Source organism: Dipodomys merriami, unplaced genomic scaffold, assembly GCF_024711535.1.
Source record: "Dipodomys merriami isolate MVZ:Mamm:240054 unplaced genomic scaffold, mDipMer1.0.p SCAF_2, whole genome shotgun sequence".
NCBI lineage: Eukaryota > Metazoa > Chordata > Mammalia > Rodentia > Heteromyidae > Dipodomys > Dipodomys merriami.
Genome location: NW_027203381.1, coordinates 64,611,915 through 64,756,093, shown reverse-complemented (window position 1 = coordinate 64,756,093; position 144,179 = coordinate 64,611,915). Strand labels below are relative to the sequence as shown.

Genomic DNA, 144,179 nt, shown 5'->3' with positions numbered 1-144,179 from the left:
GATCATCAGAGATTAAGTGAGTTTCAAAACTGCAGCTCACCAGACAAGGTCTACAGATTATATCGACCCATTTGTACTTAAACTGTGAAATCATTCAAGGGAAAAAAAAATCGCTACTGTCACTTCAAGCCTGGAAGTGAACCCTGATCATCTTTGACATTTTCAAAAACAGAATACTCTTTGGCTTTATTTTAAATGTCACTCCTCTGCAGGTGAAGGATGTCCTCACTTAGGAGATTGCAGGATGGAACAACTCGTGCTCAGGCATGTGGGCTACAGGAAACTTTAATAGAAATGACTACATCCTTGGGAAACAGAAGTAAGGATGTGCTGAGTCACATGGAGACAACAACCAAAAGGAAAGTTCATGTTTCATCTTCAGAAGCCCAGGGTATGGAGAGAAGCATCCTAGTCTTACTGTCATAATGTAGGTTTTTAAAGTTCCAATTTTATCAATTAACTAACTCTGAGAATTTGATCAAAACAACCGGTAAATCTCTGTTTCCACATCTGTAACAGGGATGTTAACAATAACTCTTTGGTCACTTCTGGAGTTTTTGGATTCCTCAGGAATTTATTGAATAACTCATTTTCAGACTCCTCCTCTATAAAGTTGGCTGATTGCCTTGCCCTGACAATTTCGTGAACTATGGGAATGGGTGCTGCTGAATATACATACATGTATACACATATATATGAGCCCCCTTTGAAAACCATGGAAGTTTACTACATTTCAGAAATTCATTGGGTATTGCAGATATTTGAAAAATAATCACATACTGGAAAAGACTACCCCTCTATTTTCCTAAGATATTTACTTATTTACCCTTTTTAAGTAGGAAAGAGTTGGAGCTACATGCTAATTCATTTGGACTGGTTGTCTAGTTCTTATTTCTCCACTCAAGTGGACATTTTATCTCTCTGAAACAGATACAGTATTTTCCTCTTTGGACAAGAACATGAAAAGGTGATGTGTGGACAACTCTTCTTCTAAGTCTGCATTTAAGGCTGCAGTATGGCACATGAGATAAAGGGAAAGTGTCAAGATGCAATTCTTCACTCTCTTGCTTTTCTCTAGAGCAGCATCAAACTAGTACCATCTAAGAGATGCAGTGGTGTTTCCCATCCAGGGAAAACAAGGCCTTAGTGATGGTGAAATAGTTTCATGCTTGGTTACTCTTGCTTCTTCATTGGGAATCTTCATTGTTCTACCTATCTGATGTTCTTTAGAGTTATAAGCTGGCATCACTTAAAAGAATTTTTTCAATGATTACCCTTTGGAAAGATATTTCCCCTAGTATTTCTTTAACCATACAAAATCTTTCTCTACAATCAATTCTGTTACCACAATTAAACTGAATTTCTCACTACTCACTATACCATCCTTTCTTTTCTACTTCTCTCAATTTGCTCCTCCACATTATCTTTGCATATTTGCTTCTTCCATAGACATAATGTGACCTCTTCTCCATCCTCCAAATTCTATTCGAAACACCAGCAATGTGGAGGATCACTGTTGGTTTGTGCCTCTAATCTTAGCCACTTAGGATGCTGAGATCTGAACATCAAGGCTCAAAGTCAGCCCAGGACAAAAGCTTCATGAGACTCTTATCTCCAATAAACCAGTAAAAAGACAAAAGTAGAGATGGGCATCAAGTCATAACATGCTAGCCTTGAGTGGATAAAGCTAAGGGAAAACTCAAAGCCCTGAGTTCAAGCCCTGTTTCCAGCACAAAAACAAACAAACAAATAAGCAAACAAAAAAAACCACCAACTCTGTGATGAAGATTTCTATGATGCTTTCAAAAACTGAAATGTCTCCATCCTCAAGGATTCCATTGGCTTTCCCTCGGTAGTTTTCAACACTTCCATCAGTTCTGCTCTTACTTATTTTCTCTTGTCTTCAGTGTCTTTCTCTCTCTCTCTCTCTCTCTCTCTCTCTCTCTCTCTCTATATATATATATATATATATATATATATATATATATATCACATATATATATATCACATATATGTGTAAATATGTATATATACATATATACACTATGATTGATTATATCTTTTTCATATATTGCAACAAGTAAAGCTAACTTTGACTTTATTGGACCCAGTGGCACAGGGAGCAACAGCACATTGTAGAAAGGACAGGACTTCAGAAGGGTGAAATAGCAGAACAAACCAGAACAAAAACGTGTATTCCATGACCTTAACACTCTTGTCTTACTCTTACAATCATAATCAGGAAGCTGAGATCTGAAGAAAATTTAAAGAAAAAAACACATAATTCAGCTTATTGGGTCATGTATCTTGAAAATACAATCTAACAAAGTTTGCATTAAATATATGCAAGGAAAATTAAGAACAAAGAAGTAAAACTGACTGCCAGAAAAAGAAGTTGCCCAGAAAGTACACTGACATGCAACATATGAAAATTATAACTAGAAATCTACCACTCATTTTTATAGTTTAATAAAGCAATCTGGCAACAAAAGATTATGTAATAGAAATGTAGGAATTCTGGAAATGGATGATAAAAAAGAGACAAAACGTAACATGCCAAATTAGAAGATGCACAATAAAGAAAAGAAAATTGAGAATATAAATAAGTGCATTAAATTTTTAAATGAGATTCAAATAATTAATGAAAAATGATACATGTAAGGGGATGAAAATAGAATCACAAAAGAGATAAAAACAGGAAAAGCTACAGAGTCGACTGGCAAAGCAGATCCAATGTAAATGTAATATGATCCCTGGAGAAAGACTGAAACAACAAAAGAGCAAACATTAAAAGGTAACTAAAGTAAGGGTTTTATTTTCTGGTCTATAAAAGCTGAAATTTATATCTTGACAGAACCAATCAGGGTGTTGGGAGAAACGGGGGGGGGAGGGGAAATGATGGAAAAGGTAAGGTTGATAATGATGCATTGTACTCATAATTGTTATGTTGAATTGAAACACTTTTGTGCAACTACTTAAGGAAATGGTTTAAAATTTTTAAAAACATAATGCATGCATCCAAAGAACAGCAGATCATATACTAAGACAAGTGACTCAAACCAAGAGTTTTGAGTTATTCTGTATAGTTTTTTTGTTTTTAAAAAAAAGATCATCAGGAAAACTTTTAGCCACAATACCTCTGGAGAGATAGGGTGGCCCCAGATTCTTCCACACCAACACTTTGGCAGTGATGGAAAAGCATCTCTTATTTAAGGAAATAAGATAGTTTAAAAATATATATTAAGAGTATGCTGGGCACTAGTGGCTCACATCTGTAATCCTCGCTATACAGGAGGCTGAGATCTGAAGCTCTTGGTTCAAAGTCCAGGCAGGAAAGTCAGTGAGATTCTTTTTAAAAAATTTTAATATATCTTTATTGTAAAAACAAAGTACAGAGGGGTTACAGTTACATGAGTAAAGTAATGAGTACATTTTGAATCAGATTTTTATTGTGAAAATACCGTACAGAGGGGTTACAATCATATGAGCAAGGTAATGAGTAGTATATTTCTTATCAAGCATTGTTGCCTCCTCCTTTGTTTTTCCCATACCATCCCTGCCCTCCCATCTTCATGACTACACTCCCCTCACCCCTGCACTCCTCCTCTCCAAAGTTATAAAGTTTGTTTTTCAACATAGCATTTTCTACACCTCATTGTTGCAATAGATCCACCTGTATCCCTATTTAAACAATTTGCTTTTTTTTCCTTCCCCTTCCCAAAATACACCAACATCAAATACAGTAAAAACAGGGGTTACCTTGGATGAGGGACATACAAAGCAACAAAACAATCACCTTATAAATATGTTACAAACAATAGCAAGTATGCAAAAGACCACTTGTGTCCTTATCTTGGGGTTCATTTCACTTAACATCACCTTATCTGACCTTTTCTGATTGTCCCAGACATATACTAGTTATTGTAAATAAGGGAAACCATGGGACCTATGTTTCTTTGGGCCTGGCTTACTTCACTTAACATAATTTTGTCCGGGCTGGGAAGTTGGCTCAGTGGTAGAGCGCTTGCCTTGCATGCCTGAGGCCCTGGGTTCAATTCTTCAGCACCACATAAGCAAAAAGAAAAAAGCCGAAAGTGGCACTGTGGCTCAAGTGGTAGAGTGCTAGCCTTGAGCTGAAGAGCTGAAGGACAGTGCCCAAGCCCAGAGTTCAGGCCCAACGACCAGACCCAAAAAATAATAATAATAATTTTTTCCAAGTCTTTCCATTTCCTAACAAATGGGGCAATATCATTCTTTCTGATGGAGGCATAGAATTCCATTGTGTATATATACCACATTTTCTTGATCTATTCACCTATTGAGGGGCATCTGGGTTGGTTCCATATCTATGGTAAATAATGCTGCAATAAACATAGTTGTGCTGGTAGTTTTAGTAGGGTTTTGTTAGTGATCATTCAGGTAAATGCCCCAAAGTACGATTGCTGGGTCATAGGGAAGCTCTCTATATGGAGTCTTTTGAGGAATCTCCATATTACTTTCAAAAGTGGTTAAACAAGTTTACACTCCCACCAACAATGCAGTAGGTTTCCCTTCTGGCCACATCCCCTCCAGCATCTGTTGTTATTAGAGTTCTTGATTTTAGCCATTCTAACTGGGGTGAGGTGGAATGTAAATGTTGTTTTGATTTGCATTTCTTTTAAGGCTAGAGAAGTTGAGCATTTGTTCATGTGTCTATTGGCCATCCTTCTTTCCTCTTCAGAGAAGTTTCTCTGTAAGTCTTTAGCACACTTGTTTATTGGGCAGTTGTTTCTTTGAGGATTTGTTGTTGGGGGATTTAATTTTTTGAGTTCCAGGTATATTTTAGATATGAGACCCTTGTCCATTTTATGACTAGTGAAGATCTTCTCCCAATCTGTGGGCTTTCTATTGATCTTGCTAGCTATGTCCTTTGCCATGCAGAAGCTCTGCAGCTTCATGCAATCCCATTTGTCCAACCTTTCTTTGATTTGTTGTGTCTCTGGGTCTCTATTAAGAAAATTTCAGCCTGTGCCAAGGAGGCCTAGGGTTTCTCCTATTCCACCCTGTAATGTTTTCAGTGTGTCTGCTTTGACTCCAGGGTCTTTGATCCATTTGGAGTTGATTCTGGTGCAGGGCGAAATATAAGGAACTAGCTTTAGTTTTCTACAAGTGATTAACCAATTTTGCCAGCACCATTTACTGAAGAGGCTATCTTTCTTCCATTCTATTTTTAGCTCCCTTATCAAAGATTAGATGGCTATAGGTCTGTGGGTTCTCAATTCTATTCCATTGGTCCTGAGGTCTGTTCTTGTGCCAGTACCAATCTGTTTTGATTAATATGGCTTTGTAGCAGAGTTTAAAATTTAGTACTGTTCTTTCTGTTCAGGATCATTTTTGCTATTCGGGGTCTTTTATTGTTCCATATGAATTTTTGGATTGCCTCTTCTATTTTCTTGAAGAATGAGGTTGGAATATTGATAGGTATCGCATTGAATTTGTAGATAGCCTTGGGAAGTATTGCCATTTTCACGATGTTGATTCTTCCAATCCAGGAGCATGGGAGGTTTTTCCACTTTCTAAGTTCTGTTTTGATTTCTTTTTTCAGGTTTTTAAAGTTTTCATCATAGAGGTCCTTCACTTCTTTGGTTAAGTTAATTCCTAGATATTTTAATTTTTGTGGGTCTGTTAGGAATGGAGTTGCTTTCCTGATTTCAAATTTTTTTTATGGAGCATTGTTGCCTCCTTCTTTGTTTTTCTCCTAGCATCCCTTCCTTCCCACCCCACCACCAAAGTTATAAAGTTTGTTTTCAACATAGTGTTACATCACATTGTTACATTGGGTCAACCTGTAACCCTATTTAAGCATTTTGGGTTTTTCCCTTCCCCTCCCCAAATTAGAAAAAAATTATATACAAGATGCAGGACACCAGAATCAAATACAGTGAAAACATGGTTTATACCATGGGGGAGGAATATACCAAAGAAACAAAAAAAACATAGTACATTATAAATACATTAGAAACAATAGCAAGAAAGATAACAAACCACTTGTGTCCCTATCTTGGGATTCATTTCACTTAACATCATATTATATGGTGATATGTACATAGCTTTTGACCTTTTCTGCTTGTCCTAAATGTATCCTAGTTATTGCAAATAAGAAAAACCATGGGACCCAGGTTTCTTTGCACCTGGCTTACTTCACTTAATATAATTTTTTCCAAGTCTTTCCATTTCCTAACAAATGGGGCAGTGGCATTCTTTCTGATGGAGGCATAGAATGTCATATTGTGTGTGTGTGTGTGTGTGTGTGTGTGTGTACACCACATTTTCTTGATCCATTCATCTCAGTAGATGGGTTCCATATCTTAGCTATGGTGAACAATGCTGTGATAAACATAGTTGTGCTGGTAGCTTTAGTGAGGTCTTGTTTGTGATCATTTGGGTAAATGCCCCAAAGTGGGATTGCTGGGTCATAAGGAAGCTCTATGTGAAGTCTTTTGAGGAACCTCCATACTGCTTTCCAAAGTGGTTGAACAAGTTTATACTCCCACCAACAATGCTGTAGGGTTCCCTTCTGGCCACATCGCTCCCAGCATCTGTTAGTAGATTTCTTGATTATAGCCATTCTAATTGGGGTGAGGTGGTATGTCAGTGCTGTTTTGATTTGCATTTCTTTTTTGGCCAGAGAAGTTGAGCATTTCTTCATGTGTCTATTGGCCATTCTTATTTCCTCTTCAGTGAAGTTTCTCTTTAAGTCTTTGGCCCACTTATTTATTGGGCAATTGTTTCTTTGAAGATTTGTTGTTGAGGGATTTAATTTTTTGAGTTCCAGGTATATTTTAGATACGAGACCCTTGTCCTTTGTATAGCTAGTGAAGATCTTCTCCCAATCCGTGGGCTTTCTATTGATCTTGCTAGCTATGTCCTTTGCCATGCAGAAGCTCTGCAGTTTCATGTAATCCCATGTGTCCAACCTTTCTTTGATTTGTTGTGTTTCTGGGTCTCTATTAAGAAAATTTCGCTAGCAGAAAAGGTCAGATAAGTTGATGTTAGGGAAATGAACCCCAAGATAAGTATTCAAATGTTTTTTTCTTTCATAAGATTGTTTCTAACATATTTATAAGATGATTTCTTTGTTGCTTTGTATGTCCCTTCCCCATGGTATAACCCCTGTTTTCACTGTATTTGATGTTGGTATAATTTGTGGAGGGGAAGGGAATAAAACAAATCCTTTAAATAGGGATACAGGTGGACCCATTGAAACAATGAGATGTACAAGTCATTATGTTGAAAAACGAACTTTACAACTTTGGTGGGGGGAAAGGTTCGGTAAGGTGAAGGGATGGGAAGGGATGGGAAGGGGAAACAAAGGAGGAGGCAACAATGCTTGATAAGAAATGTTCTCATTACCTTGCCTATGTAATTGTAACCCCTCTGTACAGTATTTTCACAATAAAAATAAATAAATAAATAAATAAATAAATATAAAATAAAATTTCGGCCTGTGCCAAGGAGCCCTAGAGTTTTTCATATTCCTTCCTGTAATGTTTTCAGAATGTCTGCTTTGACTTTGAGGTCTTTGATACATTTGGAGTCGATTCTGGTGCAGATTCTTATCTCCAATAAACTACCAGAAAACTGGAAGTGGCACTGTGGCCCAAGTGGTAGAGCACTAACCTTAAGCTGAAGAGCTCAGTGACAGCTCTCAGGCCCAGAGTTCAAGCCCCATGACCAATAGAAAAAAAAAATTAAGAGTAGATATCAGGATAAAGCTGATAATAGCAGAAGAGGCATGTAATTAATGTAAAGGGTAGGGGAAAGAATTTATTAGATAAAAGATAGGAGATGTATTCTTGTTATTTATATCTGGAAGTTGCCCAAATTTTTTTTACAAGACAATAGTAAATTTTTAAGGAAGTTAATAATATAACTCAACTTGGTAAGAGGAGAAAGATACAAAGTATAATGGATGCTCTGTTGAGAGTTAAGAAATTGTAGGTGAGGACTGTTCCAACATTTGCATTCTCTTCTGGCATCTATTCTTAACTCGTTATATGTTTATAATGCAATTATGATGAAAGTAATGTTATCTTTCATGTGAGATGGATAACAAATACAGAAAAGAAAATGAGGAAGACTTTAAAATATATAAAAATACACAACATACTGTAATATCATTGCAGAACTAAGAACAAATATATCCATATGCCAATAAATGTGACTTGTTCAGTTATTTATTTATAGAAAAAGAATTTGCATTGAGACACAATGCAAGATGTGAGAACATATACATTAATGAATATACTTAAAGTAATTCATGCAAACTTAATGTGAAGAATGTGAAAGAAACGCTCCTCAACGGAAAGAACACTGCTGGAGGAATATCAATACCAAATTTCAAACTCTACTACAAAGCCATAGTAATCAAAACAGCTTGGTATTGGTATAAGAACAGACCTCAGGACCAATGGAATAGAATTGAAAACCCAGAAATGAACCTACAGACCTATAGCCATCTAATCTTCGATAAGGGAGCTAAAACAATAGAATGGAAGAAAGACAGCCTCTTCAGTAAATGGTGCTGGCAAAATTGGTTAACTACATGTAGAAAACTTAAGCTAGATCCTTATATATCACCCTACACCAGAATCAACTCCAAATGGATCAAAGACCTTGAACTCAAAGCAGACACTCTGAAAACATTACAGGATGGAATAGGAGAAACCCTAGGTCTCCTTGGCTCAGGCCGAAATTTTCTGAATAGAGACCCGGAAACACAACAAATCAAAGAAAGGTTGGACAAATGGGATTGCATAAAGTTGCAGAGCTTCTGCAGGGCAAATGATATAGCTAGCAAGATCAATAGAAAGCCCACGGATTGGGAGAAGATCTTTACTAGCCATACAACGGACAAGGGTCTCATATCTAAAATATACTTGGAACTCAAAAAATTAAACCCCCCAACAACAAATCCTCAAAGAAACAACTGCCCAATAAATAAGTGGGCGAAAGACTTAAAGAGAAACTTCTCTGAAGAAGAAAGAAGGAAGGCCAATAGACACATAAAGAAATGCTCAACATCTCTAGCCATAAAAGAAATGCAAATCAAAACAACATTGAGATACCACCTCACTCCAGTTAGAACAGCAAAAATCAAGAATTCTAACAACAACAGATGCTGGAGGGGATGTGGACAGAAAGGAACCTTATTACATTATTGGTGGGAATGTAAACTTGTTCAACCACTTTGGAAAGCAGTATGGAGGTTCCTCAAAAGACTTCACATAGAACTCCCCTATGACCCAGCAATCCCACTTTTGGGCATTTACCCAAATGTTTAAAAACAAGACCACACTAAAGCTACCAGCACAACTATGTTTATTGCAGCATTATTTACCATAGCTAAGATATGGAACCAACCCAGATGTCCCGTTGTAGCGACCGTCTACTCGACCAGCGAGGAAAAACGACCACCACACCAGGAGTCTTCTCAGATCACGCTTTATTGGAGAGCCTTTTAGTTGTAGGAGAGCTTGGGCGCGAGAGAGCGTGCACCCGAAACATGGCCACTTATATAGGGAATAGGAACACGGGTCTTTCTATTGTTGGTCGCCTGCCTTTCACCGTCACCAGGTGTCATGGGATTGGCTGGGGACTCTACCTGGCTCGCGCACGCGCACAGCCCAGGCGTCCGCCAAGCACTGTCTGGGGTGGTTACCTCAAAGCTGCAAGGGAGTGGGCGGAGTCTCGCCCCGGCTCCCTACACCCCTCAGTAGATGAAGGGATCAAGAAAATGTGGTATATATACACAATGGAATTCTATGCCTCCATCAGAAAGAATGACATTGCCCCATTTGTTAGGAAATGGAAAAACTTGGAAAAAATTATATTAAGTGAAGTAAGCCAGGCCCAAAGAAACATAGGTCCCATGGTTTCCCTTATTTGCAATATCTAGTATATGTATGAGTCAAGCGGAAAAGGTCAGATAATGTGATGTCAGGAAAATGAACCCTTAGATATGTATTTTAATGTTTTTTCTTTCATGCATATGTTTCTAATGCATTTATAAGATTATCTCTTTGTTGCTTTGTATGTCCCTCCCCGACAGTATAACCCCTGCTTTCTCTATATTTGATGTCAGTATAACTTGTGGAGGTGATGGGGAAAAACTAGTTGTTTAGGATACAGGTGGACCTGTTGCAACAATGAGAAGTACAAGTTGTCATGTCCAAACCGAGCTTTACAATGTCGGTGGGGGGGGGGGGGGGGGGGAAGAGGGGGGAAGGAGAAGGATTGGGATTGGGGCAGAGGGGGGAGGCTGGGAAGGGATGTGAAGAGTAAACAAAGGAGGAGGCTGCAATGCTTGGTAAGAAATGTACGGCATTATCCTGCCCATGTAATTGTAACCCTTCTGTACAGTATGTTCAAATAAAATAAAATTAAATTTTAAAAAAAGTGAAAGAGTTTATAAGCACATGCAAGATAGGACAAAATGAATCTTAATCCAAATACCAGACAGTTGTGACTGTTGGACCAAGGGTAGTCCAAGAACATCGGGGTGGGATAGGATGGGATATGACACAGCTTAAATCAATATAAATGAATATTCATATGCTAAAATGTTACAGTAGCTCTCACGAAATGAAAATGGCAGATGAAACAGAAGAAATGGATCAAAACATACTAAGAACAAGACACTGTGTTTCTTTCAGTCCACAGAGATCAATGTTATAAATATAAACAGCATAGTTTAAACAGCATCTGATTGGCATATATTAAGTTGTAAGCCTTGAAATAAAGAATTTTATCCTTGATTTCTCTGGTTATAACCTGAAACTGATTAAGACAAAGAGAAAAAAATCTGAATACAATTTTAAAAGTGGAAATAATATGGAACACATTTTAATGCCCATATAAATCTTCTAAACAGGGCTGGGAAGGTGGCTCAGTGGTAGAGTGCTTGCCTTGCATGCCTGAGGCCCTGGGTTCGATTCCTCAGCACCACATAAGCAAAAAGAAAAAAGCTGGAAGTGGTGCTGTGGCTCAAGTGGTAGAGCGCTAGCCTTGAGCTTAAGAGCTGAGGGATAGTGCCCAGGCCCAGAGTTCAGGCCCCATGACCAGACCCAAAAACAAAAAACAAAAAACAAAAAAAAATCTTCTAAACAATAACAGAAAAGAATTGTCTTTTTCCAAAAAAATGCACCATTATCAAATATAGTTCATTCCAGAAATGAAAATATGCCTATTTCTCAAATTGTAGCATGTTAATATATCTAAGGAGCAATGCCAATTGCTGATATCCAATCCAACGTTTAAATAAATTAAAGTATTTTCTTATTATACACTGTACACAAGATGAAGTAGTGGATATGAATATAAGGCAAAATCATGTTTTATTATAAGGCACATGTATTTCAGAATAAATCATGTTTTAAAGCGACCCAGGAAAGGGTTTTGCACCAAACAAGCAAAACAAGAATTCCCAATAGAGCCTTTTTGTAATATTGTGTGTTATTAACCAACATAAGGAAAAAGCAGATTGTTCGTCTAAAAAAACAGGAAGTAAAGGCATAAATGATACGTGCAAATTATATAATTATATTGCTTGAAAACACAAGCAACTAACTAAAAGTCTGATATAGACAGATAATTCAATCCTGCAGCAGGGTATCAAATTTCATATCAGAAATCAAAAGAATCCATGTAGAAGAAAGTGCTGGAGGATACAATGGGGAAAATAACATTTGTAACAGCAGCCAAAGAAAGGAGAAAATTAATAGGAAAATTTAAACTTAACAAAATTTTGTTTCTTAAATAAGGAAAACTTTAACACAATACTGAAGGTCTCAAAAAGACATCTTGGTTGTCTTCAATATAACCAATAGACAAAATGAAGCCTCTCTCATTCTCTCTTTCTCTCTCTTTCTCTCTTTCTATACATATATATATATATATATATATACATAGTTTATCTTATAATATGATGCTTGATGCTTTAAAAATAAATATCAAACCCCTGTCTTTTTCTATCTTTGCAATGATGGCCACTGTTTTGTATTTTGTTTATTTGAACCAGAATATTCCTTTTAAAGTATACAAATAAAACTAAGTAAGAAGGAGGATACAGAGAAATGTCTTAAAAAGGAAAATCAAGGAAGTAAATTCTGCCTCCACTGAACACTATTCTAATAGACTTTTCTGCACAGAGCTTCTAGATTCCAAAAGGTTTGATGATGATGTGTGGACAGACAGACCAAGTTATCAGATAGAAAGTCCAGAAATTATGCTACCTATATCCATAAATAAGATACTTCAAGTCTGTGTAGAAATGACATGAATGTAATAAAAAAACTTCTAGTACCTTTGCTTCTCAAAAGAGAATTCCGGGTACATTCAAGGACAATTCAAAATATATTAAAGATTTAAAGGCATGCATTTAAAGATGGCCATAAATGAACCTAAAGTAAACACAGATTAATTTTGTTACCTTAGAACAGGAAAAGTTCATCTGATCCAGGAAGCAATAAATGCATTAATATACCTAATATACCTATATGATGCTCATAATATTGTGATGCATATTCTGAAAGGGAATTATCTGGAGGCAGGAAGAAGAGCTAAGCAGTTAATATAAACAGTAAGGTTTCAGTGTGCAGGAGACGAGCACTTGGCAGAACTGAGGGGCTTTTAGATTTCCCAGAACTTGTAAGAAGTAGAAGTAAACTTAAGCATAATGCTTTGTATTGGCAAGGTGATCATTACCTTGAGAGAAAAGGGAGGAGATTTGGTAGTGGCTTCATTGATTGGAAAGTGTTGAGGACCAGAGAGGGCCTAAAGTGTCCCAAGAATAAATAGGCCTGTCGTGAGTCTAAGTATTTTCAGGAAATGTTGGGTTGGAAGAACAGAGCTGCACTTTATCAGCACTGCTTTAATGGAAATTGTAAGAGTGGAGATGTTGCCTAGAGACAGAAAATGTAGTGAGAAGAAAAGAAGAACAGGATGAGAGTCTCACAAACACTATTTTTAAAGGTCTAACTTAAAGAACTCAAATCCACAAAGGAAATTGAGAAGTGATCACAAATATGAAAAGAAAAAAAAATCGACAGGAATTGAATTGTGAAAAACTTTCCAGGAGACATTTTCAAGAAAAGTTAGACCCGACTTCTACAGATTACAGGGGGAGAAAAGTTTGATAAAGACTGACATGCATCCATTTTATGAGAAATAACAGAATAACTCTTTCCTGTTGTGAGAAAAATTGCCCTGGAGAGATAGCAATAAAAGTCACACAGCAGTGGTACTAGGGAGAATGGGAAGGAAAAAGTGTAAACTACCTGTACCAAATTTAGTTAGAGAGAAAATCTGGAACATTAAAAATAGCTAAAACAATAAAAATAAGAATTCTGTGAAGATTCAGTAAGTTTTAGGGCATGGTTTGAATGGTTAGGTTTAGACTCAGTATCTTAGGTCAACTTTCTTGTGGGATTGGAGAGAGATTATATAACCATGATTATTGATGGGGAAGGATGGACTAAAATCAGGAAAGTAAGTGATGATCTATCTGTGGTGGAATAGGAGAAATTCTCTTTGCAAACATATATATATATATATATGTATAATTTATAATTGGATATAAATTATAGATTACATATATTTAAGTATATTTACAAGGGAAATATATATTCAATATTTCTGAGAATTTTTAAACAGGTTTCAAGTTTTTATGTATATCATTTAGAAATATATATAAATTATAAATTAATATATTTATTATATATTTCCAAAGAGAATATATATGCACAATATTTCTGAGAATTTTCAAGCAAGTATTTTGCTTTTATTTTGTTTTTGTTTTTTGGTACCAGGACCTCATGTTCTCACTTGGTAGGATGGTATTCTACCACTTGAGCCACACCTTTATTCCAGGCTGTGCTAGTTAACTGGAGATCAGAGCCTCACAGATTTTTTTCTGTCCAGGCTGAATTCAGTCTGTGACCCGTATATCTTAACCTCCTGACTTAGGTTTACAGGCATGAGCCACCAGTGCCCAGCTCATTCTCCATGAAATGAAATTGAAATATCATGCTTAAAATATAAAATTATTTTGTCACCAAAACCTGATACAAATTTTTTTTAATATATTTGTATTGTACAGATACTTTACAGAGGGGTTACAGTTACATGAGTGAGGTAATGGGAACATTTTCTATCAAGCATGGTTATCCCCTCCTTTATTTTTCCATCCCTTCCCTCCCCACCTCCCCAACTCCTCCCTCCCCCTACCTCCTGAAAGTTGTAAAGTTCATTTTCAACATAGTGTCTTGTACATCTCATTGTTACAATGGGTCAACCTGTATCCTTGTTTCAGTATTTTGTTATTTCCCTCTGTGTTGTTTTTAAAATATCTTTTTTGTACATTTTTATTGTAAAAATGCTGTACAGAGAGGTTACAATTACGTGAGCAAGGTAATGAGTACATTTCTTATTGAGCATTGTTGCCTCCTCCTCTGTTTTCCCCCTATCATCCCTTCCCTCCCATCTCCACAACTACACCCCCACCCCTGCCAAAGTTGTAAAGTTCATTTTAACATAGTGTTTTGTATATCTCATTGTTACAATGGGTCAACTTGTATCCTTATTTAAGCATTTTGCTTTTTCCCTTCCCCTCCCCAGATTAGAGAAGTGTATATAAAAGATGCAGGGCCCCATCATCAAATACAGTGAAAACAGGGGTTATACCATGGGAGAGGAACGTACAAAGCAACAAAAAAAAACACATGGTACAGTATAAATACATTAGAAACAATATCAAGAAAGAAAAAAGATATCTGTGTCCCTATCTTGGGGTTCATTTCGCTTAAGATCATCTTATGTGATCATATGTGCATAACTTTTGGCCTTTTCTGCTTTTCCTACACATGTACTAGTTATTGCAAATAAGGGAAACCATGGGACTTATGGTTTCTTTGGACTTGGCTTACTTCACTTAATATAATTTTTATATTAAAGTGGATGCTATACTTTGATATTTTTTGCAGATTTCATGTTTACATACTAAGAGCTACAGAGTAGTTTACTTGAAAATAATGAGGGTAGAATTAAAAGTCCATTGTATATATAATACATATTATTGATCCATTCATCTATCAGTGGGCATCTAGGCTGTTTCCATACCTTAGCTGTGGTGAATAGTGCTGCAACGAATATAGTTATAGAAATGGCTTTACTGTATCTTGGCATGTAATCTTTTGGTAAAATGCCCAGGAATGGAATTGCTGAACAATAGGGTAGTTCTATGGTTTAAAATCTAGTATATAGCTCAGTGGAACTTTATTCTTCAATTAAGAAGAATGACATATTATTTGCAAAGGAATGGATGCACTTAGAAAAAAATCATGTTAAAAGAAATGTCAGACCCAACAAGGTAGAGAACAATGTTTTTCTCATATGTCCATGGAAGTTAGAACTAGGTTATAAATGTGCCTGTAAACACTTTATATATATATATACTGTATGTAATACTGTGTGTAAATATATACAAATGTATGAACCAAAATATGGTATTTTCAGGCAAGAATTGAAACAGTATTATTCCTTAGAAAGGCTAACTCCTAGTACAACGAAATGAATACCAGGAAAAAGGTGAGGAGAAGGGTAAAGTGGAGGAGAATAGACAAACAGAAAGCTAAGGGGAGAATAATCATAAAATTTAATAAATACCCTACAATATTAAGAAAACTGCGGAAAGTGTAAGGTTGAGAGGGATGGGGAAGGACAATGAAACAGGCAACATAAATCATTGTAGTCATTAACAGATGTAGTGAATGGTAACTCCTTATACAACTACTTTAAAAAGTTCTTTTAAAGTCTGTTACGTTAGTTAAGATGATCCCAGGATGTGACACATTGTTAGATTGGATGACATAAATAGAGGCTGACTGGTCCCAGGACAGCAGATTAGGGAGTCTCTACACAAAGAAAGCCAGTGATTCAGAGCAATCTAGTGCTGAAGATCTGGAAGGCCCCCAGAGTGTCATTGGTGTGTATCTACACTTAAAGGCTGAGAAACTCCCAGTCAGATTGTCTAGAAATAATGGCATCAAGACCTGCTCAAGAAACTTTCTCTCTTATTTTGCTTTTTTATTCCCTTTGGGTGCTCAGCTATTGGAAGGCACAGTCAGGTCAGCTTGGGTTTTTCTGAGTCAGTTCACTGATCCACATTCTGATCTTCTCTGAAAATAATGTGACAGACCCAACCAGAAGAAGATTTTACCCACTGGCAGGGATCTCTCAATCTGCTCAAATTCACAACTAAGATCAACCATCTATTCACATAAAAGTGAAGAGAAGGTGTGATTGACCAAGTTTATGAGACTTGAACTTCAAAGAGCATTGGAAAGTTCAGTCTCTCATAACTCTGGGCCTCAAAAGCCATGTTTGAATTTTCTACTGCATTTTGCTAAACGTTTAAAATATATCAATCATGTTTCCACATTTTGTCATTTCTAAAGTGCCTTTAAAAATATGAATGGTCCTAACAGGCTTACATGGTATAGTATCCCCCGTGGTCAAGTAGTGATGAATGGCTATCAAAATCATGATCTAGAAAACACGATACAAGATCATAATTACATGTTCAGATTATTTTTTTCCACTTTGGGAGTATAATAGAAACAGAAGAAAAGGAAGGTTAGCCCACAGAGTTTGCCCATTTACTTAACAGCCTGTCAGTTGAGTACAAATTAGTTCACTATAAAGCTAGGTAACATAAATTTATGTAATAATGTAATCGAGGGATGATAGTAAGTCAATGACTAAATTATCACCATGTCACATATTTCTGGATTAGCCTATGGTTTATGTCATCTGGATAGGGCATAGTTTTGTTTTGTTGTTAATTGATAACTAATCATTGTACTTTTTTGGAAGGTGCCAGTTCTGCTGATTGAAATCAGGGCCTCTCACTCTTACTTGATTTTTGAAATCAAGGCTGGCACTCTACCACTCGAGCCATATCTCTCCATCCAGGATTTTGGTAGTTAACTGGAGATAAGAACCCCATAGACTTTTCTACACGATTTTTCTTTGAGGCTTGAGCCTCATATCTAAGTCTCCTGAACAGCTAGGGTTACAGGAGTGAGTCACGAGTGCCTAGTATCATTGCACATATTTATAAGGTGCTGTATGATGCTCTGATTTATGCTTACAAATAGAATGCTTAAATTAGGCCATTAGAAAAGCCCATTACCTCACATATTTTTTACAAAAAAGTACCTTTTTGTAGGCATTAGAACTTATCTAGAACACTACTAGGTTGAAGTATTATTTTTAGAAATCTCTACAGAGACCTACAAGCAAAAAAGAATAAAAACAATATTAGTTGTGAACAACAATATTAGTTGTGAACAACGTAAGACAGAAATATACAACTTACTTTTGGTACAGTTGTGAGAAAATTTCAGTTCTGTGTCATTTGATAGGAAATGATTCAGCCAAAAATAAATAAGCTTGATAATGTCTATTTATTGTGTTGGGCATGAGATTGTATAACTTTTTTGTTATGATAAAGGTGATATACAGAGGGGAGACTATATCTTTTAATGTCCATTTCCCCACATAATTCTCATTTTTGCTTTTACATAAATGAAAAGTTTAAGAAAAATGCAACATTCCATTTCTGCTATTTGGAATATTTGGAATATTTGGAATGTTTTGGTCTTTAGTCCATACATTTTCCTTAACTCTCTACATTCTTTTGAAACTAAAACACGGAGCAATTTTATACAATAATGGAACAGTAAGTTCTTTGTTGAAAAGGGATATTTTTATTCATTGTGAGATGCTGTTCTCTCCAAGTATCCACTCCTATCTAAAGGAAATTTGCAGGAAGCTATTTTCAAGTGACAACAGGAAGATCTGAGTGCTTCAGCAAGATGAGGAGGCTTCTCAAAATTAGCCAGATTCTAAACACTGAACCTTCAAAAGGCACCCACCCGCACAAGACCTCTTCTGCACATTTGTTGCAATCACTGCAGTGTCAGCAACCTAGGCCAAGCAAAGTTACGTTTGGCCAAGTACTGGGGATTTGTGTCTATAAACATAGCTACTCAGGAGGCTGAGATCAATAGTTTGAAGCCAGTATGGGTCCCTCTCCAATTAACCAGAAAAAAAAAAACGTGGTGAAAGGGGTGGCACTGATCTAAATGCATTGTATTTATTAGCTGCTTTGTTAAATGGTAACTGTTTCATACAACTACTTGAAGATAATAAAAAAAATTCTAAAAAGAATGCAAACAAGACAAATAAAGGTAAATTTAAGAAGTTGGACTAGAGGTCTGGCTTAAATAGTAGAGTTGAGTTTAAAGTCTCAGTATCATTCCCCCCCCCCAATTAAGTTTGGAAATAGTTTTATTTTTTTCTTATTTTTGAAATATTACAAAACTTAGCAAAAGAAAACTATACAGTCTAGTCCAGGGGTTTTATATTGTTATGTTTTTTTTACATTTAATTTGGATAATATTTCTTCGAATGTTTCATGAGACAAAATCAGATGAATAGCAGAATTTTGAAGTGGGTGAGGTATAAAAGAGAAGAAAGATATAACTATGGAGAATTTTATACACACGGCTAATAGTAATTTTAGTAAAATGGTTTACATAAAACAAATGGATGATGATTCTTGAAAATAAAAGACTTTTTAATATTTGGGAAATTTATATGTGGACTAAATATTGGATGGCATTATAAAAAGTCCTTTTTCTGAGATATGATAATGATGCTATCATTTTAGAAGAGATAGGCCTTAATTCTAAAAGAATGACATGTTGAACTATTCAGGATAACAGGATAAAAGAAAGTTCTCAAGCCCCCACATGAAAAACACAATGGTACCATTCACCCCATTTCATTGTATCTAAGACATGACTGATTTTTAAATGTTTATATAAGAACAGGAAAGAAATACTTCCCATGAAATGGATATGTACTTTCATGTATTAGTAGATGTGTGCGTGTGTGAGTGTGTGAGTGTGTGTGTGTGTGTGTGTGTGTGTGTGTGTGTGTGTGTGCAAGTCCTGGGCTTGAACTCATGACCTAGACACTGTCCTTGAGATTTTGTGCTCAAGGATAGTGCTTTGCCACTTGAGCCACAGCTCCATTTTTCTGGTGTTTTGGTGGTTAATTGGAGTCTCATGGATTTTCTTGCCTAGGCCAGTTTTGAATCTTCATCCTCAGATATCAGCCTTTGAATAGATAGAGTTTTAGGCCCAAGCCATTCATGCCTAGCTGAGAAACTCTTAAAATAATTTTTGACAGTTGTTCAAACAACATATCTTTTTATGCAAACCTGCAAATGCATACAAATGAAATAAATTGGTAACATTTTCTGGAAGCTCCTCCCTCTTCAGTCTGACCATTGGAGATAATGTTTCAATTTCACAGTAGCTCATAGCCATGCCATTTCCCACCATTTGAGAATTCATGTCACTGCCTTTTCATCCAAGCTGCAGATATCCATTTTGTGAGTGTTGAGACCAGAGCTTTTGATATTCACACTTCAACTGGCAATAACAATATTGCCACCGACACTAGACCACAGCAATTATAAGACAACGTTAATGTAAGACAAATTCAGATTTTAGAAATGTGAAAGAAGGATGAATACTTGTGGTTTTGAATAGATGAAGCTCTCCTATGTTTGGATCACCTCAGAACTCTGCCTACCCTTAAGGTCCATTTACCAAGTTCCATTTTTACTTTAAATTATACATAATATGTTTACATGGTTTTAAATGCAATATCTAATGAAAGGGACAACTTCAGAATTGAAAGAATAAAAACATTCGTATATTGCTCTATAATTTGGAACAACTTTCACTAGTCCCAACTAATTTAATTCCCCAGTAGTCTAGTTTGGTCCTTTCATGAACTCCCTAACTACTTCATAGAAGAGAAAACTGAGGTTGATGTAGAAAATAAGTAGAGAATAAGCCTTAATAAATGCTTGATTCTGAATTCAAATGAAGACTTCCTTATACCAACAATGTATACTTTCCCATTCATTTTTTTTGTAGCAATCAGAGGTGGCAAAGGGAAAGAGAGAAGGCATTGCTTGCATTGAGGAATGGTGACTGGATGCCTCCCAGGAACAGACAACAGATAGACAAAAGGACTCAGAAACAGTAATTTCATCACCAAGAGTTACAGTGAACAATATAAATGCCCATTTATTGTGCTCATTCGTGTTAATTCAAGTTCTTAGAGAAAAGTTACCTAATACATATTATTTTTGCTATTTCTTTTTCAATGAAAAAATAATTCAAGTTTCCAAATGGTTAATTAAACCATTTATAATTAAATCATAAGCAATTATAATTGTGTGAGTAAATGTGTGTGTACACATGCATGAGCATATATGCATGTGTTTGTTTGCTTTATAGCCTCACTTTGCTCTTGTGCTCAAGACTGCTGCACTACTAGTTGAACCATACTTCTACTTCAAGTTTTTTCTAGTTAATTGGAGATAAGACTTTGAATTTCAATCCCCAGATCTCAGCCTCCAGAGTAGCTAAAATTATAGTCATGCCCCACCAGCATCTAGCAACAATTATTTTTTGTTGCCTAAAAAATCACTATCTTTCGACTTTTGTTTATTTAAGATAATTAATCACATAATTTACATTGTACTCCTCTGATTTTGATAAAGACTACATTTTTAAATATTCTGATAGTCTTTTTCATATGTTCTAAAATATAACTGATATACAAAATAGTTGCTATCCTTTATTTCTTCAGATATCATTGTAATCACAGCACAGTGTTTCATTTTGTCTATCTTTTATCTTTCCTTTTTTTTGCTGGTGATCTGTCACTTGAGCCATGTCTCCAGACCTGCATTTTGCTAGTTAATTGAAGATAGAGCCTAAGGATTTGTCTTCCCAAGTTGGCTTTGAATCACAATCCTCAGATCTTAGCCTCGTGAGTAGCTAGGATTATAGACATGAGCCACTGGGGCCTGGCCAAATGCACCGTTGAGACTTTAATGAATATTAAAAAGCATAAGGATCAATCTCTTCATGTTATAAAAGAGAAAATTGGGACTTAGGACCAAAATAAGATATATAAAACTGGATAGCTTGTAAAGAGAAAAATCTGAAAGTATTGGAACTTTATAACTTTAAGTATGATTCATTCCTTTGTTGTAGATGATGGAGATAATTTACAATCTTGTGACTGCCTGGGCCTTTTCTATAAGTTTAAAGCCTCATTTAGTCCTTTAAGAAAAAAGTAGAAAGAGTAGTGATTGCATATAGTTCTCACTCATGATGAGATTCTCTACTGCAAGGGATCAGGTACTAAGGGATGATATGATAACACCTGTTATCAGCATTAAGCTACTGTCAGGTAGAAAACCTGGAAATGAAAGTTATACACCAGTAAATCATCCTGGTACCCTAATAGGGTAGATACCTAAAGTTAGTTAATACTAACTTAACAATCCTGAGGAAAAGGAAAAAAACAGTATACAAGGGAAAGTACTCAGATAATCACAGATTTTGGCTATCCCACTGTGAGTTGGCCCTTTACCTCCCAGTAAAGTGATAATGCCACATCTGATGCACAAAATCTAGACTAGAAGATGTGAATAGGATCATGTGAATGGGCCTGTGCTAAAATTATTTTCATTACTACAGTACAGCTCCTTTTACAGGTGCTAATCCAATGCTATGATGTACATTAAAAGGTTCAATTCTCACCATTGATTTCTTTTTAAATGATGTAACATACAATGAGCAAATAATAACCCATTTTATTTTTTTCTCTGACCCAGGTTTATAATAAATGTTATGTTTTTTCTTCCCCAAAATATCAGATATTATAAGAAATATCTGATGTTCATGTTTATGCATGACATTACATTCAGAGGACTCTTAGTCTTTATGAGAATAAAGGCTGCTTACCTACAGTTAAGTTGTCTTTATGAGAATAAATACTTTATGATAATAGAAACATCTTAGCTACAAGATGCTTTCATATAGATTCCATGCAATTTCTACAATGATGAAAGTATTTTTTTTATTTTTTATTGTAAAAGGTTAGAAGATTTGAAATATATTTGTAAGTCTGTGTACATTTAGTGAAGAATGCCTTCCTCTGACACCACACCTGGTGTTCTTTCTACTACTTAGAAAGATGTGAAAGATGTACATTCCAAAGGAATTGCTTTGAGATTTTGCTTCAACACTTTTATTCGAATAAATGTACCAATTTAGGTTACTAATTGCATTCTTTATGAAAATATACTTCCATTCAAAAAAGTCATCAATTTTTTTGTTCCAAGAAAGAAAACTGAAACTACCATTAGTAAAGTAAAAATAGCTAAAAAGATAAAGAAGAAAAAGGGAAAGAAGGGGAAAAAGGAAGGCAGGCAAGATGGGAAAGAGAGGGAGGGAGGAAAGAAAAGAGGGAGGAAAGAAAGAAGGAAGGAAAAGGTAAAGAAAGAAGAAGAGAGGGGTGGGGATGGAGGGAAAGAAAAATGAGAGGAGCGAAGGAGGGAGGATGAAAGGGAAGAAAGGAGACAACAGAAAGGCAGAGAAGAAAACAAAGTAACCCAAAAATGGTGCATTATATGTAAAATTAGTAATATGTAAATATTTTATATGGTTTTCTGGCAGGAGAATATAAGGCTTTCACCCATAATAGACCATTATAGAATATCAAATAAGTTTGTAGCCCAAAGAAAGGAATTGTTGTATAGGAAATTTGGACAGTAATCCATCAAGTTAATCTTAGAGTAAAATGGAAGTAACTAATTAGAGATAATAGAAAATTGTGGAATTCATGAATTGAATCTTGACAGGCTGAATATCAAGAGGAAGAGGAAAGGAAGAAAAGGCATTTCTTTTTTTAAAAAATGAGTTTTTATTGTGAAAATACTGTACAGAGGGGTTTGAGCTACATGAGTAAGGTAATGAGTACATTTCTTTTTTTTATTTTTTATTTTTTTGGTCGAGTTGTGGGGCCTGAACTCTGGGCCTGGGCGCTGTCCCTCAGCTCTTCAGCTCAAGGCTAGCGCTCTACCACTTGAGCCACAGTGCCACTTCTGGCTTTTTTCTTTTTGCTTATGTGGTGCTGAGGAATGGAACCCAGGGCCTCAGGCATGCAAGGCAAGCGCTCTACCACTGAGCCACCTTCCCAGCCCCATGAGTACATTTCTTATCCAGCATTGTTGCCTCCTCCTTTGTTTTTCCCATACCATCCCTGCCCTCCCATCACCACAACTACATTCCGCCCTACCCCCCCACCTAAATTACAAAGTTTATTTTTCTACATAGCATCTTGTACATCTCATTGTTACAATGGGCCAACCTGTATCCCTATATAAACAATTTGTTTTTTCCCTTCCCCTCCCCAAATTATACCAACATCAAATACAGTGAAAACAGGGGTTATACCGTGGGGAAGGGATATACAAAGCAACAAAAAAATCATGTGGTACCTTATAAATACATTACAAACAATAGCAAGAAAGAAAAAAACACTTGTGTCCTTATCTTGGGGTTCATTTTGCTTAACATCATCTTATCTGACCTTTTCTGCTTGCCTCAGACACATACTAGTTATTTCGAATAAGGGAAACCATGGGACCTATGTTTCTTTAGGCCAGGCTTACTTCACTTAATATAATTTTTTCCAAGTCTTTCCATTTCCTAACAAATGGGGCAATGTCATTCTTTCTGATGGAGGCATAGAATTCCATTGTGTATATATACCACATTTTCTTGATCCATTCATCTCAGTAGATGGGTTGGTTCCATATCTTAGCTATGGTGGATAATGCTGGGATAAACATAGTTGTGCTGGTAGCTTTGGTATGACCTTGTTTGTGATCGTTTGGGTAAATGCCAAAAAGTGATATTGCTGGGTCATAGGGGAGCTCTATGTGGAGTCTTCTGAAGAACCTCCATACTGCTTTCCAAAGTGGTTGAACAAGTTTACACTACCATCAACCATGCAGTAGGGTTCCCTTCTGTCCACATCCCTTCCAGCATCTATTGTTATTAGAGTTCTTGATTATAGCCATCTAAATGGGGTGAGGTGGTATCTCAATGTTGTTTTGATTTGCATTTCTTTTATGGCTAGAGAGGCTGAGCATTTCTTTATGTGTCTATTGGCCATTCTTATTTCCTCTTCAGAGAAGTTTTCTCTGTAAATCTTTAGTACACTTATTTATTGGGCAGGTTTTTTTGAGGATCTGAAACTCCTTGAAAAAAAGCAGCAAGCTAAACCCCAATCCAGTAGACAGAAAGAAATATTTAAAATTAAATCAGAATTAAATGAATAAGAATCCAAAAACAATCATAGAAAGAATCAACAAAACAGAGTTGTTTTTTCAAAAAATTAACAAAATTGACAGACCCTTAGTAAATCTTATCAGAAAAAGAAAAGAACATACCCAAATAAACAAACTCAGAGATGAGAATGGAAATATCACCACAGAAACAACCAAGATTCAGAACATTATAACGGAATACTTCTCAAACCTTCATGCTAATAAGTTTGAGAACCTGGAAGAAATGGACCTTTTCCTAGCAAATATTGACATGCTGAAACTAAACCAAGATGAGTTATGCCAACTTAATAGGCCCATATCAAGCATTGAAATAGAAACAGCAATAGGAGACCTCCCAGCTAAGAAAAGCCCAGAACCAGATGGATTTAGAGCAGAATTCAACAAGGCCCTCAAAACAGAATTCACACCAATACTCCTCCAACTCTTCAATGAAATTGAAAGAGGAAGTTCACTACTGAACTCTTTCAATGAAGCCATCATAACCCTCATCCCAAAACCAGGCAGAGACTCATCAAACAAAGAGAACTATAGACCCATTTCTTTGATGAACATTGATGCAAAACTTCTCAACCAAATTTTGGCCAATCGACTTCAACAATTCATAAAAAAATCATATACCACAATAAACAGGATTCATTTCAGGGATACAAAGCTGGTTCAATATATGCAAATCAATTAATATAATTCATCACATCAACAAGAGTAAGGATAAGAACCACATGGCTATCTCAATAGACGCAGAAAGGCATTTGACAAGATCCAACACCCCTTTATGGTGAAGGCTCTAGAAAAATTAGGAATCCATGGAACATTCCTCAATATTATAAAGACTGTATATGACAAACCTACAGCCAGCATTGTACTTAATGGTGAAAGAAAAGGCATTTCAAACAGAAAATCAGGAGCATAATCACAGCAAAAGCACTGTACATCTGGGAACATACAGATGTGATAGCATCTGCTGAAGGGTTTGGTGAGGAGGAGTGCTTGCTGAGGGACACTAACCAGAACACAAATCAGGTATCTGTCTTTGGAAGTTAGCTTTCATGTGACTGCAAGGAAACAGAGGCTCTGAGTTAGGTAGAATCACTCAGACTCCCTTTCTTTACCCAGGGGACACAAGAAGCCCACTTCTGCTTTCCACCTCCCTGATCCTCCTTGTTCCCAAGCTCAACAGGTAATCCATTACATAACAGCCTTCATAAGTGCTCCTTAAACTAATCTGTGCGCACTTTCTGTCTTGCTGTCATAAACTTTTTGGTAATTCTTCTGCTGAAGAAACAAAATATTTTTCTCCAAGTACTTACAGCATACTTCAAAGAATGTTATGCCAAAAAAAAAAAAAAAGATAATGCATGCCTTCTGGGTAGTGCAGACTCTAATTGTAACTCTTGTTAACAAGCTGAGTTAGCATCCCCATCCATTCTGCTCTCATTTCTCTTCCTCTGTGTTGTACTCAAAGCGTACACCTAAAACAGCACCGCCTCATCTACTTCAGGAAAATTGGGCTAATGAAGTCACATGTTAAAAGAAAGTCTCTTTTTTCTTTTTCATTACTTTCTCGATCTAACACTAGCAGCACTAAAAAATTGACTGTTTTGTGTAAATACCTTTAAAAACTTCTAATTCATTGATAAGATGAAGTCCTCTGAATCTTCTATTTTTCACATTCTTTTTAATGTGTGTGTATGTATGTGTGTAGAGGAAAGAAATTTGGTACGTACTGTGGCTCATTTAAAAGTGATTATTATATTTAATTTTTTTCCTAAATTATTCATGTGTAATTGCACCCTATGTAAAAAGTAATTAAATTCTAAAATAAACACAGGTGAAAAGTCCCCTATCCAAAACTACCAAATGCCAATTTAAAATGTTCCCTATCAAAGTTTAAAAGACAGACAGTAACTCATGAATACAAAAACATGTTAAGCTGCAATTGGTACTTTAACCTGCTGGTTGATGAAACTTCATTGTATATTTAATAAGAGAATTCTCTAATGGCCGTAGCATTTGAATAGAAAATGCAAACAAATTAGTCTCTTTGTATTCAATGTATTGTATTCAAATTATTATGCCAGTGCAACTCAATTATAAATTTTTTCTTTTTTTTGACCCTTACTATTTTTTTAATTTTTTTTATTGTGAAAATACTGTACAGAGGGGTTACAATTACATGGGCAAGATGAGTACATTTCTTATCAAGCATTGTAGCCTCCTCCTTTATTTCCCCTTCCCATCCCTTCCCATCCTCCCTCCACCCCTCACCCAATCCTCTCCCCCCCCCACCAAAGTTGTAAAGTTCGTTTTTCCACATAACGACTTGTACATCTCATTGTTTTCCCCAAGTTCATTCTACTCTGCGATGCTGAAGCCCAAATTTAGAAAAGTGTATTTGCTAGACTCCCTTGCTAAGTGACTAATAAATTTCTATCAACAGGTAACATTAGATGGTAAACTTTCAAGGTAGATAATAGGAAAGGCACTTCCTGACTTGCAGCTTCCTCCTTTAGCTACTCTGGCTAAGATGGTTAGGCCTACAGCCTTTATTCCATGTTCCCCAAACCAACCTATTGTCACAGTTTCTTCTTTAACCCACGCTCTTCTCCAGGAATTATTCCAGGTCACAAATGTTCCATTCTTCCTTTTTTCATCTCACCAATATCTATTTAACAATATTTCAAAGAAAACTATTTTAAATAATTAATGTGGTATCTATTAATCCATTGCAATTCTGATATTGTAAAAGTTTTCCAGATAAATGTCCATTTCTATATTATTTACCATTTACAAGTTTGCGATGATGAGAGAATTCAGAGAAGAAATTAACAGCATCCTGACCTTTGGAGCCAGAAAAATGGTACAAATGCAAATCTTGTGAGCAAAAGATAAATTTTCTGAATTTACCCAAGGCAAAACAAAATTCCCTAGACATCAATCATTCAGAAATGAGGAAGGGAAGGGAAAGCAGTATTATAAAAGAGCTTCCCACTAAAAAGTAGGCCAAGAGAGAGGGTACAAAGAGGTAAGGAACAAGTTTATCTTCTTCGCTTTGAAAACTTCAAAATTATTTTATGCTTTTCAGCTTTGAAAATTGCCTTGTTCATAAAACTTTTATGGGCAATTTAGATATTTTCTGCAAAAAAAAATACAGAATATACAATGAGTTTCTGAGAGGTTTCTCCATTAACAACCAATTTCAGATCCATCTTGAAAAGGTAACTCAGGGGCTAGGCTCTGGTGACTCATTCCTGTAATTTTAGCCACTTGAAGATTGAGATAAGGGGGATGGAAGTTCCAGACTAGTCTAAAGAGCTGTGAGGGGAGGGCAGAAAAGCTCACATGACTCATCTCAAAGGGAACATGTTTCCTCTCATATATAGAAGTCAAATTATAAGCATTTATGAAAATATATACACAAACAAATTGATGAAGGTATAGTGGATGCAAGGGAGGATTCCAATGGAATAATTTTTAAACAGAAATTCACAGTTCAATATAATGAATACCAGGAAGCTGACACACATTTTGTGGAAAGCAGGAAAGGTCCAGAAAGGGGGAGAAGATGAATGGAGAGAGGACGGATAGGCGTTTACAGTTGTAATACTCAATGTAGATATGTGAAAATAAAACCAAGTAACTTGAGGGGAGAAAGGGAAAAGAATGTTGGAAGCAATGGCATTGATCAAGATGGATTGTACTCAGAAACTGATAAGTTGAATTGTGAAATAAGGATACTGGATTTAATCAGCGCCATCTTGGCCATGTTGTGGGAATTGGTTTTAACCATTTTGTATTCATAGTGGAGGAAGGTAAAGTCACACCATCAAATGATGGGTGTGCTTGAATTCCTAGAGGCAGGGACAATGAGTTGGTGGATTAAGTTACTGGACCTCTCAGTCTTGTGCCTTAAACTCCTGAAACTCTCCGTTCCTTGTGACCCTGCCTTCCCCTTTCCCTATTTAGGCTCAGACCAGCTCAGACGTCATTACACCCATGCCTTCTGTCTCCTGATTCTCCTTCAGTCACCGTGGAACCCCACTTCAGCAATCCATTGGAATTGATCTCCATTGGTTTATTGGCATTGTTCTTTTCTCTTTCCTTTCTTTCCTACTCTCATGGCTCAGTTTTCTAACAGTGTAAAGTATATTCCAGGCACCTGCAGGTCTTTGAGACAGGAGTCCACTGGCAGTCACCCCTTTCCAATAAAGACTCCCAATTTGACCTCTCAAAATGTGGATTCTCTGTTTCTTGGGACTGAGTTCCTGTACAACAATGGAAACTCTTTTGTATAACTACATAACTGTATCAATTTTGTAGAAAATTTAAAAGACCCATCTTAACAGATAAAGCCAGGAGTGATGCATACTTCTTGTCCCAGTTATAGCAGGAAAAGGAAAAGGAAGACCATAGTCCAGCTCAGCTGAGGTAAGAAGTGAAACTTTATATAAAAATAGCTAGAGCAAAAATTTTGGAAGCATGGATCAAGAACTAGAGTGTCAGTCAGCCTTGAAAGCATGAAGCTTTGATTTCAAACCACTCCAGTATGATTTTTTTAAAATGCATCTCAGAAGTGCTGGACTCTAACATTTCTTGCTCTCATTTAGAAAAGAACTAAATGCATATTAAGCACTGTTATTTTAAGGTACCCTTGGGGATAAAAGCAATCTCAATATAAGTGTTAAACATTATCGTGTCAGAAAACAGTAAGGTATTTAGATGTCTTTTAGAAGGAAGGAAATAAATAGAATTAATAGACCCACCCAGCAAGATGTACTTGAGACATAATTGTATGGCTACATGCAGTGTACACTGTTAGAAAGTGAATCAGAAAAGAATTATTCCAAGAATTCCAGGGAGCATCCTTCTGCAAGCATGCGTCTAAAGTCCACAGATATCAAAAACAACCTAAGCTTTCCTGCTCACCTATTCAGGGAGACCAGTTAGTTAATTATGTCAAGGGGTATCTCTAGACACCAACTGCCCATGAAAAATCATTTGGTACGTATCCATGTCTGTCCTTTAAAATACAATAAAGGAAATGAGGAATGGGTGTGGTTGGGAGACATGGGAAAAAATTATGAAAGGGATAGCTGACATGTTGATGTGAAATCCCTTTGTATAACTACCTACAGATAAATTTAAAAAATAAAACAAAAATGATTTCATAAAAAAATTCGATAAAGGAACTTCCTATTTCCAAAGACTTTCCACGTGCTTTTTGTGCCTCTTATCTAATATAATCCTCACAGAATCATTACAATGATTTGACAAATGTGAAGTATGTTCATGGAGCTTAGGCCTTGGATACAATCACACATCATAAAAATGTTGCACAGGGAGTCAAAATGAAGCTGTCAGAACCATCAGAAAGCTCAGACATGTGTTCATTCATCTTCTCAAGCAAGAAAGATACATTCAGCTGGCTTGCTTCCGCGCCCTGAACCTATTGGTGGTTCCCACGTGGCGTATCAGGGTTGGCTACCCAGCGGGTACTTAAGGCTGTGGGGAATTCCCCCCGGGGTTGGGGGTCAGAAGATTACTCAAAGGTCCTGAATAAACTGCAGAGAGAAGAAAAAAAAAAAAGAAGAAGAAAGATACATTCAGGGGACTGGGAAGGTGGCTCAGTGGTAAAGTACTTGCCTTGCATGCATGAGGCCCTGGGTTCAATTCCTCAGCACCACATAAGAAAAAAGCTGGAAGTGGCGCTGTGGCTCAAGTGGTAGAGTGCTCGCCTTGAGCTGAAGAGCTGAGGGACAGTGCCAAGGCCCAGAGTTCAGGCCCCACAACTGATTTAAAAAAAAAAAAGTTACAGTCAGAATTTTTTAATTAAAAAAAAAAACCCTAAGGAATTTCTAAAGTCTTGTTCCAGATAAGTCAGAGGATTTGAGAAAAAAATACTGCCCATAACAATATAATAGATATTGCTCTAGCACTCTCCAAACTCAGTGTCAATATAAACTTTCAAAGCAGTATAGTAAACATGCAGATCTCACATCTTAGCATAGCCATAGGTTAGATTAATAGTTATTAAAATATAAACCCTGACCAAAACATGTATGCTTTAGTCAATTCAAAATCCATAGCAAAATATCACAAATAAAGTGGATTATAAATATCAGTAATGTATAAGTTACATTTCTAGCTGCTGGGAAGTCCAAGTTGAATATTCCAGCATAAGTATCTATTTGCTTTTTCTTTTTTTTTGGGGGGGGGAGTGGTCGTGGGGCCTGAACTCTGGGCCTGGGCGCTGTCCCTCAGCTCTTCAGCTCAAGGCTAGTGCTCTACCACTTGAGCCACAGTGCCACTTCCGGCTTTTTTCTTTTTTGCTTATGTGGTGCTGAGGAATTGAACCCAGGGCTTCAGGCATGCAAGGCAATCGCTCTACCACTGAGCCACCTTCCCAGCCCCTCTACTTGCTTTTTCATAGATGGCTTTTCACTAGGTTGGAAAGGGGAACACTTCCTGTGGCCTCTTTTACAAGGACTCTGCTTCTTTTCACAAGGACTCTACCCTGAAGGCATAATCACCTTCCAAACCTTGATCACACTGGGCCTTAGAATTTAACATGAATTTTGAGCAACCTGACTCATCTTTAGCAATCCGCATCACTTGGGAACTTGTTAGAGAAGTGAATTCTTGGGTGGATTGAATCATAAACTCTTATGTGGTTATCCAGAAATCTGAAGTTTATTAGTGATTCCAGATAATTCTGCTACCTTCTCTGGGATGAAAGCGGAATTCAGCTTAAGGTCAAATTTGGATTTTGTAAACAGATTCAACATCTACTATATAATTTTGTGTGAGGTCTTGAATTTATCATAATCTAAATTTGTTCTCCAGCAAAATGGATAGAATAACACTTCTATGTTGTGTTATTTTAGAATTTAACATATTCATAATAGCCAATATTCTCATGTTGAAAATCCAGCTCAGATATTCCCTAACAAAGGAAGAGAATCAAACAACCAAGCCTCAAGGAAGTTATCACTAAAATAAAATTCCATGAACACCTAATTCACCTTGAGCAATGCCTGGACCATGAAAATTTAAAAACCACAGAGATTGCCAAAGACTCCACACGGAGAAGACCATTCTGTAAGAATGCTGAGCATGGTTTATGCATCCAGGCAGAACTCAGGCCTCATCCATATTGCATTACTCCTTTGGTGAGTGAATGTACAAGATTTCAGGCCATCAATAATTTACTTACACACCCACGGATCTTCTAAGTATTAGGGCTGTCCTTTAAAATAAGCCCAAAAAACCTGTGAAAATTTGCCAAAGACAGCCAGCCTCTCCCACAAGCCAAAGCTTGTGAAGGCCAGATTTAGCAATAGAATTGCTATGGCTTTCTACCACCAGTATCATCCCTAGAAGCCAGTGTTTTACTGTCTCTTCCAACTTAAGTCTTCAGGGATATAGAACTCCAATATCTTTTCAGTGATATATACATCGGATATAATTGAGCTTGAGAAATCTAACTTTGGTACACATAATTCCAGCTGATCTTTCTGACCCAACAGAATTGGAGTTAACAGTTTCATCTTACCACAGTCAATCAGGGTCCCCTGATTCAGATTATTTTCCTGGTAGTAGGAGCTCGCTAACGCTCTCCCAGGAGGGCCCATGGCTAAGAAGAGGAACCTCTACCTTTTCTAAAAAAATTCCACGATATTTTTCAATTGTCAATAGCTCCCCCTCATTTGTAGCCCCCAAATTCTAAGATAAGTCCTCTTGTATAAAATCTAACCAGGCTTTTGTCCTCAAAGGCTATAAAATCTGTTTATCCATTTGGCAGTCTACCAAGTCATCTCTGAAAGGTTCCATTGTTGGAACAGTCTAGATTATTTGAGAACTCTGATAGAGCCTGGAACATTTTTCTCAATCTCCCAGTATGTGAGGGAACACCAACAATTATTACTAAATTGTTCTGCTGAAAGTCAAGAATCCTCCCTGTCCCCCTGCTGAAACTCTATGGATTCTATTTGCCATCTCTAGGACCAGTGAAGCTGTGCAGGCTGTGTTGAGAACTTATTTAGTGTGTCCTGATCACCCCTAATACTATACCTTGTCATCTTAGAGAAAAGCATAGCTCAAAAAGCCACACAAGCATCAGAATCAGAAGCTAAGATAGAGATATCAACAATGACCATAAACAATACCATTTGCAGCAGCTTTTCTGAAGCCAGTAGGCTGTCAGTTTGTTTGGAATAAAAGCTAGCAGACATTAGCTAGTAGCTGTACTGAGTTTGCTGATGACTCTAAAGACATCAAAGTTCCAGAAGGATCTACTAATCAACCCTAGTGAGAGGCTGATACTATCATTGAATCTAAATCTACAGTTGTATATTGTGTTTTGGCCACCTGTAGAGCACCTCAATGTTTAGATCTCTAGAAAAATGCCTATATGTATCACATGCTAGGCTGAGAGAGGTTACAGTATGAGACTTAGGATGTTTCTAAAACATAGACTAGATGACTGGAGAAAGGTGACTTTATATAAAGAGACCTGGTATGACTGGATTCTATCACAGACCAAAGTGCTGGTATCGACAGGATTTTACTACAAAAACAAATAAACAACAATTAAACGAATTCAGGTGTTCAGAGGCCTAGCTTCATGGGAAAGTCAGCTACTGGAAGCCTCTTTCTGCATGCAGAAATAAGTTTCTCTGCAAGGAATGTGGAAGGACTGAAGATTGTGTCCTCTAAAATTGGCTGGAGGCCAATTGCTGGTGGCTTACACCTATCATCTTAGCTACTTGAGGCTGATATCTGAGAATTACAGTTCAAAGCCAGACAGGTAGAAAAGTCCATGAGACTCTTACCTCAAATAACCAGCAAAATGCGGAAGTGGAGTTGTGACTCAAGTGGTAGAACATCACCCTTGAGTGAAAATATGCAAGCAAAGGTGTGAGGTCCTGAAATCAAGTATTAGTACTGGAATAAAGAAAAATTCATCTCCTGAAATCCTCACACCAGTGTGATCTGTGGTAGGAAGAGGGGAGGCTTTTTGGGATAACTAGGTCAGGAGGATGGAGATAGATAAAGGAAGAGATGGGATTCAAGCCCTTATAAAAGGATCTCCAGAAAGTGCTCCTATATAGATAAAGGAAGAGATGGGATTCAAGCCCTTATAAAAGGATCTCCAGAAAGTGCTCCTATCCTCTCTCTGCCATGTGAAGATACAATAATAAATCAGAAGCATGGAACCCAAAGAGGACCCTCACCAGAACTTGACAGTGTCAGCACAGTGATTTTGGACTTTTAGCCTCCAGAACAGACATACAGATTAGGTGAGCACAGAAATGCAGGCTGACTTAAGTGAGCACACAAACTCTCTGGCTGTACACACAGCCTTCATTGGCTAAGGCCCCGGTGCCTTCCAGGGACCTGAGGATCTGTGGTGTCACACTCTCATCCTGCCTTCTGGTTATTGCCTTTGAGTCAGACTGGTGTGAGTTGACACTAATTCCTTCCTTAATAAATGCCTTTGAGACCAATGATTTCTCTATAAAACTGAAAAATAACATCTGTTGGCTTTAGCAACTCAAAAGAAAATGCATTCATTATAACACTGTTTTTTTCTTACCAAATTTCTCTGATAAAATATAATATTCATTTAATGTATATATATTTGATATACAGAGAGATGGATATACAGGGATAGATTGATAATAGATAATAGATGGATAGAAAGATAGGTAGGGCTGGGCACCGGTGGCTCACACCTGTAATCCTAGCTACTCAGAGGCTGAGATTTGAGGATCGTGGTTCAAAGCCAGCCCAGGCAGGAAAGTCCATGAAACTCTTATCTCCAATAAACCACCAGAAAACCAGAAGTGGTGCTGTAGCTCAAGTGGTCTAGCACTAGCCTTGAGCTGAAGAGCTGAGGGACAGCACCCAGGCCCAGAATTCAAACCCCACAACCAACCAAAAAAAAAAAAAAAGAAAGATAGGTAGATGATAGATACATACATACATACATACATACATACATACATACATACATACATACATACATACATAATGAATGTGTGTGCATATACATGACTCATACAGGGCTTTAAAGTTTTTATGTAAATTATGTTGTATAACACGTAGGCACACACAGATTCAAGTGTTCTCAGGTTTAGTTGCTTTTCATTCGTTCCTTGAAAAATCAATGTTTTAGTAATCATTATTGGATATATATTTTTTCCATTTCTTTCTCCACCTTCATTTTTAGTGAATAACTTGTTTCCTTCTTCTTAAGAAACCAAGTATTCATAGGTAATTTCCACAACAGGCCCCAGAACCCTGTGAGTATTTCCTCTTTGTCCCTATGACCACTGGAACACTGCCATCTAACAGTGGTTTTCCTTCACAATAGGTCACTCACCTTCAGTCTTCCTTCATGTTGCACTTCTTATCTTCAGCCCCTTAAGGCTGGTGTTCCCTCAGCAATTGTCCCTTCTTTCTCTACAGTCAATCACTTCCTATTGCTCTCATCTGGCTTTGAAGCTTTAAGTGGCAAATCTATACTGATCTCGCCATTAGACCTGAATCTAAGTGCTATGTGTCTTAATTTCATGCTTTGAACCTCCACTTGGAGGCCTAACAGATATCTCAAACTAATATGTCTGATCACCAGTCTACCTCCTTCTTTCCCCAACTGTCATTGTCTTCATCACAGCAATATTGCAATAAACTTTATAGTTTGGCATGCCCGATAGTCCTTATTTTTATTCAGCAAAATTCTCAAGTATCATTGACTAGTGAGGTAAGTGCTCACATTAAGTTTACCAATAAAAAAAAAAAAATGGGATTCTGTGCCAGCATTTCCCATCTCAAGGGCTCATCTGGAGAATTAGATCCACAGTTTTCAATATGTCCCATGGCAGTTTACATATTTAGAACTTTACTTTTCAATTCCCTCTGTAGTGTTTCTGGAGAATTCTATAAGTTATATTTAAGCTCAAGAACACTTTCATTTATCAAATTTCATCAAGACTCCTATATTGGGGTTTGTGTGTATGCACGTGTGTGTGCATGTATGTGTGTGTGTGTGTGTGTAAACATGCATGTGGTGTGTGCATGTGTTGCAGGTACAGATTTCTGGCCAGTGGGCCAGCCTTACACATGTCTGAGTCATTTGTAACATAATGTCATAATCGAGATTCTCCTTACAATAATCACTAAGTGATACAGGCATCACTGGGAGACAATTGCAGAAGATAGGCCCTCATGCTACACTTTATTTGTGTACTAGATCCTAGCGATTCTTTTGTGCACTTCTGGGAGAGACATAGCAAAGTAGCAGTGTTTTTTCATCTTCCTCTGCCATCTTATAGAAGGTATCATAACTTTCTGGGTTTTTCTGATTTTTTGCTACATGTCATCCTGAATTAAATCTGGAAACATGATTCAATATTAAAGCTATCCCTATAAAGTTAGTAAGAGAGGAAAAGAAAGAAGTGAACAGATTTTCTAGTTTATTGTTTCCTTGGCCCATGACAAAAAGAGGACTTTGTTTCTCTGCACAATTGACCTAGGTCAAAACTGTCTTGTTGACCTAACTCTAGTCAGGCTCTTCTGTTCTTCTTTTCCAGCTAGTCTTGACTTCTGATCTGTGCTCATCTCTACTTCAGCCTACTTTAGCAAGAAATTCTGCTGAATTAATTCCACATCCCCCACAAATACAGAACCAAGTTTCTCAAAAAAAAAGGCCCACTGGATATTTGATTAAATAGACAAAGTAATCGTGTTCATTAAAATAGAGAGTCTTGCTAATTTTTTATCCCGGCTGACTTTGAACCATGATCCTCCAATCTCCACCCCCCAAGTAGCAAGGATTGAAGGTGTGAATCCCTATACCAGTCATGTCTTTTTATTTGACTTGCGGAGACACTTTTTAGTATCTTTACCAACAAGTTCAAAGAAAATAAATGTATACTTAGATTGTCTAGTTCTGACAGGTTAAAAAAAAAACTAGAACTATTCAAATAGATGAAAATAGTGGAAAAAACTTTTAAAAGGAGAAGTAGTTCTTTTGTTTTTTTTTTCAGTTTTCCCCTGTCAACCAACAATTAAGGAAAAACAAATGCAAGGAAAATCATTGGGTTGCTGATATCAGCAAGGTTAAATTAGATTAGACACTAACATTTTGCAAGTGAAGTAGCCTAATAAATCCATTACTTGTAATCTTAATTTTCAAGCAGGACAAATAAAACAAGAATTTACAAGTATAATAGCTTAGGGTTTTTTTCTGTTTTAACAAGCAATACAAATCATTTGAATAAATTAAGAAAAAAGTATAAGTAAAAGAAATTAAAGTCACCCGTATATACTGCTGGTAAGGGACAACTGTAGCAGTGGACACTTGCTACTCTTGTCTAATTTCTATTCTAAAATAAATAGATGTAAACATCTAAAGTCTTTGAGTTCCCTCATGGCCTTGGTGAGGCCACTGCCCTTCTCCTGTTTATACCAATCTCTTCAGTAAAGGATTCTTGGCATCACCTTGATGTGCTGTCCTAACCATGCTTGTTCATTCTTTACAAGACCTGGCTGGGAAGGTTTTACATCTTTAGAGTCTAATCACTTTTTAATTATAAATTCTGTATTTAAATCCTTTCTTTCTTCCTACATGTACCATACACAGCCAAAAGAAGCCAATTAGCACTTGAATACTTTTCTTAGCTATTTCTTCCCCCAGATATCCTAGTTCATTGTTCGTAGATCCTGATTTCCACAAAATCCTAGGGTATGCATACAAATCTGCAGAGTTCCTTGCTACGTTAGAATAGTAGTAGCCCTCCTTTCTCCACACCTCCCCCTCCCCCCCCGCCCTGTTGCTCAGTTTTCTTCTCATCAGAATGACCACTACTGAATCCCAGGAAGGTCTGGTCTCTCCCAGAGCTGATCCCTTCTGAGTGCACAACCAAATCACCCTAAAATTCCCAGTTCACGGCAACACAGGTCATTTCATTATGTACTTCATAACTGCTGGAGCCTCTTCTCACTTCCCAGGTCCAAAGATGATTCCTTATTAATCAGAATTTGTTGTAACAACAACCCCATCTCTTCCCAGTACCATTTTCTTTCTTAGTCTATTTTGGGTTGCTATTGTATGCCTAGTATGGGGTCATTTATAATAAACAAGTTTATTAATTTTTTGCACAGTTCTGTGTGAAGCCTAAAATGTTAAATATCAAGGCACTGGCATGTAGTGAGAGCCCTCTTGGGGAGATGTAGAATAGCAAAGGAGCAAACAAACAAAGAAAAGCTCTCCTTTTAATGACAGCATTAGTCCTACCCCAGAGGATAGAGGTTTGATATCTCAATTGCTGCTCCAAAATCTCAACCTCAACATGACCACAGATAGCTAGAGACATTCAATTGATTTGTTCTCTCTCTTAATATGTGTGTATATATACATAGATAGATATAGATAGATACATAGATCTATATTTGTATGTGTGTATGCATATATTATACTTTCTTCTGAACAATTGAAGAATAATTTTCAGATACAATGATGATCCTTTCTTTAAATGCCAAAGTGAAATTTTCTTACACAGAGGATAAATTTTACATAAATGCAGTATAATTGGTGTTATTGGGAAACTAACATTAATTTAATACTTCTTGTGACATATAGATTTTATTCATTTTTCTGTTGTATCATTAATGTTCCATTTAGAATAGGAATGTCCTTTTCTTATCTGGAAAAAGACCAAGAATCATACATTACATTGGTGAGTTGGTAAGAGTCAAAGCATGAAGGATACCTCAAGATGTAATTCTATGAAGAAATACTCACTTTTTAAAGAAGAAAAACATTGAAAGTTTGAAATAGGAGTTAAATATCTTAGATTTCTTTCTCTTTTTTTTTATTGTGAAAATACCATACAGAGGGGTTACAATTACATGGGCAAGGTAATGAGTACATTTCTTATCAAGCATGGTTGCCTCCTCCTTTGTTTCCCCTTCCCATCCCTTCCATCTTTCCCCCCTTACTCTCCTTTCTCCTTCCCACCCCTCACCGCCTTACCAAAGTTGTAAAGTTCATTTTTTGACATGTCTTGTACATCTCATTGTTGCAATCATTTTACTTTTCAAAAATGGTATTACTAGGCAGGCACCAGTGGCTCATGCCTGGAATCTTTGCTACTCAAGAGGCTAAGATATGAAGATCACAGTTTGAAGTCAGCCCAGGCAGGAAAGTAAGACACTTATCTCCCATTAATCACAGAAAAAGCCAGAAGTGGTACTATGACTCAGCAAAGAGGTCCTGATTTCAAGCCCCAGAACCATCTATATCTATCTATCTATCTATATCTATATCTATATCTATCTATCTATCTATAGATAGATAGATAGATAGATAGATAGATAGATAGATAGATAGATAGATAGATAGATAGATAGATAGATAGATAGATACGGTATTTCTCTCTGCTCAGTAGAAATGAGTTTGGGTCTCTGGTCTTGATCGTAAACTTGTTAAATCACTGAGGAAAGCTGTATGGAGGTTCCTCATAAAACCAAGGCCAGAACTACCCTATAATCCAGCAATCACCTTCTTGATTGTTTATCCAATAGATTACAAACCAGGATACAGTAAAGCCTCCAGCACAACCATGTTCATTGCAGTACTATTCACCATAGCCAAGGTCAGGAATCAATTAGCTCAGATGCCCTTCAAGAAAAGAAGAAGGCTTACCATGTCTAATAGTAAATGCAGTGTCCAAGATCATTTTTAGCTTTGAATGTTGATTTCAAGTAATCACATATCAAATCATCATCTATTAATTACTTAGGATCCCAAACTTTCCATTCAAACTAAATTACAGAATAGTCAATAGCCTTATGAGTGAAATGAAAAAATATATATCATGTAGTGTTTTATGGGCCTATGTAGTCTAAATAGTCCATCCTAATGAAATACATCTATCAGTTGAACTAAAAACCCTCATGTGAGAACTTTGTTCATGGAACACTTCCATTTACACACAAAACTTAGGATAATTAAGTTAAAATTCAAATTTGGACTCCATGAGACCTGGATGGTCTATAGAAAATTCTACATTTTAATCTGCTGAATGTGCCCTCCATAAAACAGTTCCTACAACACCCTTTGAATAAAAAGAACATAAGAGCCATGCACTAGAGGCTTATATCTGCAATTCTACTTACTGAGGAGGCTGAGATCTGAGGATTGAAATTTTATGTTAGCCAAGACAAGAAAGATGGAGATATTCTTATCTCTGTTAACCCCCAAAAGTCAGAAGTAGAGGCATGGATCAAATAGTAGAGCACCAGCCTTGAGCAAAAAAGCTAAAGGCACTGAGTTCAAGCCCCAATGCCCCCCCCACCTCTTTCTCACACACACACATATGCACATCATAGAAATTTCTGGCTGTTTGTCACTGGCTAATCAATTTTCATTTGGAAAAGCAGTTGTGACAGCAGGTTGGACAGATCCAAAGATAAGGAATCCAAGGCTTTGTCTCTGTCATTGATGAACCGGGTGACCTGGGAAGAGCCTGTGATCCTTGTGGCTTCAGTTTCCTCACTGTGTTCTCCACTAGAGCAGTGAATTGATTTTCTAGGGTCTAAGGTCTGTTTCTACTAAGTACTTAGCAAAGTTCCAGTCCTAATGAACAAACATGCTATTATTGGTTTAATTGCAGTAAATGCATTTATTTTAAAATGTTTTCAATGTTTTCCTGCTGAGAATTCATCCCAAAGAGTCACCATCTGGTTATAAAGAAAATGGAAAAGGAAATTGCCTCTATGAGAAAGTGACCTCTTCCCTTTAAAGAATCCCAGGCTGAACAAAACAACAAACAGAGAATGTGGCCAAAGAACCATGGATTTGGTAATTAAAATATGCCTCTGCAGGTGTAGAAATGGATACTCTCTTTTTGAGTACAGAGCTCCAACCCAGAAATACAGGAGGTTCAGTTAGAAGACATTATTTTCAGGGCCTCACGCTCTGTTGGCTTTTCTGCTCAAGTCTAGTGTTCTTACACGTGAGCCACACCCTCCATTCTGGCTTTCACTGGTTAATTGGAGATAAGAGTCTCTTGAATTCATCTGTCTCAGCTGGCTTCAAACCAGGATATTCTCAGATCTCAACCTCCTGAGTTGCTAGAATCACAGGTGTGAGTCTTTGGTTCCCAAATACAATATTATTTGTGAATAAGCTCGAAGTGGTAAACCAGAATGACAGAACTTTGGGAAGAGAAAAGAGTAAAGTGAAGAAGGGATTATGCAGGGAGACTCAGAGAAAAAGCAACCCTTTAACTTGGTATCATGTGAACTATCCACTTACTCTTTGGAGATCTTTGGGATCAGCTGCATCTTTGAAGCAGCTGAGCATCCAAGGGGTCACCTTTTGCCAGCTGCCCAAGTCCTGTTGCTTTTGATCACTTTCTCAGGCAGATGTGATATGATTCTTGTTGCCAGTTTGCTCCTGTGAGTCTGCTAATGTGGTGAGCATTACTCTCATCTCACTAGCAGGGCTACTTCTGTGTGAAAAGGCAGACTTCCCTGGAAGGGCAGGGCCTGTCAGCTGCTGACAGCTCAGGCTCCCATGACAGATGTAGCTCTCCCTCTGGTCCTGGTGTCAGATTCAAAGGCCTGTCCAGCTTCTATCAGCAGACGCTCCCTCTTAATTGCCACAGATCAAATGTGCTGAGCATACCAATTAGAACAGTGGCGCAGAAGGTAGAGCAAGGGAGGACAAAGAGTTGGCATTCCCCATGCTCATCCAGCTCATGTGTTCCCTACTGGGCTGCTCTTTCCCCACCAAGATCATGAGGACATTAAACAACTTCAAGGTCTCTTATTTATCTCTATTCTTAATGACTCTTCTCTTTCCTATAATTTGTTCTCTTTCTTAAGAAAAATGATTTGTCTATTTCACCCTTTTCTTAGAAAAAGCCCTACACACACACACACACACACACACACACACACACACACACACACATACACACACACACACACAAGGGCACTTGGAACCTCATATCTTTTCATTCACTCATTCCTTTTTTTTCTCTCCCATTATGTTTGACCCACATGGCAAAAACCTTCATTTATTAGAGCTGGAAAAGGGTTTCACTAAATAAAAGAGTAAACTGAAGCTATCAGAGTTGATGCTCTGCACAAGGCTGGGAACTTACTTTCTATCTGATGTGCACTCATTCTTCTACTAGCATTTCTATGCTGGGTGCATTTTCAAGTAACTGATCTGAGACCAGGAGAGGTTCTTTCATGCCCATGCCTGGTGCCAGGAGCTCATGCCTAAAATCCTAACTACTTGGAAGGCTGAGATCTGAGGATCACAGCTCGAAGCCAGACCAGACAGAAAAGTCTGTGAAACGGACACACACACACACACACACACACACACACACACACACACACACACACACACAATCCAAGTCCACTGCTGTCACATGAGCCCTTGCTACTCCACAGCTTCATCCTCTGTGCTGTATGAACTTAACATCAGTCTCTCATACAGCATAGCACTGAGCATTCACAGGCAAACGCTCTCTAGTCCTAAGCATAATGAGTTGTAATTTACTTATTATTAAGTATACATTAATATTCATTGTAAACAAAACATCAATAATTTATACAACTCATTTAATACATCCACTAAATGTTAGAGACCAACGGTCTCTAAGCTTAGAGGATTTCATGGCCTGTTCTTTGTTTTTTGTTTTTTTTTTTTCTCCTTTGGCAAAGCAACAGATTGCCAATTTTCTTTTCTTTTTTTTTTTCCAAGGGAGGAGACAAAAATATTTTCCATTTACCCAGCACAGATATCTTATAAACTCAAGAACAGTACATTTCAAAGCTCTACAAGGACATAATTTGAAAACTAAAAATAATCCTTTTGCTTTTAGTGAAGAAAAATGTAGTTATGAAGCAGGTTAGGATAAACACTGGAATTTTCAAGCCCTTGGTCTCTCTTTGTCTCTCCAACAAGGAAGTGTTTTATGTTACCAGCCTCTTGCCTCTTTCTTCCTAACCCCACATGTGTCAGAGAGAAGCCAGGGCCACTGGCTGTTAATAAACCAGTATTTGTTGGGGGCACTCAGTGGGGCAGCTGCCAGTCTCCCAACCTAAGCCAGTGTTCATCAAATTTACACATAAATCCAATTTGTCAGAATCAGGATGCAAGACAATTCATCAAATGTGGACCATAAACAAAATCTAACAAAATTAACCCGGGACAAGGGCAAGACCTTTCTTTTATTGCAAATCTCCCCTGGGCTTTGGGATTGTCAGGAATCCTGGTGTGTGGAAAAATAGACTGGAAATTTCATAAGCAAAGCTGGGCTGTAGATACAAGAATAGTGCCCAAGGTTAGAATAGCAATGGATCTGCTCAGTTTCCTGGAACTCAGGCCCTGGCTAGAGGTGACATTCCAACACAATGGACAGAGACACTAAGACAGGGGAAAGGAGGTATTCAGACTGAGGATAGCTGTCTCAGACAAGTGGATCATCGGGGACACAAAACACTGCCTGCAAATGTCTGACGAGCTGTCATGCAGAAGAGAAAATAGGACAAATGATTGGAGATAAAATAAAAAAGATTTGTGCTGCATAAAGAAAAATACCGTAAATCTTACAGCCATGTCCACTCCAATCCCCCTCCCTTGGCAAACAAATTTGAGGGTTGGAAAAAAGGAATGGCTATCTTGAGTAAGTTACCCAGATTGGGACATATTTAAAGAAAAGCTGAGGGAGGTCTACTTGTGGCTTGTGCTTGTAATCCTAGCTACTCAGAAGGTTGACATCTGACAGTGGCAGTTTGAAGCAGCCAGTAAGAAAATTCCATTGAGACTCTTTATCCCTGATTAACCAGTATAAATAGTCAGAAGTAGAGTTTTAGCTCAAATGGTAGAGCATCAGACTTGAGCAAAAAAAGCTAAAGGTTAGTGTCCAGGCTCTAAGTTCAAGCCTCAGAAATAGCATAAAAAGAGGAAATGAAGGAAGGAAGGAAGGAAGGAAGGAAGGAAGGAAGGAAGGAAGGAAGGAAGGAAGGAAGGAAGGAAGGAAGGAAGGAAGGGAGGGAGGGAGGGAGGGAGGGAGAGACGGAGGGAGAAATCCACTGAATAAACTGGATAAAGTTTCCTTCATAAGGGACACCCACGCTGTGGAGTTAAGTCCACAAATGTAACAGAGAAAGAAGAGAATGCCCCCTGGGAGCTGGAGATACTGGTAATCCTGCCATATGCTCTTGAACATCACTGGCTGCTTCCTCTGCCTAGTTTTGCCCATGGTAAGCATCTTCCAGTGTGAATATGCTGGAGCTTCCACAGGGAATCATGGCTGTTTCCCCCTTACCTTTAATTATGTAAGTGTCATTTATGGAATAGTTTCCTTCAAGGAAGTGGTGTTGGTTGTTGAAATGGGCTATGTCATTACCCTCTTGTTTATGTAAAGAAACATCAAGAATCAGAACAATGTCAAATGCTGTCAGGGATGTTGGGGGAAAGGAACCTATTACAAGCGGTAGGAGCATAGGCTTAAGCATTTACGTGTAATGTACTCAGTTCCAATTCTAATCTAAATTGCTGATGTTGGGAAACTACAGGGTATATGACCTGATATCAGTTAAACTTTTCTCTTGAAACTATCCTAATTTTTTTCCCTAACATACTCTGTTTTACTGCCAAGTTCAAATCTAGAAAGTTACCTAGAAATTGTTGCCCTTCCTAGATTTGTCCTCGAAACCAACCTCCACAGCCACACCTCTTTCTACATTCTGGAAATCCGTGCCTAAGTAAATGACACTGTGGGAGAAAGGTGCACTTACCCTTGATGTTTAGTGAGTTATTCCTTGGGCTCACAGGGCTTCACCTTAACCCTTCCCTTCCCCTCCCTCCCCTGCCCTTCCCTTCCCTTCCCTTTCCTTCTCTCCCCTCCCCTCCCCTCCCCTTCCTTTCCTCTCCTCCCCTCTTCTTCCTTCCCCTCCCCTCCCTTCCGTTCCCTTCCCTTCTTCTCTTCTTCCTTTCCCTTCTTTTCCTTTCCTTTATCTTTTTTCCCTTCCCTTTTCTTTCCTTTCTTCTCCCCCATCCACTTCCCTCCCTCCTTTCCCTCTCCCTTCCCCTCCCTCTTTTCCCTCTCCCTTCCCCTCCCTCCCTCCTTCCCTCCTTTCCCCCTCCTGTCTCTCTCATCCTACAACCCCCTGCTATACATGACCATCCAAAAGCCTCGACACTGGATCCTTTCCATCCATTTATGTTTTTTGCTTCTACATATGGATTGCTGGTGCAGCTGCTGAAAGCCTGCACCCACGAAGATTGATGCCACCGAAGTGCAGGACCCAATCACAGCAGCTCTCTGCATCCACAAAGCTCAGCAATTGCCAGCTGGTGCTCTTCATCATTCCCCTCAGCCATTTCTCTAAACTGTCACCTTTCTCTACATGCTTCTAAATCCCACTGTCCTTGTTTAGAATACGACTTCTTACCTCTCCTTCCTCACACAACTGACTTTACCCTCTCATTCTCAGCACAGAAAGTCCTTGTATATTGCCAGATACACATGCATCCATCCATTCCCTTTCTCTCCTGTTTCTTATTAATAAACATACCCTCTTGTGTGTTGTATAAAGCTAGTCTCCTTCTCTAGATGCATATGGATATGGATATGTCTTACACACACACAATATATGATCATATCAGGAATTTTATTCTATCACCAATGCACCTTCCCTTCGTTTTGTTCCATCTCTCTTTTTTTCTAATTTCCATTGTCATCTAAAAATCTCTCTTCCAAATCCAAATTACCCTCAGTATAACTGCACTTAACTATATGTATATGTAACTAAATTTGGTAGACATAACTGAACTTGGAATATACTAAACTATTTGTTTTGTGTTGAGCCTGGGAGAGAACATACTATATTTTTTGTTTCTGTGGGACAGTAGCAGTGCATTAATTATTTGAATTCTACTTATCCTTATTCTCAAAGTTCTAGTTGTAAACATCTGATGCTTTTATAGGTACAGATTCACTTTTGTTAAAAGTGTGACTTTTTCCCCCTAACTCATCCAGCCAATATAGTTGATCAGCTCTCAGCATACTTCACGGTTAATGCTGTCTTCTCAGCTTAGAGTGTCCTCTGCTGGCAGAATGGAGGAACAACATATAAAGAAAGTTGACAGTCCAATGAAGGTTTAAAAATTTAATTCAATATACATATGAGGGAATATATGAAGCTAGAAAAGAATGATGGAAGGGAACATAGATCAAACTGTCATAAATTGACATGTTGAATTGAAACATATATACTACTTAGATATTATATTCACATACATATGTATTTGCATATATTTTTCCATATATATTTTATTGTAAAAATACTGTAAAGAGATGTTGCAGTTACATGAGTACGGTAATGAGTACATTTTCTTTTGAGCATTATTACCTCCTCGTTTTTCTCCTACCATCCCTTCCTGCTCCACCTTCCCAACTCCTCCCCCCTCTGCATGAAACTGCCCCCCGCCCCCCAAGTTGTAACGTTTGTTTTCAACATAATGTCTTGTACATCTCATTGCTACAATGGGCAACCTGTATCCTTGTTTCAGCATTTTGTTATTTCCCTTCCCCTCCCCTAATTAGAAAAATGTATATACAAGATGCAGGGTACCTGAATCAAATAGAGTGTAAACAGGGGTTATACTATGGGGAAGAACATACAAAAGAAACAAAAATCACATGGTACATTTTAAGTACATTAAAAACAACAGCAAGAAAGATAAAACCACTTGTGTCCCTATCTTGGGTTTCATTTCTCTTAGAACCATCTTATATGGTCACATGTACATAGCTTTTGACCTTTTCTGCTTGTCCTAGACATATACTGGTTATTGAAAATAAGGGAAACCATGGACCTATGTTTCTTTGGGTCTGACTTACTGAACTTAATATTATTTTTCCCAAGTCTTTCCATTTCCTAACAAATGGGGCAATGTCATTCTTTCTGATGGAGGCATAGAATTCCATTGTATATATATGTACCACATTTTTTAAAAATCCATTCATCTACTGAGGGGCATCTGGGTTGGTTTCATATCTTAGCTATGGTGAATAATGCTGCAATAAACATAGTTGTGCTGATAGCTTTGATATGACCTTGTTTGTGATTGTTTGGGTAAATGCCCAAAAGTGAGATTGCTGGGTCATAAGGGAGCTCTATGTGGAGTCTTGAGAGGAACCTCCATACTACTTTCCAAAGTGGACGAACAAGTTTACACTCCCACCAAGAGTACACATCCCCTGGCCACATCCCCTCCAGCATCTGTTGTTATTAGATTTCTTGATTATAGCCATTCTAACTGGGGTGAGGTGGAATCTCAGTGTCGTTTTCGTTTGCATTTCTTTTATGGCTAGAAAGTTGAGCATTTCTTCATGTGTCTATTGGCCATTCTTAGTTCCTCTTCAGAGAAGTCTCTCTTTAAGTCTTGGGCCCACTTATTTATTGGGCAGTTGTTTCTTTGAAGATTTGTTGTTGGGGGATTTAATTTTTTGAGTTCTAAGTATATTTTAGACATGAGACCCTTGTCCATTGTATGGCTGGGTGATGATCTTCTCCCAATCCGTGGGCTTTCTGTTGATCTTGCTAGCTATGTCCTTTGCCATGCAGAAGCTCTGCAGTTTCATGCAATCCCATAATAATATATACACATAACATACATAATAATATATACATATATATATGAACAATTTTTATCCCAGGATGGTAATGCATGCCTATAATCCCAACACTAACAGACACAGACAGGAGGATCACATATTTGAGGCCAGCTTTGAACAACATAGTGCTTCTAAGGCCACATACACTATATCCTGTATCCAAAATATTGGGAAACCTTGCCTTTATCAATTTCTCAGCTTATAAAATGCTACACTTCCATTACCATATACATTTCAATACCATATAACATTGTTAACATGTTTAGTGTTATTCACCCCTTTCCCACTGAAGGGATGTAGATAACAACTTCCAAAATGGTACCAACTATCCACAGGCTTCTTGGAGTTCCTCAAAAGTTCCTGGTTCTGCCCAGCACAGGTGACTCATGCCTGTAATCCTACCCATTCAGGAGATTGAGATCTGACTATCTCAGTTTCAAGCCTGCCTCAGCAGATAAATCCAAGAGATGCTTATCTCTTAACTATCCAACAGACACCTAATACGTAAGTATAGCTCAAGTTGTAGAAGACCAGCCTTCTATTCAAGGCCAGCTTTGAGTAGAAAAGCTAAACAAGGGTATACAAGGCCCTGAGTTCAAGCCCCAGTATCTACCTCTCTCTCTCTTCTTCCCCTTTTCTCTGTCCCTCTTTCTCCTTCCTCCCCCCCTCATACACACACACACACACACACACACACAGAGGGCTCCCAATTCCACCTGACAAGCTTGTAAACATGAGACATGAGGTCCACATTGCATTTTAACAGTTTCAGTGTCAACAGTTTCATATGTCAAAATGTCTTTGATGTTTTGGGTTAAAAATAATCCATTTTACCTCTTCCCATTCCATCTATTTTTACTAAAGTGTCACTGGATATTGTAAATGATATATATTTGTATTTCTGCATTGTAGCACACCTGCAGTTGATGCTATATTTGAAATTGATAGAACTCTACAGAAATGTCAGAGTCAAGCGACTTACATTTTCATATATATCGAAGACTTAGAAATCTTGGAAAGTAAAGCTTGTGGAGAGATTGGGTTTTCTGATTAACTTTGGAAATTCCTTGATGTGGGGTAGTATCAAGAATCTCATCCTCCCCGCCAGCAGCGAGCCGGCAGCGAGGGAGAGGGTGGGATGCACCCACATGTACAGCTCCCTCCCTTCCAGTCTAGTGACAGTGTGGAGGAACTACTGAGAGGGGCTAAGTGCTGGCTGGATGGGAGGACAAGAAGGCTGCAAGTCGGGGAGAAACGGCAGCTATAGGCTCAGATGGAAAGAATGACTTCTCCAGCCAGGTTGTGGAGGGCCTGCATTCCATCCAGGAGTGCGGTTCAGAGCTTTTCCTGAAGAAGCCACCTAGAGGGGGGATAAGAGGGTGGTGGATGGAAATTGGAAATGGCCTAATGACTAATAATTGATTCTGGGAATTCCAAATGAGAGGCCCATGGTGAATGAGGAAACACACCCGCAGCTTCTGTAAACCTGGCAGCCTTGCCTTGGAAAAAACCACGCCACAAACTAAGGGACCTCACTCAGCCTGAGGTGTGGGTCACTCATTTAAAATGTTTATTTCTGCAAACATAATCTGTTAATAGTTAAATCATGACCCTGGGCTGGATATCCCTGGCTCCAGTCTGTAATCCTAGCTACTTAGGAGGCTGAGATCAGAAGATCATGGTTCAAAGCCAACCCCAGGCAAGAAAGTTCATGAGACTCTTATTTGCCATTAACCAATAATAAATAAATAAATAAATAAATAAATAAATAAATAAATAAATAAATATAAAATAAAAAAAGCTGAAAGTAGATGTATGGCTCAAAATGGTAGAGCTCCACCCTTGAGTGAAAAAAAGCTGAGAAGGAAGGAAGGAAAGAAGGAAATAAGGAAGGAAGGAAGGGAGGAAGGAAAGAAGGAGAAGGAAGGAAGGGAGGAAAGAAGGGAGGGAGGGAGGAAAGAAGGGAAGGAGGGAGGCAGGGAGGGAGGGAGGGAGGGAGGGAGAGAGGGAGGGAGGGAAAAGAAATTTTTTTCCCAAAAGGCTTCCTCTGATCCATTTTTACTTCCTTGCTACTTCCCCTAAGCATCTATTCCTTCTCAGATCTTGAGTAACACTTTGTTTAATAAAATTGGAGAGGGCTCAGAAGTCCAGCTTCCTTTCCATCCATAGATTGGTTCACTTTCCAAAGTTCACCACTGAGTCCCTACCAGTGTCAAACACCATGGTAGGCAGCACAGGTAGCATGTAGTCAGGTGCTTCCCACAGTGAGAAAGTTCTCCTACTAGATTTGGGTCATACTTACACATAGAATTACAAAGAAGCCTGAGGCAGGTGTTGGAGAAAGTGAGTTCAAGTTGTTTGGAGCACAACATAAAAGTTGCTTCCTGAACAGCTTACTCCACATAGCTCTGTAAGAAAAGTATTTTTGTCCACTCATAGAACTCTGGGTAATTTTTTTTTTTTTTTACTTTCACCAAATGTTCCTTTTTTCACCCTGCTAATCATTTTTAAAGAGATTGCCTTAGCTGACATGATAGCATTTATTTACAAACAAAACATTTCTGAAATGTTTCTGTCCTTAAATTTGAGCATCACACATCCTCTTAAGTAGTTCTTGTAGAGCACTCAATAGTTGAGGTTTAACAGTATGAAAATCCTGTATCTTTCAATTATAGCATTTAGCCCACCATCAGTTAATTATTGAAACATTTTGGCTTGAATCTCCATTTTACTAGCTTTCTACTGTTCCATGTTCTGTATGTCCTTTATTCCATGCCCCTCAGGTCAGGACACACTCCTCCCCTCATGAAAAGACTGAAGGATGTGCTAGGGAGGGCCTGCAGGACACATCCTGGGCTGTTACTGTCTTGGAAACAGGACATTCTTAGCTTTTCCCCACTGAGTCTCACTTCCCCTGGTAATAAGCCCCAGAGCCAGCTGCTTTCCAGGCTCCTTAGATGGAGGGCTGGTGGAGAATTAGCAGAGGAAATTTTTATCCACCCACTGCACTTTCCTCTTCTTAGGACCTGCCTAAATTAATCTTATGTCTCTCTGTCCCTTGATGCCCATCTGTCAGCACCTGTGTACTCCGTTGCAGAAGTTGGCAACCAACACACAGAGACCCTTGCTGCACAGGTAGATTTATATTTGTCTACATTCTTTTACTAACAAAAATGTGTTTTTAGCTAAGCATTGGCGGCTTACACCTATAATCCAAGCAACTCAGGAGACTGATATCTGAAGATCATAGTTCCAAGCCAACATAGGCAGGAAAGACTGTGACTCTTATCTCCAATTAACCACCCCCCGCCAAAAAAAAAGCTGGAAGTGGAGCTGTGGCTAGGATGGTAGAGCACTAGCTTTGAACACAAAAGTTCAAGGAGAGCACCCAGATCCTGATCTCAAGCCCCAGGACCTACACACACACACACACACACACACAGAGTCTTAAATAGCATAAAAATTACCTGAAGGTTTATTACTAACGCAAACTCTATAGCTGGACTTCATTCCTTCTGGTCAGTGGCAATAAGATTCCCAGATGATTACTATGTGAAAAAGTTTGAAAAATACTACATTGTAACACCTTAACTCCATTTACACTTACATAATGCATACCTGATTTAATGCATTTCATTTACATACGAAATATACAAACTATCACTGTTTAATATATCAGTATTTGTATTTACCAACAACTGATGCTTCTCATTAGATCTCTATTATTTCTCTTTTCATCCAAAAAACATAGGTATATTTACCGTAGTGTGATTTTGCTTTGAGTTTTTGTAAGAAAATTTACATCCTTGTTGTTTTACAAACTTTATCATGGACATTTTCACTAAGTTCTAAGACAAAATAATATTTAAAAACTGGATTTACTAATTCTTCACAAATGGTCTATGCAAGTATTTTTTCTATTCTTTTACTCCATATTTAGTGGCATTCCTACTCATCTGTTAACGTTTTGTCCTCAGATTATAATCTAAGCGAGATATGACTGCATCTAAAATATTAACACCAAGTTCTCAAGATCACCCAGTATCAGATGTGTTTATGTCTCTCCAGTGGTTGTATGGATCTTTTCAGTTTGTAATTAAATATATATAGTATATTTGTAATATATATATTTGAAGGATTGTCATTTGTAAAGTTTTCCATAGTGTCTTTGGCAGACTGCAATCTTGCTCTTAAAATATTTCTACCTAAAAATGGTAAAAAAAAAAAAAAAAAAAAAAAAAAATTGTGGGTGTTGGTACTGGAGTTCTATCTCAGGGCCTTTTGCTTATTTGGATTTTTCCACTCAAGGCTGGCCCTGTACCTTATTTTGTCTTCTGGTTTTTGCTGGTTAACTAGAGATGTTTCTCGGGTTTCTGCCAGGGCTGGCTTCTAATCACAACCTTTTAAATCTCAGCCCGAGAGGCTAGGATTACAGGCATGAGCCCCCAGTGTCCAGCTGGTAGACAAATCTTGAACCTTGCTAATTTTGTAGGTAGTGCAAGAACTTTCTATTTGGAAGCAAAGAATATATAAATTTTCCTTTTGTGAAGATGATCTTAATCTTCCATCACATTTTAACTATTAGTTGAATATGCCTATCAAAGGATAGGCCCTGATTATTCATCACACTGAGGTATACACCTTTCTTTGAATAAATATCATGGTAAATGTCCAATTATTCACCCCATTTGCCAGTTTTCCAAATAACGTATTGATTCCTATCTGCTATACAGAATCTGTAAATTTTTTTTTTTTGGTTCGGTCATGGGGCTTGAACTCTGGGCCTGGGCACTGTCCCTCAGCTCTTAGCTCAAGGTGAGTGCTCTACTACTTGAGCCACAGTACCACTTCCTGTTTTCTAGTGGTTTATTGGAGGTAAGAGTCTCTTGGACTTTCCTGCCCGTGGTGGCTTTGAACTGTGATCCTCAGATCTCAGCCTCCTGAGTAGTTAGGATTATAGGCATGAGCCACTGTGGTGTCTGGCAGAATTTTATTTTGCTCCCCAAACAAATAATACCTTTCCGAGTCCCCTTGTGCAATAAAGAAAACACAAGACACAGAACACTGTCTTAACAAATGGATGACTTTATTAAGAGAGAAGGACAAGGTAGGTAATCACCCCAGTCACGCCATCCAGGAAAACAAAGGACATAGACTTACGTATACAATACTTTGGTTTAAAAATTATCCTTATCATGTTCAACCTGATATTTGAAGAAGCAAATGTGGAACATAAACCATGGAAACACAAGCTTGCATAGATGAATTAACATAGACAAGGAAGGCTGGAGCCTGGGAGAGTGCCTTCATGATGTTGACCACCTCAGCCTCCCAACGCAGAAAAAGTAACCAGCACCATGTTCCTCATCTTCCTTGATGAGTTATGAGCAAGAATCTGTGCTGCAGGAAGGTGACGTGAAACAGACTGATCCACCAGTTTAATTCAGATGGGTACGTGCCTGCCCACCAGGACCCACCCATCACCTTTAAGGCATCCACATTGCTTCCCTCACAGTATCTGTCACTGAATCTCTAGATAGGCATGTGGTTTGGGGTAGTGTGCTTTCCAGCCTCAGACAAGCAACTGTATCCCATCAAGGTTCTGTCTGGCTCCATGAAATAGCTACTTCAGAGCTGCTTCCTCCCTTTGGGGCTTGGTTATATACTGATGAGTACTTGAGATAACATTGCTTTTGTTGTATGAACATGATCCAGATTCTGAATATTAAAAGGGTGCTTACCAAAGAACTGGAAGTGTCTGGGCACTTCTTAGTTCTCTCTCAAGGGATTATTTTTCCAAATTACATGACAAATGGCAGCATTACCTGGAATGGAATTTCCTGAGCAACTTGATTTGTGAGCAAATTCAACATTTTAATTCAGCACCTTTTCAAAATACATTTTGCTGGGCTAGATTCTTCTTAGGGGAAACCCTACATTACAGAGAATTCTCATGTTATTCCCTGCTATACTTTCTTTTTATTTACAACAGCTCATGTGAAGAATACTGGCTTGCCCAGAAGAGGCAAGAGGAAAATTGGCCTTTCAGTTTACAAGGTCTAAAGTTACAGTCTAATCAGAAGTATAAAAATTCTGACACCTAAAACTATCTCACAAAACTTAACAGGAAGCATTTTAGTGGCTATGGTCCAAAATTCAGTGTGTCATATCACATTCTCTCATCTGTCTTCTCTTTAGTGTCCTAAATCTTTATTCTCCTGAAGGAAATATTACTTGACCCCTGCCTTGGATCCTACCCTCTTGCTATCTTAACCACAGAAACGAATAATGGGGCACTAAATTACAAAACAGTTCTGCCCTGACTGGAAATAAAAGTCATCACAGTGCTGGCCCCCCTGTCATGAAGTTCATCAAAAAGAGAAAAAACAAATTAATTCCAACTTTGTGAAGATACTTAAAAGAATACTACTTAAGCTATGAAGAACATGTTAGTAAGCAGGCAGTGTTTATACATATATATATATGCATAATATATACGCATAATATATATATATATGCATATAGGAAACAGAGTGGCTTTCAGGGCTGGACATTTCCCAAAGATGAACACAATCACTTACTAGAACCTTTAAAAACCATCTTGGTATCTCATTTACAAACGTTTTCCTGGGTAATTTTCTCCTAAAAAGTAGAAAAACATAACAGTCTGTAGCACATCAGAAATCTTCCATTTCAAATGAATGCACGGTGTTTGATTCTCTCTCTTTTTTGGGTTAATGGTAAATAATCATTTCAATACACAAAAGGCATTATGGAAATGTTTACAGTATGAATGTCTTCATTCACAAAAGAATCCTTAGAAACATCTACATAGTCCTTATTTTAAAAAAGGAGAGAGTCAGAAAACTCAATTGTTCAGAAAGTGATTGCCTGGTATGAAGGAAGGTTCTACCAGGATTTTCTTGCTCCTCCTCCTACCAGTCTTTCTGGTCATGTCTTTGCAATTCAGGGAGCTGAAATGATGTATTTGTGAGTGTCACATCAGCAGAAATATCTAGAGGGAGAAGAGGCCTTATGACAAGGAAGCTTGGGAATCATCTGTGGGTTTTATCAATGACAGCTGACTGTCATTCACATACAGCAGTATATACTGAGCTCACACAAAGTCAAATTAATTTATGGCAAACCTGCTCCTCACTAACATTGCTGGCATAAAGTTCAGAGCTCATCAGGAAAGTGAGTCTGTACTATTGACATTTTCCCAGTTAACTCTCATTGACTCAAGTTCCCCAAAAGTATCTTTCAGCATTCCTAATGACACCTGTTAAGTGCCAGGAAAAGCAATAGCCTCTGCTCTTCCCTTTAGTAAGTAGTTTTACATATATCATTATGGACAAAGGAGATTGTTCCAGCAAGAATTAGCATGACCCTATTCCTGTTCAGCTTTACCAGGATCATCTGTAGTTTGCTCCTCTCTGCTCATAAACACGATCACAGATTAAGAAGGAACAAGATAAACAAATATAACTTCAAAACTCATGGGCACCAACAGATACGAGAAAAGGGGAGCATTTTCCAGACTTACTCCTGGATGAGCAGAACATAATGGACATAATACATACTCTTTTGCAAAAAAGATCGGGGGGGGGGGGTTTGAGTCTTTTTTAAAGGCTGCAGGATATGGCACAGTATGTACAGTAAAATCTACTTGACCAGTGTTGCTTTTCAAAGTTAATAGTCGCTACACCAATGCCATCTACCTAAAAGGGAACAAGCCTTTAATTCAGATTCTATTTTGTCCTTAGTAATTCCACTGATCGACTCAAGGTTCTCATCTTTTCTTATGCAGTCACCAGTCATCTTTCAAGAAAATTGAATAACAAACATTCTTGATATTTTTCAGAGATGTTTTTCCTTTCTTCTTCTTTTTGAAAGGCAGCATTCATTAAAAATCAAGGCCCTAAAAAAATGCTAACCACTTACGTGGTAAACAATGCACCATATTATAATAAATATCTGCAATTTGGCACAACAAATTTAGAGAAGATATGACACTATTAAAAATAACTATTGGCTAAAGCAAATATAAAAATACTATTACATTTTTATACTGACATGTTGTGTATATGAAAAAGATGAAAACTGTCAGCAATGAATTTAGTTACCAGCTTGTTAGGTTTCCAGCCAGAACAAGGAAAGGCAGAGGTGGCTGGGTCCAGAATTTCCTAGAGTTCACGGAACACGAGACTCATGGTCACCATTCTGAAAATAGTTTCCTTCTACGAACATTTATCCATATTTCTTTTTAACTTAGATGTTTCCCTGTGATCAAAATCACATGGCTCTTGTTACTGTTTTGATGTTGCAATTCATTAGTGTCCTGCAGGCCATTGTAAAGTCAAATTGAGAAAATTCAGTGCTATACATATTCACTTTTTTAGAGCATGTGGAGAAACCAACCAGTCTCTCAGGAAAATAATTACATCTAACAATAGCTTAAATTCAACCTCAAAATTATACCAGAGATTTTTGTTCTGTTTTTTCATGTTAGACATTTAAGCTGACTTTTACCTGATCTCTTGCCTAGGCAATGATTTACAAAAGGCCAGGTTCTGGAAGAGAGAGAATATATGTCAAGTAGCTCTAAAAGCCAGGCCCCTTAACTTGGTGGTAGGGCTTGGCTTCCAGAGAGCAGAAACTTAGAAGCAGAAAGAACTTCTGCTATTGGTATTAGTATAATAAATAACTCGTAATACATTGTGGTCCTAAAAATTAAGTTGCCTGTGTTCCAGCAGCAGGAATAGGAATATAATAAATGTGTCCATACTGATGACAAAGTAAATGCAAAGTAAAAAGCAGGAAACATTGTGAAGATAGGCAGTTCATCAGAACACAACTGTTAGTTGTTTCTGCCATTTCAAAAATAATTATTACATTGGAATGAAATAGCATGAGAATATGCTGACAGCAGATGTCTAGTGAATTACTGATCCTCTTAAAAAAGTGTTTGCTTTACAAAAAATAAAGATAAAATATTTCAAAATCCTAATCTTTAAAAAAAAACTAACAAAAAGTAACAAGTTTTCAATACTGACAATGAATTGGCTGTCACAAGGGCACCGCTATATGTGGTCATTCACTAGCAGCTGAACCCTAAGAACTCTGGTGTGGTAGGTGGCCTAATATCTTTATGACTGAAGTGTGCCCAGCTGACATTTCACAATAAATATGATTGAATAAAGCACATGAAGAGCCAAGAAAATGTGGAGTTTCAAAAGTAAAACTGATCACTATATGAAATAGAAAAATAAACATTTATAAAGTAAAAATATGGCAAAGAAATGTTGTCCATTTGCCTAATTATCAAATAAAAATACAAGTGTGTTTTCTGGGTTTAGTTACCATTTTAAAGCATGAATAAAAATCACAGGGCAGATAAAGAAAAATATAGCTATTACTTTAAGTCACCAAGTCTGTGCTTGGGATATTAACATCTCTACCTGTATATGGACTCAAGACCAGCCTTCATTTTTGTCTTCCCTTTTTTAAATGAAGACTTTCCTATATTCATTTCATTATAACTGGTTAAGTCCTGTTATTTTTCCCTTTCCTCCATTTTCTCAAACTGACCACACAAATTAAGGTTTCATTTCTTTCCAGATTATCATTTGCCTACAAAATAACTCTCAGGTGCCTTTTACTTAAGTCTCTACAATAAAAAAGAAACTTTATGAAACAAAACCTCTTTCTCAAAATGAGAAATCCAAATCCACTCTGAGAATTTGTATGAAATACCTTCCCTGAATTCTGCCCAATATTTATAGACGGTCTGGAAAATAAGGCAAATAGAAGGCAGTTCCCAGGACAGGAAAAATTAACAACTCAGTTCCCAGGACAGGAAAAATTAACAACTCTTTCTCTAGACACATATATTTCTTTCCTAAATAAATGCCATATTGATATGCAAAATAAATGACAGATTCATATAGTGAAAAAGAGCAGGAGGTCAAGCTGAAAGAATTATTAATGGTTTGATTGACATGTATATTAACAGAGAAGTATAGGTAAATAAACATGTCTGTGAGTTTGCAATCATACCCACTAAATTGCTAACAGAGAGGGCACCACTTGTAAAAAAAATACACTGTGTAGGACCAAATATTCAGTAAAGAACTACTTCATAAAGTTCAACTTCATGACGAATTATTCTAATTATTAGGTGGGACATAAAACATTATTGAGAAGTTGTCAACAAACACTGTTCTATCTTTTTTTTTTTGGTCGGTCGTGGGACTTAAACTCTGGGCTTGGGTGCTGTCCCTCGAGCTCTCTCCCGCTTGAGCCACAGCACCACTCAAACACTGTTCTTTTAAGCAAGAGGCAACCTTCAGTCAATAGCCAGAGAGACTCTACAGAATCTTCTCTTTTGAAATGATCTTCTAATTCCACTTCCCTTAGCTCTTTCTAAAAGTAAATGTTAAACAAAAGATATAGAGACTGTTTTTTTTTTAATTTTCAGTTGATTTTGCAGATGTGTAAATTAATATTTCAGTGAAATAATTTTTGGCAATAATGTTCTTTGCTTGGTGTCTTCTGAAAGCCTTGCTATTGCAGATGCAACAGCACAGTACGTGTTAAATATAGAATACAGACCAATTTTCCCAGTGGTGCTTATTAATATACAAAACCTCTACCGGTTCCATGTATTCAGAACAGTAATTTCAAATGACCCTAGTGTTTCTTTTTTTAAATACTTCATAGTTATAATATTTTATTTTCCTGAGAATAAAAAGTAAAAGCTCTGTCCTTCCAAACATCTAATGCACCAGGGGCTACCTCTTATATTCTTTAATTCTGTGGTGCAGCCAACTGTTACCTTTTACTTTAATTCTAACTGCTACATAAAGCCTAGTCCCCAGGTGTCAATACTCCATGCTAAACAAATATCATGTTACAGAGCATTTGGAAACTATATCCCAGGAAATACACATGTAGCCTAGTGGTGGCCAATATCCAAAAGCTACATTTTCTTATACTGCCCAAGTGATCAGAAATAGCAAAATCATTTGACAGGAATTGAAATTATTGATAGTAAAAAAAATAATAAACCCCAGGAATGCAAACACACAGGGGGATAAAAACTAATGTGGCATAAAATCTGTTTCATCCAGATATGTGCTACAGTGAGTCCATTTTCAAGGCCGATTCCTAGGTTTTTACTGCTTGTAATGGAAACCTGGGTTGGAAACAGAAAAAGCAAAAACAATTAGGAAAAACATATCTCTAAAATCTCAGCAAATTTCCTCTACTTAAGCAAAGAAATTTATCTTCATATTTATGTATTTCAAGTGGTTCTTTTCTTTGTTTTTGATTGTAAAGTATCTATATACAGAATCATTTTTTATTTTAATATTATCAATGTATATGTCCAAAAAACAAAGACCAATGAACACAGCATTTGAAATGGAAAAATACCAACTATTTCCATTAACTGGGGATGGTGAAATGCCACAAGCTGATGGGAATTATGACGAGTGAACTGGGGGTTTTTTTGTTTTTTTGTTTTTTTGTCGGTCGTAGGGCTTGAACTCTGGACTTGGGCGCTGTCCCTGTGCTTTTCAGCTCAAGGTGAGCGCTCTACCACTTGAGCCACAGTGCCACTTCCGGTTTTCTAGTGGTTTATTGGAGATAAGAGTCTCTTGGACTTTCCTGCCTGGGCTGGCTTTGAGCTGTGATCCTCAGATCTCAGCCTCCTGAGTAGCTAGGATTACAGGTGTGAGCCACCGGCACCTGGCTAGTGAACTGTTTTGATAAATGTGTTCATAATGTCCAACTAGCTCCATCTTTTTCAAAATGTCTTTTAGTTTCAATATTAGGTGGATATCAACTGGGGAAGGAAATCTTTTAAAAAATGTAAATATCTGATATTCCTTTCTCAGAGATTCTGATAATCAGTAAGAAATGTAATTTCATTGGTGCAACAGTAACTTAAAGGACAGCAGACATGGTAATTTAAAGGAATTTGCAAAACTGCCATTAGGTTTGGAAAAATACAATGAAAGTACCATTTGATAAATCTTTAAAAATTGTATCATAACAGATCTGTTAACAAGACCTAATGTTTGTAAAGTCTACCGCAAACTTCAAAGTTCTCATCTTATGTGATCTTAACAACTCTGGATTAAATATTTACATTGCCTCTACTTTGCAAATGAGGATGTTAATATAAGAATGTATCTCCTTATTTGAGTTACAACGTTCATAAAAATACATATATGTATGTATATCTGTGAGAACTATTCCTTCCATTTTTAAAGGGACAATCCAATTTAGATGTTTATGTTATGTCTTTACTTCATTCTTCTCTGCATGAACAGTTTATGTGGTGTGTAAATGCACATATGTGAACTCTAATCTGCAGACAAAGGCAGAGGGAAATTAGGATTCAGTACAGACTGATAATATTTTGTCCACAATACTAGGAACACAGCTATTTTTCATATTTCAGAATTTTCAGATATTTGGAATATTTGCATAGACTAATAGCTAAGCATCCCCAACCCAAGAATCTGACATGTGAAATCCTACATAACACTAGCATTCAAAACATCTCAGAATTCAAATTTCCCTATTAAAATGCTCAAGCTGTAGAAAAAAAAAAACAGCCCAACAGATGTAAGTGAGAGTTATAATTACTTTATAAGGCTAAAAAAACTATAATCTTTCTCCATTGGAAAATCCAAACACATAGAAAAATCTTGCATTCACTTTGAGGTACTTTGCATTTTACTTTTTGCAATTTGTGTTTTAAAAAATAAGGAACAATATAGTGATGTAGAAAAAGACAATTTAATTTTTTACTCCAGTAATGAGAAGACAGCACTTGATTTTTTACAACATGAAACTTACAAAAGATGTGAACTGTAAAAAAGAAATAAAAAAGAAAAAAAAAAAGATTTGATTACATACTCTTCTTACCTTTATGAGAGGACTCTGATTTTGAGAAGTGACGAGTAGAATTGTGCTGGTTTGTAAAGTGAGTATAATCTGGACCCTCAACTTCTGTCACTGTAGCTGGGGGTGGCCTGAAGAAAAGCCAAATTTAAAGAGTCATCTAGGCAGTAGAAACTACAATCACACCTTTATTTGTGTTACAATATATTTTCTGCAGAAATCAAAAGCCAAAATGTTCTAGAAAAATCTCAGTTCCTAGATAATTGCCTGAACTTAAATCAATTATTTTACCCTATTCTTCCTGCATTTTGATTAACATAAATTCAAGCAAAACAAGTATTTTCTCAGCACCTAGTATGTCTGTAGCCCTGTGCAAGACAGGGCTATGACTTCTCCATTTTAAAAAACATTTACTTTGTTCTGCTAGGCTTTACCAAGAAAAAGAAACAGGAAGAAACAAAAGAACAGAAGAAAAGAAATTTACCAAATTAAGGAAGGAAAAAACAATGGAGTCAGGAAGATGAGTGGCCAGCTAAAGTGGAGGGAGATAAGGACTTGGAAAAACAAAAATTCACAGTCCAATTTCCTTTGTCCACCAGGTGGCAAAATAGGTCTGAAAATAGATTCAACTTGCTATAATACATACATTGGTAACTTTTTATATCAAAAAGAAAACACTAAAACTGAATTCAAACTTTTCATTAAACATTATTATTTTGGTACTTAATATCGATTTTTTTCAAATATTTCATATTGATAAAGATTTCAAATCAAAACCTCTCACTGTGCTAGGTACTGGTGGCTCAGGCCTATAATTATAATCATAGCTACTTGAAAGGCTGAAATCTGAGGATCATGTTCAGAATCCAGCCCAGACAGGAAAGTCCATGAGACTCATCTCCAATTAAACAAAAAAAAGCTAGAAGTGGAACTGTGGCTCAAGTAGTATAGTACCAGCCTTAAACAAAAAGTTAAGGGACAGCACTCAGGCCCTGAATTCAAGGAACCAGCACAAATAAACACCCTCTCATTCCTTTTTTTCCCCAAAGATATATTCAAGTTTTATACTAAAACATAGAACCAGGTGAAGTTAATATTGTTTTGAAAGTATAAAATATAATAAGTCAGTTTGGTACTGTGGTCTCTGCAATATAAAAATCAGGCAAGAGCATTCAAATTTTTCATCCTATCCCAAGCACTGGGAAGAAGGGGTATAAACCTGTGTGGATAGTGAAGAATGCCTTGCTGTGAATTCTACATAGATTAACTCAATTAATTCTCAGTGCAAGATCCAAGTCTGCATGGTAGTTAGGAGGTACATATTTCAGAGGTCAAAAACATAAAAAACACATACATTTAAAAGGACAAAGTGATGCCTTGATACACATATGTGTTGTGTATCACATAAATACATTTATCTCCTCAAACATCTATCATTTCTCAGTGGTGAAAGCTTCGACACTTGACTGCCACTTTTCAAAATGTAGAGCTTACAGCTGCTACCTTGCAACTCTCCTGTGCAACAGCATACCAGACCTTCTTGTTCCCATGTAACTGCAACTTAATTCCTTTCTCTGTTCAGTATTAGCCTATTCTCCCCAGCCATCTTTCTGTATTTCATGTTTTCTCCTCATATTCCAACCATAAATTCTTCTGAAAAGTCACTATGAGCAAAAAGGAACAAAAGAGGCTCCTTCTCTGGTCTTGAATGCTGACAACAGAAGTGTAAAAACAACAGTTACTCCTAACTACAACCCAAGACTTCCTAAGAGAAGTCAGGAGGTATACACACCTCAGGTATGTATGAGAATGCAAAAAGGACACAGACTCAAACAGGAATGAGTTTGGGCATGTTTAAATTGGGCATATTTAAATGACATGCACCAACACTGTAACCATAAAGATATCCAGTAACAATTTAAAATCTGAGATTTTATTTAGGAAGATGGTTAATCTCCTGTCTCTCTAGCGCAGGTTATAAATACATAAATGCTGAAGTGCAGAGATAAGAATTGGTCCTCAAGAAAAAAAGCCACAATGTTCTGGATACATCTCAGTTTCTACAAAATACTACTATCTGACTTATGAATGTGATCCAATGAAGTTTAAGAATAATACTGTAAGACTCGATATAATACCACCTCAAAATTACAGATTTTTTTTATCTCTTCTCTAAAGAAGTCTTCTCAAGCAACTGATTTCTCCTAACTTACCTAAAACATCACTTCTTCACCCTGCTTTTCAATGAAAGTGTCATCTTACCTTGCTGACCTGTCATTCTTAGAACGATGAGATTCATCACTCTCCTTCGACTTTGGGTATGTTGATTTAGCTGATTTTGACTAGAGACAGAAAAAAAACAAAACACACATACACACAAATAAGGTTTAAGAAATACACCTATCACATCAAGCTTTTCTTCAGTAATTTTAGCTTACTTTTATTTAAGCAATAAGGCACTTTTATAATACAGCCATTCAAGTTAAAAAAAAGGCTCTCAGCAGATAGCCAGACATACAAACATGCCACCCCACAAGGCCACAGATTATGAAGAGTTGTGGGGGGAGGGAAAGTGGAAGAAAAATGAGGGAGGTAACAATGTTCGACAAGAAATGTACTTATTACCATCTGTACATCACCTTGACAATAAAATTAAGTTTAAAATAAAGGCTGCATAACAACACATAAGAACTGGAAGATTAGGTTTGGGATTTCAAGTTTTCTTTTGTACATCTGACTTAGGAATGATGATTTTTCAACCAGACAACTAAGGCATATGTAAATCAACACTCCACTAAAGGAACAGTACCAGTACCAATCATATGATCTGTTAATCACAGACGTCATAATGTTCCTAGCAATGTGTTTATCCCCCTATGACTTTTCTGATTTATTAACCATAAAATACTTGTTCTTTTCTAAAGTTAACAAAGAAGCTGAGTAACTGTGGCAAAACGCATCTGACAAAAGACCTTGAATATTTAAAGAGTAACTTAGAGCTAAGTAAACCTAAGTAATGTGGAAATCATACTTTAACACTGAGACTTGGTAACTGAGCAAGAGGAAACAGTATAGCAATAATTTCAACATGTCTTCTTTTGCCTTACGACCATTACTGAGACTGTGAGGTAGGACCAGGGACCCAAGGGAGGACTCAGAGAGAAGAATGCTACACATCAACTGGATCATGGATGCATAAACTAGGTTGCAGTGTGACAGTCGCATTGTAAACTCCCTTCTAAAACAGGTTTTACTGCATGAATTATCTTCCCCTTCATCTGTTCTTGTATTCAACTTGATCTTTTATGTGTTCGCTGTTTATAATTTGACTTAGTGGGTAAGAGCCCTCTGTATTTCCACATTGGTCCAGAATGATATGCTACATGTACAAAGTCACTGAATTTGCTAAGTTAAACTTGAAATCGCTACATACAGCAACAAAATTATTTCAGAATGAATTGTAGTCATTGTCCATTTTGTTACCTGACTAATGAGAGAAAAGACAATAATCAAGACACATGCTAAACAGTTCTGGTATTGCGATATAAAGTAATGACTGTGATGATAGCATTCAGTCAGTCTTCCATAAATGAAATTATGACAAATCAAAAAAGGACCAGCTAAGGGAAGAGATGCAGAAAAATGCAACACAAAGACCAAGTAGCCAGAGAAACAGTATGTCTCTAAGATGCTGAAAGCATGTGAAATGCTGCCTTTTCTCATGACCTGAGTACATGAAAAATAAGGTAATTCAAGACCAGAGGCATCTGCATCTCAGCTGTCAAAATGCACAGAATGAATTTTCCTAGTACCAGTTGCAACTTTTACATTGCTGTCTTCAGGAAATTTTCACAATAAAACATTAGATTCATATGCAATAAAGATCATTATGCATTCCCTAAATACATTTGGAAAACTTACCCTAGTAACACATTACCCTCGTTAATACATTTTTACTATTATTTTTAATTAAAACAAAATAAAACAAAACACACACCAAAAAAATTCTACCTTTGATTCGGGGTCATGCTTTCTTTTGTCCAAAGAGGACCTCTCCCGGTCTTTGGCTTTTTTATAAGCTTTCTTTTCTTCAGCCATGAGAAGGCGAGCAATTTCCTAAACAAAATCCAGTCAATACCATTACCTACAGAGTTAGCATGGAAATTACTGGGATGTTTACAAAGGAAGAGCCTATGAAGCTCTCTGACATGAACTCACCTCATCCTGGGCTACCTGAGCAGCTCTCATATCCACCTGGGTAGCCTGTAAAGCAGATACATGAAAGTGATTTAATTGGAATTTATGCTTTATATATTTTTATGTTTTTATCGTAAAAAGAATGCACAGAGGGGTTACAGTTCCATGAGTAAGGTCATAAGTTGTAAAGTTCATTTTCAACATAGTGTCTTGTACATCTCTCATTGTTACAATGGGTCAATTTGTATCCTTATTTCAGCACTTACGCTTTATATATTTTTTTAAAATCTTATATAAAATAAACTGGCACCAGGTGCCAGTGGCTCACACCTGTAATCCTAGCTATGCAGGGAAGCTAAGATCTGAGGATCGCAGTTCCAAGTCAGCCCAGGCAGGAAGGTCTGTGAGACTCTTATCCCCAATTAACTACCAAAAAGCTGGAAGTCAAGCTGGAGTTCAAGTAATAGAGCGCCAGCCTTGAGCAAAAAAGCTCAGAAACAGTGTTGAGGCTCTGAGTTCAAGCCGCAGTACTTGCAGACACAAAAATTAATTAAAAAAAGAACTGACATAAAAAGTTAGCTGTGTTTAGCACTGCTGAAGTTGCTAATACTCTGCATACGTTCACTGGCCAGAGCAGAGCCATATTTGATCAAATTCTACACCAGATTCTTAAGAAAATTTCCAGAACTTAATAATGCAGAACTAGGTACATAGCTGTGTTGCTAATTCTGCCTCAGCAAGTAAAACTGGAAGTAACTGAAGTAACAGTCCCCCTCTCCACCAGGATACATCCCATACCTTCAGGAGTATCTAACACCGCAGATAGTCTACTACGTTTTGTATACTCACATACACAGAGCTAGGAGAAAGCTTAGTTGACAAATGAGGTCCCAAAAGATGAACAATATTAAAAGAACACATATAGCACTATGTTGTTATAAAAGTTGGTAGTTATTTTTTCTGGGCTTTCCACTGTACTTTTTGGACTACAATTGGCCCTGGTCATTGCAACCACAGATTTAGTTATGGATAAGGAACCAACAATACACAACACCCACTGTCTATAGTTCTGAACTGATAGAGATTGAGCCATTACATAATCCTAGTATAACATTCACAATGTAACTGAACTGTTAGTCGAGACACACACAAAACAAACAAACAACAACAACAAACCCTACTGATTCACCTGAACAATTTTCTGAAGGTGCTTACCAAAAGTTCTTCTTCTTGCAGTTTTCTGGCAATCTCAGCATCATACCATTCCTGATCCCTGTGGGTCCCTCGCGATGGAGTTGAGATAGCTTCTTTCATCACTCTTGTCTTCATTCCTAAAAGAAACTCCATACAATGAGGCAATCGTAAACCGATACAAAAGTTTCCCTTTATTATCTATAACTGACCATACAGCCTCCACACCAGAATTTAGTGTGGAGTACATCTCAAATATACTTTTCCAGAAGCATGAGATTGTTGATAACCAAACAGTCCTGATAAAAAAAATCCCTCTCACATAGCTTCTTCAACAGCAGAAACATGCACGAAATCTCCTTCACAAAACAGGAAATGGAAGTTTAAAAGTCATTAAAAAAAAGAATTTAAAGAAAAAGAAAATGAAACAGCATCTTTTGCAAGGCTATTCATCAAGACAGGAGGGAATGAGAAGCCTCTTTCTAGTTCCCACAGCTAATTGTCTCACTAAAGAGGAGACAGGAAGACATCTGCAAGTTACCTGAAAGTATCTATTAGCCCAACAGTAGCTTCTGATTTGATAAACACAATGGCTCTAAATCCTTCACATAGTATTCACCATCTAATGTCATTACTAACTTTTAGGGAAGACATAATATACAAGAAATATGCACTGACAGAATCCTATTTCTCTTGGGAAAAAGGAGTATGAGGGGACTAAGAAGTCCTGCAATTCTGGCTTTTTACTTTGAAATATTACAGATATCATTTTTTTTCTTTAGTGGCTACTAATTACAGCAACTGTTAATGCTTGTTTCCATTTTGTAGGTGTTTCCCACATACCCTATTATAAATTATAATTACTACAAAGCATAAATGTATTGTGCTCAAAAGTCCAAATATATTAAATGTAATGAACAGTATCTGGAACATTCAGTAAATGGACACAGAAAGGAGAAAATGTACTCATGACTACCTTATCTCCTTATGTCAGTAGTGCCAACTGCCACTGACATACAAACATAATAAAATTCCTCAGGAGTGCTTTAGAAATAAAAAGGTATCTGTCCAAACCCCCAGACATTCTAATTTGAGTAGCATGGATGAGCTCTGGCCTTACGTAAGTTTGTTTCAAGACTTTCTAGTTGATTCTTATTTGTAGTAGGAGTAGTTGAAACTACTATTAACTAAGTAATAGTTGAAATCACCTCCATCAAAGTACATTAAAATGATTATCAAAAAGTCTCATGATACTCAATTCACTCGTTAAAACACACATGCACACACATCTGTGCACATGTGTACACGTACACACACACACACACACACACACACACACACACACACACACACACACACACACACACACACACAGTCCATCTTTGTGAGGGTTCAATTTAGCATGGTGGAAAATTCAAAAGCCCAGACTTACATGCATTTACGGTTACTGTTTTTTTAAAAAGTGAATATAAACCTGAGTTTCTTCGCTGCAGAATTATTAAGAACCTGATTATACAGATCACTTCAAATCATCTCTAGAGCTATTGGTCTTATGCTATATTATGCTATGCTGGGTTTACCCTATATTTCTGACTGGTTTGGAAAAGAAAAAAAAAAAGTAAATGCACCCAAGAACAAACTATATATAAACAGGATTTACACCTCTGGAGTACCTTAAATCTATCTAGAAAGGCAGATTATTGGGAAAGTAAATAAAACTACATGAGGAAATTAGCACTGGGAGAGAACAGTGGACAAATATGCTGTTGTATCATCCTTTAATCTACAGAACAAGGCAGTTCATTAGTATGTAATGTCCTTCTTTATCTCCTCACTAATTTTAATTTGAAGTCTATTTTATCTGATACTAGGATTGCTACTCCAGCCTGTTTGTGGGGGCCATTTGCTTGGTAGATTTTATTCCAGCCTTTCATCACTTTCGGAATATGTTTTTGTAGGAAAGGTACATCTCTTGAGGACAGTAGACAAATGGATCCTGTTTTTGATCCAACTAGAGATTCTATGCCATTTGATTGGAGAGTTAAGTCCATTAATGTTGAGTTAGGATTGCGAGGCCTTTGGTAGCTTCTGTCATGTTATCCACCTTCTTAGGGCTGTGTCACCGAGGTTCTGCCTATTTATCTGATTCTTTCTTTGGGGGCTGTTTGTCTGCCTTCATCATGTTCTAGTTGGCTATGTGTAGGCTATCTTTAAGTATCTTTTGTAGTGCTGGTTTATGAGTAGATCAAGAAAATATGGTACACACACACACACACACACACACACACACACACACACACACACACACACACACACACACACACACACACACACACACACACACACACACACACACACACACACACACACACACACACACACACACACACACACACACACACACACACTGGAATTCTATGCTTCCATCAGAAAGAATGACACTGCCCCATTTGTTAGGAAATGAAAGACTTGGAAAAAAATCATATTAAGTGAAGCCAGTCCCAAAGAAATTTAGGTCTCATGGTTTTCCTTATTTGCAATAATTAGTATGCATATACAATAATTATCAGATGAGCTGAAAAGCTCAAAAGCTATGTACATATGTCCACATAAGATGATCCTAAATGAAATGAACCCCAAGATATGGACACAATAGGTCTTTATTGTTACTGTTTTAAATGTACTGTGTTATTTCTTTTTTGTTTGTTTCCTTTATATATTCTTCCCCCTATGGCCTATCCCCTGTTGTCACTGTACTTGATTTTGGTACCCTGCATCTTATACATACATTTGTCTAATCTGGGGGGCGGGAAGGGGAATAAAATGCTGAAACAAGGAGACAGGATGACCCATTGCAATAATGATACCCACAGGACAGTATACTGAAAATGAACTTTACAAATTTAGGCAGGGGTGAGGGGTGGGAGGGGGTTGAGGAGGGAAGGCATAGTGGGACAACAACAGGGAAGGGGTAACAATGACAGACAAGTAATGCACTCATTGTCTTACTCATGTAACTGTAACCCCTCTGTGCAGCATGTTTATAATAAAATACAACTTTCTAAAAAGGCAGTTCAATGTACAATCCACAGCCTCATTCATAATAATATAATATGCCAAACTTCTCCCATTTTGCTATCTATATCTAATAAAATGGTAAAGGAGGAAGTGCTTGGATTTTAAGACATTAACCTTTCTTCACTAGGGATGAAGATGTGTTTCAAATGGTAAGAATGCCTACCTAACAGATGCAGAGCCCTGAGTTCAAAAGACAATATACTCTAACAAGTCAGAATTAACCAAGAAAATATTCTGCTTTAAAATCTATGAGAGGGGGGCTGGGAAGGTGACTCAGTAGTAGAGTGCTTGCCTTGCACACATGAGACCCTGGGTTCGATTCCTCAGCACCCCATAAGCAAAAAGAAAAAAGCCGGAAGTGGCACTGTGGCTCAAGTGGTACAGCGCTAGCCTTGAGCTGAAGAGCTGAGGGACAGTACTCAGGCCTAGAATTCAAGCCCCACGACCAGACCCAAAAAAAAAAAAAAAAAAAATCTATGAGAGGAAAAGAAGGGATGACATTGGCCCAAAAAAAAAAAAAAAGCAGTCTTTACCTCACCCATGTAACTATAACCCCTCTGTAATTACACCTTTATAACTATAAAAAAGGTAAAAATCTACCAAAGACTTGCTTTAATTCTACCAAATATACAATGAGTGAATGTTTTTAATTGTTTTGACAAACTGACAAGATTATAACCACTAGCAGTTTAAAAAAATGACAATTTGGAAAATTCAAAATACTCAGAAGGGAAGTAATTCAAATCCTTGCTGTATCATTGGAATTGGTAATTCTCATTAAATAGAAAAATCTCAGAGCACTGAATTCTTGAACTTACACGAGTTCTTACTCTTCATAGTTCTCACTGTTCTTCAGGTGATTAATAGTTCTATAAACCCACATAAGGAACCACAGTAGCACCGTGAGAAGCAGTCATTACAGAAACAGAGATGTTTTTAAAAATGATTTTAAGGCATGGTGAATTGTAGGTTATTAACTTGAATGGCTGCCTTCATTTTGACAGCCTAAACCTCCAATGGGTGTGTGTGTGCGCGCGTGTGTGTCTGTGTGTGTGTGTATGTGTGTGTGTTTCAGGTGGGACTCAAGACCCAGTCCATGCTAGGCAGTGTGTGAGTGTGTGTGTGTGTGTGTGTGTGTGTGTGTAGGTGTGTATGTTTCAAGTGGGACTCAAGACCCAGTCCATGCTAGGCAGTATGTGAGTGTGTGAGTGTGTGTGTGTGTGTTTCAGGTGTGACTCAGAACCCTGCTCATGCTAGGCAAACACACTTATGACCAGCCACAGCCCTTAGAAACTAATCTAATTGTCCCTTGTTTTCCTGTTCATCCTTCAGTGTGAGAATACAACTTCCCCAAATGAATACAAATAAAGCATCCTTTTTAATGCTTCAGAATGAGATCGATTGCTGAAAGTACTGCACGATAAATTTATTCCAAGGTTGAAACAAAATTATACGGTGACTAACAGATTTGCTATCATGTAGGAATATTTTTAAGTCATCTCACATGTAGGGAATGTCACAGGACATTTGAGAAACAATTGATAGCACCAAAGTGCAGATATTTTCTGGCCTTGAGAGAATAAGAAGATAACCTGCAAAAGTGATAAGCTTATTTAAAAGTGTAGTTCAACAGAGAAATGTGTTTCCAAAGTTAGGTATGATTTAATTGCCCAGTAAGAAGTTAACCAATCACCTATTTAGCTTAGCGATTTAGTTCTATGTTACTTTTTCAATTGAGTATGGATGTTGTTGTGTAAATGCTCTTGGAACAAGCTTTCTCCTCCTTCTAGATTCTTCATATTGAGTAAAATAAAACTTTGGGTTGTGCTAATAGCCTTAAGAACTTTGGTTTGATGGGGTCTCTTTTTTTCTGTTTTTTTGTTTGTTTTTTGCCCCCAACAGCAAGTACACAGTATGACTCTTTTGAACTACTATTCCAGAAAGGTTGCAAATTCAATGGCCTGGAAGGGTAAAATTTGTAAGGCGAGTTGAATGTAAAATAGCGAATACTTCACAATTCACGTTTTAGTCATTTTAATACTGACTAGCTACACCGTTTTAAAAACTCTTGCAGTATAGCAAAATAAAAGAGCATTTGCCTATAGTTCCAGTACTGGGGCCTATGGGTCAGTTTACTGTCATGCTTCCTAAACCCACCCTTCAGTATAACTAAAAGCCCTGCAGGTGAACAGTCCTTTAGAGCACATTTCCAGAGTCAAATTCATACAACCAGAATAGAGCTCAATGTAATCACCATTTCTTGCCTCCCCAAAACAAGTCTTTTTTTATTGTTGTTGTTGGTTGTGGGGCTTGAACTCTGGGCCTGGGCGCTGTCCCTCAGCTCGTGAGTATACTACCACTTGAGCTACAACGCCACTTCCAAAACGTGTCTTTCTTAACTTTAACACATATACCTACTCCAGATAGATATTACTTTCTTTTCTATTCTCCACTGTTCTTTCTTTATATCTCCCTAACACATCTCTGATTTGGCAAGTATTTGTTTACATATCCATCATCTTGGCTTAACCTTCTGAGGTTCAGATTCAAGCATAAATCCCAAAACAAATGTATTTGTGGTAGACACTCAGTTTGGCTTGCTAACCTTAATTTTTCCTTGTAATGAGGTCCTTCAATCAGAGATAATATGATAGGAAAACCAACTGAATCAACCTGAATCTGAATCCTGGAAACCAGCTTCCCAGCCACAAGTAAAGCATAACTAGGCTATAGCAGGTGCCACCTTTATATTCTTTTCCCCATAACCTTTCCATCTCTGTAAAACTTCCTTGAGAGTTCAATAAAACCAGGATGGTGAGTAGGGTCTATTAAAACATCAGACAGTGTAATGTTATGACATCATCTTAGCCACAGGGAAAGTCTCACCTCAGATTTGTTCCCACAGCACAAAAAGCAATTAATTCCTATGTTGATGACAGACTTCAGAGTTAAGTCTTAGAGGTGCCAAAAACTTAAGACTCAAATCTAATCACTTCATTTACAGGTTCCAAGAACTTACATTTACTGATACTTTACAAACAACATCTCCAGTTACAATTTGAGAAAGAGCATAAAATGTAACTTAAAGCAATGTCTTTTAAACTTTAACTTTATAAGAATGTATGTCTAAAACATGCCCAAACTGACCCAGAAAATATACCTTGTCAGGGAGCAGCCTATTTTCTTCCTATGTTGAAAATAATCTGAGGCCCAGAATTTGGAAATATTGCCTTAAAATATTTGACTACCCAACCCCTCATTTTACAAATGAGAAATATGAAGTCAAGAAAATGGAGCTCTTCCAACATATCAGCATACAAACACCATTAAGTCATTATCACTAGATCTTTTGGGTTCACTGAAATAAAACCAGAAATTCAGAACATTTGATTAGGTATGAGAAGCCCTGACATACAGTCCCCTCAAATGAAGAAATGCAGAGGTTTGAGCATGTTCACCTGATGCCTGGGCCTGGTAGAACCCTCCTAGAATTCAATATATCTTCACTGGAAGAACCTCTGAGGAATCTGTATATCCTCATCACAGAAGGAGAAAAGCACAAATGTTTTCCTTGCTCCTCCAGACCTGCATAGTGTTTGGCTTCAGGATTTGTTTCAACGAAATGCGTTCAAACCACCGAGGAAGAAAGGTTGCTTAAGATGCTCATAAAATGCATTGTATAATGTATACATGTAAAACCAGGACTTCCAATGGGGCCACCCTTTATTACCTGGATCATGGAGGTGGAACAGTTCTCTCTCTGAGAAGGGAGGAGTCCTGGGCCTGTGTTTTCTTTCTCTGTGCTCACTTTGCCCATGGTCCCTCCCATATACAGCTTCCTTGTAGTGAAGCCCCGATTTCTGTGAGGACTTGGGTGAAAGTGGGTCTTGGTGTCGGGACTGCTTTTCTCGATTCCGAGTTTGATGGCCAGTGTTAGCATTGCAGTCATCACACCCAGAGCTCAGAAACACCTCACCACTAATCCTGGGAAGAGGAGGTCTCCGCAACCTCTCTTGACCAGACCGTTTCCTTTCGTGCTGATCCCTGGTAATTTGGGGATCATCCCTTACTTTTCTCCAATTAGCAGATGTCAGGGATGTCTCTGATGAACCACGTTCTTCCAGCTCTTCCAAGCCCTCTAGTGGATGTCTTGCTTTCTCCTTCATCTGCTTCACAGTTTGTGCATCATTTTGTGGTCTATGAGATCTTGAGCATCCAGAACCCAATTCCCTGGCCCTCCTTGACCTTGGTAGGTCTGAGAGAAGGTAGGGGGATGTGAAAAATAAAAATGCAGATTAACTTAATGAGGGAATGAACTCATTACACAGGGGAAGTTGGGGCCCAAGTTTAACATGATTTAAAAAATGGGGAAAAACTGCTTTATCCATCTCAAAATGGAGAAGAGGGGATGAGCATTCACTGGAATGGTCTATGCACACATGAAAGTTTCTAGATACATAGCCAAAATGATTAAAAAAAATAAAAACTAAAATTAAGTAAATTAAATTGGAAAGAAAAACTTGATCAAGATTAGGGAGAATCAACAGAGTGTATTTATATTTGCCAATAACAAAAAAAATACAGTCGTTAAACACTGAATTCTACTTTATAAACCAATCTGGAGCCAATGTGTATAGACACTCAAGAGTTTTATTTTTAAAAAGACTCTATTTCCTTGATAGCCTTTCAAATATCCTTATTAGAAATAAAATGTACATCACAATATTACTAGTTTCTACCTAAGTTAGAGAAATGGTCCCTATGCCTTCCCCTTTCATGGGGCCAAAATAAACCAGCTATTTCAGAGAACTGTCTTATATTGTAGTTCAGTGTGGAAGAGGATGGAAGATAACTTTAAGTGAGTAAATGACCCTGTTATCTAATTTTCTTCTTGATTTTAGCTGAACCTTGGCAGAGAAAGAGAAATGCCAAAGTAACATACATAAAAGGGGTTATTTCCAAAATATATTTCAAAACTCATGACACTGTCTTCTTTGTATAAAAACAGAAGCATTGCTAAATACATGTCCTCAAGCTTAGTGCAAACTTCAAATTTGCACATACATCTATGGCAGCTTTGTCAGGTCTCATTTACACACAGCGTATTATAAAAATCAAGGAAGTAAATTAACATGCACTTTGCAAGAACATGCTAATATTAATATTTTTCTACACTCTTTACTATATTTTGCCAATAATAAAAAGAAATGCTAATCCACGGAAGAGTACTAATATATGTAGTCTTCAGGAATTAACCATTTGCTGACTCACAAGTGAAAGAGAAACTAAAATTTGGTAACTGGGTAAGAGGGCTGTATTTTCTTAGGTTTTAGACCTCTGAATTGTTTTGGCTTATTGCTTTTGATCATGGAAATCTGATAAAACAACAGATAGGGAAGGATGTGCTTAGCCCAACATTGACCTTCTAGCTTCCACTCAAAAACCTCAGTTTCCTCTTACATTTTCCAGAAGGAAATTTGTTTCACAGATAAGTCCAGATTAAAATCTGTCTTCTATACAATCTGCAAGTTATACAGTTACCTCTATTACTTATGGTTAAATGTGTATTATGCATAAAATCACAAGTAAAACAACAAATTCTGTGACTGGGAAAAAAAGTTATCTTCTGTATTAAGCTAACTTGTAAGTATGTCTTCACAACTGAAAGAACTGGCCACTGCAGTGAATTATTGTTACTCTGTGCACATTCTGAGAATAAGGCTTTACAGTGCCTGTTCAGAGTTGTATGAATGCAATATACCTTTAAGCCTAAAAGAAACAGACAGGGTTTTGTTTCAACATGAATTTGTGAAGCTGTTTCTGTTTCTGTTTTTCTTCTTACACAATTAACTAATCCATAATAGTTTTACTTTGGGGAAATATGTTGCACAGATTATTAGAACTATCTTAGATTTTTCAAAGTGTAATTATATATATTTTTAATAGATCAGTTATTGTGATATCTTTACATCAAAGAGGTGAGAAACAGATGTAGAGCATTTACTTGAATCCTTTGGCACTGTTGAGAATGTTTCTTGTGACAAAGTTATTTGGCAAATATAATTAACTCCTTTTTTGCCAATACATATATATATATAAACACATATATACATACAGATCTATATTTTAAAATTGGTTCCATGTTTGTCATTCAAGATGGCTTGTTTATAAAAACAAAACATTCACATTTAACATTGATAAATAGATAGGACCTGAGTTTACACATCCTTCACCAAAATTACAATCGATTTTTTTCAACATCTATGTGAAGGCTCTAATTTTAGAATTCCATTTTCTAGATGAGATTAAAAGGCTTAAAAATTATAGTAAGTAACTTTGTTAAAATTTTAGTTGTAAGACAAAGAAAGAACTTGAATCACAACCTTGTATGACTTTAAAGACCAAGACTTTCAAAAGAAAATCATCAATATGGTAACACAGGGTAACTGGATTTGAAAGAAAAACATGGATACACAAAAATAATATATACCGTTTCACAATTTATATGCATTTTTTTATGTTTTGGGTAATTTCAAATTTATAGATCATTTTTAGGATTTATTCAGGCACACATAACAGCTGAAAGGACAATCAATCTACAAGGTGTGATTATTATGTAAGTAAGGCAAAATCAAACTACTTAAAAAGATAGAAAAATACAATTACAGAATATGCAGATGTGTTGGGAAAGAACCACTGCAAAAACATAAGGACTGCTTTGTAAATATGGAGAATTCATTACGGTATTGTCTTTGAGGCATTCAACCTGGTCTAACTCCATGGAATATAAATGAGAACATGGTCAGCAATATATAGTCTCTCAATAACCACAGCTGAGGCGAAAGGAATCCCACAATCTATACACAAACATAAGCTCACAAGGTCCCTACTTCCTGTCCTCAATACTCTCTCAGTCTCCCACAGGCATAGAAGCCACTCGCTACAGGTTCACTAAAATAAATATAGAAACATAGCTGGAGCTATGTTTGCATAGCTCCAGCTCTAGAGCTATGAATCAGGATCACAGTACTCAAGTCAAAGCAAACAGGCTTAAGTCTCATTTCAAGATATCACAGGCTTTAACACAGGCAGGTTAACATTAGTCTCTTCACATATTTTACTACTTCTCATCCTCTTGCTGTTTTTACAGACTTACAAGCTCAAAATAGTTACTTTTACTTATAGTAAACATGCCTTTAAAAAGTAACCATATTTTGAAACCAAAGAGTAGTTAACCCCTTACTTTCTGGTCTCTAGTATCGCAAAATATGATAATATTCTTTCTTTTTAAACGAACTAATATATAATTTGATCAGAAACACTAGCAAGTTTTTATATATGAGAGAAGAGACCATCAAGCATTAAATAATGAATCTATTTACTGAACAGACCATACAGCTTAGCTCTGATAGGCAAGACTAGGCAAGACTTGAAAGATTATACTCGGTGATGCTACCTTGTACATATGCATGATTTTCACTCTACTCACAAAGGACGAATACTTTTTTTATTTTTTGAAGTGAAATGACAGAACAGATCATCTCAAAATCTTTTGTTCTCTACAAGTTATCTTTAGGTTTTGTTCCTTGGTAACTCTGCAAGTATGTGAAGCTGAACTTCATTAAACAGAAAATGAAATTCAGGAAATGTCTGATAAATATTTGAAAAGATCTCAACTAGGCTTGTTAAGTATTCATTTCCCAACACATTTTGAAGATAAAGAATCACCATCACCACAACCACTAGCATCACAGCACCATCACCACACTGCAAAACTTGGTATAAAAAGTAAAACCCCAGAGGTTTAATTTCCTTCAGAAATTAATCATGATCGTCAAACATGATAGCATCAAATCCAAAAAATAAACAAGAACAGTAAATCTCAAAGCTTAATATGGTGTGTCATCAGAAGGTTAAATCACTGGCCTAAGTTTGAAAGTCAAGAGCATGAGAAAAAGCTATGTTACCCATTAACTGATGCATAAGGTACTTTCTTTATTTAGAACACTGCTAATTCAAACTCAAACAGCACTGTCCAGACTTCCTTGAGAAAGGCAAGAATAAAGACTCACCTGCCACTGCACAGTGACAGTAGTGGCCTCAGCACAGATTTCATTCCAAGTGGTACATACAAAGCCATTCTCAAGATTTTAGTGTTATAAAAATGGCTGTAATTGTACAAGTAAGGAATAGATGAACTCACCAACATTAAATAGAATACTCTCACAAATCTAAATGTACCCAATGCCTGAGTATAAGAGAACTCTCCCCAGGTCCCTATGGTCATTTTACTGACAAAATTAAAGGGATATCTTAGATGGGTCTAAGAACAGAATAGATTGGATGGGTCTAAGAACAGAATAGATTATGATGTGGGTATTGTTACCTCCATCTTCATAGTAGTAATTATCTCCATAAACTTTGGCTCCAGAGAACTCTGGAATGTGTTTCTTTCGCTTTTTTTCTTCCTGTAACTCCTTTTCTTGCAAAAGGCGAGCTATATCCTACAAAGACAAAAGGGAATGGAAATAAATGTTTAGCAGGAGTAAGCTTGATAAAACAGAATCTGACATTCTACTGGAAAATTATTACATGCTCTATTCATAGGTTTTCAGACTTCTGGCCACTAATCGCTGTTATTCAAACATCATAGACTACTCAATAGTTTGGATACATAATCTAGTTAACTTTTCTTTCCCAAATGAAATTTAAATCTAACTCAATCTAAAGATTTTCAAACCTAGCCCAGGCCACAGCAGGTTTACAGCAGAATTTTTTAAGATACTTATTTGTGGTCCTTCCTTCTAAGCTGAAAATCAAGTAAGTCTGGTTAGGAAGTCTCAGTAACTTATTCATTTGGAACTTTAGAAACTATATTTACTTATGTACCTTGTGTGTACATATAATTATATTTTTGATAATCTACTTTAAAGCCTTTAGCTATACAATGTCAGACCCCAGAGTGAGTGAGCCACTGTTACAATTCAAAATGAGAGCAAAAGGATATGCCATCCAACACAAGCTACCCTATGAAATTTCTAGTACTTTTGAAAAATCATACCTAACTCCTTCTCATTTGAAAGAAGATACTCATAAAGGAATAGTACCTACGAAAGTGATTTCTTTGGGTTTCAATTCTTAATGTACAATGAAACATTTGAACTATTCAATATTAAAGTAAAATGGTTTTAACACCTTCATTCGTTCATCTTAATAAATCTGTGTAAATTTTATCAGGTGCCAATGCCTATACCAGATTCTTCATTTCTGATCTCTTAAGTTTGTTGTTGTTGTTTTTTGTTTTTGTCGGTCATGGGGCTTGAATGCTGGGCCTGAGCGCTGTCCCTCAGCTCTTCAGCTCAAGGCTAGCACTCTACCATTTTAGCTACAGCACCACTTCCAGTTTTCTGGTGGTTTATTGGAGTTTCACCAACTTTCCTGCGTGGTCTGCATTGAACAGTGATCCTCAGATCTCAGCCTCCTGAGTAGCTAGGATTACAGGAGTGAGCCACGGGTGCCCAGCTTTCTTAAGTTCTTTTCAAGTCAGTGGGAGTTGAGATGGGGAAGAATAGTATGTTCTTCCCTCCTGACCACTTTCCTATACTGTTGACTCTCCACATTCTGGTTAAATTTCCACATGTTGATACTCTTGACCAGAGAAGTAGAAAGAAAACATCTGACACCAGAGTTGTCATGTTTACTAAGCACCTAACACTATTTTCCTAAGTAGTGTATTTCCCCTCTAAAAAATATGTAAAAAAATATCAATGAACAGTATCAGACCCAACTTCCAGAAAAAGTGATTCAACTACATATCTGGGACCTTACAATTGCTTTCCTGCTATTGAATTCAGTCCTAATGAAACCATAGTAATAAGCGGCTCTCCCAGTGTGAAAACTAGAAGAGAACCAAAAATTATGTCTCTTCTTTATAAATGTATTAATAAGCTAGTCAAGACAGTACTTTTAATGAAGTAGAAAAATAATAACTTGCCAAATGCATTGGCACCCAAATCTTTTTGCTTTTCTAACCTATCAGCTCTTAAGCTTCTATCTGGGCAAGAATAGGCCAGTAGGTTGAGGAAGAAAAAGGTAGAGATTTGATGGAAAACTGCCCCTATACTATACATAAGGCTTATTAGGACAAGCCAGTTCTCCTTCCTGCTTTTCAAACTTCCGAGTACAATGATGAGTTTAGCTAGGTATTTAGAGTGACTTTCTCTTAAACAAGCTAAACTGGCCATTATTTGACAGCTCACTTAGATGAAGCTAAGCAGCTCAGTCACCCTTGATGTAAAGAACTCTTGGATCCTCAGCTTCCACCCTGTGAAAGGGTAGTCGAGGACAACACTTCACAAGTTCTGTTCTGGAGAACACTGATCTCAACAGCTTCTTAAGAAAAAAGTATTCAATAGAAAAAATTACACTTAATATACTTAAATTAAAAGATACACTTAAATTTTAAAATATACTTAATTCTTGAATATGCACATTATCATATTTTAATTCTTGCATAAAGGAAACCCCTAATTTTTATATAACCTAGAATTTTCCAAATTTATGATCACTCTTATATAAAAAATATAGTTTGTGGAATTAGTATTCTATATAAAAGGAAAACATGTACTGAAGAACTCAACTCCTATTAAGAACTGGAATGGGAATTTACCATTTTATCTCACCTCTCCCTCATCTATTATGCAAGCTCACCCAACTATGGAAAATTTGAAACTCTAAATGCAAGAAAGGGTAGTTAATGATCTCAAGAATGTTAGAGAGAAGCTATTTTCATGCAAACATCATGCGATGAGTCAGTAGGATGTCAAATCATTTGCTCCATGTCCTTATCAGGATAAGGTAATACATGCAAGGCTGAGGGATCTAAGACAGGCTTCAACAAAAAAAGGTACACAGGAGCCCAAAGGAATCATAGTATTGAGCTTCTTAGGGTATTTCTAAGATGTATATGATTTACATCATCATTTCACCTTTAAGTTCAGCTGTTTTACAATAATAATGGGTTTCAGACAGAGGAAATCCTAAGTTTAAGAACAAAAGATTCAAAAATGTGATTAAGAACACTATCCCACCATTAGATTGCTAAACTACTTTATTAACAATTAACATAGTAGCATATCATTCAGTAGAGATCTCATAGAAGGTATAAAAGCAAAGATACAGATAGGGAAGGGATGACACTGTTCAAAAAGAAATATACTCTTTACCTGACTTATGTAACTGTAACCCCTGTGTACATCACCTCATAACTGCAATACAAAATTAAATTTAAAAAGAAAAGGATTATGCTAAATAAAACAGAATAGAGTGACATCCAATGGGTATAGTAAAATGATCAGTGTAAGACTAGAAGAGGAAGGAGTCCCAACTTGCAGCCTCCCACCCAGTTGCCTTTCTGCTCATGAGTACAGATTTATTTTAAAGTGCCAAAACATAAGTTTAATAACTTATAGGTACTGCTATATAAGCCAGTGAATAAATATCACCAGCTTGCATAAATATTACTTTAGATCAGAAAATTCCAGGAAGTGGTGCTGTGGCTCAAAGTGGTAGAGTGCTAGCACTGAGCAAGAAAGGATCAGGGAGAACATCCAGGCTCTGACAAATAAACAAAAACCACCACCAACAAATAAACAAAACAAAACAAAACAAAACAAAAACAAATGTTATAGTATTCCAATTACCTAAAGTTCTATGAATAAGTACTATGGGTCATCAGAGATTCATTTTTTTAATGTAAGCTGGGAAGTTTTATCCTTAAATAGTTCAAATATATAGATGTCTTTAAGTTGTCAGACCAATGCCACAACCTTCCATGATGTTTGACCATGCTAATGTTTACTTAATGAAAAAAAAAAAGATTTAAAAAATGGTTTGCATTATATTAAGTGAAGTAAGTCAGGCCCAAAGAAACATAGGTCCCATGGTTTCCCTTATTTGCAATATCTAGTATATGTATGAGTCAAGCAGAAAAGGTCAGATAAGGTGATGTTAGGGAAATGAACCCTAAGATATGTATTCAAATTTTTTTCTTTCATGCGATTGTTTCTAACACATTTATGAGTACTTCTTTGTTGCTTTGTATGTCCCTCCCCCACAGTATAACCCCTGCTTTCACTGTATTTGATGTCAGTATAATTTGCGGAGGGGAAGGGGAAAAACAAATCATTTAAACAGGGATACAGGTGGACCCATTGCAACAATGAGATGTACAAGTCATTATGTCGAAAACGAACTTTACAACTTTTGTGCGGGGGGGGGGGGACTGGAGGATTGGGGGTGAGGGTGGGGGGAGATGGGAAGGGATGGGAAGGGGAAGCAAAGGAGGAGGCAATGATGCTTGATAAGAAATGTACTCATTATCTTGCCCATGTAATTGTAACTCCTCTGTAAAGTATTTTCACAATAAAAAAAAATAGTTTTCCTAAAAATAATTCCAAATCCACATATATTTGACCAAGGTTTAAACAGAATACACACACACTCACACAAAAACTCTACACAATTTTATACAGAACTTTTTATTTAAGAATAACTAAGTCTAACTGAACTCAGGATACTTCACTTTATTTTTTTTTTAAATCTCTATATTTAAGACAATACACCAAGGAGGTTTAAAAGGAAAATTAACCAATAAAAGATAGGGACAAGAACATGCAGAGTGAAGCAAAGAATGGAAAAGAGAAGGAAGAGGAGGAGAGGAAAAAAGGAGAAAGATGTCCCAAACACTATTAAAATACTTTTCTGAGGGGCATCTGGGTTGGTTCCATATCTTAGCTATGGTAAATAATGCTGCAATAAACATAGTTGTGCTGGTAGCTTTAGTATGGTCTTGTTTGTGATCATTTGGGTAAATGCCTAAAAGTGGGATTGCTGGGTCATAGGGGAGCTCAATGTGGAGTCTTTTGAGAAACCTCCATACTGCTTTCCAAAGTGGTTGAACAAGTTTACACTCCCAACAACAATGCAGTAAGGTTCCCTTCTGTCCACATCCCCTCCAGCATCTGTTGTTTATTAGAGTTCTTGATTATAGTCATTCTAACTCATCTGTTCCCTGGCATGTTGATGCTACTTACTACTTCTTACTTCTGCTCTCTGCTAACAAACAAGATGATGTTGGAAATGTTCAGTCACACACACAAAGTTGTGTAACACCATTACAACTACAGTACAATATATTCAGAACAAAATATCTGACCCAGAGAAGAAATGGGCCTTAGTCTTTACATCTGGTTATTTTGGGAAGTTATAAGCTGCTCAAGAGAGTTTACCCCAAATAACTCTGAAATAATTAGGTAATAATCCAGAGAGGAATTTTCCACAACTGGATTATTAAATAACTAATTAGTCTACAGGGAAGAAGAGCAAAGAGGGGAAAAAAAAAGAACTAGGGCAGGTTATGAGGAAAAGGTAATGCTGACAAGAATTAGCACTACTGACTGTCAGTCTCCTCTGCCTCAAAGGTTGCTTGTTTCATTCTTTAAGAACAAATTTTATTAATGAAAATTCTATTCATTTAATATTGGTAACATGCCAGTTAAGTAAGACTCACATTTTTCTATTAGAAAGGAACATCCTAGCACTGTAGATAGGATGAGGTGAAAAGTGAACAAGACTTCGTTGTTGTTGTTGTTTTGGCCAGTATTAATATTTGAACTCGGGGGTCCTATACATGCTTGCCTTCCTTGCTCTGCTGTCACTCTACCACATGAATCACATTTCCAGCTGTGGCTTTTTGCTGGTTATTTTGAAGTCTCATATTAGGTGTGAAAGAAGGTAGCACAGACAATGCAAACTAACCTTTTTATATGTAGTAGTACAAATACATTCCACAAAAGCAAATAGTTAACTGTAAATTCAAGCCCTTTCAAAGTATTATTGCTAATTTCAATCATTCTCAGCTTTAAAAATAAAACTTAAGGGCTGGGAAGGTGGCTCAGTGATAGAGTGCTTACCTTGCATGCATGAGGCCCTGGGTTTGATCCCTCATCACCACATAAGCAGAAAAAGCTGCAAGTGGCACTATGGCTCAAGTGGTAGAACACTAGCCTTGAGCTGAAGAGCTGAGGGACAGCACCCAAGCCCAGAGTTAGGCCCACAACCAACCAAAAAAAAAAAATTGTTTTAAATATATACACAGAATTAAATTACATATATCAACTGCTTATAGAAAAGTAAAACCACCAATAAACAGAGTAAGATTAATGCCAGCTTCCTAACCTTTAACAAGAACTAATTCCTGATTCTAGTTTGAATTTTATTAAGGTCTGAAGGTGGAAAAAAAAAACAAAAAACCAGGACAGAAAATGTTAGTGAGATCAACAGTAGCCTTATTTGAAAATGGAGACTTTGTGGATGAAAGAAGTTAAGCTGATCATTCGGATGAGGTCCTTAAACCAATTACTAATGTCCATATGAGAAGATATACACGTGGAAGAAGGCCCTATCACAAAAGAGGCAGAGACTGAAGTGGTACAGCTACAAGCTCAAGACTGCCAGGAGTCACCAGAGCTGGGGAAAGATAAAGAATAAGTCCTCTTAAGAGGAAACACACCCCTCCCTACCAACACCCTGATTTTAGACTTCTAACCTCTAAAATTGTGAAAGAATAAACTTCTGTTATATTAACATACCAACCTGTGGTAATGTGTTTCAGCACCCCTACTAAACAAATTCACATCTTATATCAAATTATCCATTATTATTTCTCAAACTTTTACCGGGTATATACCTGTTCAAGGAACAAATGATCCATGGAGAGCAATGCTTGCACTATCACATTCCAAGTATAAAGAATCTGCTGGCCACCCAGCCTCCAATGAGTCAGTTACACACAAAAGGCTTTTGCTGAAGAGCTGGGTACCCCTTCCTCCATGGGTGAGGGGATCTAACTAAGTTATACCTCATCCTTCTTCTCCTGAATGCGGCGTCTCTCTGCCTCGATAGTCAGCTTCTCTTGAATTTCCTGAGCAATTTCACAGTCTTGTTGTTCACTACAAAACAAAGGTAAAACTAATAATAAAAATAAGGAATAGTGTTAGTAAAACATAATTAACATTGTTTACTGTATATTGGGAACCCTCAGATAGTTTTACCTCACTTTACCCTCATGATAATGACACACACAGGCTGATAATTGTCAAACTGTACAGAGAGAAAACTGGGCTCAGAAACATTAAGTCATTTCCCTCAAGATCACAAAGAAGATATATGGCAGAAACAGTTTTTAATCCTACAGACTACAATGGAATGATCTAGCTTCTTCACCATACCATATCACACTAAGGGGCCTTTTGATGGTAAACAAGCATTGTTTCCAGGAATTCTGCAAAGGTTTTATATGTAAATGAATACACACACACAGATTAATGCCCCCCTAACATCCAAATATATACACAGAAAAAGTCTGCAAGAAATGTTCAACACTGAGAACAGAAATAGGAGAAAATGCTCCTTTAGCTTTTTGAAACCCCTCATACATTTTAGCAGAAAAAAGATCCTTTAATACAGTAATGTCAGAAAAGCTATTTCACAGAAAATGAACGTTGATTTTTCTCAGAAACATTACCCAAGGTGCCCCTACCTACAGAAGTCTTCTGATTTTTTGCTTTTAAAAAAATTTAGAAACTTAAAATTCCAAAATGTGATTATCTCTAGAATGTTACCTTTCATACAAAGTCACTAGCTAAGAAACTAGTTAGGAAGCCTAAAAATTTGCCAGAATAAAAGTCTATCTGTAATTTATATATGCAGTTAGTTTGCTAAGTACATATATCTATCATTCTCCCCTTGTCAACTGAACTTGAAATATTCAACAAGACCCAAATTTGTTTGTATGTTTTATGTTTAATGTCAGTCTTTTGTAATTAAAAACAAGGATCACATGAACTATTTTGTAACTTATTCTTTGGAAAATAAACCCAAATATTCTAACAACACTGAAAATATAAAACTAATTCTCATGTGTATAAGACAATGGTCATTTTTGTAGTACTGGGGTTTGAACTCAAGGAATAAGCTTGCTGAGCAGGAGTTCTACCCACCTTGAGCTACACCTCCATGCAGGAAATGGAAATAAACAGGTGAATTTATATAAGTATGCACACACACTAGATGTGTATACACAAAAAAGCAGAAAGAAAGCAAGAGATTACAAGCAACAGAACATAAGCCAGAAAGAGGAAAACAGGTATTTAGAGCCAGAAGAAAAAAATAAAAAGTCTGTAGATCCGATTTGTGTGTGTGTGGATAGATCCGGGTGTGTGTGTGTGGGCGCGCACGTGTGTGTGTGTGTGTGTGTGTGTGTGTGTGTGTGTGTGTGTGTGTGTGTGTGTGTATGTGTGTGTGTCCGGGATGTGTGCGTCCGGGGTGTGTGTGTCCGGGTGTGTGTCCCAGGAGTGTGTGTGTGTCCAGGGTGTGTGTGTATGTGTGTGTGTGTCCTTGCACACACATGCTCATCCTAGGGCTTGAACTCTGGGCCTGACTACTGTCCCTGAGCTTTGTGCTTAAAGCTAACACTTTATCACTTGAGCCTCAGCTCCGGTTAATTGAAGATAAGAGTCTCTTGGACTTTTCTACCTGGACTGGCTTTGAACAACTATTCTGTTACTACAACACTTTTCCATTTCAGTTAATCAGCTGTTAAGTGAATGATTTTACATCTAGGATTCAAATTTGATTTGAATCTAAGATTCAAATCAAAAAAATAAAAATCTGTTTATATTTCCTCATATATTTATATTTATGTAAATATATCATATTTATGTTTCCTCTACATTCATTCACTTCCTTAAAATAATAAGAACCATGGTACTAGTTTGAAAGGCTTCTACCTGAACCTCCCAATGAATGTGAAGTCCATACAGGAGGCAGCCGCTACTGACTACACACAGGTAAACTCAAACAAAGCTGTTCAGGTCTCAGGTGATGGGGATGCTGCAGCTCCTTGTACAGAAAGAACACAAATTTTCAGCTAAGCTTCATGATTTCTAACTGCTCCAAAAAGGGTTGGCTCTAGCTCCATCAGCTAAGTATAAAAAACCACAAGGAAGTAAAATGAGGAGCAAAAGGGATAGTGAGGGGCTGGGAAGGTGGCTCAGTGGTAGAGTGCTTGCCTTGCATGCATGAGGCCCTGGGTTCGATTCCTCAGCACCACATAAGCAAAAAGAAAAAAGCCAGAAGTGGTGCTGTGGCTCAAGTGGTAGAGTGCTAGCCTTGAGCTGAAGAGCTGAAGGACAGCGCCCAGGCCCAGAGTTCAGGCCCCACGACTAGACCCAAAAACAAACAAAAAAAAAGGGATATTGAACAACCTGGTAAGCTTGGCTTTGAAAACAGTGGCCCTCAGACACTGACTGAGTAAAAGAGACCAGCTCATTAAAATTGGAAGCAGCTCATCCTTCTCTTTATATAGCCAGCTGTCAACACTTCTAGAAAGTGAAAGAATTCCTTTCTAATTACTAAGTATTTCCAAAACCTTGGAGTCCCAGGAAGAAATACGCCCATGCCTGGTTCTTCTCTAATTTAGGACCTATTATCTTTCCATATCCCGATTTGTATTTCCCAGTGTTTTGTCTTAATAATCTCATTATGCTCAATGTCATCAACCTAATTCAGGAATTGAACCAGTACATTAACCTCAGAACTGGTTTAACAGAGAATTATGAAAATATAAAGGGTGGCCTTTGATGTGTCTCGAACATTTTATTTGAGCTCTGGCTCTCATCCATCCTCTCTGTGTTACCCTGGGACTCAGAATCTCTCCAATCTGTCCCTTCCTCTCACATCTCCATTACTACCACCTTTCAATTCAGGCTTCAGTGTCTCCGAATTTGACTTGCAATTCTTTACCCACCCAAATTCTCAAGGTAGGTCCCAAAATGGTAACCTAATACCCTTTCAATGGTTTAAAATATAAATGGCTATAATATAAACCTATAAGGCATAATTACTTTAACGTAACTCATAACATAATTTGACTACTTTTTCACCATAGTCTTAAGAATACTCTCACTCTAGCAATACTCAACTTCTCACCATTACTGTAGGTGATTGCAGGTCCTTTTTGTTTCAATCCACATGCACACTATACCTTCTGGAATGGTTTTCCCCAATTATTATCATAAATTTCTAACTAGCCATCAAGATACAGATTAAGCACATCATGTAGCTTCTGAAGCTTTTCCCAATCTCTTTTCATGGACATCATAATCAAATCTATTGTTCAAGTACTTATCTCTCAGTGTATAATGCTCATGTGTTTTCAAGTCTCTAGTGGTATTCTTCAGGCCAGGTTTAGCAAGCCAAAAGAGTATTTATTTGCAATATAAGGAAGCGTAACAAAATTCAGAATAAATTCCTCTATAAATGATAAACAGAAGGATGAACCCTGCCACCAAAGGGGGAAAACACAGTTAGTGTTCCTGTTTTATTTGAACACAACACTAAATTAAGGGATCTCTTCATGTCTCCTTTATTCTTTTCTTCTCAACACATAGTCTTGTGGTAAAATAAACCATTTGAAGTTTGAGTTGTAAGAGCCAAACTTGGACAACAAATACACTGTGAGCTTTTATACATTACAAAAGATTAGAAAGCCATTATACTTTGAAAGATTTTAGAAATAAAAATATGTATTTATCTATCTAATAAGTTTGTTCTGATGTTGAAGTTATGAAGATAACTAAGTATACTAAGTATACAAGTCAGAGCTTTCGAGAACATTCTAGAAACAGAATAAACACAGCTAGGACATAGTAAATAAAGCCAATACAACACATAAAGTTTTTTGCTGTCTACTATTTCATTGGGTCCACTAAATTAACTGTGAGGCAGAGGAAGAAATATCATCTCTCCCTACACTTGTGGCATTAAAAACAAATTCAAGGAACAAAGCTACTAATACTATTAGGAGTTCATGCAGCTATTCACCCACCCAAAACTAAGTTAATGGTACAAAAACAAAGAAAAATTTTCAAATAAAACTATTGAGTAGGTACTGAAGGACTTGTAAGAGAAAACAGGGGAACAGGAGGGATTTCATCCCCTGTCCTAGTTAGCTGCTGGCTCCAAAGACAACTCTCACATTGCTCCCACTCCCCAAATCCTCACAGATCTTTGTAGCGCTTCTGGAGCTGAGCCTGGGCTTTCAGATCTTCCTCTTGGAGCTGCTTAGCCACCTGGAGATCATGCTGGACCAAACGGTTCCGTTGAACATTCGATGCTAGATGATGCTCAACTGTGCAGAATGATTAAAGAGAGTTAGAACAGGAGCTACAATGCTTTTGCTTGTTAGTAACAGACCTCATAATTAATTTAAGAAAGGCTTTACTGCTAAAAGAGTAGCACAGGGATTGTTATTGCCAGCAAAAAGAATCATTTGTTCTAGTCCCATCGCAAAAAAGTGATGGTGCCAGGATTGCATCACCAATATTCTAAGTCAGGGCCTGTGCTCTATTGCCACATGTTACTACTCTTCATTAGCCACATTTTTCAATATTGATAAATTAAGAAATCACGAACTCAAATACATGTACAAACTTGGTTTTACTTTCCTTAAGAACACTGTTAAAAAAAAAAAAAAGTCCACAATGTGACTTCATTTGCCAAGAAAAGATTTTCAGGCCCCTAGCTGAGGACAGGAACAGATTCCTATGATAGGTCCTGGCACATCTTGGACACATTTACAACCACAGTCTCTCTCTCTTCAGGTCTATCGATTCCTCCTATGCATATGGCAGTGTCTTCAAATCCCTGATGGCCAGTCTTACTTTATTTTTTTTTTCAGTCTTACTTTAAAACACTCATAAATTCATTTTCATAAAGCTATTTGCCTAGACAAATCCTTCTGAATCTATGTACAGTGCCTCTTGGTCACAATATTCGTCCCTACATCACCCTAAGAAACTAGCCTCAAGCCACACACTAAAACAAGAAAGCTGAAGGCCCATAAATAAGAGTCATTACTCACTCTCTTGTTCCTGCAGGCTGTGAGCCAGGGTGTGGTCCTCTAGAACAGCAAAATCTCGGCACACTGCAGAGAACAGCAGGGATGAAAGAGGAAAAACAGAGGGAAAGGCTCATTAGCTGTATTTTAAAACATGAGAAGTACTTTGCTTACTTCAAAAAAGAAATTATAATTATTTTAAGATGATCAACTTTGTAACTTGAAATAAACTAAACAGAGTTTCATGAAATATGAAGTCTTCCCTCACACAATTCCACACAGTGCCTGCTCAGTGTCAAGCACAGAGTATTGCAAAATAAGGATCACCATCCATAGCATCAGAGCCCAGAGGTCTAAAAGTTCCAGTCCACTTCTCTAAGGGAAGAAATGAGGCTGAAGTAACAGCAGAACAGAGTCAACAATGCATTGACACTGACGTAGAGTGAGAGTGGAGTTCTGTGGGAAGAATTCAAAAAAGCCTAGCCTAAGCTTCAGCCCTCCTCAGTTCAAGGGTCCTCTCACAGGGAGCTATGTGTACTATCCTTTGTTAGTCCCTCACTTAGGAGTAGAGCGCTAGTTTAAGAATAACAAAGGATTAGTTCCATATCTTAGCTATGGTAACTAATGCTCCAGATGCCCCTCAATAGATGAATGGATAAAGAAAATGTGGTGTATATACACAATGGGATTCTATGCCTCCATCTGAAAACATTGCCCATTTGTTAGAAAATAGAAAGACTTGGAAAAAATTATATTAAGTGAAGTAAGCCAGGACCAAAGAAACATAGGTCCCATGGTTTCCCTTATTTGCAATATCTAGTATATGTCTGGGACAACCAGAAAAGGTCAGATAAGATGATGTTAAGTGAAATGAACCCCAAGATATGGACACAAGTGGTTTTTTTTCTTCCTTGCTCTTGTTTCTAATGTATTTATAAGGAACCATGTGTTTTTTTTTTTTTTGTTGTTGCTTTGTATGTTCCTCCCCCATGGTATAACCACTCTTTTCACTGTATTTGATATTGGTATAATTTGGGGAGGGGAAGGGAGAAAACAAATTGTTTAAATAGGAATACAGATTGACTCATTGCAAAAAAGGAGGAGGCAACAATACTGGATAAGGAATGTACTCATTACCTTGCTCATGTAACTGTAACCCCTCGGTACAGTATTTATACAAAAAAAACAAAGGAAGGGATAACAATCCTGGATTAAAAAAATGTACTCATTACTTCAACTGATGTAATTGTAACCTCTCTATACAACATCTTTACAAGAAAAAAAAAGAATCACACTCTTTAATGCATGAAAAAAAAAGTAATTTCCATGGGAAAGTTCTATTCTTTTAAATTCTAATACCAGCGGGTTTAGGTTGAGTCATTTTATTTTACAGAATGAAAGTATTTTCAAAATGAACTAGTTAACTTCCTCATTTGATAGGTGAGAAACTTGAGGATAAAGAAGAAGAGAGTTTTACTAAGACTATACATAGGGCACTGGTGACAGGAACTGGGAGTATGCTACACCAGTAAAATCTCTTTCCTTCTCTAACATTATACCATTCCTTGCCCCCCAGAAAGAAACCACAGCCAAAAAATCTCAAGATATTTTCATATTAATATACACTCTCTATAGGACTTCAATGAATTGATACTTAATTGGGACTTAATTTATAGAAGATGGATTTGCCAATATAACCAAGTTTTATGTATATTAATGCTATTATAAGGGTTGGATGCTTGGCACAGTTGTATCAAGTTCAAGTACCAATCTCCAAACAACAAAATGAATGCTATTGTAACACAATACTTACTGGTTGAAGTAGTTTTATTATAATAAAAGAGCTAATGCTTGTATAGTAGATTATTTTTTTTGGATTACTCGTCAAGTAATATTTTCCAAATCATGAATGCCTATCATTAGGTCATAAAATCAATTTACTAAATCTGGCACAAACACTTAAACATTCATAGGCTAGAAAATAACAAAATTAACATGTAATATAGGTGACTATGGTTTAGAAAGAGCAGTTTTCAATATTTTGTGTATGTATGTATGTATGTATGTATATATATATATATATAGTACCTACATATATAATCATGTGATATTTGTACTAGTTCACAAAACAGATTATTCTGTAGATTATACTGAAAAAACTTCAAAAGATATTTTAACTTATGTTATTAGGCCATCACATTATGTCAAACACATATTTTATGTGTGTTTCATATCATGCTGATTAAAATTAAAATTATAAATTATTTGTAAAGGGATGGGAAGGGGAAACAAAGGAGGAGGCAACAATGCTTGGTAAGATATGTACTCATTACCTTGCCCATGTAATTGTAACCCCTCTACAGGGTATTTTCACAATAAAAAATAAATAAATAAATAATTTGTAGTTTTCCATGTAGAGTATTGTATGCCTGCAATATTTATATTTTATTTTTAATATATTAAAACAAAAGATACATTGTTTATGGGCAGATATATCAGAATTAAAAAGTTGGTTTTTAAAGATATAACTTGACACAAACTAAACTGAAAGTAGCGGTAATCCTAGAGAGATGAAAAGGGGCATGTCTTAGCATTAAACAAGGGTAAAAAATTAGGCAAAATATTGACATGTATGTGAATGGTAGATTCCTTTTCCTGTTTTTTCATTTGTTCTGTTTCAGTTCTGGGGTTCGATTGAAGAGTTTGCATAGGTACCTAATATTAAGCTATATACTCAGCCCACACATTAGGTTCCTGGCTTTCAGTATTTTCTGTGCTTTTTGTTTTGTAATGTGCTATATATAAACCATTTCTTTTTAAATTCTATAATTAAGTCTAACTTTTAATCCATTGCTTTCATTTCATTAATGGCATATATTGCTAAACTATGTAGGAGCTTAAAAACTGCTTATTCTAAAAAGGACTGACTCTGACTTAGGACCACAAGTTAAGTAAAAGCAGGATAAAAAGGCAGCGCAACTTAGGTCCACAAGAAAAAGCAGGATAAAATGGCAGCCCATCTGTCTTCTCTGTCTTCTCTAAAACCTTTGAGTCAGATTCTGCCTAATTGCTGTAGGCATGTTATTTAGAAATTTTGTTGTTGTTGCTGCTGCTTTTGTTTTATTTTTGTCTTGCTTGTTGGTTTATCTTTGGAAGAATAATGGGGAGGCAAAGGGTGAACAAATACAACAGTGGTACTTATTAAACACAAGGAAAATGAACTGTACACCTTGTGGGTGGGGATGGGAGGGAAAAAAATAGGAGAGCCCAAGGCAAGAGGAGACATGGTTTAAAAAGAATTGTACTCATCTGACTCATGCAACTGTAACCCCTCTGTATATCACCTCTACATAACAATAAATATATTAAACATTTAAAATTGTTCAAAGGTTTGTATCTAACAAAACTGAAGGCTTCAAAGTTAAGAGTAAGGAAGGTGTTTTATGACCAGCGGAACCCCCACCAAAGAACTCCTAAAAATCTCCAGTCATTGTCCTAACATGCATTCACCTCCCCGCTACACACACACACACAAGTAGTAGCATTCATCTCGTGGGAACCAGATTGCCCCCCAGTAAAGACTTCTTCCAGACACCTTGCTGGACCAGAATTGAGATAAAGATCAACAGATCATAAAAGACCGTGTTCAGGCCAGGACTGTTTATGCTGTCTCTTGTCCCTTGCCCCAGTTCTTCCTCTGTTTACATCAAAAGCCACAACAATGGCTGAAATGCTTAGTCTCCCTCTTCCCATGTCCACCCTACCACGCATGTCAATAAATCTCCTTCCTCTGCACTTTACTACTGCATCACTTCAACTACCATATTAGGGCTAGTGGCCAACAGGCTAGAACCCTCTGGTCTCTCCATTCCCTTCCCTTCAGCTACCACCAGGGAGTTCGGCCTCTGGATCAGGACTGGTTACAAAACCAAACACAGAGAAAGGTTTGGTATGTACAAAGATTATTGATTAACTTCGGGCTTTTTAGAAATGATTTTTAAATAACTAAATAGCTAAAGTAAAATATATCCAATTACTGTGAACTGACCCCGAATCTTCTACTGAAAGAGGCTGAACTGGTACCCAAAGGTATGATCAGGGCCTGAGCTGGAAGAGGACCTTGAAGATTCAATGACACTAAGGAAGTGTCTACCAGCACACTGACAGATATAGCATCTCAGAGTTTACTAAAACCTTTCAAATAGTCATTTGCTCTGAAATTGTGTGTGTGTGTGTGTGTGTGTGTGTGTGTGTGTGTGTGTGTGTGTGTGTGTGTGTGTGTGTGTGTGGAAAAAGACAGACAGACAGACATACTGATATAGTTTTATGGGTTTTGTTGTTGTTGTTTTTTGCTTTTTTGTTTTGTTTTGCTTTTGCCAGTGGTGGAGCCTGAGGTCTGGGGTTGGGCACTGTCCCCAAGCTTCTTTTGCTTAAGGCTAGCACTCTACCACTTCAGCCACCGCTCCACTTCCAGCTTTTCTGAGTTTATTGAAGATAAAAGGTCCATAAACTTTACTGTCTGGACTGCAATCCTCAGATCTCAGCTGAGTAGCCAGGACTACAGGTGTGATCCACCAGTGCCTGGTCTACAATATATTTTTTTTCAAGACCTCGCAATATATTTTCCGAACCATTACTCTAATATAAGCTAGAAAAGAGTCACAAATTCAATCACCTTTGTAAATCAATAACTAGAATGGAATGTGGAACACACTTCACCAGAAAGTCAAGTTTAGAGTATGAACTGAACTTTGTTCTTTGTCTGGCACACCGCACTTGAATAGCTCAATGTATCTTAAATACACCTGAGGGCACATTTAAGATATTCATTTGGAATCTACTTTAATCTTTCTACTTCTCAAACCTTTTCCCTCCAGGCTCATTTTCACTCAACCACAACTTAGTCTTGACTAAATGCTATCAGTACAACCCAGCTTTTTTGTTTATTGTCCTAGTCTGTTACTAAAAGGAGATTGAACACCACAGTTAATTCACAACTATTCTTGTTCCCACCAACAGTGACAGTCCCTTAGCCCCTTCCCTTTACCCTAACCACTTCTCCAAAACTACTAGCTAGCCAAGTTATTTTACCTGCTTCCAAGCTTAGAAGATCAACATATAGATGTCATCTACAAAGGCAGACAAGTGTCCCCCTAACTGTCTGTAAAGAAAACAGAACAGGCAATAGCTATGTACATATGAACATATGAAATGATGCTAAGTGAAATGAACTCCAAGATAAGGAAGCAAGAAGGGTTTTTTTGTTGTTTTTAATATACTGTGTGAAGTTACCCCCCCTCCCCCCCCGCTTTGGTCTATGCGCTGTTGTCACTGTTTTTGATGTTGGTATCCTGTGTCTCATATATACTATTATCTGATTTGGGTAAGGGAGGTGAAATAACAAAATGATGAGACAAAGGGTGAACCAATACAACAGCAACATTCATAAGATAACATGTTGAAAATAAACTTTACTATCTGGAGGGAATTGGAGGGAGGGAAAGTGGGAGAAAAATGAGGGAGTAACAATGTTTGATGAGAAATGTATGTATTATCTTACTTATGTAACTTTAAACATCTTTACATCACCTTTACAATGAAATTATTTAAAAAAAAAAAAGTAAGTATAGCAGGGGCTTTGTGAGGTAATCTCTTGATCTTCTAAACTATTAATGTGTATATACAATGGGACTCATTCAGTTAAAGATTTTCCCTAAATATCCAAACTCTCTTGAAGCCATTTAATAAGCACTCTTTTACTCAATAAATGTATTAAGCTCTATGTTTCAGTATAAGTCATCTCCAAATCACAAAGAGGTGGAGATGAATGAAAAGTTAAATAGGCTAACTTAACAACAGATGTCATACTAAAGACCTGTAGTAAATTCTAAAGGTAAAAATATTTGAGCAGTGAAGCTTGTTAGGAGTTGGAAGGAGGAATAATAAGAAGTGGACTTGGATAGTGTCTCAGATGCCCTTTAAATAATGTGTGAAATGGACTGCAAAATAAGGTTAAAACTCCCAGACGCAGATGTTCAGCATGATGGCAGAGGGAGCAATTACAGAAAAAAGGATGCAAAAGACAAAAAAAAAAAAATTCAGCAGCAATGTCCTTAAGTGACTCAGAAATGCATCTGAATGGCAATCACAGCAAGGGGGATGAGCTAGAAAGAGTCTGTGAGAATGAGAAACAATGAGAAACAAATTCTACCCAGTATTCCTAATTTACAACGTATAGACCAAAGGAAATCTGGTATTTATTGCCATTTTTTTCCTTCTTCCTGAGTCTCTAACACCATCATTCTTCTGTTTGCTTCCTCATTATTTTTCCCTACACAGAGATCTGTTTGATAATTTTGTCTCCCAGCTCTAGGAAGAGCCTGCTCCCCATTCTCCTACCAGTAACTAGGAGGCTTTCATATATATATACAGTGAAAGAACTGCTTCTTTTGCAAAGCAGAGCACCCTCATCAGTTCACTCCTTGGAAATTGCCAGAAAGAAGAAACTACATTTCTACACTCTATTAACTAATAAGGTAAGTAAATAAAGAAAAAGAAGCATCAATAACTTAAATGTCCCCTGAAATTCTGGTTCAATGAAAACAAGTTTAAAGTCCTACATTAGTATTTCAACCAGGGGTTTCTTGGTCATTAACAACTGCACGTGGTGATTCCCTCTGAGCCTTCTACCAATAAAGAAAACCTCCATTTTACATACAATATACTAGATTGATATTTTTAAAAAGTTCATTTTAAACAAGTTTCTCTCTTCCCACTAAGGAATAATATTCTCTTTAAAACCTGTTTCAGAGAAGTGATTTAGGTTTAGAAGTTAAAATGAAAGTCACTGAATCCCCTTATCATTTTTCGTCGATAAATAGAAGTTTCTCTTTCCAGTTGCTATCACAAGTATGTATATGCATACATGCATGTGTTCACATACATGATAAAATATATCTTGCTTAATCTTCATGAACATATTCATGAATTTTAGCCAAGAATCAAGGACTTAATCTATATTTATACTGGTAACACATTTGAGGAAAAAAAAAAAATCTTGGGATCATTTGTCTAAACTATTTTGCACAAAAGCTTAAGTTCCAAACTAAATTGTACTCCTCTTAGCCAGAACTCTTTCTTTCACTACAATCACATATGCATTATGAGCACACATCATGGCTCTAGGACATTCTCTTATTATATTTTATAAGTACACATTTCCAACTCTTTTGCATTTAACTCTACACAACTAGAAAAGTAAAAATCATTTTACTTTTTTCATTCTTTATCCACACCTCAACTCTGAAAGTGTAATTCCTATAACTCAACCACTACAAATTTCTAGCCACATAATTTTGAATAGATTGGTAGTACATTCATTCACGGTTTCTTTCAACCAGTTCTGTTTTACTTCTTATGGAATGATGGAATTTTATGAATTGTCTTGCTTTTTTGTAACAAATAGACTATACGCTCATCTGTAAACATAGAAATACCCTCGATGAACAAGGAAAATATTCCAGAAACACTCTATATCTTTAAAGTATGAGAAGCAGCTATAGTTAACATTTACATGGAAATTTGTAGATTACATTGCACTTTCACTTTTACTCCTAATCATTTAAAATAAGTTCTACCAATATCTTCACTTTACCTATTAACAGAGGTTGGCAAGAACACAAACAAAATTGTAAACACTCCACCTCTCGGCTCAAATATTTCTGCTCAAAAAACAGAGAGGGGGTAGGAGGAGAGGGAGAGGGAGAGAGAGAGGGAAGGAGAGAGAGAGGGGGAAGAGAAGGAGAGGGAGGGGAGAGGGAGAGAGAGAGAGAAAGAGAGGGAGAGAGAGAGAGAGAGAGAGAGAAATGGACCTATGTGTATATATATATAATAAAATGAAAATCTGAGTAAAAGTGATACAAGTAGTCAAAAAGCAAGTTCTAAGTCCTAAAACAGAAAAGATGAAACAATTTGACCCATTATTTCCTATGCATAGACCTTTTAGCAATGAGTTAGCCAATATTTAGTCCAAAAAACAAGAACAATAAAAGCTTCCTTTAATTTGCATAGTGTTTCATAAGTGACCTAAGAAAATCCTCTAGTGTCTACCGTGGAAAATTTAAGAAAATTCTCCCTTTGAGATACACCAATCTACCAACCCTCTCTCTGGTTCTTCATATGACATCAAGACTTTCCTTCTCTTTGAGAAGGCAGGGAATTACTAAATTCTGAACTAATGTACTAAAGTATTTAATAACAATTTAAACTAATACCCAACATATATACACTCCTACGCTTTTGTTCAACTAAAACAGTAATGTCTCAGTCTATCAAAGTCCATTCTTAGAAGTTTTTCTTAGTTTTTTTCTTAAAATTACCAGGTGGAAAGAAATTTGGATGTCAGAAAACTGTACACATGACAAACTGTTTATGCTTGCTGTTCCAACCAAGTTTATATATTTGGGGACTAAGATGACATCAATGTCTTCACTAACAGCACCACCAAAACCAATCAAAACACCATCACTGCCAATCCAGCTAGCGGCAGTCAGAAAGTTCTTAGAGATGCTAAGCTATAGGATGCAGACAACCTCCTAAGTGTCCCAATTATGAGCCTCCGAGCTGCTAGTCACTATCAGGAAGAAGGCTGAAAATCAAGAGGGTATCTAAGCAATGTTTAAGCAATATATCAGCTATAAAACAAAGGGTAATTGAAACCTTTGATCCTTCTCCCTCAGTGCCCTAGAATTTCCATCTCATTGAAATAATTTTAAAAGTATGACACAAAGAGGGATTGACAGCTAATTTTGACAGAGGCTGAGCAGATAGGTGGCACAGGTGTCCTGTCCTCATTTACTCCATTCCTAGCGGTCAACAGTAGAGCTGCTTTTCTAAGTCTCCAAATCCCTTGTTGGTTCCAATCCGCCATAGTTACCCCATCTGTTGAGGAGAGATGATCTTTCTGAACAGAGATGCAGTTAGATGTACCTGCCTGTAGTTATTTCTTAGTACAACTACTACCCACAAAGTACACAGATTTCCATGACTCCTTTGTGAAAGACAAAACAAAAGACCTGCATTCTACACAAGTAAAAGAATTGCAGGATCAAGAAATATTAACCAATACTACAACTGTTTAGGGATGATTAGTGGTTTGGGTTTTTATTTTCAGTGGTCTGGTGGTTGCTGGGTGTAGAACAAAGAGAATGGGAGAACCTTGCTATGATAGGAAAAGCTCAGACACTATCACATAGATGGGGGAGGAGCCTACTCTATCAATACCCACTCACACCCTCTTTGCTGTCTAAACGACTCACTCCACAATTTAAATGTTATTATTTCTATCAACTCAAATTTATACTTTATACTACATGCAATAAAAAAAAAATCAATGGAGCTGGGAATGTGGCTTAGTGGTAGAGTGCTTGCCTTGCATGTTCGATTCCTTAGTACCACATACACAGAAAAAGCTGGAAGTGGCACTGTGGTTCAAGTGGTAGACTGCTAGCTTTGGACAAAAGCAGCTCAGGGTCAGTGCCCAGGCCCTGAGTTTAAGCCCCAGGACTGGCCAAAAAAAAAAAAAAAATCAGTCCATAGCAATGGTTTTTGTCCATTCTTTCTTTAATGTGTCATAGCACATGATATATAAACTTTGGCATTAATCATAGTTAAACGATTTTATATATCCATTTCCCTAGTATATATTTTAAGTCCTTAAATATGGGGAAAATCTTATGAGTCATTTTTATCTCCATTGTTCTTATCAGGGTCTGGCTTGGGATTTTCCCATAAATGTTTCTGAAAAGAATGGCTCCTGAGAACAAAGGTGGTTAAATATTCACTATATAGCATAAAACACTGATTTTTTTAATTCACAGCCATCCAGCATATTGACTCATTCAAATTATTTGCCTTACTCAAAACAAGGCTAAAAAACTACATGCCAACTCATATTACTTCAAATGACAGTGAATCCTATCACTCCAAATCTCAAGTGTATTTTAATGGACAGGTATCTGAGAGAATCTGAGAATACCCAGAAACATTTACTCAGGCAAGTGACCAATTTATGGTATCTGTGAACCAAAACTAAAGTCATCACTGTATTTGGGGGGGCGGGGGGGGAGGGGAGATTTGGAATAATATACTGATGATCATATAGATTTTTTTAAATGGCAATGTCCAGATTACAGCCTAATATTATAGAATATCAGTGTACTTATATAGTCAAATCAGTTTCATTCAGCAGCAATTACATCAGAAAGAAGAAATGTGAAATCTTCACTTTATTATATGTGCTATGATACACTGGAAACAAACATACAATGAAAATAAACTCAGGTTTTAAACACACACACATAAACACACAGAAAGTAATCTAAAAAGCAGGAAATTTGATTTAATCCCAACATTTCACTTTCGTAAAATTTATCAAAGGAAGTTTCTAAGTGTGTCCTTCCCTCCTCAACTCCCTAAATTCAGAGTGAAGTAAAAACCCCAGTAACCTAAACCACTTGTTTGGCAGGAAGACTCATTTTAGCTAACCACAGACAGCAGATTGCCGGCAAGTGGTTTGTGAAAATGCTGAGATAATGTAAGTCATCAAGTCAGAAGTACTACTTTAATATCACAAACCATCCACATCATTATCAGAGACCACAGATCACTGGGTAACTTATTGGAAAGTAGAAAATGGCTGAATCAGAAATTTCCATTTGACAGGGTACATGACAGGGCAGGAGAAGAACCATGAAGGAGAAGAGACAGAGGAAGTACCATAGAAATAAAAGCCATTTTTACTCATACCAGTAGTACCATGGGAAAGAGAAAAAACTTTCCACTCAAGCTACCATAAATGATTTTTTAAAAATACATACAACTTCACAGGCTTCCTATATGTGGCATAGACATGAACTTACAGACTGGTGTTATCATGAAGCCAAAACTTTTTTGATGTCAATAATGAAGTAAAACATATATTCTCAGAAAACACAGATGCGTATATTAACATAAAACACTGAAGGTTAACTCCTTTCCTTCTCAAAGAGACTCCATAATCTGAAAAGAGATTAAATGAAAAAAATCACTTAGTCTGAGCTCTCATCAAAGCAAATCTTGAATTGTTATTTTACTCCCACACTTCAAGTGGTCCATCAAACCGCAAGTGATACATATTCCAAATGGTCTAATGTTGTATAAATCGTGTATCAAAAAGACATCTTCCTTAAACTAGACTAAAATCTGTATGTTCTATCATTATTATCATTATTCTAAAGTCTATTGTCCTCATTTTTTCCACAGTATGTAAGTCACATGTAGTAATTTCAATTTAAAATTAAAATTTAAAAATTCAATCCTCAGTTTCATTAACCACATTTCCATTGCTAAATAGCCACATGAGGCTGGTGAGTGTACAATACTGAGTATCTCCAGCACCACATTAAGTCCTATTGGTTAGCACTGCTCCAGACAATCATCAGAACATGACCCTGCTTAGGCAATGACCCTGAATTAGGCTCTGTAGAATTTAAAACCATTTGAAGTGTAAGTGTAAGTGTGTGTGTGTGTGTGTGTGTGTGTGTGTGTGTGTGTGTGTGTGTGTGTGTGTGTGTGTGTGTGTGTGTGTGTGTGTGTGTGTGTGTGTGTGTGTGTGTGTGTGTGTGTGTGTGTGTGTGTGTGTATTGTACGTATGCATGTATGTAGAAGCACACTTACATTATAACCAAGTTATAATTTACTTTGGCAACCAAACTGTCCTGACAACCAAGAGTTCTGAGTATATTACAGGCTCTTGTGCGAGGCACCAATTTATCTTCAGAGTGCTTGTATACTATATTCCTTATATTTTTCTTTTCCTGAGTAGTTTTGTTCACCTCAGCAGGGTCAAAGAGAAAATATTATTCTACATTTACATGATAATCACTGTGCAGCTACAATCACAGAGAAAGTGAAGGGAAACAGGTATTCGGCATAGCTACAGAAGTTTATTTTGGTTTTCTGTTTTTGTTTTTTTTTGTTTTTGTGGTACTAGAGTTTGAACTCAGCCTGGGTAGGAACTCAACCACTTAAGCTATGCCCCCAGCCCTAGAATTTCAATTCATAAAACGTAACTGCTATTGAGTAAACTTACCAAATATCTAATTCTGTACCAAATACGTACCAACGGACATTGGCAAATATGTATATTTAGGAATTTCAACCTGCTTTGAAAATTAAACTAATTACAATTGAAAGGAGCAGTCTCCTAAATTTATTGCTAACCCTATCTTCTTAAAATAACAATAACTTTTTACATGGATCATTTCCTCCAGAACAATTCAGGAATATTTTAACGTATAAAGCAACTATTTTACTGCTAGCATCATAAAAGTGAGTAAAATATAAGAATTCTGCTATTTTTAAATGCTCAGTTCATTTTTAAGTATTTTATGACTTACAAAAGTTCCTAATTCGGCAAAAAGAGATGGATATGAAAACTATAATACAAAAAGAATGAAATTCTCCGTGTTTTCTATACAACAATGCACACAACACTGGCTCTGTGAGATACTTAGTAACAGACACTGCATAATGAACCAATCTTGCTCAACACTCCCCACGTAAATAATCTTGTGTCACCTATTTGCTCACCTATGAGAAAAATAATAATCATCAATAAGTACCTGAGCAATGCAGGGAATTAAAATTTTAAGATACTCACAAATTATCCTCCTAAGAGACCATCACACCTATGTACAAAACAACATATTGATGGATGGAGAATGATAAGAAGGTTGATATTGATCAAGATGCACTGTACTCATAATGTGACTTACAGAGATGAAACCCTTTTGTACAACTAGTTAAAAAAATACATTACTGATTGTCACAATGCACATTCAAAAGTGTAGATGGCAGTATATGAGCAATAGTAAGCAGAATCTTGTCAAAGCAATTTTTTTCTCTAAGAATATCCAGACAAAACTTATTTATTCTATTTTGGGCCCACGTAACCCTAAAGCAACTCCAACCTTCTTCTGCTGTATCCCTATTTGAATGGCACTTTTCCTGGCACTTAAACAAGCCATCAAATGGTTTGGCAGCCAATTCTCTGTTTGCCTTAGCCTAGAAAGAAAAGCCGCGCATTTTCTCAAACCTCTGTAGAATGAATCCAGTGATGCCCATTAAAAACCAAAAGATCACATCCAACCCAACTTAAGTACAAGTTTACACCAGGGGAAGAAAACCCATTTTGGTTTATTGGCTTTGTAGAACAAGAGAGTTGCCTTAAGTACTGGCTTCTGCACGCCCTGTTTATCCTTGAGTCAGATATTCCCACTTTCAAATTCTCTTGTGCAAGTAGGTATTTTCTAGCACTTTACTTCCTATAAAGCTAGTAAATTAATTTTAATTTCAAAAAACAATCGAGAAATTCTTCAAGTTCTCCAACAACTTTATTATAGTTATAATAAGATAGTAGATAAAGTAAAATATTCTTAGAATCTTGCTTCCATAAAATAAACTACAAAACTCATAGTTCCATTTTGGTCACTACTTGTCAGAATTCTATAAACATTTCCAGTGACCTACTAGTATGTAAATCAAAACTTAAGGAAAAAATAAGTCAATCTTCAATATTTCTTATGTCACTATATCATAACTAATTGGTCATGTTCTCTAGAAATACTGAGTCGGTAAGTCTCTGGAGGTCCTGGGCTTCTTTCTAGAATCATATTCAATTTTACAGTAATCTTAGGTAGTGTCTACACAGAAGATCAGAAGACTTGTCTTCCTACATCTGTTTTCTAATAAAAGCAGGCTTACATTAAAATCAGATTTCATCCCTAGAACTACAAGCTCTACAAAATAAGGATGAGGTCTCATAGCAAATTCAAAGAAGTGATCCAAACTGGGAGAGAGAAGGAAGGAGTGACATTTTCCAAAAAGAAATGTACTCTTTACCTGACGTAAGCCCCCTGTATATCACCTTTGTAATAACAATAAAGGTTTAAATCAAAAAATAAAAAAGAGTGGGAACAGCCTACACTAAGCAAAAGGAAAGAAATGTAAACATCACCTGAGGTGGAAAAAATAACTTGTATTGTCAGAGTTCATAGAATTCACAAACTGAATAGACCATGATAATGACAATGTGCCTTGGAAAGGTTAAAATGTATGTGAAATTTATGTAATCACCTAATCTCAGTTAAAGAAAAAAAGTGAGGCAACAGATGGGTTAGGAGAGATGGGTGACAATGTTGTCAGACACTTTGGACTCAGTATAGACTGTTTCTGTAGAATGGGAACATCTTTGTACAACTACTTAAAGATAATAAAAAATAAAATAATTTTTTTTAAAAATGAAAAAAACAAAAAGACAGCCTGTGCTTTAAAGGACATATATTGTTCCTACACAGGAATAGCTCGAGATGTAATTTAAGATGTAAGTCCATCAGCTACTTTGTCTCTCTGTAGAGACTAATCAGAGTGAAGTTTGTTTTTTTTCCTTGAGTAAGAAACCTGTATTTGCCTCACTGGTACTTAAGTTATATATGAACTCCTGACTACCTATTCCCAACAAAAGTTGGAAAATCAGCAGGTATGAAAAGAAGAGAGAAACAAAAATCACAGTGATCAAAGTCCAATTAGGATACTGAGATCAAACGTGAACAGAGGAGCCTGGCACTAGCTGCTCACACCTATAATCCTAGCTACTCAGGAGGCTAAGTTATAGAGAATGATGGTTCAAAGCCAACTATGGCAATAAAGTTTTTAAGACTCCATCTCCAAAAATAAACATTAAAAAGCCAGGCTGGAAGCATGAGTCAGGCAATAGAGTAAAATCCCTACTTTCAAACTCCAATACCACTAAAAAGAAAACATAAGCATAGTACATAGACTGGCAATATGGATTTGTAATGAATTGTGTTTAGTATTGAAGCACTTCAGAGAAGATATCCAGACTGGACTTCAAATATTGTTTACTTAAAACGCTAAAAGACCTTTAACTAATTATTTAACCTCTTTGAGACTGTGGTTCCTCATTTGTAAAATAACGATAAACTGGGGGAAGAGGTAAGTAATGGAGAATGATGTCAAGTGAGACTGATCAACTAAACTGGTCAAATAGGAGTAAGAAGTTCTGGTGCACACAGTCAGGTGCTACAGGTACTGACATGCACTGCATTATTTCAAAAATCTAGAAGAAAAAGATTCTGAGTGTTTTCACCATGAATGATAAAAATAAATATGTGAGGTGTTTACCCTTATATAGACATTTTACACAACATATTTATGAATCAAAGCATCACAGTCCCTCATAAATATGCATAATTTGCTTTCTTTTTTTTTTTTTTGGGGGGGGGTCTGGTTGTGGGGCCTGAACTCTGGGCCTGGGCGCTGTCCCTCAGCTCTTCAGCTCAAGGCTAACGCTCTACCACTTGAGCCACAGCACCACTTCCGACTTTTTTTTCTTATGTGGTGCTGAGGAATCGAACCCAGGGCCTCATGCATGCAAGCACACGCTCTACCACTGAGCCACCTTCCCAGACCCGCATAATTTGCTTTCTTATACAGCTAAAAAATAAATTTTAATCTTTAAAAGTAAAAAAAAAAAAATCTAAATTAGCTAAGCTATGCCAAGGGCAAAGAAATTATCTGCCACTCAGTAAAAAGGCTTTCAATAAACAAAGATTATTATTATTTTTGACATCACCACAGTTAATAAATTTTGTAATTAGTTGTTTCTTCTTATATTACTCCTTCAATCAGGTTCCAAGAACTTAATGATTAAACTCTTTTAGTGTAGAATCTGTATTGGAATATGAGGTCATGACCTGATCTGAATAATGCAGAAAGTATTTTCTGGCAATGAATAGTATATAGAATGGCATCACTATAGCTCTTCCTAATTTCATCCAACAGAGAGAAAACATATTTCCAATAACTCAGGTGGGCCTGAGGCAAATCACAATACCTGAATGTCTGATAAGATCAACCACTTCAAACTTTTTTTTTCAGCTGAATTCTCAAGATTAGCAAACAAACTAGAATTCTAAAATTATTTCAAGTGTTGTGGGAATGGAATGGGTAGGTTTAGAAGCGTACCTTGTCACAGGGTGCTGGTAGCTCACATCTGTAATCCTAGCTACTCAGCAGACTGAAATCTAAGGATCCCTGTCCCAAGCCAGCTCAGGCAGGAAAGTCCATAAGACTCTTACCTCCAATTAACCATCAGAAACTGGAAGTGACACTGCGGCTCAAAATTGTAGAGTGCTAACCTTGAGCAAAAGAGCTCAGGGGCAGTGCCCATGCCCCAAGTTCAACCACCATGACCAACCAAAAACCAAAAAACCCAAACAACATGGGGATTAAATTTTGTGCCATGGCTAAAACTAGACAGATTTTTCTAATTTCTGTGCTTTAGTAAAGGCTTTGTACCAAATCTTCAATTCACTTTTGCAAGAAATATGGTTATTTCTTGCCCAATTTTAGGAAATCTAAGGGTTTTGCTATAGTATATAAAGTAGAAACATGAAATACTAAAATCTCTCTTCTTAATTCCAGATACCTTCCAGACATTTAGTCCTGGCTCTCAGCAATTTACTAAGTAAGCTCTGACAAGTTATTTCCCCTATGTGTGAGTGCACAGTCTAAATTATCTTTCAGAATTCATCTAACTTAGACATAGGGTTATAGGAAAAAGTGGATTCATTCTCTTATGTAATGAGTATGTAATCTAAAAATGTGTAACCACATCATTATCCAATCAGCATGATTGTTATGAATTAATCTTCTGTATCAAATAGTGTTTCCTTCATTGTTACTCTTCGTGTCACTACGTCTAATAAACAAAAACAAACTTCTGATTATTTTATCTGAACAGTAACTGTAACCACCAGTTAATGTTAAGCAAACCTTTCATTCAATCTGGTGCCTCATAAAAAGGTAAGTTTTCCTATTAGAACTAGCAGCTCTCACAGAACCTTTATCATCAGGGTAAACAAGACCAAGTTATCAGTCCCTACCAGTTAAACAAATACAAATGTATACAGTAACCTTTGCTAAAGGTTGCCTTTAGCAAAGTGTCTTCGGGCCAGATGAACAGAGCATAGCCTGAAAAAGCTAATACCTTCCACATTCAAGGCTTCTTGAAGATCACCAGATGGTTTCAGTCTGTAGGAATGCATCCTAAATGCCCTGGATTTCTCTATATAAGGCTACTAAAACTAGTTCAGTACACCTTACAAGGTGTCATGCCACAGCTCCGTACAGGAACTGAAAGAAAAACAGGGCAACCTACATCTGCAAACCAAAACTGATACCCACTAATAAAACTCTGTACAGAGGATCTACTTGCTGCAGTTGAATTTTAAGGGGTCAAATTGTTCAGATGATTTACAAAGTTTATACACTATCTTCCTAGAAGTACAAATTTCTTTCTTGTAATACTGCACGCTTTTAAAGCAGTGTTAACTGCTTATGCACTATATGAAACTGAACACAATGGCTCTAAAAATAAGTAAAATTAAAATTCTTCCCTGAAGCTAAACTCTGGAGCTTCTTTTGCTCATGACTTCCTCATTTTGTTTTTTGAGGGGGGAGGGAGCGGGTCATGGGGCTTGAACTCTGGGCCTGGTCACTGTTCCTGAGCTCTTCAACTCAAGGTGGGAGCTCTACCACTTTAGCCACAGTGTCACTTCCAGTTTCCTGGTGGTTAACTGGAGATAAGAGTCTCATGGAGGGGCTGGGAAGGTGGCTCAGTGGTAGAGCACTTGCCTTGCATGCTCAAGGCCCGGGGTTCGATTCCTCAGCACCACATAAGCAAAAAGAAAAAAGCCGGAAGTGGCGCTGTGGCTCAAGTGGTAGAGTGCTAGCCTTAAGCTGAAGAGCTGAGGGACAGCGCCCAGGCCCAGAGTTCAGGCTCCACGACCGGAAAAAAAATAAAAATAAAAAAAATAAAAATAAATAAATAAATAAAAAGAGTCTCATGGACTTTGCTGCCCGGGCTGACTTTGAACCGTGATCTTCAAATCTCAGCCTCCTGAGTAGCTAGAATTACAGGTGTGGGCCACCAGTGCCCACCTGACTTCCTCATTCTTTTCATTCTAAATCATTCCAAATTTGCAATCTGTACAGCATTTTAACTCCAACCCCAAACTTTCAGATTTTTCACTATTTTGCATTGTGGAATTTTTTTAAACAATGCATGTTCGACCTATTTTGTTAAAATCTGAAGAACCTCTTTATCTAAAAACAAATCTAAAAGAGAAAATACTGCTCATAAAAATTCTGAATTAAATCCAACCCTATTTAAAAAACTAACTGGATCAAAGCAAAACCTCCAGCAGTTTACTGAATAACATACAGGCATTACCAATTTAATCAATTTAATCGTTAAACAGGTAAGATTGTCATTGCCAATGTAGAATGCCATGGGTTTGGACCTAACCTCAACACCACACCCCCTCAAAAATTTGAGAGATGAGACAATCAAGTAAATTTGACTTATACTTCATCCTATATTCCTGCCCTAGTGGATTCAGATAAAAGATCGTTGATAGCTCTTAAAATAGTAGGATTAGTTCAATTCTATCAGATCATTCTCTCCACTAAGCTCAAATAGCCAGATATTCCGGACATGTTTGCTAGTGTACCTTCTATGTATAAGAAACTCTAAGAAATGCTGAGAACAAACAGCTGCTCGTCTTGACATGAGACCAAGAGACCAACTCAGTCAGAGAGACACGTTATGTAAGATTCTCCCCTCTTGGCCCATTCTTTCTAGGTACCTAAAGATGGAACATGAAGAAATCCCCCCCACCCTGTCTTCCTAGGTGCATATAGATACCAGGCAAGCCAACAACGACTGCCTGACACAGGCAGGGCCATCCACCCTGAGCCTGGCTATAGGCATTCCATAGTGGGCCCAGCATATAAGGCTCTGAGGCCAAGCTGTGAGAACAGTAAAGGATTAAAAGGCTAGAAGAATAAAAACTGTATCCTGTAAAGGTCAAACCCTAGGCAAGACAGATGTAGAGATGTCTGAACATTAAGAAAGCTTGAGAACTTGGATAAGGGAATACTTACCCTATTCTCTGCCTGCACCTACGGCCACCTCCACCCCATACTAAACTCATGTAACCCCTAAAAAAAACCTATAAAAACCTTGACTCCAACCCTTCCCCACACACACACAACCTCCATACCCATGGGAAGGTCTGCCCCTCCCTTGCAATAAACAGTCCTAACCTGTTGCTATCTTTGCATAACTTTGAAGCCAGACCCACTGCCTTTACTCTATAAATACTCCAACAGCCCAAGAACCTGTGTGTGTCTCTATCTCCCTATGAAGAGCACCTACATTCTGATAGAGTGTGTTCCTGCCCTTCTGTTTTGTCTGTCTTTTTGTATGCGTGTCTGCTTGCCTGCTTGTTTACTTACTCAATAAAGCTCCACCAAGTTTTCTTACCATCATGACTTGTCCAAAAATTCTTACTCTGTGACAGAAGTTAAGGACCCTAAGTGAAGACCCTACCTCTAAAGGAAACTTCACTAACCCACACCTGCATCCAGTGACATGTCCATTTCTTCCAAAAGAAAGCAAGCCTGTTTATTTGGCACAGTAACTATTTTCTCCAGGGAACAGGTGAGGAAGCTGGAACTTAAAGATACTAAGTGATGCCTCTGAGTTGATACATCTAGTATGGGAGAAAGAAAAAAATGTAAAACCAGGCCTTACAAATCTAGGCCCAAAGATTTTCTTTTACAAGGAAGTCAAGTGAACTTAAATTCTGTATCCCAAGGTAGTTTATCATACCAGTTTATCATATATAACTCAATTTTTGAGTTAACTATATGATAAACTGGGAGTCTAAGGTAAATATTACATAGTAGTGAAAAGATTCACAAACAGCAGCCCCTCTACACTTCCAATGAACAGGATGTTCATATTCCATATTGCCAGTAAGCAGGAATCAGAATGTACATTCCTCACATCTTTTCAATAACCTTATTCAGTTCAACATGTGTTCTTCACATTTTTAGAAAACAATAAAGAAACGTATAAATAGAAAACAGAAAGAAAGCTAACTCAAATATAATTTTGGTAACTACTAAATTCCAAAGAGTTCTACTGTATTCTAAACAGTATTCTATATTGTGCTTAATAATCAAGCATGAGGTGAGAAACAAACTGTTCACCTCAAGACAGTCTATGGGAGCCCGGCACCTTTCAGGTTTTAAGAGCAAATGAAAACTTTACATTTTTTTGTAGGCAGAAAGGGTTTTGTAACAATCACATCCAAGCTCTTGTGGTATTTTAGTAATGTTCCTTTCAGTTAATGATCTTTCAGAAATCAACTCCATGAAGCTTTAATGGGGAAGCAAAAACAACAGAAAAGACTAAATGATCTGCAAATACAATAAAGCCCAATTTAACATTATCAGGCCTGACCACATAAGTCAGGAAAACAACAGAAGCAGATGTGTTAATTTAGAATTCAGCTATCACTGAATGAATAGGGAACATTTTGTAAGCAAAGCCTGAAGTGTCTGGAAATTCAGACACTGAGGAGAGATGAAAAGCCCTTTTTACCAGAGCAGAGCAGCTAGCCCAGATGTGAGGACAAATAAAGAGATGTGGAAGAGAGTAAAAGGAACTTTAATAAAGTCCTTTCTTTCTCTCTGTCAACTTCTAGTTTCCCAATGATCAAATGTCAGTGAATGTAATGCTTAAAAATAAACCCTGGGCTCCACTATCATCAATAGACAAAACAAACGTTGCTGCTGATAAAAAGGCAGTCTAGAGGGAAAGACTTAAGTCACCTACACTTTACTCATACACATTTAAAAGTCCTGGGGTACAATTGATGGAAATATGACTCATTAGAAAAGCAAAAGACAAAATGTCCAGTGGAGACTCCCCTGATACTTGGTCACTGAGAAGTTTTATCAGGACTGAGAACATTCATCAAACACAGAAAGTGGTAAATTAGCCTGGCCAAAATTCACACACAAATTTCTCTGAAGTGGTATTTCATTAATACAAACACCCATAAAAGGCTTTGAACAGATCCAATTATTAAGTAACAAGGTAAAAACTACAAGCAAAGCCAGATGCTGGTGCTAGAATCCTAGCTACTTTAGGGGCTGAGTCTTGAAGGACTGATGTTTGAAGTTAGCCTGTGCAAAATCCACAAGACTCCATTTCCAATTAACCAGCAAAAGAGATGGACTAGCATTATGGCTCAAAAAGGGCATAGAATTAAAAAAAAAAAAAAAAGAACCTGGATCAAGTTCATCAGTTGGAAAAGCACTTGTCTGACATGTGCAAAGTCCTAAAGTCCTGGGTTTGATGTCAATCCCTGAAAACAAGAAGAAAAGTTGGATTCGTTGGATATTATGTAGCTTACTCATAAAATGTCCTATGGACCCAGCTAGAAGCTGGTTTATGACACAGTGTGTACTGTAGATAATATTTTTACCTTGATTTTACTGTTAATTCTGTAGAAATCTATAAGGAATCTCATCCTTATCAAAAAAGTATATAAACCTATATATCCCATACAAGACACAAATCAATACAAAAAAATATACTATCCTAAAGAGTTCAACCAACAATTGTCCCCAAGGGCAACATTAAAGCAGAGTTATGATAATTATTATTTACACTGATCACTGAAATATGGTCTGGGAAAGTGGCTTAGTGGTAGAGTGCTTGCCTAGCATGCATGAAGCCCTGGGTTTGCTTCCTCAGTACCACATAAGTAGAAAAAGCTAGAAGTGGCACTGTGGCTCAAGTGGTAGAATAGTAGAGTGCTAGCCTTGAGCAAAAGCTTAGGGACAGTGCCCAAGCAATGAGTCAAGCCCAGGACTAGCAAAAAACAACAACAAAAAAAGGCTTTTGAAAGTTTCATGGAAAGTAATTTCAAAAGAAATCTTTTATTTAATGTGAAGAGCCTTAGGGTGTCTAGTCATGTTTGCCTCTGTGGAATAAAAGCAACCACAGACATCATGTAAATGAATGAGCAAGGATGTGCTCCAATCCATCTTACAGGTACTGCAATTCAATTTCCTATAGCGTTCACATCACATCAAACAATAAGCCATCCCCCAGTTCAGGTGCTGTATCAAAACAAAACCACAGCAGGGTGGATCATGTCTATAAGTGAAAAGTCGACCAAGGGGCCCTGATTTCAAATCCCAGTATCCCTGTATACATGCACACTTGAAGACTATTTATACATGTGTCAAAACCAAAACTATATGCTTAAAAAAAAAAAAAGGATTGTCTGTTGTATGTAAATTATATTTCAATGAACTTAACTACACCTTCAGAGTGCCAGAATTACATGTAAGCATCTCATCATGTCCTTTTGTTTTTTGTTTTGCAGAACTAAGGACTGAACTCAGGGCCTTGCACTTGCCAAGCAAGTGCTCTTCCACTAAGCTAAATCCCCAACCCTTTGTCATGTCCTTTTTAAATGTACTAAGAACTCTATAGCATCATTTTCCAAATTCAAGTGTCTAAATAACCCCACAGGGTCCTTCTGAATATAAAACCCAATTATCCTTTGTAAGCTTTATTGAAAATCTAGGGTATCCTAATTTTATATTAGCATAAGGCACCTTTAAATGGATTAGTAGATAAAAGCGTTTATCCACTGGTCCTTCTAGTGGGTAACTCTGAAAGTGCTTTGTTATTAAACTGAATTTATCTCAAAACCTCTTAAAAGAAGGAGATCATGGTCAATAGTTTTCTTTGAGTTTAGTTCTATTGTACGTTTAATTTTAGAGTTCAAGTCTTCAAACAACAGCCTCTTCGTGAAAGGTGAGTACATCAGAGGTTTTGTGTAGTTGTTCAAGTAGAAAAACACTGAGGAGCTCCAGTGGCGCAATCGGTTAGCGCGCAGTACTTACAAGAAAAACACTGAAACAGAAAAACACTGATGAAAGAATGTGACTTTCTATATAGTTCACTGGGTAATTCACCTGTTCAATCAAAAATCAACCCTCAAGAAATGCTTAGTTCAGAAGTAAAATATAGTGGAGCACCAGTTATTCACATATATAATTAGCTACTCCAGAGGCTGAGATCAGGAGGAACAGGTTCAAGGCCAGCCTGAGAAGAAAAGTTCAAAAGACCGTTTTGCTCAATCCATATAGCTGAGTGAAGTAGCACATGCCTATCATACCAAGCTACACTAGATGCTGAAATTAGGATTATGACTGCAGGCCAGTCTAAGCAGAAAAGTCTACAAGACACTGTCTGTAGCAAAGGAAGCTAGATATGATGAGGCATGCCCATGACCCAGCAACTACAGGAAGTCTAAAGTTATGCCCACGTACATTCCAGAAAGGAAGTGAGACCCTGTTCTAAAAAAAAAAAAAAAAAATGCCAGTCACAAACAGCTGGGGGTATGGCTCAGCCTGCCAAGCCAGAAGCCCTGACTTCAAACTCAACACTACCAAAGCAAACAACCAATACCACCCACCAAGCCAAGCATCAGTAGCATCGTGTCTATAATCCTTGATACAAGATGCTGAGATCTGAGGATCTCAGTTCAAAGACAAGCCAGTCAGGAAAGTCCATGAGACTCTTATCTGCAATTAATCACCAAAAAAACAAAAGTGAGCAGTGGCTCAAGTAGTAGAGCATTGGCCTTGAGCACAAAAGCACAGGGACAAACATGTCCGGCCAGGAGGAATTTAAGCTCCCGGACTAGCACTCACACACATAATAATAGAATCTCCAAAAAGGTCTTGCCACTTGTTCATAAATTTCACTGTAATATTTTAATGACAATACTCAATAAAACACTTTAGAAATTAGTCTCATGTATCTACAGAACAATTTAAAAGAAAAAGGGAGAAGGGGAGGAAGAAAGAATGAATCATGTAAACTTTTCTAACTTAGTCCCCAATAGGCCAGTCCCTTGCTAGTTCAACTGCAGCGTTTCCCACAATTCATTTCCCATCTGTAGCACACAGATTTCCCCACCCCACCTCTGGAAAGTGGGATCATTTGTTTTTTTATGCTTTCTTTTCTGACATCCCTTTTTAAACAATCAGTTTCAAAAAGAAAATGCAATGAAGAAGCTAACAAAAAAAAGTTTGTCTTACTAATTACAAGTCTTTATTTTTATGGGAAAAAATGCATTTTCAGCTGTGACCTCTAAACTAAGAAGTTTAGAATATTGTTGTAATCCATATGATCCTCTACTTAATATTCATATACTACATATTATATAATTTTTAAAAGAGCTGAGAATTATTTTAGTTCTATTTGCATAGAACTCCAAGGGCTTCAGAAAGAAAGCATTACTCCATATATGTTTTAAACATTTTTTTCTTAAAAGAGCATTTGACATTTAGTGAATTCTTTTTATCACTACAAACTCCAAAGGTCCTTTTTTGTGCTCTAGATCAAGAATGATTTCCCAAGCTACTGCCATGGATGACAGAGAAGGGGGAGGTTTAAAAAACGTCTTTCCAAATGATTAATTTCTTTGGCCTCCTTAAAAACTAAAGAGGCAAACACTGGATTTTAATCTAGCAAAGATGTCAGCTGCTACCCATGACCTCTCTTTTGAGAAGTTCACAAAGGTCACAAAGTGTCTCAGCCCCCTCCAGTGGAAGGGTCACACATTCACAACAAAATTATTCTCCATCTCCACTGGAATCTCCCCCATGATGCCAGATGGAAACGTATATAAAATTCCCCAGGGTTTAAATTTAAAAAAGAAATGGCAAAAAGGACAGATTGCTTGTTTTAATGGGATTCAAAACTATGTGGCAGAGTATTAAGCAAACACCTACCAAACATCCTCAAACTTAGTAATACAACAGTCTCAACGTTCTGCCCCAGTATGCTTCAGCTTGATTCTCTTTCATTAACATGAAGACACTCTTAGGGAACAACTACATTATAATGAAGAGTTACATTAGAGATAGATATCATGTATTAAGCTTTAATATTTCCCAGATCCAAAACTTCTCTACCATTAGGACATTCCTAAACAACATATCATTTCCTTTGATGATCCTGGACCTAGAAAAAACACATGCTTACAAAGACAATGATGTTCTCAACAATTTCTTCAAAACTAATAAACAGTAAATTCTAACTTAACAAAGCCACATGAAAGAGCCACACTAAATTTCCTCATCACTTTATCAGACTATCTGTATTAGCTGCTAAACATTATTTTGCAAACTGGAACCAATTAGCAAGTATTCCATGAGAATTTGGGAATGGAAAAATCCTACATTTGTAGATGGGAAAGCATTTGGAACTCTTTAAAATTCACTAGGTGGCTCAAGCTTGTAATCCTAACTACTAAAGAGAGGCTAAGATCTCAGGATCAAGGTTCAAAACCAGGCCATCCAGGAAGACTCTGATCTCCAATTAAGGACCAAAAGTCTGAAAGGGGAGTTGTGATTCAAATGATAGATCACCAGCCTTGAGCAAAAATGCTAAAGGTTGGCACTCTGGCCCTGAAAAAAAAAAAAAAAATCCAAAGACCTAAGAGAAACAGGAATGTATTACAGAAAGTCAGTTTTAAGATTTTTTTTTTCCAGGTACTGACATAAATATAGGCCTATGTAAAATAATTTACAAATAAAGTTTTGTTTGAATTCCAATTCCCACTCCATTAATCACCTACCTCTAAGGATCAGTACCATATATAAGGGTCACTTTTTCTTTAAAGACATATCAACACAGAAGAACTCATGAACAAAAGGGACAACTAGACAAACTAAAACACCGCCCCCCCCCCAAGCAAATTACAGAGCTGCCTTTCCAATCACTCCCCTTGCTTCAACAAAGCTGGGTTAGAAACAGAAACTCAGAAAAACATGAATGCTTTCAAAAAAAAAAAAATGCTGGGCCTGAGCGTGTTAGTATCAGTCTTCAAAAAAACAACAGAACACACTCAGTCCCATCCAAATTTCCTAACTAAATAAAAGTCAGTGACTACCAGGTCACTAATCTCCTGGTGCTCAGAACTCTGGGGGAAGAGAGCAGGCATGCAGTCCCTAATCTCCAAGGTATGTCTAAATTGCTGAAGGGAGAACACTTAAGAGTCTCATTACGCTGAGAGAGAAACACGCAACTGCAAGAGAGTTAAAATCCTTATTTTCAACTGGGCACAGGTGATGGTACTTGGGCGCAACAGATGACACCCACCTATCAGACTCAGCTTCTAGAACCAAAGAAAAGTAGCCAAAGACAACTAAAAGTGAAGCGGTGATCCAAGATAACAATCAAAAAAATTAAATAAATAAAAAAAAAATACCGGGTCCTGTGGGCATAGAGTTCCCCTAGGGAAACCTAAGGAAGACTGGAGAGAGGCGGGCCAGGCCAGGACCTTGACCATCATCCACGTGGGGGACCCCCTGTGAAGGTCATCAGGACCTGACCCCCACCCCACCCTCTCTCCCTAACAAGTTTTCCTATTCCTTCGGAGCAACTAACTTCCTGTCTGCCCCCACTTTGAGGCCAAGCCTCCTCTTCCAAAGCTGGAGGAAGGTGGCCGGAGCTCGGCGGGCCGGCGGCGGCCCGGCTGGGACCCAGTGGGGTGGGGTTGGAAAGGGGTCAGGTTTCAAAACACCAGGCCTGCGGCGAGGGCCGGGGTGTCAGCCTCCCGCCCTCCCGGCTGGGGGGCCGGGATTTCCCGGTTCAGACCCAGCTCCTGTGTTCACTAGGGTTTGGTTTGATTTTTTTTCCCTACCATCCACGGGAGACATTGCGCACCACCACTTGCTGGGGGGGGGGGGGGGGTTGTGCAATCCCGTCCCACCTCCTGGCACCCCTGAGGCCATCAGAACCCCGGGGTCGAGCCTGCGCCCGGTCCCCAGCCAGGCCTGACCCACGCGGGCGGGCATGGGCCCCGGGAGCGACGGGAGGCCCAGCGGGGCCCGGGGTGGGGTGGGGGGGGTGGAGGGGGGTCCCAGGGCCCCGAGACGCCTCCCCCCATCCCGCGGCGCCGGCTCGGCCGTGGCCCCCCGGCCCCTACCTTCCTTCACTCCGGGCAGCTTGGACTGGTCGATGCTGACTTCGGCCATGGTGGGCCGGCCGGGGTCCCGCGCGCCCCCGGGAGTCCACCGCGCCCTCCCCGCCCCGGAGAGCCGGCCCGGAGCGCGGCCGCACCGGCGCCCGACGCGGCGCCGAGGTCGGACGGGCGGGCGGAGCGCCCCGGCTGGAACCGCCGCGGCCGGCGGGCGCGGGGAGAACCGGCGAGAGCGAAGGCGTCCGGGTGCAGCCGGCTGGGGCCCGGCCGCCCCACCTCGCCGCCGCGGCCACCTGCTCCGAGCGCCCCCGCGGCCCGGATCGATACCGCGGATCCCGGAAACAGACCCCGAGCGGTCCACTACGGAGGGAGAGAGGAGCCAGAAAGGCGGGCGGGCGGGCGGGCGGGCGGCGAACGCGCGGGCGGGCCTGGCGGGGGAGGGGGAGGGAAGGGAGGGGGAGGGAGAGGGGAGCTGCAGGTCGGAAACCTGCGGTGGCTTCTGGCCCTGGGAGGCTTGGGGCCTTGTCCCCAGGCCTGCCTCCCTGCCCCCCTCCCTTAGGTGTCCTGAAGGCCCCCTCCCCCCAAAAAGCCATCCAGACCGTGATCTGGGTGGGGACCAAACAGCAAAACCCAGACCAGGATGGTTCCTAATCAGAGGTGTTTGTCTGTGCTCCAGTGCTTGGTGCTCACAGGATGTTTCCTGCACACCTAGCTCTAGCTCAGGCTCTTTTTGCAGGTCGGCTTATGTACCCATCATGGAAAAGGAGATAATTTAGGGGAGTTAACAAAAAAAAAAAAAGAAAAGAAAAAAAGAAAAAAAAAAGCCTCTCAGACAACACATTCAGTTTGAAAGAGCTGCTAAAATTCTGAGCTAGAGATTCGAGTAAAATGTTCACAGCCAGCTGGTGGAACCGAGCTGAGTCATTCATTCATCAAAAAGAAAAAAGCATGTCCATACGTTTGATGTCAGATGAGGGGGAGACAGGGGTGTGATTAAAATAAAACAAAAAACGGTGTCAGACTTAATACTCGAGCATGACACAAATAGGACTATAATTGTAACATTTCTACCTCTTTCAAACAGACAACCTTGCCCAGGTCATCTCATGGTAACATCCATCTCCTGTTGGGAAGATGATCCCTTTTCCCTACTCAGAGAAGGACATCCTGTCCTCAGCTTGTGCAAACATAGAACCTGGGCACCCTAGCCAATCTCTACCTCTCTCCACACACACACACACACACACACACACACACACACACACACACATCCTAGCCAATCTCTACCTCTCTCCACACACACACACACACACACACACACACACCCCACAGGTTTATCAAAGGGTGTGCATTAGTCCAATAGGCTCCTTTCTGATAGCTAGCATGCTCCTTTCCTTCCCAGGACCTGGCAGGCCCCTTTCCCAGAGTGACCAACACTAGGCCCATTTGGTGCAGGCAGTAAATAATTGGCCTCCCGCCTCCTTAACTTGAGATGACTCTCCATTTAGGCTAGTTCCAACCACAAAAGGTAAGAAGACCCACCCTGAAGGCGATGTTCAGTCTGAGCAGCTGCCAGCCCCTTATCTACTACTTGGGCAGCAGCCATAAATCCTAGCCTGCCATGATGAAGTCCCTGGCCCACACTTCCTCACTAAGGTTCCTGCCTACCTAGTCCCTTTAGGTTATAAAGGTCACTCAAACAAACACAAGCAGTGTTTCTCCCTGAGAGAATTGGCCTTGTCAGTTCCTTTGCTGGAAATAAGCCTTTCTTTCTTTGTTCTACATGACTGGATGTCTGAGTGGTTTTCTGGGCTGTGTGTGTGTGTGTGTGTGTGTGTGTGTGTGTGTGTGTGTGTGTGTGTGTGTGTGTGTGTGTGTGTGTGTGTATGCATGCACGAGCGCATGTGTGTGAAATCAGAGTCAAGAAGTGTTCCCCTATCGTCATTACATAAAGAACACACACAGCCTAGCTATTCAGGAATCTGAGATTTCAGGACCTGGTTGGAAGCCAACCTAGGCAACAAAGTCTGTGAGACTCTTATCTACAATTAACCAGCAAAGGAAAGAAGAAAAGGAGAGAGGGAGGGAGGGAGGGAGGGAGGGAGGGAGGGAAAGAAAGAAGGAAGGAAAGAAAGAAAGAAAGAAAGAAAGAAAGGAAGGAAGGAAGGAAGGAAGGAAGGAAGGAAGGAAGGAAGGAAGGAAGGAAGGAAGGAAAGGAAAGAAAGAAAATAGCTGTGTCTCAAGGGGTAGAGCATCAGCCCTGGTGTAAAAGCTAAGGAACAGCACCCAAGTGCTCTTTCTACCCCTTCCTCCCCCCTCCTTCTCCTCCTCTCCCTTCCTCTCTCCTCTGCCCTCTCTCTGACTTCTCCTCTCTTCCTTTCCCCCCTCTCCTCTCCCCATCTTCCTCTTCCCTTTCCACTCTCTCCTCTCCCCTCTCTCCTCCCCTCTCCCCCAACAAGTAAGAAGTGGATGCTGAGCAGGAGGAGAAAGTCGGTCCTCAGTAAAGAAGCTGAACTGTACTTAGAAGCAAAGATAAAAAGAAGAATTCAGGAATCTCTGAGGCAAACAGTAACAAACTAAGATATCACTACAAGGCAGCAGGGATGGCTTCTGTCCTGAATGTAACCATCTCTGAATTTATCTTCAGTTATAGTTAATGGAGTAAAAGTTGGTTTCCTGTCCTTATCAGCTCTGTTTTCCAGTATTAGAGGCCAGGAAGGAAAAAAGGTTTTACTCCAACTTGACAAACAAGCAAACCATAGGCTAACAAAGCCTAGTAGACAGATTTCTAAGCTAGAGGTGGAAAACTACAGGCCACAGACCAAATCTGTCTCACTGTTGGATGACTATATGTGTTAAAACTATCTCATTTTGAATGATTACATAGATAGGATGTATTCTAATTTTGTCTCATAAGCCCAAAGTTAAAATATTATCATATTCTTTACAGAAAAAGTTTGTCCAAGCTGGTACTAAGGCAGAGAGGATGCACAGTAAGTTAAATATGTGACTAAAAAGAGTTATCATCAGAAAACTAGATGTCTATTTTTAATTGTCTTGCTGTTAATTTATGTTTATATTCCTGTAGTGATAGAAAATATTTGTAATAGTCTTTTCTGTTCCTCTCCCTAACTCTGCAGTTTGTACTTCACTACAGAGTTCTGCTGTGAGGATGATACATCAGTCCCCTGGCTGTGTGGCTACCTGTTGAGCTTGTCCAGTGAGAAGTACTGTCAGATGATCAAAAGAAAGAAGAGAAATGCATTCTTCTCCCTATGTTAACCCAAAAGTTGGTCATTCTTATGTCCTAGAACTATAATGACTGTCTAGAGGCATGGTCTCTTCTCTACAACTTCAGTTCTTATGGGTTTGTGGGGGGTATGTGTGTGTGTGTGTGTGTGTGTGTGTGTGTGTGTGTGTGTGTGTGTGTGTGTGTGTGATGCTAGGTTTGAACACCTGCTCTCCTGCTTCGTGGGCTGGTACTCTTCCATTTGAGTCACATGGCCCTTTTTGCTTGTAAGAGTCCCCAAGTTCTTATTTTTAGATAAGATTAAGTTTTTGTTGTTTTTTTTTTCTTTGTCCGCCTTGGGGCTTGAACTCTGGGCCTGGGTGCTGTCTCTGAGCTCTTCAGTTCAAGACTAGCATTCTACCACTTGAGCCACAGTGCCACTTCCAGTTTTCTGAGTGGTTTATTGGAGACAACAGTCTCATGGACTTTCCTGCCCAGGCTGACTTTGAACCATGAACCTCAGATCTCAGTCTCCTGAGTAGCTAGGATGACAGGTGAGAACCACCAGCACTGGCTAGGATTAACTATTTTTGCCTGGGGCCAGCGTGGACCTCATTTTACTTACACCTTCAACTTAACTACAATGGCACTCAGCTTTTTTTGATTAAGTAGTCTGTCTCCTCTCTCCTTTTTCTGTCTGTGTCTCTGAGTCTCTGTTTTTCTCTCCTCTCTCTCTCCTCTCTCTCTCTATCCTCTCTCTCTCTTTCTCTTTTCCTCTCTCTTTCCCTCCCTCCCTCCTTGTGTACATACACACACATACCACCTGGGCGGACCTCTAATCATAATCCTCCGCAATATCTGTCTCTGGAATACCTGGGATTACATATAGAAGGCACTACACCAAGCCTCTCATGGTTTCTAATGCTATCATTTCCTTCCAGCAACTCTTCAGGTTTAGGATGTTAATGGCTTCCTGCTGTTGATAGTTTATGTAACCCTGGCATCACCTCTGCAGTCCCTTCCATTCTTTTCAGATAATCATTTTGATGGTGACCTACTCCCTGTCTAGACTCTGAGTGATACAATAAGATATGCCATAAGGGCACTGCTTTTTTTCCCCCCCTTAAAAATGTCATTTGTGGCCTTGATACAAAAGAAAATACATCTAAAAGACATGGCTATTGTTCAGGGCATGCTTACTGAGCAGTTGCCTTCCAGAGAAAAAGTAATGAAAAGGGAGCAGGAACCTCATCTAGTTCCTAGAAAACCCCAGTCAAGCTTTCCTTCTGATTCACATCCACTATACCTGCCCACAACAGGACCAAGCAATTAGAAGTCAGGGTTAGGATCAGACTCCTTCAACAGAGGTCTGAAAGGAGCAGGAGTAATAACTAAATATTTTTGATGAGTTATTCTTTTTACAGAAAGTGTTTTAGTAATAGGGAATGAATATATAGTGAGTTTCTATAACTAATTTATATTTCTTAGTGTCCCAAAATACTGAGTTTTGCCAGGTAAAAGAACCCGCTTCCCCTAGGGAATTTAAATCCCTAACATGGGGCAGCGCATAAGCAAATAATTCAGGGCCAAATCACAACTTGACTGACATACAGAGAAATAAGAATTCTACTCAGGAAGCAATAAGGAACTGCTGATTGATCATTTAGGATGTTATATTTTTTTCTACTTTAAGAAGAATAAGCTTTATAACACATGCCTATTATCCCAGCACGTGGGAGTCCAGGATAGGAAAATGAGAGTTTGAGACCAGCCTGAGCTACAGAGTGAGAACCTGTTTAAAAAATCAAGGGGGCTGGGAATGTGGCTTAGTAGTAAAGTGCTTGCCTTGCATGCATGAAACCCTGAGTTTGGTTCCTTAGTACCACATAAACAGAAAAAGCCAGAAGTGGAGCTGTAGCTCAAGTAGCAGAATGATAGCCTTGAGCAAAAGAAACTCAGGGACTGTGTCCAGGTCCTGAGTTCAAGTTCCAGGACTGACAAAAAAATAAAATAAAAATAGGGCGTTGGGAAGGAGAAATCTAGAGAAAATAAGGGGAGCAGGTGTGACACTGTTCAAAAAGAAATATACCCTTCTCCTGACTTATGTATGTGTAACCCCTCTGTACATCACCTTTACAATAAAAAAATTTAATCAAAACCAAAGCTATTTTGGGAAGATATCTTCTTAAAGTGGATTGGAATATAGAGTTCCCATATTCACTGTCTAGTCTGGTCCACTTAACATTCTTAGGAAAATTCCATAGTTATTCTAGTTGGGAAACATCAAATTCCACAGAGACAATTCCAGGTTGGAGACACCAAATTCAACTATGATTTTTATCATTATATCAATGACTAGTTTTCCAACCATATCGCCAATTGAAAAATCATAAAAGAAGGCTAAGAGAACACAATATGAAAAAACTAAGTCCTGACATTGACCTTGATGATAAGGAAAGAGAACCCCCCATAGGATTCTCACACTGCATGCTACACACACTACAGAAAATACTCCTCCTTCTCCTGGACAACCAATCCTTCTGACCTCTTCAACACAATTTACCCGAGACAACACTTCCAAAACTGAGGCTATCCTAGCTAGGGATACTGTAACAAAATACCACAAAATAGTTAAACAACAGAAATGGATAAAATACATTTTTATCCCAAAAATATTTATTTTATGGGATAAAATAAAGATCAGTAAAGCCCAATATCAAAAAGTATCAGCAGATTTCAACTGTTCTGAAGTCTCTACTTGCTCCACACCACAAAGCACTTTTATGTGAGCCTTATACTGTAGGGAAGCACATTAAACTACTCAGGCTCTTCAAATCCCCAGTTTTCCAGGTGCTTTCACCTTGTCTAATGGAATCAATGCACCATTATCCACAAAATCCTCTCTATCTCCTCTGTGAATGGCCCCTTTTCCCTACTGAAATCTAATTTTCACTGTAATGTATCACTTTCTCAGTATCCCAGTATCCTCAGTTTCTTCTTGCCCAAACTATACCCCACTGGACCTTGATGTTCCTTGAATGAGTTTTGTTTTATTGTCTCTTCTAGAGTACATTTCCCCCACACTTTTAAATATTTCCAGTTTCTTTGAAGCTCATGTCCTCACATTCTCTCACTCACTGCATCTCTTTACCATAGTCGTTTGTATTTCTGGGTAGCTTCTCATTCCTTAAAGGTAACAGCTCCTTTCTAACAATTCCATCATCACTCAATTTTTAACAACTCTTAGTTGATTACCTGCCCTCTATTTTCATGGCTTCCTTGATTCCTGTCTTAGTCCATTGTATGCTGCTTAAACTTGCTAATGTCCCAGTTCCTTATTTTTTCATTGGTTTTACTACAAAGTGCATAAATGATTTGTTCAAATACAGACATATGTTCCCAAATCCTGCTTTAAGCATCATGGGAAAATGTAAACGTGGAAAAGGCTACTTTGTGTCTTATACTGTGTTCAAACAACAACCTTGTGTTTCCTTAAAACATTTCAGCCATTTTGCATCTCTACCTATTTCAAATATTCCTAATTTTACTGCTGAAAACACATTTCTAACATTCACTGGATGATGCTATAAGGTGTCTATTAATTTTTTAAAAACAAGCTTAATCTCTTGTTTTAACATCCTTTAGAATGTAACCTTCTCGTAGAATTCTGTTTTATGAAACCTGAAGTTTACATTCCTAGTTATGCAACCTACCACCCCTACGATGGAACCTTACACATGTTACATTCTGTAGGAGTTCCTCTTCCACTTTCTAAGCTTTTAAATGTTAAAGTATTTCAGAGAGTATTCCTAGATCTCCAATGAGAGAGCATGTACTTATTCAGCTGTCTGGAAACTGAATAACCCATTCCTCTCATATGTTCTATGAGAGTTTCATTACCTAAACAATAATAGTTGAATCAATAGCCATTTATGATCAGTCTCCAGTTTCCCTCCCCTGCTTGAAGTTTATTGGTAAGCCAGAAACATTTTAACCCTCTAATCATGATATTGCCTTTTCTCTGACAGGCCCCATCCCTAGAGCTACTGGCAAAGCAACCCACCACTTCAAATCTTTTGGGGATTTCCAAGAGTTTAGATATTATGTAACAGGAAACAGAAGTGAACACAGAATGGAAATGTCACAATAGCGCTGTCATCATGCTCTAAACTCTAGTGTTAGTTAAAGTCCATTTGTTTAACACAGATAAATAAATTTCTGATTGAAAGAGCAGAATTTCCAAGTGGTGGTGACTCATACCTGCAATGCTTGCTACTCCAGAGGCTGAGATCTGAGGATCACAATTCAAAGTCATCTCAGGCAGGAAAGTCCATGAGATTCTTATATCCAAAACCAACAGCCAGAAGTGGCTCAAGTGGTAGCCTTGGACAAAAAATGAAGCTCAAGGACATCTAAGTCCGGAGTTCAAGCCCCAAGATCACACTAAAAAAAAAAAAAGAAAAGAAAAAAGAAAAAGAAAAGCTGAATAAAAATAAGACATACTGATATTTGTTGTCATTTAAGGAATTTTCCATGCCTGTCATAAATGGTGTCAAGAAACAGTGAAGAAAGTGAGTCAATATGGAGCCCTGGGAAGGAAATCTTTGCCAAACAGCTTGGGAGGGACTAGAGTGGGTTGTCAACAGTTTTCTCTTCATGGTATTAAGCATACTGGCATAAACACTGATTGGTACACAGAGCATAACACAAGCCTGTGTGCTAACACTCAACAAGAACAAGACTCAGCAGAGAGAGATTTGTAAGAAATGCTTCCTAATGCTTAGCTATAATATTTTACCTGCTGGAATTTCTACCAGGAGTCTTGCAAATTCACATTGGCAAAAAGAATTATTGAAAACTATATAATTATAAATTAAAAGGATTACAAATGCAGTTTAATTGATAAATATGAATTTATTTACAAGTAGGACTAAATTCATAGAAGTTGTGATTATGTGCCTTTCAACCAATGGGTTATTAAAAACAAAGAAAAACTGCTTTGTCAAATGGCAACTCCCTTGTACAATTAAAGATAATAATAAGAAAAGATAAAGATCTTTAGACTGGAAAGTATTGAAAGTCATTATTAGAGGATGGACCACACAGTCAGTATATTCCTGCAGAAAGCCTTTGCAAAGCTTACCTAACATAACGAAGCCTCAAATTAAGGCTTAATAGAACAAAGAAGAGTTTCTAGTAAATTAGTTGCATGCCAGAACAAAATTCAACAATGTTTTCAAATAGACAATCTCGCCCAGATTCCTTGTAATTCATCCACCATTATTCAAAAATTACACATGCAAAGAAGCTGAGTAACAGCTGCTTTGATTTTTCTTTGGCTTCAGGATATTGACTCAAAAATTGGGCTGACAATTTAACTAAAAGCAAAATAAAAGCTTAGCAGCCCAGCCACCATTTTGTATCTTTCTACTTTACTCTGATCTAGTCTCTCTCGAAGTCCCATTGCAGCCATCTTGGCAGCCAGGAAGAAGCGTTGCTAAGTAACAGTGACTCATTATGACAAGGACCCACCTGACCATTCCTGACACAACAGACTGTCAACCCCCCTCTTCTGCCCACCTCTGTAACTGGGAGTGCTAACCTATGCTTTTCGTTCTTTACCTATCTTTGTCTATTTAAACCTATACTCAGAAGATGGCTGAAGATGAGACAGAGTGCTGACTTGCCTCTTCTTTCATCTGCCTGTGCCATATAATAAATGGTTCTCTACCCTTCATTATGCTTTCTGTTGTTGTTGTAAGTGCCAGTACCAGGGTTTGTACTCAGGACCCTGCACTAACACTTGGCTTTTTTCCCTGGGATTATACCACTTGAGCCCTGCCTCCAATTCCATCTTTTTACTGGTTAACCGAAGACTCACAGATTTGTTTTCCTTTGGTGGGATTCAAGCCATACTTCTCAGATAGCAGCCTTCTGAAAAGCTAGAATTACAGCATTAGCCACCAGGAGCAAACACCATAAATCTCGCATGCAAGTAACCAGACATCATGTTGTACTCCTGGCATTTGGGGCTTGAGATCTAAAGTCCAATTTCAGTTTTAAAAAAATGAGATACTAAGATGACCTATATGTTAGGTTTAGTAGGCAACAATATAAAGAGGGTATTATTCACATTTATGCATACTTGAAGGACTTAAAGCAAAATATATAACCCTCATGAGATAACAGCATTGGAAATAGAAAATGCATATATCACTGAGAAATACAGAATTTTAGTGGATGAAAAAGTAGAAAATAAGTGGAAATTCTAGAGCCAATAAACATAGTATCTGAAGAAGAAAAAATTATTTGTTTAGTTTAATAGATTAGGGATGATCAAATACCAACTCAGTAAACTCGAGGAAAGGGAGCAATAAAAATGATTTAATATGAAAAAGTCAGAAAAAATGATAAAGCCATAAATAATTAAATTATGACCTTAATGTGAAAAACAAAAATAAAGAATATCTGAAATGCTCAATCTGAAATGTTCAATATGTAACAAAATTGTCCATCAGATATATAAATAGGACTGGAATGAAGCGTGATGCTTATCTGGTAATTGCAAAACATCTCATTCAGTTGCAACTACCACAAAATTACAAGAACCAAATCAACAATATTTTCTTATAAAAACTAACAAAATTGGTGCTGAGGTTTGTTCTTGTGCCAGTACCAAGCTGTTTTGATTACTATGGCTTTGTAGTAGAGTTTAAAATTTGGTATTGATATTCCTCCAGCACTGTTCTTTCTGTTAAGGATCGTTTTTGCTATTCGGGGTCTTTTATTGTTCCATACAAATTTTTGGATTGCTTCTTCTATTTCCTTGAAGAATGAGGCTGGAATATTGATAGGTATCACATTGAATTTGTAGATAGCCTTGGGAAGTATTGCCATTTTCACGATGTTGATTCTTCCAATCCAGGTGCATCGGACTTTTTTCCACTTTCTAAGGTCTGTTTTGATTTCCTTTTTCAGGTTTTTAGAGTTTTCATCATAGAGGTCCTTCATTTCTTTGGTTAAATTAATTCCTAGGTATTTTATTTTTTGTGGGGCTATTACTAACAGAGTTGCTTTCCTGATTATAGCCATGCTCTTCTCATTGTTGGCATACAGAAAAGCCATGGATTTTTGAGGGTTAATTTACACCCTGCTACAGACCTCAGGACCTATGGGATAGAATTGAAAACCCAGAAATGAACCCACATACCTATAGTCATCTAATCTTTGATACGGGAGCTAAAAAAATAGTATAAAAGAAAGACAGCCTCTTCAGTAAATGGTGCTGGCAAAATTGGCTAATCACTTGTAAAAAACTAAAGCTAGATCCTTATATATCACCCTGCCCCAGAATCAACTCCAAATGTATCAAAGACCTCAAAGTCAAAGCAGATACCCTGAAAACATTACAGGAAGGAATAGGAGAAACCCTAGGTCTCCTTGGCACAGGCCATAATTTTCTTAATAGAGACCTAGAAACACAACAAATCAAAGGTTGGACAAAAGGGATTGCATGAAGTTGCAGAGCCTCTGCATGGCAAAGGACATAGCTAGCAAGATCAAGAGAAAGCCCACAGATTGGGAGAAGATCTTCACTAGCCATACAATGGACAAAGGTCTCATGTCTAAAATATACCTTGAACTCAAAAAATTAAATCCCCCAACAACAAATCCTCAAAGAAACAATAAACATGTGGGCTAAAGACTTACAGAGAAACTTCTCTGAAGAGAAAAGAAGGATGGCCAATAGACACATGAAGAAATGCTTAACCTCTCTAGCCATAAAAGAACTGTAAATCAAAACAACACTGAGATACGACCTCACCCCTGTTAGAATGGTTATAATCAAGAACTCTAATAACAACAGATGCTGGAGGGGATAAGGACAGAAGGGAACTTTACTGCATTGTTGGTGGGAGTATAAACTTGTTCAACCACTTTGGAAAGTAGTATGGAGGTTCCTCAAAAGACTCCACATAGAGCTCCCCTATGACCCAGCAATCCCACTTTTGGGCATTTACCTAAATGATCACAAACAAGACCATACTAAAGCTACCAGCACAACTATGTTTATTGCAGTATTATTTACCATAGCTAAGATATGGAACCAACCCAGATGCCCCTCAGTAGAGGAATGGATCAAGAAAATGTGGTATATATACACAATGGAATTCTATGTCTCCATCAGATAGAGTGACATTGCCCCATTTGTTAGGAAATGGAAAGACTTGGAAAAAATTATATTAAATGAAGTAAGCGAGGCCCAAAGAAACATAGGTCCATGGTTTCCCTTATTTGCAGTAACTAGTATATGTCTGAGACAAATGGTAAGGGTCAGATAAGATGATGTTAGGTGAAATGAACCCCAAGATAAGGACACAAGTGGTTTTTTTCTTTCTTGCTAATGTTTCTAATATATTTATAAAGTGATTGTTTGTATGTCCCTCCCCCACGGTATAACCCCTCTTTTCACTGTATTTGATGTTGCTATAATTTGGGGAGGGGAAGGAAAAAACCAATTGTTTAAATAGGGGTACAGGTGGACCCATTGCACAATGAGATGTACAAAATGCTATGTTGAAAAATGAACTTTACAGGGGCTGGGATGGTGGCTCAGTGGTAGAGTGCTTGCCTTGCATGCATGAGGCCCTGGGTTCGATTCCTCAGCACCACATAAGCAAAAAAAAAAAAAAAAAGAAAAATGAACTTTACAACTTTGGTGGGTGGGTGGGTGATGTAGTCGTGGAGATGGGAGAGCAGGGATGGTAAGGGGAAACAAAGGAGGAGGCAACAATAGTTGATAAGAAATGTACTTATTACCTTGCTCATGTAATTGTAACCCCTCTGTACAGTATTTTCACAATAAAAAAACATTTAAAAAATTTAAACTAAGAAAATATGTAAGAATAAATCTATACTGCACAAAAAATGTTCAATATTGTTATAAAGTGATGTGCAATTCTAGCCCTAGCTACAATGAAGGTTGAAGTGGAAGTGTCACATGCTAGTTCAAGGCCAGCCTGGGGAACACTGATATCCATCTCAAAGAAAGAAAAAAGAAAAATATAACAAAAGTACAGATTTAAAGAGAAGAATGACATCTAAGGATCAGGATAAGTTTTCAAAACATTAGACTATTACCTAATGTCTTTATTTCTATATAATAAGTTGAAAATAATGTGTAAAGTAGTAACTACAAAAAATGGTAGTAGAAATAAAATTCATAACTTCTTATCCCTACATTGTCTGAGACATTCAATCTCTCTCTAGGGACTCTAGGCACAAGTGGTTACAACAAACTTGAACATGCATACATGCATATATGTTACTTAAGCTACCCCTGTCAATCAACCTGCATCAGTGTTTACTGCTGAAGGATGGACTATATTGAACTTTGGCCCACCAAAACTTCACCCAACCAGAGCATTTGTGCTTTAAAGCCTAGCTGGAGCTCGCTTTCCCCCAGAAGTGTATTTTCTTTAACACATTTTCCTATTGTTTTCATTATGTTTTGTGTGTTGCATGAATTTTTCTCTCACAAGGCCAAAGAATGGAGCTTTAGCTGCATGAGTTTTGGGTAACCTTGTATAAGATTTAGCTACTTGCTTTTCAACTAATACCATGAATACAAATAAAAACCTTTACATAAAATACTGATCAACATAAAATACTGATCAACTGACACTTCTACAATGAACTTATCAGTAGAATAAAACTGAGGAGGTTCCAGATTTTCTACTAAATGTGAAGCAGGAAGGGGAATGACACAGCATGAGAGTACAGGGAATTTAACAAGCTCTGGGGGCACCCCAGTGAGACCAAGAGAAGAGATGGAAACACTGGAGAATCCCTTGTGCTTCTTATTCACTATCGACTGATTTCAAATGAGTGATCCTTGGAGCAATCCAGACATTCCACAGGACACAGCTACTGACTGTTTTCTTGTGAAATTGTGGCCAGCAAGAAACACAACACCTTGTATTTGTTTTCCCTCTGTCTCGTGCTTGACTTTTCTCCTTTCTCTGTGTTCCTTTGTATTTTTCAGTAGAGCATTACTGCACAGGATTATGTATGTATGTATGTATGTATGTATTTATTTATTTATTTATTTTTATTGTGGTAATTCTTTTTTTAATTTTAAATTCTTATTATAAAGGTGATATTCAGAGAGGTTACAGTTACATAATCCAGATAAAAGGTAGATTTCTTTTTGGACAATATGACCCCTTCCTTCACTCTCTTCCAGTTTTTCCCTCCCATCCATCCCCCACCCACAAGTTATATAGTTCATTTTCAATATAGTGACCAGTAAGTACCATTTCAACATTTTTTTTACCCTTTGTCCTTCCATTTCTGTGCTTCCGTTTACTTTCCCAAAGACATAGAAACAAACAAACAGAGCAAAAAAGAAAAGAAAACAAAAAAAAAGAAAGAAAAAAAACCTCTCGTTTCCATTTCCTGGAGCTCATTTCAAAAAATATCATTTTGTATGATCAGGTGCGCATGCGTATTGTGACTTTCTGTCCCTTTCCTGAGATTACTACGCAGTTTTGTTTCAGGTTTGCCTTTTTAAAGGACACGATAGGCTAAGATGAACTGCAACAGCATTTGGAGGGCCCATGAAAATGTGGTTGGTGAAGAGATGGTGATGATGGACTTGGGGCTGGATGAGGAGAATCTTCAATGTCAAACTAAGGATTAAAAGCACACTTACTTCCAAGACTGTGTGATTCTGCATTCATACAGAGTGATGAGAACAAAGCTGTGCATGAATAAAACCACCCAGGGCCTGGCCAGGCATTCATTGGCTAATTAAACTGGGGAGCTAATATTGCTGAGTTGTTCTCTTCATGCAATGCCTCTGGATCTCTTTTCCACTTAATTATGTGGACTATACCCTCCTGCCTGGCAGAAACATCTCTCACGTATAAGAGAGAAAAGGTCTGCCAGAGGTGAACCAAAGAAACTATTTAATGAGAAAATCTTTAGCAACTACAACTATATAAATATTCCTTTCTTATTTTCCCTCTTCCTTAACACAGGAGATGATTGGTGCTCGGCTTAAGAACCCCAATATAGACTTTCTGTACCATTGTCAATTCCGTGGTGCTTTAGATAATTTTTAAAACAAATGTAGGTAGAATTGGCTTGGTGTTGTATGCTTTGAATTACATTTTCGGGGAGTAAAATTGAAACAAGAGTTTTTACACCCCAAGCTCAAACTCCAGGACTTCCACCTTATGTCTAGCCATCCATTCTCATATGCCAAATAAAAAGGGCAGAGAAAAGATATATTAGATGACACTGGCATGCCATAGGAAGAACACATGTTAGCCTATTCACAGCTATTTCTGAGGGTGTAGTAATGAGCTGTAGGTTTTATAGGCAAGGAAATAGGGCAAGGGGAATGATGTATGTATAATTATTAAACAGTCCTAGTTCAAGTATAGGCTGGTTGCTCTTCATTGAGATGTTCAGGTAAGTTACTACTGTAGTCATCACTGATCAGGATAAACAACTCATCATTTCCTGTGGGTTATCCCTTCTGGAGAGGTTTTATTATTCTTTTAAGACCAGTTTCTGTTCCTTGTCATAAAAATGTTTTAGATCAGCCTTATTCTTTCTGGTTTCCAAGGTAATTTTAAAGTGACTGCATAGAGAATGGATTAAAACAATGGCATACAAAATGGGGGCTGTTTTGCCTGATTTTCTTTTCCTGCTTTTAATTAATTCATGGGTCCAACAAAAGCAGTTTTTAAGCCTCTTGCAAACAGATATATAACATAAACTAATAAGTAGATGAAAAATCAATTATGTGCAATTTGTAGGATGTGTTAGGTTTCAATAATCATTTTGCCTAATCTATGAATGATAAAATGAGTGAGCCAGATATGTGTGTGTGTGTGTGTGTGTTTCCTTTCTCCTCTTTATGTCTGGAGTCTTAGTCCAGAGGCATAATTCTGGGGGTTTCAAAATGTCAGGTGTGCCCACTTGCTCCCATGTGCCATTAAAGATAGGAGTAATGGTGAAAGTGAGGGAAAGAAAGAAGATTTATTAACACACTTGCTATGTATAGGAAGAGAGTAGAAAATATTTCAACCCATCTCTGGGTCCTGATGTGAGCTTTAAATTTAATTATAAGAAGCATTAGGGCAGGGGCAAGAGGTAAGCATTAGTAATTAGTTCAAGGCCACAAAGGTCCTGGTTGGTTGGTTTGTTATTAGCTAAGTTCTGGTTCTGAGGTGATTTCTAGGTGAGTCTGGGGAGCAATCTGGTCTGTGTGCGGTGACTACTACTGCTCCAGGGTACAACCTCATCATTATAAATAATTGTCCTCCTATAGGGGGTGGTCCACTCTGCTAGTCTCTGTGGTCACTTCATTTTAGTCCTCTATTGTAAAAATGTGATCTCTATTAAAGATTTCCTTTCTAGAGTTTAAGGTGGCCAAAGAGAGAGAGAAATTTGGAACAAAGGAAGCAGAAGCAAACTGAAAGCAAAGGGTGTCAAGCTTTTATTCTACTTTCATTTGACATGTGGGTCCAATGTAGCATCAGTGCTTTGTAGCAAAATTGGTTTGGAAGTACTTGTTATAGAAACGATGTGGTCTTCATTCATGTTACATGGTAAGTGAGGACAAAGAAAAAAGTAACATAAAAGCACAGGGTTTGTTGAGTTTCTGTGAGATGGAGTTCTGAGGATAAAAGAGAGATGTGGTTATTGTGTATTAGAGCATTGCTTCAATTGATTACACAGGGAAGCTACAATTTCTGAGGGCACAGGGGGTCTCTGAAAGGGTACCCTTTCACAAAGAGGCTTTCATCTGTAAAGAGGCAACAAGGGAACATAAATGGGCTTCTTTAGTTTGCACTAGTTACAGGCCTAGGAAAGATATTTATTAGGAAAAAGAGATTGGGATTTGTCACCTGGCCTGGAGAGAGATGACTACACGTGGCAATTTTCTGAAGGACTATCTACATGACATGGCAACCCTTGTTCATTCTGCACCTGCTCCCCTCATCCCTCCTGTACCACCTCCTTCACCCCACAAGTCAGAGACTCCAGCTTTTTGTTCACCTGTGTTTCAACTGTCTAAGATCTCTTGCATCTTGTCTTGCACATGAGCAGCTTCAGTGCATACAGCAATGAATGTGTTATCTTTCCCCTGTTAATCATCCTATTGGCATTTATTTCTAAACTAATATTATCAAAACTTCAGAAGGGGGGAAAATAAACTTAAAGCTTTCCTATAGTAGTCACATTATATTTGGTGTGTCTTAATTTGCTGTCAGCAGAAACACATCTTCAGGTAAAGATTCTAAAAACTCTGTCAAAAATACAACTAATCATGATAATGTAGCTAGTTACTAGCTAGCTAGATGTAGATGTAGATTATATATATCATATATATATATATATATGTCATGCATTTACAATGCATTTACATGCAAAAAATCCTACTAAAAGAGGATATACTTAGAGGAATCTAAAGATGTAACTCCTCTGAAGAACTAAATTACTGTCTATCAAAACAAATACCAGGAAGTAGAAAGTTGTTTGGGGGATAGGCAAAGGAAAAGCACAGTAATGGAGGGAGAAAGGGTGAACAAAGACAATAATTATATTCAATATACATTATGTAAAAAGCGAACTGTGTAATTTGAGAGTACATATGGGAAGGGGAAAATGGAGGAGGTAAAAAAGTATTTAGGAAGAAAGATGGGGGAGAATGAAGAAGAAATGTATATGAGAAATAAAGAATAAAAAGTAGGAGAGCATATTACATGGCTGTAAAAAAGTTGCTGTGTGTGTCTTTGTGTTGCGTATGTGCTGATACCAGAGCTTAAACCTAGGATTTTGTCTTCTTAGTTGATATTCTGGCTCATGGCTGGTACTAATCTGAGCCATGCTTACAGCCTGGTATTTTTGCTGATTAATTGGAAATGGAGTCTCAAATAATTTTTTTTCCCAGGCGGCCTTAATAATAGGGTCCTCCATGTCTCAGACTCCTGAGTAACTAGGGTTACAGACCTGAGTCACTGAAACCCAATTGCTAATATTTTTTAAAATTCAAATGTAAAAACAAAACTTTGACAAAACATATATATATATATATGTGTGTGTGTAAAGTAAACATCATTCAGAAGACAGTCACTTAGTAAATAAAAACTATGGCTGGTTACTTAAACAGAGAGATAGAGAGACAGAGAGAGGGAGAGGTAGACAAAGAGAGACAGGGACAGAGACACACAGAGAGAAACAGAGAGAGAGAGAGAATCAGAGCTCAACAAATGTCATGACACTTGGAAACAGTGCATGAGAAAGTGAGTTCTGGCATTCTGACTCCTTTCATAGCTCCTTCCAGTATAATAAGTTTTTGGGATAATTTCCTGACCTTATAACATATAGCTTGCTGACACTGTTGGGGTTAAATACTCAAGAATTGACAGTAAGATGTGTTATTCAGGCAATCTGTTCCTAGATGCTACCTCCTACATTCTTACCTTAATTTCTCTCTCCCAAAGAGAATATTAGTTCAAAGGATATCAGGAATGTCTGCTAGAGATATCTCAAACCAAAGCAACTGTTACTAAAAAGTCCTAGGTCGCAAAAGACCAGGCTTACCCATTTACTTCAAAGAGAGTCTAACACACACACAGAGAGAGAGAGAGAGAGAGAGAGAGAGAGAGAGAGAGAGAGAGAGAGAGAGAGAGAGAGAGAGAGAGAGAGAGAGAGAGAGAGAGAGAGAGAGAGAGAGAGAAGACAAGTGGAGGAGGATAGAAAGAACTAATGACACATGGAAGGAGATTATTCCAGTGTGACCTTACTGAGCAGACAATGGGTCTAGTGTAACCAGCAATGTTCTAAGAACATTTTCCATATGGATGAAAGCTCCAGGATTATATAAGGGAAGAAAAATGGCAGAGGGACCAAGAGGTATGTATAACAATCTTCATTAAGCAAGGGTGGTGTTGACTTGGCTCTATAGAGTCCTGCTGGCTGCAGAGCTTGAGGGGGTAGTTTCCATTCTATTAAGTCTACATGACTCAATGTGCCTGTATTTGAGATAATCTGGGGAGGAGAACTAACCTAAAAAGAGAAAATAGGTTAGAGGCACAAAATGACCATTTTAAGACAAGGTCTAGCTCAGTCTTCAGAGTAGGCAAAGAAGACCCTTGTATTATGAGTAGAGCTGAACTTCAGAAGCCAGAAAAACTAATTTCTACATTTCCACCTCTTGGGGAATTCTTTTTCTCCTCCCTTAATCTTACCCTTAGCAAAGCTCTGAGTAGTGCCAATAAATGTCCCTTCCTCTTTTATAGTCGCTAATGGACTTACGAACAGCTGAGCTGAAAAGTCATACCCACGCCAGAGCTTCAATTTATCCAAGTCAGGGTAAAAGCATCATAAATATAGACACCTCCTAATTACTTCTGTCGGATGGAGAAATCTCATTTGGGATAATGGCAAGCTTTTCCTAAAACACAGCTCTTTGAATTGGGGTCTTGAAGATGTACTAAGAGTGCCAAGAATTTAGTTAGCCAACCTACGTTGTTCAATGTATAACCTCCTCGATTACCAAAGTAGTTTGGTAATATTGAGGGTTTTTCAGAGTGAAACCTTAAAATATATTGTGGTGAAAAACAGAGGGGAATTTTTGGAGAGAAAATAGCATTGGAAATCAACCAGGTAGGACTGAGTAAAATCACCTTGTGTAGAGTCAAGGTTGCCTGAACTGCTTCCAGTGGTCTAGGGGTATGATGGTGTTATAATGACCTCAATCCTTTGGGAAAACATTTCTAATTAGAACACTTTCCCATGGCAGGAAAAGGAGAATAAACAGGCAAGGGATAGCACAGCTGAGTTATTTTTACTGTGGAAAAAAGTGAGCATTTTAATGATAATAATAGGCCCCTGACAAGATGTAGGATGTAGGCAAAGAATGTTGTGGGCGGGGGAAAAATGCCTGGCTGCTTAAACAAGCATGAGTGAAGCAGCAGGTAGCAGGTAGTTTGGTTATAGACTGTCCCAGTTTTCATTGTTTGGGTTCTTTGTTAGGCTACAAAGCAGGGAAATCTATTGGCTGATATTTCGGGCCCATCCTTACTTCTGTCTAAATGGGCCAATGTATGGGTACATTTCTCTCAATTTGGGGGCCTCTGTAGGAAGGTTAAACACCTTTCAAACTTGTCACTGGGGATCTTTTCTCATTCCTCTTCATCTGACTACCTTCTTACTTTAACAGAAGTTCTTTATTTTTTTGTTGTTGTTCAAATGTTTGGACCACACTTTTACAGTGACACAAAGACTTCTGATGGAGGTCTATGTAAATTCCTGAATCTGTTTGGCTTGGAAAGAGGGCTTGGAATCCACCTAGAAAAGAGGAAATGGCTCTGTTAAGGAGAGGAAGATGACAGCTGTGGTTAGACCAGAAAGTCACTTTGGTATATTGAAGGGAAAACATTACTGAAACACAATGAACACAAACCAAACTGATTTATAAAGGAAAGAGAGTACCCATTCTAATTTAACTGAATTAGTGACTTTTTTTGTAATTTCAGCCCCTAAAGTTTTCACAAGGTTGGAGAATTGTGCTACGTGCTTTGTGGAATCTTAAAATCTGTAAGGGAATTGAATTATCTTTTATCTTTAAAAAAGGAGATAAATATACACACTACTACTAGAGATCCAAAAGATTAGAATATCGTCACCAAATTTGCCAAGGGAAAGAATCTATGATATAATTAACCACAGCCTAGTAAATGTGAGATACTGAAGCTCAAAAACGTAGAGGTTCCAATGTTCTCTGAAAAAGTAGAAAGTTACTTATTCAAAATAGTTGACCAAAACCACATCCAATTTGCTTGATTTCAGTAGATTTTATTTAAGTGTGTTGTGAGAATGGACAAAGCTTTCTTAAAAGTAATTCATTCACTTAGTAAATAGACATTGTTTAAATAAGAATGGTCAATTAGGGAATATTATTCACTTTATCCAATATCTACAATCAGTAGTACGTGCCAGGTGCTATGTTAAATACTTTGCATCTATTTTCTCCTCTCATCCCCAAAGGTTAGAAGACATGGAATGTGAGGAAAAATTCCCAAGCAATTCAACATTTTGAGAGTGATTGGAGAGTTTGGCTTAATTACAATGGAATGTAACAGGTGTAATTACAGTTTGAATGAGAGAATATAAAAGATAAACTAATTAAGCCCATCCCAAAGAAAAGAGAAAAGAGCAAGGGATCCTTTTAATTGGGAAATATGACAGCAACATTTGCTTTTCAAAATGATTAGTTTTCTAGACAGCATGTGGGTGGGGGGGGCAGATAAGGACCTTTTAGTTAAGAGGAATTGTGTGAACAAAGGAATGGTTTTTTTGAAAGCATTCTCTTAGCTCTAATGTATAGTTAAACAAAGTCTATACCAGCTACCAAGCTAAGAGAGAAATCAAGGTCAGAGAAGAACAAACAAAACTCCTGAGAGTAGGTCCTAGGTATAAAGCTAGAAAAGTGGCCAAGGATAATTGTATGGCTCTGATTCAGGCACCCATAAAGGACAAAGCCTCCAGATTAATCAACAATCCAAATACAAAAAGCACATAGAAGGAGACAGGGCACAGAAGTTACAGAAAGTATTGAAATAGTGAAGGAAAAAAAGCCTTTTTGTACTTAAGTACTCTTCTGGAAAGATCCTTGACTTCAGAACCTGAGTGAATCCAGTGAATGCCATGGGAGGCCTGTGATTTGATAACATTTTGACATCTCAGCTTCAATAATGGCTGCTACAAGAAACTGATACTATTTTCCAAGCACAACGGTCTCATTACAGTTTATTGCTTATTCTATCTACAGTAAAGGTGTCTACATAATTTTGGTATCTACAAGTCATCAGTTAAATTTAGTTCTCTTCCATCTCATTCACTCAAGGCCAAATACCTCATCCACTTAGGAAGCTAGAAGTCTTTTACAGTCCTCTCTTCCTCCAGGAACTGTGACTCCAAATTGGTTTGGAGACATTCACCTGTTCTCCTTTCCTTGGAATAGACTCATCCTGTGTCTAGAACAGTCAAGAACCTTTCTCTCCTTGTCAGGAAGGATTTGAATCAATAAAACTAATGGGAGTCAACGAAGCACAAACTGAACCACAAAAAAATGCTTACTCTTGTTTTTCTTTATTTTTTAATCAATAACTATATCTGGGGGACACACATGGACCAGTAATTCTTTTTGTTGTTGTTGTGGTCGTTGGTCATGGGGCTTGAACTCTAGGCCTGAGTACTGTCCCTCAGCTCTTCAGCTCAAGGCTAGCACTCTACCACGTGAGCCACAGCGCCACTTTTGGTGTTCTGGTGGTTTATTAGAGATAAGAGTTTCATGGACTTTCCTGCCCGGGCTGGCTTTGAACATGATCCTCAGGTCTCAGCCTCCTGAGTAGCTAGGATTACAAGCGTGAGCCACCGGTGCCCGGCTTGGACCAGTAATTCTGATTGTTGGAGGTAGACATTCTTAAGTAAAGAAAACATGCATTGTGGCATATTGATTTTTAGCGTGTGATGGGATAAGTCACTGCACCAAAACCTACATTATTGATTTCAAATTGTTACATGAGCTTTTCAGGAAATGAGTATAGTTCAGCTAAAGTCTCTCAAAAGTTCACTCAACTGCTCTGAAGAAATGAATGGAGAGTATCCTGAGGAAGAAACAATTTTAACTGATATTTGAAATGTGTGTGTGTGTGTGTGTGTGTGTGTGTGTGTGTGTGTGTGGTGTGTTTAGGTGGTGGGAGTGAAGTAGGTCTTCTTGCAGGTGTAAAGTTATTGTGGCAGAAAGTAGCTTAACATTTTTGAAGAACTGAGAAATGTCTATTGTGGCTGAATTATGGTAAAGGAAAGAAAGTTCTGGATAAAACTGGAGAGAAGAGGAGAGACTTATAGCACAGGCCCTCCTAGATCATATTGTGATTTAGATATCCTAATTAGATAGATATCCTTATTCACTTATTAAAAAAGAACGGTTAAAGTGACAATAGCTCACACCTGTAATCCTAGCTACTCAGGAAGGCTGAGATCTGAGAATCATGGTTCAATGTCAGATGGGGCAGGAAAGGCTCTGAGACTCATCTCCAACTAACTACCAAAATCCCAAAAGTGAAACTGTGGCTGAAGTAGTACAGTGCTATCCCTTGGGTGTAAAAGCTCAGAGATAGCATCCAGGTCCTACAGGACCAGCCCAGACAAACAAAACAAAGCAAACAAACAAAAACAGTTGGGCACTGGGAAGATGAACAACATTAACTACATGAGGTACATGCTGAACAGGGATATGCAATTAGACCATTTGGGTTTCAATGTGGAGCTTGCACTTGCACTGGCTGGGAGAAAGTTACTTTTGAACACCCAATTTCTTTATCTGTAAAAACAGAAGTATTATGTGCCTATAAGGAAACTGTGACAATTATATGACTAAATCAAAACACTATGAAATAGAAAAATAATAGTTGGAGTGTTTTAAGCAGTAGCATGACACATAGGTTTAAAATTTTCTAAGAGAGTAACAACTGTGAAGAATGGACTGAAGGAAAGCAACAGAGAGTAGGAAGAGCCTTGTTAATGAGGGTGTTTTAGTAGTGTAGGTGTAAGGTATTTTCCTGGCCTTGAAAACTGGTAAGGAAAACAGAAAAAAGTGCAAAGATTAAGAAATTATCAAGTTTAAACAAATACATAAAAGCTGAAAGTGTTTGGTGATTTCTAGGGATATAGGGATGGGAAGGATTTTGAAAATAGTAAGCTAAAGAATATAAAGGTATGAATTGTAGAAAGAATAAGCTTAAGCAATCAGATATACAACATGAGAACTATAGGAACAATAATATGTTATATTCTGGGAATCTGCCAAAGAGGATTTTAGGTATTTTTACCACAATTACACACGCACAAGCGTAATGATATGATATGCTGAGCATATTTATTTACTTGGCTGTAGTTAGTATATCAAAGCATCATTTGTCCTGTACCTTACATATAACAATAAATATAAAGACTGGTAAAGGCTACTACATTGTTAATATAAAATCTAGTGTTATTGTGCTGGTTTATAAGTAATTTTCCTGTGTGATGTGAAAGAAAAATGCTTAAAATGATTATTGTATTTCTTAATTAGCACCAAAATAAAACAAAGAGGGCTTAAATGAAAATGCTATTCTGATCTACTGATTGGAAAGGGAGAAGCAAGAGAGAGGAAGAGGGTTCTCAATTATTGCATAAATGGCATTTTATAAGATAATGGATGGTGTGGGGTTTTTTTTAGAGCCATGGACTGGTAAAAGAACAGCCATGTTCATTGCAGCACTACTCACTATAGCTAAGGTATAGAATGAGTCCAGATGCCCCTCAAAGGACAAATGGATAAAAAATATGGTATATTCACAATGGAATCTTATTCATTTATTAAAAAGAATGACATCTCATCACTTTCAAAGAAATAGATGGACCTGGAAAAAAAAATAAGTGAAATGAAACAACTCAGGCCCAGAGAGAAAAAGGACACACGTTTTTCTTTCATATGTGGAAGCTAGAACTAGTTCATACATATAGAAATAAACACTTTGGGTGGTGTGCAAGTGTAAACAAGAATATTAATTGAAATATGGTAGATTCAGGTGAGAACTCAGTGTAATTCCGTAGATAGACAATATCATAGTTCAACAAAATAAACACCAGAAAACAGGTACTTGAGAAGAAGTAGGGTGGGGTTAGGGTAGTGGGAGTAGATGAATGAAGAGAAGAGGGGGAAAATGCAGTCTGAAGTTCAAGGCATATCCTACAAATTAAGAAAAGTGGCAGGGCTGAGATGGGAAGGATGGGTGAGAATGTTGAAAGGGGTGCCATTGATTAAGATGCATTGTAGTCATAAACTGCTTTGTTGAACGGCAACTCCCTTATACAACTACTTAAAGATAATATATGTATACATATATATGTATGTATGTATGTATATATATGTATGTGTGTGCATATACATGCATATATATACATAAACACATATATGCATACATACCTGTGTACACACACACACACACACACACACACACACATATATATATACATGATATATATACACACATACATAAAGTTTACTGAGCCAGGAACAGAGGAGAAATGTGATTGAAAGCTAAACAAAGGAGCTCCATGCTGTTCTTGGTGCTGCTGAACCCATATGGAGACAGGCTTGTAGGGGATTAGCAGGGATTTTGCTGATTTACTATCTCTCTTTTGTGGGCCCTTTTGACTAATTGTCTCTTTTTTGGACTATGGTTTGAATTCCATGCTCACAGACACATCTTGAGAGCTTGGTTTTCACATTTGCATTCCACCTGGCCCATTTTTGTGAGCGTTGTCTACTTCTATAGGCCACCTGGCTTATTTTGCTTCCTAGGCTCACCTCCACATTCCGCTGGGTCCTTCGTACTTTTTTGGTCTCTGTGCTTTCAATATGACCTTCACAATTCCAAAATAGAGGTAAAACTTGTGGGTAAAGAATCATTTCAGAATGGACATGATTGAGGAATTTATAAGAAATCATTTGGGGGAAGTTTCTAGGGTGGGGAAGGTATTTTTGGATCCACAGGTGTAGTATTCAAAAAAGAGGGAAAAATGAGGAGAAAAGAGAGGTGTAATTTCTAGTGTCACTGGAAGGTAGATAACAACTAAAGGAATGCATCTTCCAGGAACAGATTGGAGCATGAGACTGAAAGAGAATAAAACCCCGAGAAAGTTCATTTTTCTTCACAGATCAAGTAAGAAGGAAGTGGTAAAAGAAACTGAGAAGCAGTGATTCCCAAAGAAGGAGAAAATTAGTGAGTTTTCTGTAGGAGGACAGGGTCAATAATAATGATTTTACAAAGATAGCCAGGAAAAAGAAGATGGGAAGAGATTTAGCAGGAATAAGATTACTAGAAAAGGATGGCCCATGAAATTTTGAAGGAAAAACAAGATCAAGACTGAGCAGTGAATATGTGGGAAATTAGTGGACATGGAAGTTTAGTCATGGAAAGACAGGGAATGGCTTGTTTGGTTTTGTTATTTTTTTTGAGGGGAAAATTACTTAAGTAATAGCTGGAGGTAGAGGTAGAAAAGGAGGGTGGGGAAACAGCAATTCTTCAAGAAACTCTTCTTATAATCATAGTTACAAAAATCTTCAATAAGATGCTAGGAAACTGAATCTAGCAATATATTAAAAGATCATACAGAATGATCAAATGTAATCAATTCCAGGGGTACAGGCTTGCGTAATAAAGACAACCTAGTGCATTATTACAATATTATTAGAATAAATGTTAGAATATTATTAGAAAAAAGAATAGGAATTTACTCTCTGATACTTCAATATATGAAGGAAAATGCCTTAGAAAATCCAATTGCCTTTAATAATGAAAACATGCATCAATGCAGAAATGGAAGGGAACTTCCTAAACTGAGAAAAGGGCATTTGCAAAAAAAAAAAAAATCCCAAAAGCAGAATTAATAACGCATAACAAAAGGTTTAAAGAGTTTAAAGTTTTGTCCCAAGTTCAGGAACAAGATATAGAAGTCCACACTAACCTTTTGTATTCAAATTGGCACCAGAAGTTCCAGCCAAGGCAAGAAAAAAAATAATAAAAGGCACCAAATTATAAAGAAAAGAGTTAAACTATTTGTTGATGCTGTCATATTAGGGATATACAAACAGATAAATATATAACAACGAATCTGCAGCAACACCGCAATATCTAAAGTCCATATATAAAAATCAGTTGTATTATCCTAGTCAGTAATGAACAATAAAAAATGAAATTAAGAAAACAACTTCATTTACAAACATATGCACTAATGAGTAGGTAAGACCAGTTGCAAGAATCTATTGTATTTTCATATTTTAGCAACGAATAATGCAAAAATAAAATTAAGAAAACAACTTTATTTATAACAGCATCTAAAAATTGGCCAGGCATGGTAGATGACTGCATGCCTTTGAGGCTAGCTTGGGACATATGACAAGTTATAGCAAGCCGGGATTAACTAGTGAGACCCTCTTTCAAAAAAAATAAGCTGGGTGCCAGTGGCTCATGCCTGTAATCTTAGCTACTCAGGAGGCTGAGATTTGAAGATTGTGGTTCAAAGCCAGCCCTGGCAGGTAAGGCTGTGAGGCTCTTATCTCCAATAAACCATCAGAAAACCGGAAGTGGCTGAAGCGGTAGAGCGCTAGCCTTGAGCTGAAGAGCCGAAGGCCAGGGGCTAGGCCCAAAGTTCAAGTCTTACAACTGGAAAAAAAATAATAGTTTAAGGTTGTAGCTTAGTGGTAGAGTCCTTCCTGTAAAGTAGAGGACCCTGAGTATGATTGTCAAACAGCAGAAAAACAACCCAGACAACAAATGTAGCTAACTGAACAAATTGTGTACAAAACTATTTTGTTCGACAAGAAATACTAAACAGTATTGATAAATATCTGAATAAATTAGAAAGGTAGTCTGAGTTCACAAATGAGAAAGCTTAAAGTAATAGAATCACAGTATTTCCCACACAAATCCAATGCCATTCCAGTCATAGTTCAAGATTTCTCTCCTTCCCTCCCTCCCTTCCTCCCTCCCTCCCTCCCTCCCTCCCTTCCTTCCTTCCTTCCTTCCTTCTTTCCTCGTGTGTGTGTGTGTGTGTGTGTGTGTGTGTGTGTGTGTGTGTGTGTGTGTGTGTGTGAATTCTGGGGCTTGAACTCAGGCCTTCCCACTGTGAGTTTAAGCTCTGAAAAATAAGGTCTATTCTGAGTTTTTCAATTTTACTAATTTTATTGTTTATTGTTTATGTGGTACTGAGGAATTGAACCAGGGCCTCGTGCATGCTAGGCAAGCATCTACCACTAAACCACATTCCCAGACCTGAGTTACATTTCATCTATGATGGAAGGTAACGCTCCCACTGTTTCACTTTGCATGTGGCTATCTAGTAGTCCCAGCACCATTTATTGAGAAAGCTCTTTATTCTCTCATTGTGGGATCTTGACATCTTGTCAGAATCAACTGAGTGGTGATGCATGATTTTATTTCTGGATGCTCAGCTCTGTTTTATCTATCATTTCGTTTATCCTTCTGCCAGTCACCACACTGTTTTGATTAATGTACTTGTGAGTGAGTTATGAAATTGTAAGTGTGAGACTTCCATCTTTGTCTTTCTTTTGTAAGAGTGTTTTAATTTTCTGGATCCCTTTCATTTCTTTATAAATGTAGGAACAGCTTGTCAATTTATGCAAAAGAGAGAGAGACAGAAAGAAAGAGAGATGGAATTAAAAAAAAAAAGAAAGAGAGATGGGAAAAAAAAGACAAGGAAAGAAGAAATCTGGAGCGTGGTGCTGGTGGCTCATGCCTATGATCCTAGCCACTCAGGAAGCTGAAATCTAGGGATGGAAGTTTAAAACCAGCCCCCCAGATAGAAAAAAGCCTGGGCAGAAAACTTGAGATTCATATTTCCAATTATACAGCAAAACAACTGGAAGTGGAGATGTGGCTAAAAGGGTAAGTTGTCAGCCTTGGGCAGAAACATTCAAGCAAGATTAGGAGGTCTTGAGTCCCTAGTACCTACCTACCTACACACACACACACACACACACACACACACACACACACACACACACACACACACATACCACATGGAGATACACACATGTGCATACCTGCACACATACAATCTTGTGGCAGTTTGAAGAAGGAAAACATGTTAACATTGAAAATAAAAATAAAATAAAGAAATAAAATAAAATAAAGAAATAAAAGGGATCCTGAGGTCTAAACAGAGCTGATAGCATTTGATCAGAGGCTTCAGAGATGAGTTGGATCATTGTCATGAAATAAAGGACTCCAGGCAGACAGAAATAACTCAGCAAAGCTCTGGGACGAAGAAAATGTAGGTTGTGCTCATGAATTCAGAACAGAAAATAATCTGTAAACAAAAAGATAAGCCTAAATATATAGATAAGTGGTTTGGATTTTGAAAGTGCTGTATTAATGAAATGTTTCATATCATCATGTGCTACTGCATGTACACTTGGAACTGAGTGAGATTTAGAGTTGATGCCTCTTAGGTCCCTTGAGAGAAGTAAATGCCAAGGCTAGAGGTCAATACAGCATCGCGTGGGGACATAAAATAGGAATTAGAGATATATGAAAGACTGACGATAACGAAAACCATTACAATTAAAGCAAGTATCAAAGAGAGCAATGGATGGGAGATTTGCCAGCTTTGGATTAATTAAATTGCAGCAAAATGAGACAATCTTTCTCCAGTGCAGCGAGGCCGTAATGCTAACCCATTATGATTCATTCCAAATTCAACTTTGATCCATTTGGTTGGTTAAGAATGAAATGAGGGTTACATTGCCAATAGCAAATCATCATTGGTCTCAAAATTACTTAAATTGAAGGTATTGTTCTTACTTATACCTGCTTTCTGTGATCTCAGAATTGGTATTAATAGGATTTGAACATGACTAACACTTGAATTAGGAAATGTAACAATAATTTACAAAAATGTAACCAACAAGGTC

The 144,179-nt window shown here is 37.6% G+C and overlaps 1 protein-coding gene across 3 annotated transcripts; it reads right to left on the bottom strand.

The window, feature by feature from the left end:
• Nucleotides 1-52,111: 52,111 nt before the first annotated feature.
• Ccdc50 (coiled-coil domain containing 50) lies at nucleotides 52,112-115,728 on the bottom strand. Of its 3 annotated transcripts, none has more exons than XM_070029832.1 (12): nucleotides 115,387-115,728; nucleotides 88,412-88,474; nucleotides 87,553-87,679; nucleotides 83,348-83,438; nucleotides 76,814-76,931; nucleotides 72,158-72,682; nucleotides 65,374-65,489; nucleotides 64,180-64,224; nucleotides 63,973-64,077; nucleotides 62,224-62,303; nucleotides 59,986-60,092; nucleotides 52,112-58,243 (listed from the first exon to the last, which is right to left on the bottom strand). In XM_070029832.1, exons 1-12 carry the CDS (start codon nucleotides 115,433-115,435, stop codon nucleotides 58,224-58,226), a joined length of 1,446 nt encoding a protein of 481 aa, XP_069885933.1. In that variant the 5' UTR covers nucleotides 115,436-115,728; the 3' UTR covers nucleotides 52,112-58,223. The 3 variants fall into 3 exon arrangements, with proteins under 3 accessions (XP_069885933.1, XP_069885934.1, XP_069885935.1); XM_070029833.1 differs by lacking the exon at nucleotides 115,387-115,728 and adding an exon at nucleotides 99,307-99,382; XM_070029834.1 differs by lacking the exon at nucleotides 72,158-72,682.
• Nucleotides 115,729-144,179: the final 28,451 nt, after the last annotated feature.

Bases quoted from the DNA above. Each gene is read 5' to 3' on its own strand.
- Ccdc50 (XM_070029832.1), bottom strand. From the start codon at position 115,435: ATGGCCGAAGTCAGCATCGACCAGTCCAAGCTGCCCGGAGTGAAGGAA. The intron at 87,680-88,411 runs GTGAGTAATGAC...CATTCTGCACAG, and splicing joins CAGCCTGCAGGAACAAGAGA to TTGAGCATCATCTAGCATCG. The intron at 58,244-59,985 runs GTAAGAAGAGTA...TTTCCAACCCAG, and splicing joins ATCAGAGTCCTCTCATAAAG to GTTTCCATTACAAGCAGTAA.